This window comes from Balaenoptera musculus, chromosome 16, assembly GCF_009873245.2.
Source record: "Balaenoptera musculus isolate JJ_BM4_2016_0621 chromosome 16, mBalMus1.pri.v3, whole genome shotgun sequence".
NCBI classification, from domain to species: Eukaryota; Metazoa; Chordata; class Mammalia; order Artiodactyla; family Balaenopteridae; genus Balaenoptera; species Balaenoptera musculus.
In genome coordinates this window covers 39,584,861-39,729,039 of record NC_045800.1, presented here as the reverse complement: position 1 = coordinate 39,729,039, position 144,179 = coordinate 39,584,861, and the positions used below count along the sequence as shown (strand labels likewise).

Here is a 144,179-nt window from a genome sequence, read left to right as displayed (position 1 = left end):
CTAAAGCAATTAGAGAAAGAAGAACAAAAAAACCCCAAAGTTAGCAGAAGGAAAGAAATCATAAAGATCAGATCAGAAATAAATGAAAAAGAAATGAAGGAAACAATAGCAAAAATCAATGAAACTAAAAGCTGGTTCTTTGAGAAGATAAACAAAATTGATAAACCATTAGCCAGAGTCATCAAGAGAAAAAGGGAGAAGACTCAAATCAACAGAATTAAAAATGAAAAAGGGGAAGTAACAACTGACACTGCAGAAATAGAAACGATCATGAGAGATTACTACAAGCAACTCCATGCCAATAAAATGGACAACCTGGAAGAAATGGACAAATTCTTAGAAATGCACAACCTGCCCAGACTGAACCAGGAAGAAATAGAAAATATGAACAGACCAATCACAAGCACTGAAATTGAAACTGTGATTAAAAATCTTCCAACAAACAAAAGCCCAGGACCAGATGGCTTCACAGGAGAATTCTATCAAACATTTACAGAAGAGCTAACACCTGTCCTTCTCAAACTCTTCCAAAATATTGCAGAGGGAAGAACACTCCCAAAGTCATTCTACGAGGCCACCATCACCCTGATACCAAAACCAGACAAAGATGTCACAAAGAAAGAAAACTACAGGCCAATATCACTAATGAACATAGATGCAAAAATCCTCAACAAAATACTAGCAAACAGAATCCAACAGCACATTAAAAGGATCATACACCATGATCAATTGGGGTTTATTCCAGGAATGCAAGGATTCTTCAATATACGCAAATCAATCAACGTGATACACCATATTAACAAATGAAGGAGAAAAACCATATGACCATCTCAATAGATGCAGAGAAAGCTTTCGACAAAATTCAACACTCATTTATGATAAAAGCCCTGCAGAAAGTAGGCATAGAAGGAACTTTCCTTAACATAATAAAGGCCATATATGACAAACCCACAGCCAACATCGTCCTCAATGGTGAAAAACTGAAACCATTTCCACTAAGATCAGGAACAAGACAAGGTTGCCCACTCTCACCACTATTATTCAACATAGTTTTGGAAGTTTTAGCCACAGCAATCAGAGAAGAAAAAGAAATAAAAGGAATCCAAATCGGAAAAGAAGTAAAGCTGTCACTGTTTGCAGATGACATGATACTATACATAGAGAATCCTAAAGATGCTACCCCAGAAAACAATTAGAGCTAATCAATGAATTTGGTAAAGTAGCAGGATACAAAATTAATGCACAGAAATCTCTTGCATTCCTATACACTAATGATGAAAAATCTGAAAGTGAAATTAAGAAAACACTCCCATTTACCATTGCAACAGAAAGAATATCTAGGAATAAACCAACCTAAGGAGGCAAAAGACCTGTATGCAGAAAATTATAAGACATGGATGAAAAAATTAAAGATGATACAAATAGATGGAGAGATATACCATGTTCTTGGATTGGAAGAATCAACATTGTGAAAATGACTGTACTATCCAAAGAAATCTACAGATTCAATGCAGTCCCTATCAAACTACCACTGGCATTCTTCACAGAACTAGAACAAAAAATTTCACAATTTGTATGGAAACGCAAAAGACCCCGAATAGCCAAAGCAATCTTGTGAACGAAAAATGGAGCTGGAGGAATCAGGCTCCCTGACTTCAGACTATACTACAAAGCTACAGTAATCAAGACAGTCTGGTACTGGCACAAAAACAGAAATATAGATCAATGGAACAGGATAGAAAGCCCACAGATAAACCCACGCACATATGGTCACCTTATCTTTGATAAAGGAGGCAAGCATATACAGTGGAGAAAAGACAGCCTCGTCAATAAGTGGTGCTGGGAAAACTGGACAGGTACATGTAAAAGTATGAAATTAGAACACTCCCTAACACCATACACAAAAATAAACTCAAAATGGATTAAAGACCTAAATGTAAGGCCAGACACTATCAAACTCTTAGAGGAAAACATAGGCAGAACACTCTATGACATAAATCACAGCAAGATCCTTTTTGACCCAACTCCTAGAGGAATGGAAATAAAAACACAAATAAACAAATGGGACCTAATGAAACTTAAAAGCTTTTGCACAGCAAAGGAAACCATAAACAAGACAAAAAGACAACCCTCAGAATGGGAGAAAATATTTGCAAAGGAAGCAACTGACAAAGGATTAATCTCCAAAATTTACAAGCAGCTCATGCAGCTCAATAACAAAAAAACAAACAACGCAGTCCAAAAATGGGCAGAAGACCTAAATAGACATTTCTCCAAAGAAGATATACAGATTGCCAACAAACACATGAAAGAATGCTCAACATCATTAATCATTAGAGAAATGCAAATCAAAACTACAATGACATATCATCTCACACTGGTCAGAATGGCTATCATCAAAAAATCTAGAAACAATAAATGCTGGAGAGGGTGTGGAGAAAAGGGAACCCTCTTGCACTGTTGGTGGGAATGTAAATTGATACAGCCACTATGGAGAACAGTATGGAGGTTCCTTAAAAAACTAAAAATAGAACTACCATACGACCCAGCAATCCCACTACTGGGCATATACCCTGAGAAAACCAAAATTCAAAAAGAGTCACGTACCACAATGTTCATTGCAGCTCTATTTACAATAGCCAGGACATGGAAGCAACCTAAGTGTCCATCATCGGATGGAATGGATAAAGAAGATGTGGCACATATATACAATGGAATATTACTCAGCTATAAAAAGAAATGAAATTGAGTTATTTGTAGTGAGGTGGATGGAGTTAGAGACTGTCATACAGAGTGAAGTAAGTCAAAAAGAGAAAAACAAATACAGTATGCTAACACATATATATGGAATCTAAGGGGGAAAAAAAAGTCATGAAGAACCTAGTGATAAGATGGGAATAAATACACAGACCTACTAGAGAATGGACTTGAGGATATGGGGAGGGGGAAGGGTAAGATGTGACAAAGTGAGAGAGTGGCATGGACATATATACACTACCAAACATAAAATAGATAGCTAGTGGGAAGCAGCCACATAGCTCAGGGAGATCAGCTCGGTGCTTTGTGACCACCTAGAGGGGTGGGATAGGGAGGGTGGGAGGGAGGGAGATGCAAGAGGGAAGAGATATGGGAACATATGTATATGTATAACTGATTCACTTTGTTATAAAGCAGAAACTAACACACCATTGTAAAGCAATTATACTCCCATAAAGATGTTAAAAAAAAAAAGATACATGCACCCCAATGTTCACTGCAGCACTATTTATAATAGCCAAGACATGGAAGCAACCTAAATGTCCATAGACAAATTAATGGATAAAGAAGATGTGATACACACACACACACACACACACACACTGGAATATTACTCAGCCATGAAAAAGAATGAAATAATGCTATTTGCAGAAACATGGATGGACCTAGAGAATATCATACTAAGTGAAGTAAGCCAGACAAAGACAAATGTCATATGAGATCACTTATGTGTGGAGTCTTAAAAAAAAAAAAAAAAAAGAAATGATACAAGTGAACTTGTTTACAAAACAGAAATAGACCCACAGACATAGAAAACAAACTTACAGTTACCAAAGGGGAAAGGGTTGGGAGAGGGATAAATTAGGAGTTTGGGATTAACATATATACACTTACTATACATAAAATAGATAACCAATAAGATCCTACTGTATAGCACAGGGAACTATAATCAGTATCTTGAAATAACAAAAAGGGAAAAGAATCTGAAAAAGTTTTATGTGTGTGTACTTTGCTGTACACCTGAAACTAACACAACATTGTAAATCAGCCATACTTCAACTAAAAAAAAAGAAAAAAAATGAACTCTCTCTCGTTTGGTGGGTCACTATATTTGTTGCAGTGGAGGTGACAGTAATGGTGAAAATATATCCCCAGTAGGTGCTTCCTGGAAGACGTAGTTTGTGTCTACATGTTTCTAACATAAGTGGCTAAATTATCTTTGAAAATCTAAGAGCTGGTTGGATTCAAACTAGGCAAGCCTAAGAGACCAACTGTGAAGTTCTTATTTAGACCCAATTTGGGTCTTTCCCAGTTCCAATTCCTTTGAACTAGAACCTGTATACCCAATATCCACATCCATCCTCTTTCCACATGCGATACTGCCGCATGTAGGGTGACCAGGTTCTCCAGTTATCCAGGACACAGGGCTTTCAGTATTAAAACCAGGATAATTCCTGCAAACCAGGACAGTTGGTCATACTAACTGCTGATTGCTCATTGAGGAAAAGGCTGACAGTGATGTGGCCACAGACAAAGGTCTGCTTCCCAAGAAGCCTGATCCACTTAGCTTGGTTCTGTTGCTGAGAAGTGGGCAGATGTGCAGGGAAAAGCTGGGATGAGAAAAGGAAAAGAAAATGGCCTGCACTCCCAATGGTTTCCAGATTTCTGATTTCAGTGGTCCACGAGGACCAGCTGCAACTCTATCATTTTATTAACCCAAAATAAACTTGTATAATAAATTGCCTGGGTTTTATTTATTGTTTTGGTTTAAATTAGTGGAGGTCAGTTTCTGTTATTCAGAACTAAAATAACTTTGATTAGTATAATATCCATCACCAGCACTGTCCAAACAATTAAAAAAGTTTTTAACTCTCACACCCTACTGAGGGTGGGTCAGTAGTATCATATTTGTGCACCATAGGGAGAATTATTAATAGTTTCTGGAGCAGTAGCAAGATCTATCCATTAATGCTTCAGAAAGCAAAGCACTAATGGAAAAGTGGTGCCTAGTTTCCAATTTTCTTTGTTAATGAGCACATTTCACTCTCAGGTCAGCAATGACTAGCTCAGATTCCCTGGTGGTGGGAAAGTTCTAATCTAAGTGCTATCCTGGTCTGTTTTGAAATCACAGTGCAGACAAAAGCTTAGCTGTCCCAGGTTGAAAACAGATTTGGAAACTAAAACTGTACAAAAACTAAAATGTTTTAAAAAGTGTTATCCCTGAACATCTGGGGTCAAGGGTACAGTGATACCTGATGTGGGATAAAAGGCAACAATTTATGAGAATATCAGGGTCTTCCTGAGCCCTGAGTTGCCTCACACTCACAAAGGATAAGGAGATTCTCATCCCAATCCTTACCTGCTTTGGTCTCTCCCATGAGGTCTGAGGAACATGAGTCTCAGAAAGACAAAAAGAAAAGGCCCAGAGTGGCTGAGAGAGCTCTCTCCTTCCTGGAATAATAATCTATCATGAATCTCACCACTTCCCTAGTACCAACCTAGTTCCATCACTATCATCTCTCAATTTTACAGCAGTTACCTCCTACCTCATCCCCCTGCTTCCTCTCGTCTTCCTAAAGTCAACTGCTCACAAAACAGCCAGCGTATGACCTTTTGAAACCAGAAATCAGACTGCGTCACCCTCTGCTTCACACATTCTCGATTCCCCATCATACTCAGAATAAAATTCAAACTCCTTATGGTAGTTTAGAAAGCCCTGTGTACTCTGGTCCCTGCCTCTCTTTCCCCGACTTCAACTCCAACCACTTTTCTCCCTCGATCACTCTGCTTTAGCACTTTGTACTTGAACACACTAAGCACATGACTCTTTATGGGCCTTTGCACAAGCTGTTCCTTCTGCCTGGAATGCTCTAACCTCAAATCTTTGCATAGATCTTCAGTGAGGTCTCAACTCAATTGCTACTTCCTCAGAGAAAAACTTTCCTCCCATCCTATCTAAAACAGTACCTCTGCCCCAACCCAGTCACTCTCTTTCCTTTTATTCTGCTTATATTTTATATATAGCATGTATTTCTTGACTACTTACACATATATGTGTGTGAATATCATCTATGAAACATACATACACATATTCTCTGGGTCTAACAAAATAAGCCACTATTCTGGGTAGCGTGGAAAAAGCAGAGTGTCAGAAAGATTTCGGTTTGAATTTAAGTTGTTGCTGATATTGTCTGCCCCCCTCACTAGAACATAAAGTCCATGAGAGCAAAGCCTTGTGTTCTCAAATACTGCTATATCCTTGGTTCCTGGCACACAATAAGTCAGTGAGTGAGTGAGTGAGTGAATGAATAGATGAATGAAGAAACAAAACAGTCCTCAGTTCAATTCCCAGCTCTTCCACTTCCAGGCTATGTTACCTTTAGCAAGTTGCTTAACTTCCCTGGACCCTAATTTTCTTCATCTCTAAAGTGAGCATAATTATCACCTCCTCTAAGAGTTGTCATAGGAATAATTGAGATAAATTGTATAAATCCTCTGAATAGTGGGATAGAACTTAGTATGTATTCAACAAATTTTCTTTCCCCCTCAAGGTATCACTTTTCTAGGGATACCAAAAGCACTGTAAAGTGAGGCTTCACAAGTTATCAGACTAACTACTAGGTGACGTGTCATGAATTCATCAACATACCCAAACATTGAAATCCTATCATTTATTCAACTAGACCTCTCTGTCCCTGTACATTCCTTAAAAATGCAAATATTTCTCAATAAAATATCCATAAGGTCATCTTTATCTTAATAAAAATGCGTTTCAATTTTTTTTCTATGACTTAAAGTCCTGTAGAAGAAATAGAAAGCATAAACAAAGGATGCCAAAGAGCAGCTTCATAGATGTGTAGAGAGTTCGTTTAATATAAAATCACAGCCTGAAATCAGAGTCACAGCCAAATCATCAGAGGTGAGACAATTGGTTCTTGAAGAGGAATGGCTAAAGAGATTTTTTTCTTAAGCATGGACATCACTCAAGTTTGGCAGGTTTGTTGCTACCTGACCAATGGGTACTCATGGTGGGAAATTCCCAAGTGGCTGAGCCAGAAACAAACTGAATCGCTTTATTGATTAGAGGACTGATCATATTAAATTAAGCTAGTGATATGATCATTCCAAAAGACCTTACGATTTCTTTATAGTTTAGCTAAGATAGCCCCAGTCCTAATATGATTCAGCCTAATACCTATGCCTTCCATCCTTCTTCTATTCCTAAAGGTAGAAGGGAAAGGAACTGGCCACAGTCAACTACTCTGTTTTTCCACCATCCTTTCCACAAAGGATGCACTTAAACAAGCTCATCTAGGTTGCTCACATCACCACTCTAGGCTTTGAAGTAGTCCGTGCCTCTGATGTTGGTACCCTCTCATCTCACATCTCTTTATTGGCCTTGAAATACCTCACCAACTCTTGTCTCTTCTGGAACCATAGAGTCTGTAGCCTAAAAATGCCTGGGTTCCCTGGATCACCAAGAATTTAGAATCAGGGAAAAGTCATTGGAAGCCCATTAGCTTGTGGGTCTATAACATTGAGGGATTTCAAGACTTTCCTTTTATTCATTCAATCTTATTCAGTGACATGATTCCGTTGCCTACGTGCATCTGCCACCCCCAACCCAGAAAAGCTTTTGAAGTTGAAAGCCCTTTTGAAAATAAAATTCTATCATTTAGTAAAATATTTTTTCTTTTGATTGCCAAGATATATTTTTAATAGTCTATCACACCCAAGTGTGTGCAATTACGGGTAGATTGTTGCTAATCAACTTGGTTTGGCTGAAATATAGCTTTCTTTTATTTCCTTATTTCCTTGTGTAGTTTTGAGCCAACATTCCTAAAATGGATGGCTCTTGATTGAATAAACAGACGTAAATGAGACTGATCTTTGGATAAACATAAACCTTATTTTTATAGAAAGTTGTGCTCATGTTTGTTGTTTTTTAAACATACTCATACCTGAAGTCCAGCCAAAACTGTCTTATCTCTTACAGAAATCTGTGCTGCTAATATTTCTTAGAGAAAGAATTCTAAATCAGGGAGGGAGAGATGACCTAAAATCTCATCAGTGTCTTAAATTCTATACTAGTAATTTTAGAATCGTAACTTTAGAACATGAGATTGCACTGAGGAGCTACTAATACTACTAAAACTTGTTGCTGTCTTTTCTAAGCCTAGATCAAAGGTTTTTAAAAGCAAAGAACACCAAAGCTCTAAAAAAATTTTAGTAATTACTATGCCATTTGCAGGACGATCCAGATTAATCTTTTATTTCGAAGAGCCACCTTATCCTCTTTATAAACTAAAGGTAGAAAAACTGGGAATGAACAGCAAAATCTTGTTTAATATCAGCCTACTTCAATGGGTAAAGGAAAGTTTTTCAAGTAGAAAGTCCCTGACCTATGGCTTAAAATTTTATAAAGATTTCCTTTGCTATTTAAACTTTGCTGATTATGAAGAGGAGGAGAAAACATGAGACAGTTCCTGGGGTCATCGTTCATTTAAAAGTCTTCCGTGGAACTCTTGCGATGCATCAGTGATAACTATGTCCATTCCATTATTTTCTCTGCCATCAACTAGTATTTTGAACTTTTGAATGTTTGCTAGAGGCCACACACTTTGCTGGGATCTAAGAGTAAAATGTTGACCCCACCCCTATTTTCAAGACAAGAGCTCAGTCTTAACGCTCACTTGTCCTGATCAGTGCCCCTCCTTAGAATGACAAATTCATCATTATTTGTTTCTGGAATCCCTCAACCCTCCTTTCAGGGCTTTGCCCTCTTCAAAGGCTCTGCTCTACAGTGTCGCTTGAAAAATAATTCACATTCATGTGAGTAAATCTATGACTAAGTTCTCCTTTCCCTCTCTTTACCTTTGCCTACAATTCACCTTCCCCAATAGACAGAATCTACTATAATAGAATATATACAATGATATATGAGTATTGCCTTTCAAGGAATAACACCTCTTAAAGAGAACACTTGGAAAGGATAAAGTTTAGCTCAAGATATGAAGCCTTCAACAATGAAGGCTTCAGGCTATGGGGCGACCTACTGTCTTCCATTTATTTTGCCTGCAAGAAGCAGAAATACACTAGCATAGATACAAAGTAGGATTGATGATAAGAATACAGGCATTTCATGGGCCAAGAACAGAGGGTAAAAAAAAGATGGGCATTTGGTAGAATTTTAACTAGAAACTAGGAACTACATGATTTCTAACTTCTGTTCCTCTGAGTTTGGTCCATTTCCTTTCTCAGTCAGCTTCTTCTACTTCACCTCGCACATGGCTCAATGTGACCAGCAGTTCCAACTCTATGTCATAAAGTTTCAGTCCTTCTGCGCATCACCAACTAGTACCAGTCTTAGTTCCTTGGTTCAAATATGAAGGAGGGAAACAAGGAGAGGATATGAGTCAGAGTTTGAGTGGTCCAGCTCATCTCTTCAAGCCAAGCTATAAAAATTTGCTGGCTAACCCGTGCATAGGCAGATATTGGATAAGGTGCTTACTCATGGCCCAATTATCTAGGCAGAGGATGTATCAAGGTACCAAAGTATGTAGGGCTGTCTAAGTGGCACCTGGATAGGGAAGAATGTTTTAAAATCTGTGGATGGGGCAAGAAATGAAACATCTTTAGTGGACTCAACCTCTGTATTCCCACCTTGAAATACCTGTAGGTTGTTTTAGAGTATGTGCAGCTCTTCCTCTCTTCTTGCTTTCTGATTATTATAGATTTTCTTGATTCAAATCCATTTCACATTTGTTTGCTAGCCTCCCACATCTCTTTCATTATCCTTCACTTTAAGCCCTCAACCTTCAGAACCTACTTAGTATTGAAACAAGGCAAAATCCACATGGATCATCTATCTAGTGACCATGATTGCCCACTTCTACAGCAATCATGATAAGAGGGTGCTCAAATTTTCTCCATCTGCCACAGCACACTCTGACCGTAGTATTGAGTACCATAGAGACAAGTGGGCAAGAAGAATGGAATGTTCATAAATGTCCTTTACAATAGATCCAGAGAGGAATGAAGGGGGTTCTACATTGCCCTCTTTTCAACTCACAAGAATGGACTGACTCTGAAACAATAGAATCTGGTTTCTCTTTTATACCTACCTGGTCTCTTTAAATCTCTACCTCCCTTTGCCTTTCTTTCTCCATTCTCCCAGTATGTTAACCCTAATCTCAACTGCTGAGGGAAAACAAACTTTACTACAGATGGCAAATTGTCCATTTGCACAAAGTACACAGGGGTCTAAGAAACTATGGCAAGGAAGATAGAAAATAAAATCCTCTACCCTGATATAAAACTCCCTTATGAAATGCCCCATCATTCCAGAAATGCAACCATCCTATGGTTACATTGCAAACCTCATTTAATAATGATGTATTTGATGACATGGAAAATTTGCAAAGTAAATATTATTTTTTGTCCTTCAGATACAACTATCTGATGAATAGGAGTATTTGAATAGCAGAGGAATAGTAAACAGATTAAAAGGAGTACTCAATTTATTTCCCTGGGTCTATTATTGGATCTGTCTTGACTAATCTTGTGACTTTGGACAAATTGTTTAACTCCCACTGGGGCTCAGTTTCCTCCAAAATCAAGTGCTGAGTTAGATGCTAAAGCAAACAGTGTTGGTTTCCAGGAATCATTCTCTCCCCTCCTTCCTTGCTAGTGGAACTTATGTCCCACTATAAAGCTAAAAAGATCATCTCACTTCTCCATTTTCCTACGTATCTAGGACACAGGCACCTAATCAGTCTCAGCCAGTAGAAAGTGATTATTCTGCCTGGGGTATTCTGGGAAAGGTTTTCCTTACTATTGAAAATAAATTTCCCTCCTATATGCCTTTGGAAGCTTTTGTGCTTGGAGCAGTGGTAGCTATCATGCAACCATGACATGGAAGATAAGAGGATTATATAGAATCTGAGGGTCCCCCTGTCACTTTTGAGCTGCTGAATTACCAACATTAGAATTCATTAAACAATTTCTCATTCTATAAGCCATTTGGGGGGATATTCCATTACTTTTACCCAGAATCATCCTTATTGAATAGATGTCATTCTAAGGGGTCCTAAGACTGCTTCCAGCTTTAAAAATATATGAGTCAATAAGAAAAAAGAGAGACAGAGAGAAAGAAGGAAAGTTGTCCCCTTGATAAAAAGAATAACTGCAAATCTTTAAGGACCAATAGTAAAGAGACTTCAAAAAGAGATACTCCAATAAGACAGACTTACAATGAGAGTAAAGAACTGCTGATATGATGTGGCTTGAAGAGAACAAGATATGAACTTACCCCAAATATCTCCCACTGCTTCTGTGTGTGCCTCTGTAGCGTCATGTGTAATATTTTGACTGCCCATCATTTGAACACCCTTCCTATTTTAGCAATCTGTCTCCCACTATGAAAGTCAAAGGGAGATTTGCTCTCTTCCTATCCCTGGCAGCCAGAATAAGAGAAGATGTCTAAGGCTTGGCCAATTGAGGGCTTCTACACAGGATTTTGAATTTTGGGGAATGGAGATGAGGGATGCCAAGGCAGTTCTAAAGTTATTGACGAGTCCTTGGCAGAGACAGGGCAGGGAAGGGATCACCAAGGGTGACTCCTCAACCAGACTGTTTCTATGGTGTGTCTTGGATGAAAATTCCTGATGCCCTGATCTCACTTGGTCCTGCCTGTGTTTTGACACTGGTTCTGCAAAAGCTACCAGGAGCTATCCCCAATATACTTGAAATAGTTTTCTGGTTTTGGTTAACCAAAGCTTGTTTTTGTTTACTACAACCAAAAAATCTGACTGATACAGTCAACATCTTGAATGTGAAAAATGTGTCTTCAAAAGTCTAGATTTCATACAAACTTGTGAAAATAAAATTTGGAAGAACAGCTGGAGCATTTGAAGAACAGCTGGAACTTTACAGTACCTTCTGGCCTTACCCAAGAGAGGGATATCAGTCTTGGAAGGCACCAAGGGAAGTGAGACAGACTTCCCTGAGCCGCCCTGAGCATCTCTGCTGCTCCCCTACCTGCGAACAGGAATTTCCCTTCCCCGAAGACTTTAGAACAAGTGGTCACAGATGATATCAGCAAACAGTCTCATTTCTTACTGTCATCTTTCAGGGAGATCTGTGATTTTCCTTCAAAAGTGTTTCTGAATATTCTTAGGGAGGTATGTGTGTTTGAGAACCAATATTGAGTAGAATATGACTTTTATTAAGTGTGACCCCTGCAGAACTGGCTAGAGAGAAAAAGGCCTACAAATTTTCCATTTATGGTGGAATTATTCCCCTATCCCCCAAAGACCAAACTTCCTGCTACAATGAAAAAAACAAGTTAAAAATTAAAATAAATAAACTTAAAGGAAAACATAAATGAGAGCTATATCAAAACAAAGATAAGAAGTTAATTGGAGGTTAATGTTGTTGGTAAAAAAATACAATGAGCAAAAATATTATCATTAAAAAGAAAACAGGTGATTTTTATCCTGTTATCAGTTAATGGCAGAATCAAGCTTTGACACCAAACCTGAAATCACTGGGCTATCCCATCTCTTTTGCACTGTGCTGCTGAGGCCCAGTTTAATGTCTGAGACAGAGCAGATGCTCAGTAAGTAAGCGGACTAAAAGAAATGACCTCTACAGTCTCCCAAGGCAGTAGAAATAGAAGCAAAAATAAACAAAAGGGACCTAATCAAACTTACAAGCTTTTGCACAGCAAAGGAAACCATGAACAAAACAAAAAGAAAACCTACAGAATGGGAGAAAATATTTGCAAATGAATCAACAAAGGATTAATCTCCAAAATATATAAACAGCTCATGCAGCTCAATATTAAATAAACAAACAACCCAATCAAAAAATGGACAGAAGACCTAAATAGACATTTCTCCAAAGAAGATATACAGATTGCCAACAAACACATGAAAGGATGCTCAACATCACTAATCATTAGAGAAATTCAAATCAAAACCACAATGAGGTATCACCTCACACTGGTCAGAATGGCCATCATCAAAAAATCTAGAAACAATAAATGCTGGAGAGGGTGTGGAGAAAAAGGAACCCTCCTACACTGCTGGTGGGAATGTAAATTGGTACAGACACTATGGAAAACAGTATGAAGGTTCCTCAAAAAACTAAAAATATAGCTGCCATATGATCCAGTAATCCCACTCCTGGGCATATATTCAGACAAAACTGTAATTCAAAAAGATATATGCACCCTTATGTTCATAGCAGCACTATTCACAATAGCCAAGACATGGAAAAAACCTAAATGTCCATCGACAGACGAATGGATAAAGAAGATGTGGTACATATATACAATGGAATACTACTCACCCATAAAAAAGAATGAAATAATGCCATTTGCAGCAACATGGTTGGACCTAAAGATTATCATACTAAGTGAAGTAAGAAAGAGGAAGACAAACGCCATATGATATCACTTATATGTAGAATCTAAAATATGACACAAATAAACTTATCTACGAAACAGAAACAGACTCACAGACATAGAGAAGAGACTTGTGGTTGCCAAGGGGGAGGGGAAGTGGAGGAGGGATGGATTGGGAGTTTGGGGTCAGCAGATGCAAACTATTATATATATAGGATGGATAAACAACAAGGTCCTACTGCATAGCACAGGGAATTACATTCAATATCCTGTGATAAATCATAATGGAAAAGAATATAATAAACAGTATATATATATATATATATATATATATATGTATAACTGAATCACTTTGCTGTACAGCAGAAATTAACACAACATTGTAAATCAACTATTCCTTCAATTAAAAAAAGAGGGCTTCCCTGGTGGCACAGTGGTTAAGAATCCGCCTGCCAATGCAGGGGACATGGGTTCAAGCCCTGGTCCTGGAAGATCCCACATGCCGCGGAGCAACTGGGCCCATGAGCCACAATTACTGAGCCTGCGTGTCTGGAGCCTGTGCTCCGCAACAAGAGTGGCCGCGATAGTGAGAGGCCCGCACACTGTGATGAAGAGTGGCCCCCACTTGCCACAACTGGAGAAAGCCCTCACACAGAAACAAAGACTGAACACAGCCATAAATAAATATAAATAAATAAATAAAATTTAAAAGAGATAAGCAAAACATTCTCTCTCTCAAAAAAGAAATGACCTCTACTCAGCCAAGAGACATATTTGAAAAGTTGCCATCTGAGGGAGTTTGACAAGGAGTTCCTTGTTAATTTTTGCATACTCATCCCACAGACATAGACAGGGCATCTATAACATGCAACAGATTGTGCCTTGCAGGTATGGAAATGGACTAAAAGTTGTTCTTGCCAGAAGCACCTGGAGGACACAGAACCGCCCCCCCCCCACCATCGCATCTTGTACTCCTTGCTCTCTACTAGACACAAACATACAAAAAAAAAGAAAACAGGAATCAGGATGGTTAAATTATAATATAGTAAAATACAAGATTCAAATAGATAAGAGTTAAAGAGAAATCAAAAGATCAGATGAAAATAAAGAATGAAAAGGAAAACAAATTAGAGATCCAAAAGATAATATGAATCCAAAAGGAAACAGTGTTTTGAAAAACCCTAACTCAAAATAAGAAAGTGTACCAAACCAACGCAGTACAAACTTAGTGGCTTAAAACAATACAAATTTATTCTAACAATTCTGGAGGCCAGAAATCCAAAATGAGCCTTACAGGGCTAACATCAAGGTACTGGGGCAAGCTGGATCATTCTGGAATCTCTAAGGGAGAATCCATTTCCTAGCCTTTCCTGGTTTCCAGAGGCTGTCTTTGTTCCTTGGCTTATGGCCCTGCATCAAAAGACTGTTTCTCCCTGTTTCCATCAGCACATTGCCTTCTTTTCTAGTTCTGATTTTTTGCCTGTGTCCCTTATGATAATAAGGACCCTTGTGATTACATCAGATCCATCCAAATAATCAAGGACAATCTCCCCACCTCATGATCCCTAACTTAGTCACATCTACAAAGTCCATTTTGCCATATAAGGTAACATTCCAAGGTTCTCAGGATTAGCATGCAAACATCTTCAGTGGCCATTATTCAGTTTGCTACAGACTGGTTGTGTCAGAATTTCCTGAATGGTGGATAGTTAATAGTATTGAACCCATGTTCATTTCCCAGTTTTGGTAATTATATTAAAATTATGTAAACTGTTAACAGGAGAAGCCGGATAAGTGGTATATGTGAACTCTCTGCACAATTTTGGTAACATTTCTATAAGTCTAAAATTAGTGAAAAACAAAACAATGTTATTGAGGTTATAAACAAGAACAAAGAATTTCCTGGGGGTTTTATAAAAAACAAAGATTCCCAGGTCCCTCCCAGGATTATAGAATCACATTCTCCAAAGACAGAGTATAAGAATCCGTAATTTAGACAAGTACACGTTCCCTGTTCCACAGGCAGGTTTGACAGTTGCTAACTTGAGATTATGCCATTGCTATTCAAAATGTGGTGCACTTTCAGCGACATCACCTGAGGTCTTTCCAAAATGTAAATTCTCAAGCCTACCCCAAACCTATCAATTAGAACCTCTCCTGGACGTGGGGACCAGGAACCTTGTGTCTTAACAAATTCTTCAGGTGATTCTTTTGCATAACATATTTTGATAAGTACTAGATTGCACACATTTAAAGCATGGGGCCTGACTATTATTATCTCCAGTTACTTCAAGCCCAAGAGAACTGAGGATCAGTTAAATGAGGTTTTCAAAATAAGACAGCTGATAAGAGCCAAAACTGAGATAAAATTCCAGGTTCAACTGAAATCTTCAACAACCTGTCATTTAATTCTGATACCTCCCCTTTAAGTTAAAGTCTTTCCCAAAATGAAAATATATTACCTGCATGGGTAAATTATTAAGATGAGCAAATTATGTTCATTCGTTGAACATGAATGAGGTAACCTGTTACTATCAGGGACTTGAATGCAGAATGAGACTCTGAATAGTCCGTTTGATGGTCAAAGGAAAATCTGATACCATAGCCCTTGAATATACTGACTCAACCACATATTTCAAAACTTTCAATCCAATAGTCCTTTCTTCAACTATCTTATTCTATTGTCCCTATAAAAATACTCACACTTCTCAGATATAACTTCCCAATAATGAGACCCAGAGAATATGATTATCTTACTTATGAAGGGATAGCCAAGGGGGCAGATTCATATGTTTGGTAAAAAGGACGTTTGGTAATGCAACTCAAAGGAAAGAAAGAATATGCCCCAAAAAAGCACTCTAAGAGGTTGAGCATCACAGCAGAGTGCAAGTCTGACCATAATGGCAGTGTTACAACTGCATGTTCTGCATATCTTCCCCAGTACTGCTCTCCACCGTGGTCCACCCTGATGGAACTGCATGATTGATAGCCAACAACAGAAAAGAAGCCCCAAGAGGAAGGCCCCAAGAGAGGGAGCCGAGAGGCCGAAATTTAAAAACATGTGAAGGAAGGAAGAACCTTCCCCCAGGACCTTGAGAAGAGTAATTAACTGTGGAGTGGGAGTCATAAGTGGCCCACAATCGCCGAGGTTGGAGGACAAGTGGATGAGACTAACAGAGTTACTCACACACTCCCCTCCACCAGTGGATTCCACGTGAGATAAAAGACACAAATCGAACCTGAGTTATGGTTTCATGGACTTGGGTGTGCTCGTCCAGCAGATTGAATGATGTTTAATAATAAGTTGGACCCCCGTCCTAACCACAGGCGAAGACAGAACTCTGAGTGAGCAATAGAGCAGGATGGGAGTGGGCTTGAAGCCCTGAGGGAGGTTTGGGGGAAGAAGAAAATGAGCTTCACCTAAGCCTAGGGGGCGCTCAGAGGGAGAGCCTAAACCTACCATGTGGGCCTCAGTGCCAGGCCATCCTCTTTTTCCAGGCTCCAGAGATGTGTATTGTGTGGGAAGCTGGCCTTTCACGGGTTCTGAGCACTTCCAAATGCTAGGGACACTTCAAAGGCTTGCTTATTTCAGATCCTTGTTTTTCCATCCCATAAAATCTCTGGCTATGAAGAAAACCAACTGATTTTTTTTTTTAAACATCTTTATTGGAGTATAATTTCTTTACACGTGAGGGAAATGAATCCTAGAAATGATGCCAGGGCACTGTTTGACACTGGTTCAACAACTTGCATCATAACCACCTACGGCCTGATTTGAATTAATTTTCAAGTGCTTTGTAAACTACTCAAGAACTTAGCAGCTCTTGCTGAGGCATGGAGGTTAACAGCCTCCAAGCAGAATGTTAGGAAGGGAGAAGGTTGCTGCCAGCTACCTGAGCTGTCCTGACTTGCTGGCTGCCTTCCAGACTACTTGATTAGATCAGGACCTAAATTTGTCACTGACCTGTTTCCACATCTCTGGTATAGGCAGGTAAGGTAAGCCCAGCGCTCTGGTGTTATTTATGTATGAAACTTGGGTTTAGCCAGTTCTGTGTTTCACATCTGAATTCTGCAAATAGTAGCCTGTGCCTGTAGTTAGTGTTAGAGGTGGGTAAGAGCCTAATAGTGTGGGAGTAAAGGAACCTGGGGAGAGATCCAAGCAAAGAAGACAAAACGCATCTCCAGGGCTTCCCTGGTGGCGCAGTGGTTGGGAGTCTGCCTGCTAATGCGGGGGACACGGGTTCGAGCCCTGGTCTGGGAGGGTCCCGCGTGCCGCGGAGCGGCTGGGCCCGTGAGCCACAACTGCTGAGCCTGCGCGTCTGGAGCCTGTGCCCCGCGGCGGGAGGGGCCGCGGTGGTGGGGGGCCCGCGCACCGCGATGAAGAGCGGTCCCCGCACCGCGATGAAGAGTGGCCCCCGCTTGCCGCAGCTGGGGAAAGCCCTCGCGCGGAGACGAAGGCCCAACACAGCCAAAAATAAATAAATAAATAAAAATAAAAGTAGCTATAAAAAAAACAAAAACAAAAACAAAAAAAAAAAAAACGCATCTCCATGAACGAGCTCATACACATGCGACTACCAGATTCCTGCTGAGGACACAAAAGGCTACGGGGAAATCAGAAAATCATTGAACTGACCTGACTTCATTCAACACTTTTGAAAGCCATAGCTCTGCACTGATATTGAGAACAAATCTCACCATCCCCGCCCCCCCCGTGATTGAGAAGCTCTTTGGTGAGGTGTTCCTAGCCTAGAATTCTAGAACAGGATATGTAAAAATAAAATACACAGCTCCTGGACCCTAAGAATGCACATTCTAATGCAAGTAAACTTATTTACGAGAGTGTGATAAGTGTTATGATGGAGGTAAACCCTCGTGTTGTAGGAGCAGAGAAGATGGGCAGCCAACCCAGAATAACATGGCTTAAGAGCAGAAAGAAAGGTTAGGGATGGAAAGATATTTGGAGGTAGAGAAGAGGAGAGAAATCCTAAACTACTAGGGCAATGATTCCCAAACTTTTGTGGGCAAAAGAATCACCAGGGAGCTCTCAAAATGCAGATTCCCATGCCTCTCCTCCTTAAGCCCCTCCTGAGTTTATTATTAACTGGGACTTGGGTGGATCCCAGGAATCTGATTTTTCACAAGCATTCCCAGGTGATTCTATTTCAAGTGGTCCTATACCCCATTTTGGGAAACGCTTTACCCAAAGCTAAGCCAAGATCACCCCACTCTCGTGTGTGCTATTCCTGACCTGAGGTAGAAAGCATTACAAAGTCAAAAAAGTCATCATTAATGACTTTGTCTATATTTTCTGCACTCTTTCAGCTGCAATGCACTCAAATTACACCCCTCTTCACCCAGTCACTCATGGCCTCCTCTATGGAAACATGTTCTCTGGAAAGTGCACCCTTCACATCCCAGCGTGAAGTGAGGGTCTTGAGTTACCATGACCAGGATGAATCTGCTTTTTATCCTGATCTCTGAAGAACAAAAATCTTTGTCTTCAATTAAAGGAATGTGAACATCCTCAGGGAGGCAGGATTACCTGCAGATTACCAGGGAACCTTTCCTATTGACCAGAAAAATCAGACCTTGAAGGTGACCATTTATTTAGTTTGTGAGAAAAGGTACCCCAGAGCTCTGGGACACACCTGCTCTGTGGACCGCTCACTCTATCCACACTTGCTATCTCTTACACAAGATGCACAATGAACGGGTCTTCATTTCTTTGTGGTCCAATGAGTTTTATGCTCCTCTCCATATTTTCAGAAGATAAGGACTGAAAATAACCTCTGAAAAACCACCAAAGCCAGGGTCCTTGGGAAGGCCTGTCCTCCCCCAGGGAACCGAGGAGAAGAGGAAGGAAGGCTGATGGCAACAGGAACCTTCCCAAACAAATAGTTTTCTAAGACAGTTTACATATATCACCAAACACCAAAGGAAAAACAACTTAGAACACACTACTGGGCACTACTTTTCCTAATCAGATGAAGCCTATTTCTTCAGGGTCTCCTGCGGCCCTTTTCTATATCACTTCCTTCCATACCTAAAGCATTCCCTGGCTCTGTGTCCATCTTCCAATCTCTCTTCCACTCCCATCTTTTTGCCTCTGCTCTTGCTTGCAAAACACCACCCTGATCCTTGTTGTATCTTTCCTGGAGGTCCACCGTAACAGGCTCAGAACCAGCCTACTGACTTCAATGCATCACACTGACTCATCAGGCCAGTGTGGCCAGATGAGTATTTGCAAAGCACAGCTGCTGTCAGGTAAGTCCTCTGCTCAGTGGCTCCCCAACGCCTCCGTGGAAGACCTTCTTCAACACTGGGAGCCAACTTCACCCTGTGCAACAGCCAAACATATCTTCATGCTGTTTTCTTCCAAGGACTGTCTCAAATTCTCTCTTCGCTTTGGTTGTTGTGGCTGCTTTTTAACATTATTTTTGTAATGTTGTAAATGCACATAGTAAATATTCAAACAGTGCAAAAGGGTATGAGGAAATAAATTACATTTCCTTTCATCATTGACTCCCACCCTGTACCCTTTCCCAGAGGCAACAACGCTGCCAGTGGCAGAGCTATTCAATGCATCTATAAGCATATCCCTATGCATACATGCCCCCGCCTTTTAAAATAAATAGTAGCACACTATACACACTGTTCTACACTTGGCTTTTGTCATCTAATAATGTCTTAGAGATTGTTCTATATCGGTACATACGGATAGACCTCCCACATGCTTTTTAGCAGCTGTATAATATTTCATTAAAAATATATCATAATTTATTTAACCAGTACTCTGCTAATGAACAATTTGATTAGCCCAGGCTTTTGCTACTAGAAATGATGCTAAATTACACAGAGACAGATTCACAGTGAAGCTACTGAAGCTCAAGCTTCAGAGTCCCTCACTTTCATGGGTCCTTTGGTGTATTTTTCCTCTTAACAAGAGAACCACAAAATTATAATATATCTGCTTCAAGATCCACAAAACCTGGATCAGCACCTGGATGTGGTATAAATTTTCTATGACAGCAGAGTCAAAGTGCATGTGTATTTTACATTTTGAATAATGTTGTGAATTCTAAAATCAAGTCTATAATCCACGTTGATAGACACTCGCACTACCTCCTTCAATTCCCAGGGGGATTCTACTGACACCTCTGGTAAGATGCATCCTTTGGTATCTTGCTTTAGTTATTCAGGTACTTGTCTTATCTTCTTCTTCGGGCTGCAAGTACCTTGAAGTCGGCACTCAAGTCCTCTATCTCTATTCTGCTCAGAGCCTGGCATAGCTGCTCCACACAACAGGCATTCAAACATTTGTTGACTCTGCTGGAAGTCCTTTTCAGACATGAGGGACATATAATCAGACAATAAAATACTTATTGAGTGAATAATAAACCACTTCTGCATCATCTTCAGTACAATTTGATTTTAGATTCTATCCATGAGATACCAGCTGTGCCAACTTCGCAGATTTAAAGACTATGCTTTCCTTTCCATCATTAAAGTCATGTAAAATAGTACATAGCAGTGGCCTAAGGCCAAAGACCTATAAAATATTACCTAATAAGTTCTCTTCCCTTTTTTAATACTGCTATTAAGCCACTGATATTGCAGTCTAAATATAGCCTTGCAAACAAATTTAATTTGTAAATATGAAAAAGAATCAAAAGCTTATTGAAGCTGAAACACAAGCTGGCTACTTCTTTCTCATTATTTTCAGTAAGAGGTCCATTGCTTTGCCTAAGAGGCAAATTTCATTTGTTAGACATATTTGGTTCTTTGCAAAACAGCACGAGGTATTAGAAAACTCTTCAATTTGTCTGAAGTGTTTGCCAATAAGTTCAGAGGCATTCAAGTTAAGGCAACCAGAATATGTAGGCATTAAATTGGATGGGATATGTAATTTCTCATTTTAAGCAATATGAAGTTTAGCAATGTTGAAATCAGTGCTGAAGGCACCATTTTTTAATATAATAAAAACTTATATTAGAGGATCCCAGAAGTCCACTTAATCATTATCATACATTAATCCTCTCCTCTGACTGTCATTGGATAGTCACTTGATTCCAACTCAGCTGTCCCTCCATGCTTTCTAAAATCTCTTTTCCTCTTTCATTAAGCCCAGTAGTTTATCAACTTTGATATGCATCATAATCACCTGGAGAGTTATTAAAAACACAGTTCCCTATTCCCATTCGTACAGCGTCTGACTCAATAATCTCTCTAGACCTTGCTACTTAAAGTATGGTCCCAGCAACATCACCTTGACATCACCTGGGAGCCTGTTGTATATTCAGAATCTCAGGTCTCACCCTAGCCCTACTGAATTAGAATCTGCACTTTTACCAAGATCCCTAAGAGATTTGTATGCACTTCAAAGTTGGAGAAGCACTGAGCTATCCTCCTCTTCCTTCCAGCCTTTTCAGTTTGTCTCCTTGATTCTATCCCCTCTTGTCTATTCAAAGACATTATTGCTTAAATCACCTCCTTATTTTCTTATATTGTCACTGTGCAAGGTAATTGAGATTCAGCAGTGAATGAGTCAAACAAAGTTCCTACAACCACGGAGTTTATCTTCGGAAAGAAAGATAATAAATACAACCAACAAATGAAATGAAACAGGTAACGACCAGGATAGGTTAAGAAAGAAATAAACACAGTATAATGAGAATGAGGTAGGTACTATTATTATTCTTATTTTACAGACAAGGAAATTGATTTTGACAGTTACACAATTAGTTGAGAGTCACGTAGCTAGTAAATGGCAGAGCTGAATTTAACCTAAACCAGAGCCTACTGTCTTAACTACTCCACTAACATAGATTCATTGAAAGCCCAGGTGGGATTCATTCATACCCCATTTTTGGTCACCTATGAGAACTTTGCATTTATTTTTCCAGGATTTCTGACTGTTCTGTTCCCAGTTGCATGTTTTCTTGCCCTGATAAGTTTGGATGCATTTCTCAAGCTCTGATCCTGGCTCCACCGCCAATGTATTTACCCACCCTCTGCTTCTCATACCACAGTGGGGAGAAAAACAATCTAATCTTTTACCTCAAACCCAGAAGGTCCAACTGCCTCTCCACTGGATAAAGAAATTGACCATCTTATCCATCATCTTATCTAAAAAAGGTAAAAGGAAAAGAAGGAAAGAAACCTGCTTCTCTGTAACTACAAATCACCAGTAGTGTGCCCTTAAATCCTTTCCTAGAGGTAGAGCAGCTAGTAAATTAAAACACACACCTAGGGAATATAGAAGAGATCCCATCTCTTCTCTCAGATCCAGAAAATGACAACAGTTCTCTTGCCCAGGTTATAAAGACACTTGGGTGATTCTAGTCAACTTTAGGCAAATAACCTCCCAAAGAGCAGCGTTCAGTTTTCATAGTACTGTGCTAAAATACCCTCATTCAACTTTGATTCTCTGAAATGTTGATAACATTTGTGATATAATAGAAATATTCAAGTACTAGAATATTCTAACAGATAACTCTGAAATATTGTACACGTTTGTTCCAAGAAAGTATTTTACAACTTTGCCCATATTTAAATATTAAAACTGCAAATAGATTTTATTTTGTACAAGCACTTACAAAAACTTGATGCTTATTGAATCAGGTAACGGGAAAAGATTTTGGTTTCAACAATAGCATTAAGCTTTAAAAGTACGCCTTGAAAAAAAAAACTGCCTTGACGCAGCGTAAAACAAAGAGAAAGAAAAGCTCTGTAGGCGACCCTGTATGGCTGCCTCTCAACATTCTCTTCACCTTTCCCCTTAGTGTACCAGCCCATGTGGTTTTCAAATTTAACCCTGGCTAATCTTAATCATGAGAATGAAATTCCTCTTTGCCAATAATTGGCTTAGAAAACAAGACTTAAGCCATGAAATGGATAGCTTTTCCCTACAGAGGTTAACTGAAGAAGGAACTCATGAAGATCTTTCTCTTCCTCTAGATTTTGCTATGTGAGCATGTAAGGCCTGAACCGAATTAACCATGAGGGGCTGACACATTAAACCAAGAGTGTTGGCTGAAATATGGAGCCAGAAGCTCTAGAACAAACCTAAAGCCTGTGCTACCTGAGGGCGTCCAGCTGCCATATTTTATCAAATTTAATATGCCATCCATTGTAAGACATGCCATTATTATATGCACCACTAAGAAAAAGCTCTGTCCCTGAGACATAATGCTTTCTTACACTTAAGGTTTTTTTTTTTTTTTTTTTTTTTTTACTTTGTTACTGAAATAGCTCTTTTAGACTTATTCAGGCAGAGATTGGAATTATATCTCCTTTTCATACATAATAATAAGGGATGCATACAAAACAAATTTAAGGTCATCTCAAAACTTCTTCACACTCAATCTGGCTCTCCTTGGATCCCATATACTAACCTTTTCTATGCCATTAAGGATACCGACAATGCTTTTTTTTCCCCCACAAGAATGGTCCACTACTATCTTCAGGACCGCCTTTCAACCCAGTAACACCTATTCTTCTAATATTGATACGCACATGGAGGCGATGACAACATTATATCCACTGTGTGGCCAACAGAGACTGTAAGACACATTGAGACTTAAAATATGGAAAATGTGCGTCTTAGAATCACTAAATACCAGTATACATGCCAGTAAATGTCCTTATTGCTGCAGTATCCTCTAACCATAGACATGAGACCATGCTCGCTGAGGCCACCAGACCTCCCACTATCACTGACTGTGAACTGCTCCTTTAGAATCGGGCCAAACAACTGGAGAGGTGGGCCAACAACAGGGTCTGTGCTGAAGGATTCTGTAAGGCAACAGTGATTTATGGGTTGACTGGTGAGTCACTGGTGAAACTTTACACAGTATTAGAAAGCAATTCTTAAAGGGCATGGAAACTGGAGGGCAATAGGTATTAATATCTACATTATAATTCATTGTCCAGCACAACCAATATGACCAAATGGAATTAAACATTATTTGTCATAATACAGAGGGGGATTTGCTACCATTGGTTTAGAGGATGACAATATTCCTAAATAAGTGGAGTAAGTGATAGTCTGTGGGTCTTTAAAAAAAAAGTGTGGAGCATGTTTATCAAAGAGTATGAGGCAGTTGAACAGAGCCAGGGAGCTATCTTTTTTTTTTTTTTTTTTTTTTAATTTATGGCTGTGTTGTGTCTTCGTTTCTGTGCGAGGGCTTTCTCTAGTTGTGGCAAGCGGGGGCCACTCTTCATCGCGGTGCGCGGGCCTCTCACTGTCGCGGCCTCTCTTGTTGCGGAGCACAGGTTCCAGACGCGCAGGCTCAGTAGTTGTGGCTCACGGGCCTAGTTGCTCCGCGGCACGTGGGATCTTCCCAGGCCGGGGCTCGAACCCATGTCCCCTGCACTGGCAGGCGGATTCTTAACCACTGCGCCACCAGGGAAGCCCAGGGAGCTATCTTTATAAATTAGATTATAATTTAAGAGTAAACGTATTCAAGTTAATATTTTTGCCAGAAAAATAGAGTCTCATCTTGAAACTAAGCATTTTCCAAAATCGGCCACGTGTAGTTTATGGGTTCTCAGCTTGAGTCTCCCTATACTCCGTATCAGTCCTCCATTAAAACAAAACACTTAAAAAAAAACTCCTATATGTTTTAAACTCCAGAGAAGGGAATAACAATGATAACAAAAATAAAAAACAACAGCTACCATGTATTGAGTTCTTTGTATATTACAGGCACTGTGTTATGCACTTAATACGCAATGACCCATTTCATCTTCAGTTGTGAAGTGGGCACTTTGAATACCACGATTTTATAGAGAAGAAAACTGAGGCTTGAAAGTTTTAGGGAACTTGCCTGAGGTCTCCCTCTGGGAAATGGCAGAGCCATGAGTCAAACCTGGTCTTTCCATCTCCTAAGACTATTTGCTTTCCACTGACTGCCCATTGTCACTAATTTATAAGGTGGTAAAATAAAACCAGGGGTCCCTTCTGAGCCTTTCCATGAAGAGCAGAAAGATGCTTTATTTAATTCTCACCAGTATATTGGAGTAACCTACGTTGATTTAAATATACAGCTTACTCAAATTTTGGAACTCCTCCTACAAACCAGGATATGTGAGAAAAGGTTGGAAGATGCATAATTTACGCACTGAGTAAAGGACTAGTAAAATTTAAAATTTTTTGAAACTTATACTCACTTTTTTTGGTTCCATTTACAACAATAGATGATACCTGGTTGTATGTAAGTACGGATTAAGAGAAAGAAGGAGAGAAATAGTGAGATTATATACACATATAACCTTATAATTAGACTTTTGAAGATCTTTAACATATGTCTCAATTGCAATATTCAGGGCTGCCCATGTGCATCAAGTCAGGCAATCTTGGGTTCAAGTTCTTGCCTACCGCTGTGTGACTTTGGTCAAGTTACTTCTCTGAGTTTAGTTCCTCCATCCATAAAATAGGGAATAGTAATGCCTTCTTTTCAGAATTATTTTGAAGTTTACAAATGGTGTATGTAATGTGCCTCAGACAGAGTGTCTGACACATTCATTTAGTCATTCATTCCTGTATTTAGCCATTCAATATTCACTGAGCACTTAACTACATTCCAGTCAACTTCTAAATATCAAGGACACAGTGGCAAACAAACTCAATAAGATATATACCTTGCACTCATAAAGTTTATAATTTTGTGAGGAAACTGCATTAAATCAACGAATCATAAAAGTATGTGTAAAGTTACAACTGTAAAAAGTGTACCTGGACACAGCAGCTAACAGAAAGATATCCCAATGGCCAAAGTTGGAACAGTTTGAGCAAGAGAAGAAAGTACTATTAGATTACAACCCAAAGGGTAAAATAAATATCCATGGTTCCACACTGATAAATAAGCAAGCAAACAAGCAAGCAATAAAGCAAGCAAATAGGGGAGAAGAGCCAAATCTCCGATGCAGAAGAATTCCAAAGAGATTATGTAGGTCCTATACTCTAAAGGAGGGGGAACGTAGCTCCCTACTCCTTCAGTGTGGCCTGTACATAGTGTCTCTCTGCCAAAGAGTACAGTATGGAAAGGGGAAAATAAAGAGTAACTTTGCAGCAGAGAAAGCTGACAAACACTGCTTCAGCCAGGGGTTCAAGGTCAACATCAACAGTCATAAGTCATGTTGATAGTATGTACCCTTGATATGATATGATTAAAATAGCACTTTACCTCTGTGCTCTTCCCCCAAATCTATAACTCCAGTCTCATCATGACAAAAACACAAATAAAACCCAATTAAGGGACGTCCTACAACTCACTTGATCAGTATGCCTCAAGACTGTCAAGGTCACCAAAAACAAGGAAAGTCTGTGAAACTGTCACTGCCAAGAAGAACTTAAAGAGGCATGATTGCTCAATGCAATATATCTTAGATGAGAACCTGTGACAGGGAGAGGATATTAGGTAAAATTTAAGGAAATCTGAATAAAGCATGTATTTTAGTTAGAAATACTGGGTCAATATTGGCTTATTAGTTGTAACACATGTACTATACTATTATATGATGTTAATAATAGGGAAAACTGGGTGCTGGGTATATGGGAAGTAAGCACTGTCTTCACTATTTTTCTGTAAATTTAAAACTGTTCTAAATGTAAAGCAATTATACTCCAATAAAGATGTTTAAAAAAAAACTGTTCTAAAAATAAAGTTTATTTTAAAAATAGTTAAATGTAAAGCAATTATATGTAAATGTAAAGCAATGTAAAGCAATTATACAAATGTATAAATGTAAAGCAATTATAAATGTAAAGCAATGTTCTAAATGTAAAGCAATTATACTCCAATAAAGATGTTTAAAAAAAAACTGTTCTAAAAATAAAGTTTATTTAAAAAATAGTTATTTTAAAAATCTAGAATGTATGGTTCTAAACTTTAATAAACATGTTTTCAAAAACTTTAAAAAGTGCCCCTAAATAGAAGCATATGCAACTAATAGAGCAGGCAATTGCTAGATTTGATTTCCAACTTCTGGATTTATATGTGTGTATATAACAGTTTCCTTGAGGCAGTGTTGGAAGAGCTGGGTTTGGACTCATTAAACAGTAGCTATTTTTTTTATTCTGATAAACTTTTCTGGTTTAATTAAAGAAAAAAAAATAGATTTCTGCCTCCTATGAGAAATCTACTCTATTGGAGTCACTGATTTGAGTTAGGCTACCCAACGGCCTTTGCCTGGGAGAGGGGTTAAGATCCCTAAGTGTGATTGTTTCACCCAAGAAGCCAAGATGCTGCCATTATTCCATCAGTCTAAGAAGGAAACTAACATGTATCAGATGCTTGTGTGCTCAGCACGTAACAAGCTTTTTAAACAGAACCAATCTCACTCTTCACAGCACTTCTGAAGTGTGACAACTCCCATTTTACACATGAGGAAACTAAGGCTCAGAAAGTATATGGCCAGATCTGCCAGAGCTCATACTCATTAAACTGAAATCTTTCTGGCTTCCTGCTTTTTCTGTACAACCCAAAATAACTACCCTAATGAGATGAAACATTTTTAAAGGCCTGTCCTAGTCACAGTTATATGGGAATGTACAAATTTCACAGAATGGTGAAAATGTCAATCTACTTCCATACTAAAAATTAAAAAAAACCAAAAAACAAAACTCCTTGGCATAAAGTCAGCAGTCAGATGTTTGAACTCAAAGGACCTCAGCAAAGTAGGTCTTGCTGAATTAAATGTGCCTTTAATTGGTGTTTTGGTTGAATGTCCCTTTTGCAGCAAAGGGATCACAATAAATGCCATTAACATGGAACTTGTTCTCCAACTGAGTAAACAGAACTAGCTGAGGTTGTAAAGTTTGGTTGTTCTCTTTTCAGCGGTTCTCCGCTGTGTGAAGTTAATGGGGTAGAATTAATTTGTGTGGCCCGGTCAAAATATTGTCAGCAACAAAATCCAGAAATATTTGAGTTGGCCAAAGCAAACACAACCTGGGTTGCGTTTTATACCTTCCTCTCCAATTCTCTCACCCCAGGATTCAGGCATAAATAGTGCTACCCTCAACACCAAGCATGCATTTTAATTTATGCTTTGACACAAACTGAATATACTCTGGGCCCTTCTACTGTCTCTCATATTTCTGTCAAATAACAATATAAAGGAACTCTTACCTTTCTCCTTTATTAGGAAATCTTTCTGGATGGTGAACTCATGATATCATTGGAACTCATGTTTTACTTCAATAACCTATAGCTAACATCCACTGAATCCTTAGAGTTTGCCTGACAATGGGTTAAGCACTTTACATAATTATAGTGATTAATCCCCCAAATACCTCATTTTAAATGGAAGGAAACTAAGCACCAAGAATTTAAATAATTTTACCAAGATTTCACAGGTAGTGAGTGGGGGAGCTACAATGTAAATAAGCAGGACATCAAGCTTGAGAGCCTGAATGCTTCATCACCGCACCATCTCACCAGGCATTACTACTCAGCCATGCCAGCCAGTGAATTCCAGTACTGACCTCCTAACTCTAACTTAGAACCAAGTTTTAAAGTCGGATTTCAAGTTTGGGAGTTGCTTATCCTAGGTCTTGATGTTCTCCACTAAACTAAACCTTCTGCCAGCCTTGCAGAGGTCACTTCTTTCTGGGTCTCAATTTCCTCAATGACAGAAAAAGAAGGGAAGTCAGTGCTTAAAGGGTGTGGATGATAAATCAGCCGGTGAAGGCAACACCCCTCTTCAAAGCCTTCTTTACAGAGTAACTGTCATTCCTAAGACGGGAACAAAATTTAAAGTGAACCCTCTCAGCCTTCTCTTTTCTTGACCTAACTACATTCCAACATGTCAAATTCAGTTTTACTAAGCATCTCCTTACCAACCAATTTAGCATACTCTTTACAACAGTAGTATACAGATTTCACTTTTAAAATAATTAGTATTAAAAATAATACCTAAATATACTCTTATTGCTGAAATTCCAATAATACTGAAGTGAGCATTCTTAGTTGCCCAAGATTTCTTTTTTATAGTAGCCTATTCTTTTTTTTTTAATAAATGCTAATTCCTATCAAATATCTGAGGATAATAATTCTTGGACATGCTATGTTCTGAATTTGTTGCTTATGTATCACAGATCTGCCTTTCCTCAAATGCTTATTGACCTTGATTGTTCATTTCTAATTTTATCATCCCTTTTTGATAATTATCAAACTTCTAACGTAGGTTTTATAGTAGCCTGCCTCTGGCAAGTGGCTGTGTCTCTGTGTGTGTGTGTGTGTGTGTGTGTGTGTGTGTGTGTGTGTGTGTGTGTGTGTGTGTGTGTGTGTGTGTGTGTGTGTGTGTGTGTGTGTGTGTGTGTGTGTGTGTGTGTATCCACAGAGAGACAGAGAGACAGATACACAGAATTTAAGGTATTGGCTTATGTAATTCAGTCCTGGAAGTTTGGCAAGTCCACAATCTGCAGGGTAGGCTAGCAGGCTGGAGACCCAGGGAACAGTTGCATTTCAAGCCCAAAGGCAGTCGCTGACAGAATTCCATCTACCTTGGGAAAGGTCTTTTTCTCTTAAAGCTCCAACTGACTGAATTAGGCTTACCCACATTATGGAGGGTAATCTGCTTTATTCAAAGTCTACTGATTTGAATGTTAATCTCATCTAAAAAATACCTCCACAGAAACATCTAAAATAATGTTTCACCAAATATCTGGGTACTATACCGTAGCCACATTGACACATAAAATTAATCACCACAAAACTCCTAATTGGATGTAAATTTTCAAGTGAGGAAACAGATTCAGAGACATGAAATTGTCTCCATAGTTATTAAGTTATGTATATGACAATATATCCCTCTAGACAAAAGCCCCATGAGAACAGATACCATGCCTGCTGGCTCCAATAACCCCCATACCAAGCATGATCCAAAAGTTCAATGAACATTGTTCCTTTAGGTGCAATCCTGTAGACTAGACTTCCTGAAAAACTTTTTGTGACAGAAAAGACTAGTTGCTCACCTCAATTCTGTTCTTATTTGGGATGGCCTTGAAAGAATGATTCCTCCAACTAGGATCTAGATGAGGCCATTTGACCAAATTTTGGCCAGTAAGATGTAAGCAGAAGTGTTGAGTGGGATTTGGGGGAGAATTTACCTAAAGAGAGGAGGTATGACTTCTAAACCCCTTTCTGTACCCTGCAGTCTGGATTTTAGAAGTGATGACCAGCTTGGGACTTCCCTGGTAGCGCAGTGGTTAATAATCCGCCTGCCAATGCAGGGGACACGGGTTTGAGCCCTGGTCCGGGAAGATCCCACATGCCGTGGAGCAACTAAGCCCATGCGCCACAACTACTGAGCCTGCATGCCACAACTACTGAAGCCCGTGTGCCTAGAGTCTGTGCTCCGCAACAAGAGAAGCCACCGCAATGAGAAGCCCGTGCACCGCAACGAAGAGTAGCCCTCGCTCGCTGCAACTAGAGAAAGCCCGCACGCAGCAACGAAGACCCAACGCAGCCAATAAATAAATAAATAATGTTCCTTTGAAAAAAAAAAAGTGATGACCAGCTTCATCAGGATCCAGGTGTGTGAAGATGAGGGTCACGACATAGCTGAGGGCAGGAAGGAGCCCAGGTCCCTGAGAAAATCTTATAGCTACCCTGCCAGCTTTCACTTCCTCCTTTGGACTTATTTTACATAAGATATAAACTTCTATCTTCTTTAAATCACTGCTATTTTGGGTTTCCTATTACATGAATCCAAACTTAATTCAAATATATGTAATTTCCACTAAAAGAGCTAGAAATGTGGATAAAATATAACACACTCATATAAATGCATAAAAACAATAAGAAAACCAAAAATTGGCAGAACCTGATTATTAGTAACCAAGTGGAGTGGATCCTTGTAACCAGGTGGGGATCTTGGACCTGAAAGAAGCATAGTATCAGCATTGGTATTGAGCCCCTTCATAAAGCCAGGACTCTTGAATGTAACCACGCCATCCAAAATGAAATGTAGACTGGAAGATATTTGCCCACTGGCAAAGGAAAATTAAAATGGAATTTGTCTGTCTCAATTTAGATCTAAATGAGATAAAATTTCTGTAATGTTTATAACCTAATATATCCTTACACAGGTTTTAAGGTACACACACAGACACACACAGATGATTTGTGTCTGTATATGCATGTGTATATATGTATTGCATAGTATCATAAATACCAAGCTAAAAAATTAATTTAGAAAAGTGTCCCCCAGAGGAAGCAAATACAAAACCTCTCTGGAGGGATACAACCCTGTTGGCAAACTCAGGCGGTCCAGAATTCCTACATATAAAAGCATATATGAAATATAACCTATTAAATAACTTATATATTAAATATAACAATCTAAAAATGACAAAATTACAAGGACATAAGACATCTTAAAAGAGAGTTAACAAAACAATAAAAAGAACTGGACATGAATTGCTTCATAGATAGAACTGTAATCATATACAGACTATAAATGAATATGTTTATCATGATTCACAAAAGATGGAACTGAAAACAAAGAAAAATAATAATTCACAGCTCTGTTAAAAAAAACAAATAGAACTTCTAAGATATATATATGTGCACATATACATATGTATATGTGCACATATATATATACATACACACACGTACAAATGTATATACGTGTTTGGCGAAGTTTAAAAACTCAGTGGATACATTAAGATGAATTAAACATAAGATTACACAGTGTTGAGAAGGAAATTAATGAACTGAAAGGTGTATTTGAAGAAATTTCCAAAATATATCTAATCATAGTTATAAAGAGAAAGATTAGAGAGAATGGGTTCGGGGCAACATTTGAAGAAATGATGATCAAGAATTTTATAGAAGTGATGAAAGACTTAGATCTTTAGATTCAGGAAGCAGAAGGCTTCTCAAGCAGTCTAAATAAAAATACCGATTTGTTAGTGGGAGAACCAGGATAAGAACCCTAATCTGGGTGGATTACGGTGTGGTAGAGCGAGACCCGGAGCTGAGACAGGAACTTACCATGTGCCAGCCGTGGTACAAGCACAAAGCTCATTTAATTCTAACAAAATATTATAAATTAGAGATTACCAATCCTATTTTACAGATGAGAAAAAATTAATGTTCAAAGACATTAGGAAACTTTCTAAGGCCACTCAGTGAGTAAACGGCAAAAGCCTGTATGCTTTGCTCCACCCCTGCACTGTCTCCTGGTATAACACCACTTTGCACAAAACATTTAACCTCTTATTATCTCATCTTTTCTTATTCAAAACAGAGGAAATTGCCCTCCTGCCTTAATCGTTCCCCAGAGTTGCTATGAAGATAAAACACACATACATATAATATCTTAACTCCTACAGTGATCTATGATTCTCAAAGCACACGTACACTGTTTACTCCACATTGTAAATGCATGGTGTTCACCAGACCATGCGGATGACCCCGGACCATCTGACAGGAAACACCAGTTTTCAGAGCAGTACATTTGAGACCACATGGAATCACAGTTGTCTGTTCACTGGTATAATGGAAGGAGGACGGTTAACCCTTAAGCCTCCTTTTAAAACTAATATAAAATTAATAGGTAAACATATGCTATGAATTTGTCTTTGGACTAAGCTCTTTCCATGCCTTCTCTCCTTTGAGTCTCATAGGAACGCTGAGGTAGGTTTTACCATGATCCCGATTACCAGATGTGAAAATAGAGGCTCTGAGAGGTTAGAACACTTGCCTGAGGGTAGGCAGCTACTGTGGTTAATTGAGATAACAACCCAAGCAACTGGAATGCAAAACTCATGCTATTAAACATTTTCCTCTACCGCCTCCTAATCTGATATGGTTCTTGAGAAGACACATTAGAAGTGTTTTGGAAACTACAAAGTGCATTTGACATGTAAGTTTCCATTTTGTATAAACCACAATGAACACAGATTAGGAATTAGGCCCCTTGAGCAGCAGCTTCAGTTATGTTTGAAAAGTTAATGTTCTCTTCCTAACCAGCTCGCCATTAATTTCAGCTTTCTTTTACCATTTGAAAATGTATTAATGCAAATAATTAGCATTTTATTATTCCATTTCTGTTATTCTTAACCCCAATGTTATTCTGGTATTTAAGAAAATCAGAAAAAAAATCTCCTTTTTGGTTCATTGATAAATGTTTTTCTACTTGGATGTGGAAAACCTAGATTTGCTAAATTAGCCAGATCTAGTTTTACTGGAAAAAAATTCAAGATGTTGCCCAAGTTGCCATATACTACTTCTCAGATGCTTTCTGAACCTGAAGAATTTAGTGTATCAATTGGTCATAAGGAGTGGTACATTTGATGAAAGAAGGAAAAAATATTATGATTATGCCATAATTGTCTTGTCTGGGACGTGTGTGTGTTTGTGTGTGTGTGTTATGTGCACATACACATGTGTATATGTGTTTTAACTTTGCATCCCCCAGGATGTCTCCTACCTTTTGAAAAGAAGATCTCTTTTGTCAAAACTTAGTAAAATTAATTCAAGGAAATAGGTAATGTCATGATTATTAGGAGAGAGATTATATAATAAATTCCTCTCAAGAAGTTATCTAAGAGCTTAGAAGCAATTTTTCTGTGGGATTTTCTTTATAGCAAAGAAAATAGAGCACAGCACATTAGGCAGATTAAAAACCCAATGATCAAAAAACATCCCAAAAAACCCAATGATCAGTATTTTCTAATATCAATAAAGGAAAACACCAGATTACCAACTGGATTTCTTGTTCTAAACTGTTCTTTTACCAAAAAATCCATATTTGCTTTTGCTTCGGGGTTGAACTAAATAATATTGCTTTAAAAAAGCAATATGATCTTTGTAAACGATAATTTCAAGAACATTCATTTCAACACAGGAATGACTATGGAAAGGAGCAAGGATTAAAAAGTGGGAGATACTCAATTCATGTTTAAAGGACAGGGCCAGGGTAGCCTCCCACTTGCTGCTATGACTTGTAGATTTAGCCTACACTTTAGATAAATTCTCAAGTACTCATTTAATCCTACAATTATGTGATATGGAAAATACTGTTCAAGTATGTCAGGAGAACCAAATGCAATTTCCTAGAGCACAAAACAAAGAGAGGGGTGGGTAGGTGTGTGTGTGTGCGTGTGTGTATGTGTGTGTGTGTTTTAATCAGTTCAACACTAGATGGCTCTAGTTACAAAACCAATAACTTGTCAAAAGTCTAAAATCCTGGGATGTGGCATTAAAGAACAGATGGATTCTAAACCACTGAATTAAACTCTGCTTTCTTCCAAAGTCTAGCAGGCATTAAGAATAGCATCAGGCTTTAAGGTTGAAATGTTATGAATCTCTAAAAGAGCAGGCTTAAAATCCTAGAAGACCTTATTTCACAGTTAAATTAAAACAAGAAGTTGCACTGACATAGCCTTGAGGATGTAGATTTCATTTGCTCTGCAATCATTCTACTCTGTACTCTATGGTACTCTACTATTTTCAAATCATTTTCGCATATACTTTGACCGTCTCAATAATCAGTGAAGTAGATAAGGCAGGTAGAGATCTGTCTCATTAAAGGCAGGGACACAGACTCAGACAAGGGGCAGAAATTTGCTCAGGGTCAAGCAGCTCTTGAGTGATAGCATTAGCCCTGGATTCCTCAGGTACCAGCTCCAGGCTCAAAGCTCTTTCTACATAATAGAGAAGGAAAGAGAATTAGGCTTGTGCCCTAGGTAACGTGTCCAACACGGCCCTTTCATTATCTAGAATGCTCCCTTCTAGGGAAGTAAGTAACACCCACCCACCCATCAAACATCCAAAATGAATTTTGAATTCCTAAGAAACTGAAAACACTGAAGAAATCTTTTATTGAGATAGGAGAGGGAGGATCATGGCTGGGAAGGAAGCTTCTTACACTTGGTAACCTTTGGCTTTGAATTATAGTTTAAGTTTTTTAAAGCTTTCATTTTACCTAAGCCAGCAACTATCAATGAATTTTGCCTAAGTATGCCAGCTCTGCTAGGTGGCAAAGTCAGCCCAATATTAAAAGCAAGATTAGTTAAAATCCACAAGCCAAAGAGAACATGACTGATGAGAGCTACCATTTAATGAGCAGTTACTATGACCCACTTTGCAAACCTCTTCCTCCATTCCATTCTTTCTCGCTCCAATGCCACCACCCTAATCTTCACCACCATCTAGTCTGTTAGATGCTTTGCCTCCCTCAAATCCAAACCACTAACTCTTATTTGAACATATACGTGAATAAAATAATTCTAAAACAAGCATATTTTGATCTTAAAAAAAGATAAACTAATATATCATATATCAATTATACCTCAATTTTTAAAATAAGGAGAGGGGCAGACAATGTCATCTCATGACAATTTATTCTCATCTCTACACCCAAAATATATACAAATAGATCATGTGACTCACCTTCTTGGAACCCTTCAGTGACTACCCATGCTGCCCCAGGATAATGTTGGAAATCTACAGATCTAGGGGCCACTTTCCGCCACTTTCTCCCTCTTGCCGCTCACAACTGGCTTTCTACCAGTTCAAACTCATTCAAACTCAGGGCGTCCACATGTGCTATTTCCACCTACTCAAATGCCCATCCTCCCACTCACACATCCCTCGGGTCTCAGTCTAAATATCTGGTGTTCTGGAAGCCTTGCCTTACTCTCACCCAGTTCCACACTAGGTTAGGTTCCTGTGGTGCTGTTGTTTCTGTTTGTTTCTTTTTTTAAAATGATTATCACAATGAGTGATATCAGTGAATATTCATCATCTCATATAGATACAAAATTAAATAGAAAATTTTCTCACGATGACAACTCAAGGTTCACTCGCTTAACGACTTTCATATATGACATACAGCAGTGTTAATTATATTTATCATGTTGTACATTCCATCCCTAGTACTTATATGTAACTGGAAGTCTGTACCTTTTGATTGCCTTCCTCCAATTTACCCACCCCTACCACTAATAACACAAATCTGTTCTCTCTTTCTATGAGTTTGTTTTTGAGGTATAATTGTAGGTCCCTGTGTTTTATGCTCTGCTTAGCAACCTGTACTTGTCCCTCATAATACTTATAACTAAGTTAGTCACTGGGGGGAGAACTTGCTTAACGCATATACCCTGTATCTGGTTGGTTAACCATGGAATAACTAAAGACTAACAATATTTTGTGAGCGTTTAAAATTGTGCTCCACAATAAAATAAAATTTACATCATAACCAGTACACACATACACATACATGTAACTGAAACAAAAGTTTCAGGAACACTATATACCCTTTCTAGAAGCAATTCGCTTGATATTTTCTATTCTATTCTGGTTTTAGTATGTTGGATATGACCCAGTATATTGATTTTACACCCTACTAATAAATTCAACTCTCATTTTAAATAATTACCCATCTACACTTAGCAGATAGTAAGTCCTCAGGTAATTGAAGAATAAACAAATGAAAAAATATTTACCAACCACTATTTAAACTGAATTTGTTTCCTTGTTTACACTGTATAACAGTTTATTTGATTATTGCTTTGTCTCTCCTAGGATAATGAGGCCCCAGGAGGACTAACCTAGGTCTATTTTTACGAAGTAAAAGCAAGCCTTGCCATTCTAGGTACAATTATTTCCCTTGATTAGACTGATGAGATCAAGGTCATGAACTTGATCTCATTCTGATCAGTTGGTTTCTCTTTGTCCCAAGGCCACAGATTGCCTCCCTAAGTAAGTAACCTTAGGAAAGAGAGAGGCTGATCCACTATTTTTCTTTTTATTGCTGATCAGCACATCCCTATTATTGCAACAAATATGGCTTAGAAAATAAAAAGGAAAAAACTTTCCAGCAATATCTTAACAATACTACCAAATTCATTACTGCCTTTGGCTCTTATGAGTAATATATGAATTGTCTTACCTGAATTGTCAGATCTAAGGGCTATTTTAACTTGTTTCCAAACATTGTGGTTTAACCTGATTATAATCCTGCCCTGTTAAATGCCAGGACCGCTCAAATAGGAAACCGATGTATTTTTAAATAACCAGTTAACATAATGCCTTCTTTTACCATCGTATTTTGCTGTTCCACTAGATACCCTCAAAACCCTGGCTTTTTTTGCTTCATCTCTACTTCTCACCATCCAGGCATCTACCATACCAAACAACCAACAAAATCCTCCCAAGACTGACAATCTTACAATATCAACAGTTCTCTGCAGGGCCAGGTGAACTCAAGGAAAGAATTCCCCACACATTGGGGAACCATATGAGCCCAGACTGAGCTTTCACTAGGAAAACCAATAAAACTGCTTGGTGAGGGGGGTCCACTCCCAAGGAGGTTGTAGAGGGATGTGTCCCTCAGAGAGCTGTCTAGCTGGGAGGGGCATGATGCTTCCCTCAGGTCTCACTCCAGGGGCAAAATTCCAGGGCAAAACAATTGCTCCGGGAGTGTTTTTGTTAAACCTTGTCAGGCATTGCTTTGGAAAAAGCTTAGGTAAATCAAGGCTTCCTTGTGTTTGAGAACTGAAAACTGTGGGCAGAACTACCATTCTGACAGTATGCTTTATTTTCCCAGATGTGCACAGTCGACTTATCTTCCTCTAGGTCCATATTATGGAACGATTGTTTGTAAAAAACAAACAAAAAAAAAAAAGCACAGAATGAACCAGTACTTCTGTTAATAGTTGGTTCCTAGAAAATCAGACTCCTCTTATTAGAACTGAAGCCAAGTGTGCCCTCTAATTTTAGCGCGGGGGCCTGTAGTTTATAAACCCTTACAATTTGCTCAAAATTAGGAGAGTTTTAGTTCTTTTTTTTTTTTTTAAGTGGGCTTTATGACCCTTAGAAATTTCCTCTATAGACTGGAGCTCTTCTCAGAGAACTGAGAACGTAGAGTTTATATCTTTGGAAATAACATTTTCCTATTCTTCAAGAAATGAAGAAGTAATGAACAATAGCTTTGGCTCTCATATAACCTCAGTACATGGCTGATTATTATAGCTCCCTCTTAAAATCTGAATGAGCAGCTTGTATAAAAAGAAGCGTGCTTTCCCCAACCTGATCTGACCCTATTTATTTGGTTATATAAATGCTTTTTGTGTTTTATTTTGGTAAGCCTGCATTTATCTACATACTTGACCTAAAACTCCACACTTTATTCCGTGTAATACAGTGACATAGGAAGTGTGGAGGGAAAAAAAGGAAACATTCTCCTAAATTACCATAGGGTTAATATCATTTTGGCATAGCAGAAAACAAGGGAGCTAATATAAAGAAAAGCTTAGTTACCCAAATTGCAGTGAGTTCTACTTTTTAAAATATATATATCACTTAAACAGTATCAAAATAATATTCACATTAATGATTCTTAATGCAAAATTCATTTTAATATGGTAAACAAATGACAACAGTAATTTTGTAGATTCTGCTTGGGTTGTAGTGACCCCATTATCTGGTCAAAGGGCTGCATGGATGCAAGAGACAGGGTGAGTTAAAGTTTAACTCCCAGGAATTGTAAACCAAACCTAAAGCCACTGAACCTTTGGAGTTTGATATGATGATTAGAGCATACCCAGAGTGACACGTTGAATTCGCCATAATCAAGGAAACCTTTTCCGGGTGGGGATCTCTGAAATCACTCAGGTATTGTCCATGTGTTTTGCTTTTTCTATTTCAACTCTGTGAAACTGTGCGGTGTGGATCAGTGGGAATGCAGTGAAAAACAGTTTTTACCCTCTTCCACTATAGAGCTGAATTCAGAGATGTTTCTAGTTTGTTTTTATACTAATGAAGCCACCTGAAAACAAAAGAAAATTAGAACGATCATATAATCTCAAAATGAGATGGCAGCTGTTTTTGCTCCTTGATTTAATCAATTTCTGAGGGTAAAAAAAAATGTAGATTTATCACTTTGGGTATAAGAGTAAGGCTAATGTTTCTGAGAAATGTATTTAGCAATAGCCAGACAGCTGGGAGAGTTGTGGTTGCCTGCCTGTCCTGGTCCTCAGATCCCAGGAAACGTAAAAGTATAATTAACAAGAGAATTAGTATTAACATCACTGACAGAGTCTGAGTTCTCTGTATAGGTCATAATTTCTACCATACTTTAGACTTCATATATTCAATTATCTTCTTTCCTCTCCTCCTTTATCCTGCACCACCACCAAAAGCACACATAAACGCACACACACACACACACACACACACACACACACACACATGGAAAATGATTGGTTTGAGTATATTAAATCTCAACCTTGAGATGGCTAATTATTAGATATTTTCCTTTCAGGATGGTTTGGGCAACTGTGCCGCAGTGGATATATTTCACATGATCATTTTGTTCACTCCAACAAGATGATTCACAATCAGACTATGATGGTATTTTACCTAAAAAAAGAAATCAATCAAGGCACTTACCAGGAATATCCCATTCCTCCCAGAAATCTCTTAAATACTCTGATTGAAATAGTTTTGTTCTATGATTACCAAAGTAAGTTCCAAGGAGAATGGGTTCCCAAACAAGTTTCTTTACCATGGGACTTCTTAGATGTGTACTGTGTATCTCCAAGAAGATGACTAACACACCATCATTTATGCATTGTGCAGGATTAGTGTTCTGCAAAACGTGCATTGGCAAATTTAACTCTAGTTGTATACAATTTAAGATCATCAAAGATGTGGTGGTCTGGTCTGAAACATGCTTTTTTATTAATATGTGCTGAGATGCATACAGTAGGAGCATAGGTCTGGAAATAAAAGTGAAACCACTAACTTGTCAAAGCACTGAGGGCTTCCCCTGTTAAATACAGGTAATAGACAAATGACTTACAGGTTCATTTTTAAGGGCAATATTTTCTGGAATAGTATTGATACTGCCCATTTGAGACAGTTCTCATATTTTACTGTTTCAATTTATTATTTATCAAGTGTAAGGGAAGGAGAAAGATAGTTGTCAAGAAAAAAGAAATTAGTTGTTATGGGCAAACGTAAAATGGCATAGTAGATATGAAAACACTGAATATTTGGTTATTATTTCCAATTGGGCTAATACAAAGTTGCTTTTGTGTCTTTTCAAATATAGCATTTCCTACACTGTATTCAGTGGATGTTAATATATGTGGCTCAAAAAGAGGGATTCTATTGTCAACTAAGTTGAGGAAATGGTGGTTGGACAAGTTAAAGCAGGTCTTGTTACTACATGAGTATTTTGAATAATAATAATAACAGACATTTATTAAGCATATTGCCAAGTGCACTTCTAAGTGCTTTCCATGCATTTATCTCAAGTTATTCTTAGAAGAGTCATATAAGGTAGATACTATTATAACACTTTTCAAAACGAGAAAACTGAGGCACAAGTAAGTTACCTAATGGGCTGAACATCACCCAGTTAGGAGGTGGCAGAGCCAAGTTCCCCAGCCAAGTGGTCTGACTCCAGAGCCCAAACATAGAACCGTGAGACCGTCCTCACAGTGACTGGAGATTTACTCTGTGTGTAAATGCATTCATTCATCTTGAATATCTAGGAGAGTAGGCAATGTTCTGTTTCCTAAGCTTAATTTACAACAGAACATCTTCTTTCAGTAACATTTATTAACATCTCTCAGAAATGGTACCCCTCAGACTACAGATTAAGACAGAACAAATCATTTTTATAACCTGTGTCCAGCATTCATCACAACCAGAATTGACTGAAACCATCACTATTGAAATCATCACGATTGCAGACCTCTTAGGTACCTTAGAGTCTAAACATCTTTCGTCAAACAGGACCATGCCTATCTTAGAGACTTTCCAAATTAATTATAGACAGAACACTGGACTTTTCTCCTGACAGAGCTGGGTTGGACTGCTTGTTCACAAACTCCCTAGGTTTGTGACCCTGGGCATGATATTCAGCTTCTCTAAATCTCAGATTCCTCAAAGGTTAAATGGGGGCAAAATCTGTCCTGCAGAATTTAGTAAAGATTAAATGAGATGATAAAGCAAAATAGTTAAGCACAGTCCCTGGTACACAGGAGGAATTCAGCAAAACTCTCTTCCCTTTCCATTTCTCTGTTGGTAAAAACCTCCAGAAAAGTTACCTAAAACTTTCTAAATTTACCTATTAGCTCCTCTTTGTTAAAACAATGCTACTATCATTTAAATGAAAAACTGTATGTAAACAATGAAGTTTTCTGATGAGTCACAAAGTGAAACCCCATTCCATTTATTCAGAAAATAAGAGAACTTATCATTCTCTTTTATTCTAAAAAAAGAATTTTTTCACTGAAACCCCCAAGACACCCTGTCACAGTGTGTGTTCATTTCATCACACAGCCAGTTGATATTAAAAATCTGTTTCAATAACTATCTTTTAAAATACTGTCATCCTACAGAAACCTGGGCAGTATGGGTAGTACGCTGGGTACCATTGCACAATGGTTTTCATTACCTTATGTGTCTCTAAATGACTCAATAAGTTCAAACAAGATGGTATTGATCCACGGAGGATAAACACCATTTTATCTTATTCATGGAAACAGTAACCAGGCTCTTCTAAAGTGCAGTCGTAACAGTCCAAACTCCCCCAGGGAAAGCATCTGGAAAAAGGAGCAGCACGTCTACAGTGACATTCTGTATTAGAAATCTAAATCCCATCTGCTCCTTGGCCTGATCAAGTAAAATCCAGGCAGTAATTAACAAATATTTACTGCTGATTCGATCAGAAAAGCTGGTTTATCACTTTATTCCATCAGACCTAACCCAACTAGGTTATCAGCATTAAAAACTATTTCAAATTTTTATTTTAATAAATTAGAATTTTGTGATGAATATTTTTGATGGATCCAAATGAAACATTAAAATATTTCTCTTTATAAAAATAGTTGTCTTGACTAAAATATACTGGTATCTTAAGCTCTCAGATTTGATTTTCTTTTAAGGATATACACTAAGCTTGTTTTTTCCTTATTCGGATATATATGTGGAATTTTATATATGTAGGTATTACTGATCATACGGAAAACATTTTCCAGATTTGCTTATTCCAATAGGACTCAGTTCCTGCTAAAATTAAGAGGAAAGTAATAATAAGGATTAGGATAACTCGCTCTAGTTTGCAAGGTTATGTACAGGGTTCTGCCCCAGTCAGTAATATGGCTAAAGAGAATTAGCATATGACAATTTGGCCAGACAGAATGACTAAGCGAGCAAACTGGTTTGCAATTCTATCAAAATCCCTCCTTCAAGGACATAGCAATGTCTCCTCTTCCTCTAGCAGTTAAAAAATGACCATTGTTTTGGGATGCCCAGTGGACTTAACACTAGATTTACATAACAAAATTAACTACCATGATACCTTATTTCTATAAAATATTCCAGTTTACATAGCAAAATTAACTACCATGATACCTCATTTCTATAGAATATTCTAGTTTACAAAGCATTTTATACAGAAGAATTTAGATTTTTTTAATGCCAAATTTCTTCATAGTCAACTTAGTAATCCTAGTTTCTTCAAGGTAATTGTCATTATTCATCACTGAACGATGCTCTCACCTAGAGTTTATAAGCTTAGCTCCATTTATGTAGCAATAGTGCAGACTACGTAGGGAGCCTTCAACTACTGTCTTGGGCATTAACTGATTTGTTGATGAATTAAGAGGTTTGATGAAACTGTGAAGAAAGGACATAAGGATCCAGATGGAAGGTGAGAGGAGAACAAGTCCCATGCAGGTCCCAGAAGAAAACAACCCTAAAAAGATTTAAACCAGTGCAGATGTTGTAACTAAGACAGTGAAGGAAGCAAAGAAGGGAAGATTCTATAACATCTCCTTAAAAACTGACAGAGCACTGACAGGGTATTAGGTATAAACGTAATTGATTTTCACTTCTATTAACCCATCTGTAGTATCCTTCTATCCAGCTTGTCTATTAGGTTTATATTTCGTGCTCAGCTGGGGCTCAGCTGGGGCCTTCTGCATGAATTGGCTTAACCTAAAACCTGTGCTTACTTGCAGTGGAAGTCAAAAATCAGAATCTGATACCATGGCGGAGAAAACTCTGTTGGCACATACAAATGCCCACCTCAGGAAACCTCTTTCCAATCCTCTTTCCTGAAGAGCCCTAACACTGCCTCACAATTCAGGCATTTACTACCAGCCAATTGACACTCTATGATGATGATAACAATGATATTAATAATAGCTCTTATATCCTTATATAGCTCCTGCCATATGCCAGACACATAGATTAACTCATTTAATCCTCTGGAATCTCCTGGAATCGGTACTGGTGCAATTCCATTTTTCCAGTAAAGAGGTGACGTCTCAGAGACATGAAAAATATTGCCCAAGATCACACAGTTAATCAGTGGTTAGAAACAAGAGTGAACTCCAGGAGTCTGGCACATAGACCCTGCAAACAGAGTAAAAATGGAACACTGAGAAGCACTGAGTCTTGGAGTTAAAAGGAAACGTTGAGGTCCTTTGACAGAGAAAAAGCTGTATGGGTGTCCCAAGGATAAAAGACACTTTTTATTAGGGTAAGAACCCACGTGCAGTACTCCACCCCTCAGGCCGGCCCTTTCCATTATACCACCTCCCACAGGACAGCATTTCTAATTCATCCTGATTTTCTATGCAAACTCTGAGAGAGAGATTAATAGGACCTCCACGATTATGAGGAAATATCCCCTTCACTCTGAGTGCCACTCTCCCTGTTATGTTCAGATTCAGGGACTGACACAGCTGGAGACGCAGTTAAAGGAGACCTCTCTTGTGAACAAAGAGACTGCCAGGCGCAGGTCACAGAGGAAATATGCACAGACACAGGCCAGGAAACACAGTGGAGTCACCTCTGAAAATACAAAGTAATTGTCCTGAATGACTTGGCTGCCTTACACTGGAATTCTGTTAGTGTCTGAAAAGGACATAGCACCTCCCACCTGGAGGACACACCCTTCTCCCCAGGGAAAGGATAATTGGGTTGCTAGGTCTCTGAATGCTAAGGGAATCCCATATTTAAACTGACCTAATTTGGAGCTTTAAATTGAAACCCAGATGCACCCAAATAGCGGCTCCACCAGCCTCAATAGAGTTCTTCATTTAGGATAAAAAGAGTATGTTTCCAGAAGTTCCTCTTTAAAATACAAACTAGTTGGAATACAGAGTGGGAGTGATCAGGGCACTTTGAGGTGTTGACATTCAGGAACACTGTAGCCTAAAATCACCTAGCATATTCACTAGTCTCATAAAGCCTTATGGAAATGGTACTTAGGACAAATAAGTTTTGATGGTGGGGAAGAGAAGACGTAGAAGAGAGATGGCCCAGGGTGAAAGTGTCATGGGTAACCAGAGGATAACAGAAGGTATTTGAATGGCAGGTGTTTGTCTGATTTTTGAGAAAGAATTTACTTATTAAATAATTTTGATTTATTATTAAAGTAATTTGAGCATCACTCTTACCAGGTACTAATTCCTCCATGTGTCTCTCTCATTTCATAACAGTTACTTAATACAACTGCATTACTTAAATTGGAATCAATCAGGGAATGCCATTATGTGGTCCCAGAGGGTAATAAAGATAAGAGAAAAAATTACAATGTCTAGAAACTCTTATTCTTATTTGCCTTTCAAAATAAGCCATAAGATCAAATATTTACTATAATAATAATAATTCAGCTTACTACTTCCAATAATAATAATTCAATATTTCAAAGTATTCCCCAAATTCCAATGAAACAAAGCTGATTCATGGTGCTGGAATGGCCAAGAGGGAGATGATTGCAATGTTAAAGCAGAAGGCTCCGGACCCAGAATGCCTGGGCTCAAATCCTAGTTTCACCACTTACTAGCCATGTGACCTTCAGTAAGGTAACTTCTCTGTGCCTGTTTCCTCTGTTGTAAAATCAAGGTTGCTTTGAGATTAGATCAGAAATTACACATGAAGATCTTAGAACAATACCAAGTAAGTGTGCATAAACCTCAGCTATTGCAGCTATAATTCTCATCTCATTTCTATGTTGATTACACAATGCTTTACTAGAGGAAAATGGTTAGAAGAGAGAGAGGCTATGAGATCAACATGCAGAAAGTGTATTTTAGCCTGGAAGTCAGTGGCTTAGAAATTAACTATCCCCACGACTGGCTTGCTGTGCAAATTGGGAACAATTTCTCCCTGACTCTGTTGCAGTTTTCCCAAGGCAGAGATGTCCTCTATCATAGGCAGGGCCTCCTAATTAAGTCAGTATAGAGTGATTTAAAGGAACCTGTGTAATTAGCAAGAGAAGCAGACTAGAAATCTGGTCTGAAATCACCCCAGAGTACAAACTTCTCAGGCTCTGTTATTTTCACTATTATGACAAAAGAAAAAAAAAAAAACAAACAACCATCAAAGTATTCAAAGGCACAGTACTCTCTATTGAATAAAATAGCCACCTAACTGGGGACAGAAGGCAAAGAGGTAGAAGAAGAGATAAAGAAAAACATTAGTGAGTGTCATGTACCAAGCTCTGTGCTGTGCGCTTATCGAATCACTTTGAATCACTATAACAGCCCTATAAGGCAGGCATCATTATCTCCAATTTTGAAATGAAGAAACTGGGACCCAGTTATAAATAACTTAACCCAAGTTTGCAAAGTTCTTAAGGGATGGAACTCAACACTTGAAACTAAGTCAGTATGACTTCGTGATCCCATGGTTTTTTGTTCATTATTGACTATGACACCCTTAGACTTGTGAACCAATAATGAACAACACAGTGAAAAGTATTGTGTATTCTAATATCCTGTGGTGAAACTAGAAAATTAGGAAAAAAGAGGACAAAGTCTGGAGTAGTCAGAGGGGCTATATAAAATGTCCATTCTGTTTAGCAAATATGTATGAAATGCCAACTAACATGAGGCTAAGTGCTAAGGGCTAAGAAGATGAGTGTATATCCTTGGTGAGTTTATGGCCCTCCCTCTCTTTATCCTACCTTCATTCCTCAATGAATGAATGAGGAATGAATGTAGGATGTTCTGTCCTTCTTTTTCTTTTCCATCTGTCTCTAAACTAGTCTTTCTGCCTTTAAGCTGTTCTCAACAAAACTCACGAATTATCTTTCTAAAGTACACAGGGTCCTAGAATTCTTCCATGTTGTTCCCAGTGACTTCATAATACAATGCAAACACTCTATCATGCCAATATTGATTTAATTCTTGCCTACCTTACCAGCTTTATCTTCTGTCACTCTCGCTCCCTCCCTCGAGCAACCCCCTCCCAACTTGAATTCAACATTCTAATCATACTCAGCTACTCAACCACCCATATTATTTTCACTTACACCTCTGTCCCCTAGAGTCCCTTTCTTCTCCCTTCTCCTAACTCCTAGCCATCCTTCAAACTGGCCTGAGTAGAGGGAAGGTATACACTGGAAATTAATATGAAGTACAACATTGGAGAAGTTTGGTAATAAGATAGAAAAATTGACATTAGTTCATAAAGTTATATGAGGCCATTGGAATTATTTTAGTTGAAGAGTAATATAAAATGGATATTTAAGAAAATCAACCAGTGTTGTACCAATGACATTAGAGTCAGAAAAGACTAGAGGCTGAATTATAGCAATGATCTAGGTATTAAATGATGGCTGCAGAGATGATAATTAATGGCAGTGGGAATTCAAAAGAAAGCAAAGTATCAGAACTCAGTGGCTGACTAGAAATAACGAGGCAAGAATTTAATAAGGGCAGTTTATACCAACGCATGTAAGTTAGCATAAAATCAGAATTTATATAATCTTTTTTTTCACTGGGATTGAAATGTATTATTTTGTTTATATATACATTTGAGCTGATTTTATTTTTGCAACTGAAAAATACTGCATTGACACAATTTAATCATTGACATACACTAGGATCTTTACTTTCATCTTCAAGTGTTCTGTCTAGCTGACTTTTGTCCTTGAAGCAAATTGTCCAATTTTGAGAGGTAGAACTATAAATCTAAGTAGTTGTATGTGTGGTCAGACTGCCAGGAATTTGTATGAGTAAATTTCATAGATGTTTCAGGAGGTACAGACTGTTTTTTCTTGCCCCCTCCCTTTACTTTCCGACACTGAGTCTTGGAAGTTTCTGGCTTTTCAGTGGGAAAAAAAAACTGAATCGTGGAAACAAACACTTCAAATTATTCATTCATCAAGCTTCGCACAATCTGGTCTTTAATCTTTCACTTTTTCTAAGCACATCAGGTTGGGAGCAGCCGTATGGTTATAATGCTGGGAGGGCTGGGGAAGACTAGATGTGAGACCAGAGCAGAATTTGGGGCTGTTGACAAAGAGCAGGGAGAAGAGGATCTGGATTTCTTTCAGAAGCCTGAATCTTTAGAGGGCAGTCTACAATCGGGGATGAGAGGTGCATGCTGTAATTGGTCAGCTTGGGTTTGACTAGCTAAGTAGAGGACATGAAGAACACATGGCCAGAGCCCTGTGCTACTCATCCCAGTGAGATACAACTGTGGGCAAGTCAGCGCCCTGAAATTCTTACTACAGGAAACTGTTACCTGCCTCTCTGTGAGAATTACCATTGCAGGCAATTCATAAAACACCGAGGGACTTCCCTGGTGATGCAGTGGTCAAGAAGCCGCCTGCCAGTGCAGGGGACATGGGTTTGTACCTGGTCCGGGAAGATCCCACATGCCACGGAGCAACAAAGCCCATGCACCACAACTACTGAGCCTGCGCTCCAGAGCCCGCGAGCACCAACTACTGAGCTCCCATGTCACAACCACTGAAGCCCGCATGCCTAGAGCCCGTGCTGCGCAACAAGAGAAGCCACCGCAATGAGAAGCACGCGCACCGCAACGAAGAGCAGCCCCTGCTCGTCGCATCTAGAGAAAGCCTGTGTGTAGCAACAAAGACCCAACACAGTCAAAAAAAAAAAAACAAAACGGTACATTTAAAAAAAAAGAAAACACCGAGCAGAGCCATTTGCTACATCTCTTATCAAGGTATATCAGATGGCAAGTCACCCTTACTCAGTGACCTAGTTATAGAATATCCATATAATCTTTTTTTTAAGGGAAACATAAGGCTGTCCTTTATTGAAAGAGTCAGATTGCCTCAGGGCCATTGTACTACAGAGCTTTAGATCGTTGGAATTTGTAAGCTTCACTCCAGGATTGAATGTATTCCATTAGTCAGTGATTGGCAGCCTTGGTAAACATTGAGTTTTCAACTGAAATTTTCCAAATTGGTCTGAGGAAACCAGATGCAGGAACTAAGTTCAAAAGGACAATCTCAACGAGAATAAAAAGAGACATGATAACACCAGACCTCACCAGCTCATCAGGTCTCTGTAATCAGCCACACAAATAATTGGTCCCAGGACTATTGGATAAACATCTGCTTTTAAGCTGAAGGATATCTACATTGTATGCTGTAATTACCACCATACCAATTTGTAAGTCAACTTAGAAATGAAACATACATGCAAAGAAATTCTACTCTTCTTGTTAGGTTATGTGATTCTAGAATTTCTAAACTCTGCCAGTTCTCTTTCCCAGGGATCTTTAAGAAAGTCAGGCATGGGGTCAGAGTTGGACATTATTATTGAGTGAAGATAACACCATAGCCATCTGTACCCTGATTTTACATGTACTAGAACAATGCCAACACCAAAACCATGTAGGTATATGTATTAGCCAGGGTTCTCCAGAGAAACAGAACCAATATTCCAGTTGGAATCCTAACTGGCTAATACATATACCTACATGGTTTTAGTGTTGTCATTGTTCTAGTATCTGTAAGATACATATAAATCTATTTATCTATCAATAGATAAAGAGGTTTATTACAAGGAATTGGCTCACCTGATTATGGAGGCTGAGAAGTCCCAAGATCTGCAGTTGGCAATCTGGAGACCCAGGAGAGCCAACATGTAGTTCCTGTCTGAAAGCCAGAAGGCTTCCCAAGAAAAGCCAATGTTTCAGTTCAACTCTGAATGCAGGAAGAGACTGATGTCCCAGCTCAAGCACTCAGGCAGGGCAGAGTTCTCCCTCTCTCTTTTTTTTTTTTTTGTAATAAACTGGGCGTTCTCTCTTATTTAGCCTTTTTATTCTATTCAGACCTTCAGTTGTTTAGGTGAGGCCCACCCACATTAGGAAGAGCAATCTGCTTTACTCAGTCTATCAATTCAAGCATTCATCTCATCCAGAAACACCCTCAAAGACACACCCAGAATAATGCTTGGCCAAATGTCTGGGCACTCTGTGACCCAGTCAAGTTGATACATAAAATTAACCATCACGATATAACCTTAAGGGAATAGAAAGCACCTCAGGTTGTCTGGTCTTAAGGATCTCCATTCCCTCTCCATTACCCACTCCTTCATCCAACACATGCACAGTTTCCATCTGCTGTTAAAATTTTCCAAAACCTTTTTTGGATTAAAAAAACTGCTATTCGTCTCTCAATATTCAATGTTGTCAAGTACAGGTCACTTATGAGGATCTCTGGTTCAGAGTTTCTGATATTCTTATCCAAGTTGAGCCGAAGCTGGAGGATTTGTAAGGGAGTGGCGGTGTCAGAACCAGCTACAAAAGGAAACTTCTTGTGTGATGTTGTGCTGTCAGCACTGGCCACCAGGAGTTTATTCACCCTTATGTATATATACACATTCATAGCCACACATGTGTGCTTGTGCATGCCTACATATGTACAACCACACACAACCTGATGGTGCAGGCATAAATTCATCTCAGCCAGGGAGAGTGTGAAAATAAGCGTGGGGACTCTAGACACACGGCAAATGGGAAACAAGAACAAAGGAACCTAAGAAGTAAGAAGTAACTGGTGTATCTGGGAGACCTGATGGGCTTGAGCGCAGAATAGCTCTAGACTTGGATTGAGAGATAGTCAGAAAAGTAGAGTTAGGACCAGATCATGGTGGATACTGGATGTCAGGCTAAGGGGTTGGACTGTTTCTTTATAGTTAATTGTGAGACCAATGAAGAATATTAGAAGGGACATTTTAGGGAGATTGATCTAGCAGAGGTAGGCAGTAACTAGGGGTAGTAAGCAGTGAAGTTTCATTCTACTTGGGCTGAGTTAAGTCTAGTAATGGAAGAGAGGGTGGAGGAGGAGGGTAGGAGTAAGAAGAGCAACAAGTAAGGATACATATGTACAGGAGCAGGAAAAAGTCAAGACCCAGACTTCATGCGGAGCCTACGCTGGAGGTTGTTCTGGATAAAGAGGCTGTAAGGACCTCAGCTGTAGGGATTCATGGACCTGCTAAGGTGCTTCACTGTTAACTTGACTCAACTACTTCTTGCATCTGCTCCTCTCTCTTCTAAAAGCCATCCTTACTTTCTACTCTCTATCCTTTCTCTACCTCACAGCTTTTGCTTCCTCTCCACATATAGAGCCACGACATAGAATTTTACGCATACAGTGGTAATATGAATACCTTATTGGTTGGTCCTCATGGAAATGGAGTTGAATATGAATCACTTATGCCAGAATCTAGGAAGAATGTGATTTTTTTTGGTATTTCAAGGGCATTATTTGTAAATACTGGCAATTATGAAAACATGTATTCATTAAAAGTGATGAAAAGTAGACAGGACAATTATTAGAGACAATTTTGAATTATTCCCTTTCCCCTGTAATCTAGTCTCTGTCTTTCTTGTATAGACTTTTTCTTCTTTTTAGTAATTTTTTAAGATGTGTCTGTCCCAACTATTTGGCAGGTGGAATAAATTACTCTCCATATTTCATTTTGTTTGACATTTAACATGTATAAACTAGATCTTATTTCAGAAGTTCTAACCTCGGCTGCGTATTATCACCTGAGGAGGTTTTAAACCATCCAATTTCCTGGGCGCCACTCCAGACCAGTTGAATGCGAATCCCTCTAGGGGTGGTAAGGGTGATGCCCAAGTACAGGTGATTATAACATGAGGCCAGGTAAGGAGTCTGTTCTTTCTCCATAGTTTCTGCTAAAATTTAGAAACACTTGCAGTTAAATCTTGAAGTCCTATTTTGACAAGACATGCATAGGTTAACACTTTCTCTCCTGTCTTTCCTTGTGTAATTTATAGTTTCAAGCTAAATTCCAGGGATTTAAAGGCTCTTTGTTGATATTTAAAGGGCATTTGAAGCAAATAAATGGTGAAATGTCTTTTGAAGCCAATAAAATATACCTCTGTAATATCTACTTAGTGAGAATATGCTAAAGAGCAGGAGGTGTTTCCACTGGACCGTAAATTGTGCAATTTTAAACAGATTTTTTAAATGAAAATAAAAACTTCTGACCATTTGAAATCACTTTTTCTCAACAAAAACAAGAAGGATTCCAGATGTCAGGATTGTTTTGCAGTAATGATGATCTGTGGGCCAGATGAATGTGCTTAACTGTCCCAAGAGTTTGGGTAACTTTTTCTTTTCAAAAGAGATTGTGTGTGACTCCTGATTTTTAATTATTTTAAAAAAAATGTTGGGAAGACATGTCTTCTCATCCCCTGCATGTTCATAATGCCCTGATTTAGTCCAGGTGTAAGTATATACACATGTATATACACAAAGAAATGTATAAAAATTGCAATCCAATTATTTGTCTATTATACCTCTGCTTGTTCTTTTTCTCTGATAAATTCTAAGTTGGTAGCCCCAATAGTATTTTTTTCTCTGGTATAGTTTTATTTTTGTCTATAGATATTTTTACTGTGGTGCAATTTCCCCAGTATCTTAGGATGTGCTATTTTAAGTTACTCTATTTAGGACTTGGAATGACAACAAGTAAGATTGTATATGGATTTAAACATCAACAAACAGTAATCAAAATATCAGCTTTTTACATCTTTGAAAAAATAGCCATTTATTTAGCAAGTTTGTCTGTCAGCATTGCTCCTCTACAACTGTTAATAATTTGTCTTAAAAATATAGTGTACCTTCCAGATAGAATCAGCAACTTCTTTAGCCAGGGGTGTCACCAAAGGAGCAGGAGAGAGAACAAAGTACAGGATTAAAGAATGGAAGGGAGTAAGAGACAGGAGAAGAAGAAAAGTAATTAAATGGACATTTGAAGGAGGAGGGAGGAAGAGAGAGAGAGAGAGAGAGAGAAGACCCTGCTACGAAAATAGTTGTGTTTGGTGCCCATGAGAACTGCTTGTGGCTTTGGTTACCCACCACTGCACTACTCCATCAGATATTTGGTCCATAGCTGACTGTCTCCTCTCCGGCTATTTACAATCCAGAAGAGCTAAAGATCAATGGGAAGAAGGAACTAGCACTTTAATTTAAATATAGGAATAGAAATTAACATGAAACTCCAGTCAGATCCTGTCAAATGATATATCACTTGGTCACCTGTGACGACTCTACACTCTGCCAAGGAGTGATGTCTTAGTGAGGTATGACCAAGCATGTAACAGAGGGCTGGCAATGTCCATTTTGGACTATGTCCAAAGGGGGTCAGATCCTGGATGCGTCCAACTGAACCATCAGATTGCCCACCCACAGCACTATTTAAAAGAGTTATAACAATATATCATTTTCATTCAAGCAAAGAGGCTAAATTACCACAGCGCTTTAAATGACCAAGAACATCTGTCCTTATGGAAGAGAACATAGACCCACAGTATCACCTTCATCAGTTTCGTCATGGTACCATGTGCTCCTCACACTTTAAGGGAAGCTGGGTAGATGTAATCTCCCTCCTCTCCCTGTCACCATTTGCCTATTATTTTTAAGAGGAGGAGAAGTCAAATTTAGTAATTAAGAGCACAAACTCTGGCCCCAGGCTACTTAGATTCAAATCACAGTTGTGCCACTTATTACCTAAGTAACCTTGGGCTCATTAACTTCTCTAACTTGGTTTATTACCTATATCAGAAGAATGATAATACCTACCCCATTAAGTTTTTATAAGGATTAAATGAATTACATTTTAAGTTTTTAGAACATAGCCAATAGTAATCGTTCAGTTGATGTCAGCTACGTTTATTGTTTGTATTATTTGAAATCTGTTCTAATATTGCCCCATAATAGGCAAAACCAAGTATCTTGGTTTTATTTTGTCTTTTCTGACCACTAAATGACCATATTTAAATATGTTTATAAACTCTTTTTTTCTGTGAATTTACTGCTCATGTCCTTTGCTCTTTGTCCACTGACCTCTGAGCCCCTTTACTATTGATTTTAAAGTACTCTTTGTATATTGCAGATATTAATTCTCTGTATATTATGTAAGTAGCAATCATTTTCTTCTAGTCTGTGGCTTCCTTTTAACTTTATGTTGTCATTACAGATGTTTGTAATTTTTATGTAGTCACATCTGTTAATCTTTTCAATTCTGGCTTTTGGTATGCTTGGTTAGGAAGACTTTCTGCATTACAAGATTATAAAAATCTCCTCCCATATTTTCTTCTAGCAGCTATACAATGTTTTTGAAAGGTTATTTCTTTAATTCACTTAGAATTTTGGTATGTGTTGTGAGATGGTATGCCAACTTTATCTTTCTTCTCAAATTGTCTATGATCTCCCTATATGATTGCACCTATTAGCAGTTCCAATATAAACACAACTATGGGTCTATACTTTTTCCATTCCATTAATCTATCTGTCTATTCCTGTGCCTATTTTATTTATTTTTATTGAAGTATAATTCATCTACAACACTATGTTAATTCCATGTACACAACATAGTAATTCAATATTTCTATATATTACCAAATGATCACCATTGCCTGTTTTAATTTTAACTTTTGATTAGGCTAGTTCCAAATAACTCTATACTTTCAATGCATGTTGTGATATGTATTGCCATTTTTCCTGCCAGATGAACTTTAGAATTAGTTTGTCAAATTTCAAAATAATTTAATTGGAAATTTAATTGGTATTGCACTAGATTAATAATTTTGGAAGAATTGATCTTTATAATAATAAGACCTCTATTTACCTAGACTTTTAGATCCTCCAGTAGAATTTTATCATTTTCTTCATATAGATTTTGGATATTTCACATTGTTTGTTATTTTATATATTTTGTTTATATTGTTCAGATTCTCATTTCATTTTTTTTTCTGCTTAAATATGGAACATTTTTATAACTGTGCTCGGAGTATTCTTTTATTAGTTCTAATAGTTTTATATAGTTGATTTACTTCTTTTGACTGAGAATGAATGATTGCAGTGTTTCACTATTTAGTGTGATGTTTGTTACATGTCTCTGATACTCTATCAATTTAAGAATTACTATTCTGTTACTAACTTACTAAGAGTTTCTTTTTTTAAACCACTAGTGGGTGTTGAATTTACATTTACTGGGATGATCATGTTTTTTTCTTCTTCATCAATGAAGTGAATTAAACTAATAGAATCCCTGATGTTGAATAATCTTTGTAGTCTTGTAGTAAACTCATCGTGTTTATTGTATATTAGTCTTTTGATATTTTGCTGTATGCAGTTCATATCTATATTTGTGATACTGATCTATAGCCTTCTGTTTTGTGATATATTTGTCTGGCTTTGTATCAGAGATATGCTAACTTTGTCAATAATTTCATAAGTTTTCTGTTATTATTCTATGCTTCAAAAGCTTTCTATAATAAAAAATATATTTCTTAAATGAGTCTGTAAAACTCATTTAAGAAAACTTAAGGTTTATAAAACTTGCCTAATAAAGCCATTTGGACCATGTGTTATTTGGGAGGAATACAATGAATTTTTTCAATACAGTTTACAGTTATTGGTAGATGCAAATTTTTGAATTACCCTTGAAGCAATTTTGAAAATTCACAGTTTTCTAGGTAATTGGTTACTGCATCTAATTTTTCAATTTATTGATAAAAACGTATTCTTTAAAAGTCTCTTGATCTGTGGTTATATTCATTTTCCCTTTGTTTTTAAAATAGGTTTTCTTCTTTTTACCTTGTCAAGATTGCCAGAGGTGTGCTAATTTACCCATCTCTTCAATCAGCTCTTACATGTATTTATCAAGTCTACAGATTTTTGTGTTTTATTAATTTACTTTTATCTTTAATTCCTTCTGATTTCTTTTAGTCTCTTTTGCTTTTTCCTAGACTTCTTAGTCAAATGATTATCGCTTATTAGAAAAATGCTGAAGAGAAACAGTTTCCTCAGGACGTAATCTTGACCACATCTCATAGTTTTTGATGACTTGCTTACACTGACATTCATTTGTTAATATAATTTAACTTTTTAAAATTAGAGTAAGAGCTGCATATTATAGACAGCTAAAAAATAGCAAGAATAATAAAAATAATTTTTTAATGCACCAAGAAGATAGAACCAGTTATAATCAGTCTGATGAATATAAAAATTAACACAAATGAAATCAGACTATATATTGTTTTGTAACCTGCCTTTTACTTGATTATATTTTACAAATATCTGCTTAAATAACATGTTCTACTAGAACATCAGTTTTATTAGCTGTACAGTACCACTGCTTATTAACATATTTCTTTATCATTGGATATTTAGATTGTATCTAATTTTTATTACAAAATTAACATGCTCTATGATACACCACACACACACACACACACACACACACACACACATACACACTGAGGACCTTAAAGATTTTTCCTACTGAGAAATGAAAACAAATGAAATAACTGGATTATTAAAACAATATGAAAGAAATCAAGATAATACATTCAAAACTGCACTTTTCTTCACCTCAGACAGTTTCTAGAAAGGAGAATAACCATTCAGAGAGCCATAGATGGTGGTTAAAAAGTCAACCAAAGCAGCAGATAAGGAACAAAGAAATAATGTTTACTGAGTATCTTCTGTATGTCAAGCACTTTGTTAGAAGCTCTCATATCCATTATCTGATTTATTTAATCCTTTGTTTAGAAAAAAAAAAGGAAAGAAAAACATTTAAGTATCTGTGTTCCTATTCTTTTCTTAAAATAGGAAACAGTGTCTCAGAATAGTGAAAATCATGGTGGCAGAACTGATTCATTACTAATGCCTGAATAACATAGAAGGGATTCTGGTTAATTTGATTTTTTTGCTGATATATATTGCTTTTTAAAAAATAAGATGCCACATATTAAGACTGTGTGAGATGTTTTTATGGTTATGCTTTGGAATTTTATGTATGCATATTCTCTATTAATTTTGCTGTGGTTCATGATGCACGGCCAAATAAAGAGCTATAACATTAATTCACTCCCAAAAGGAGCTTAAGACTGATTATAAACATTCTTCCAAAGAGAATATTAGAGCTAATTTATATTTTTTTATCAAGTAACACAAAGTAATTTTTACTTAGCCTCATTAGGCAAATGTGTAAACTTTGGTCATAAATCCTTCACAAACCATTTCAATACAATTTGGAACTCCTTCTGTGTAAAATTCCCAGGAGATACTAGAAGGCTGAAATTCATGATAAAATCACTTGTACAACTTGCATGTTTCATTAAGAGTTATGTCCAGCCTACATCATGCAACATCAGTATACAATAAGACATTGGGGAAAGACTGGATTGGGTTTGGAGAGGTCTGAAGGCAAGTGAACCTACCATCAATTTGAAATGCACACGGCACATTGCTAGTACAGGTCCCCGGCAATCACAAAGAACACCTCTCCTCTGTTTACCAAGTCAGAAATAGGTTTATTTCCCATTCAGTTTCCTTATCTGTCCTCTTTGGAAAAAAACCAAATAAGATAGAAATGATAATATTAACAAAACTACCCCATTTCCTAACTCTAAATTGTTAGTACAATGGCTGGCATTGTATGCCTGTAACAGATATTAAACATTTATTGACCTTTTTGTTAAAGTTGAGGATAATTACTTCATTTAGTTTTTTACCAAGAAACCTTCTAACTTTAGTTCTCTGCCTTTATCCTTCATCTCCTTTTTGTTCTTCTCTGCCTATCATTCACAGGTACCATTTCAGCTTTTGCTTTTCTAAGTCATCCTTTCTTCACTCTTTAAGTGTGCTTTTCCATCGTGTACTTCTCTTACCTTTGTCTCATGTCTTGCCCAATTTACTATTTTGAGAGACTTTAAAAGCAAACAAACAAAAAACTTGTTTTCCCACCTTCTCTGTTTCCCAAGCTGCCAACTTATGTTCCACCAGGGCATTAAGATCGTCCCACTTTGCCATAACTTTAGGCAAACCTAAATAACAGATATCACCCAAAATTCTCTCATATTCTCATATTTTTCCTTCCACAACTTGCTTCTCTATGTGAGCCCAATTTTTATGTATGCTTTTCTTCTTTATAGATTAGGGTTATAACTTAAGAGCAGCATACAGTATCTTCCTGACAGCTCTAGATTTGGAAAAGTCATAATCTACCGCCCTACCTGCTTCTCTCCTCCAGCTTCCTTCTTATTTTGTTCCCTGCCACCTTCCCTGAGCCAGGACACACTGGCACTGGAGGACATCAGGGTCAAGGGTCAGGAACAGCAGCTCTGATCTTGCCCAACAGTGAACTCTGGAAACTGCTACTGGTCAGTATCAGCCAAGTGATGAGGCGAGCTGTTCACTCCAATCCACCTGTGACTTTAAGGAAAGCAGAAACCTCGAACCCCCAATAATGTCTAGGTTCTTTTTATCTTCATCAAATAGGCACTAACATTGCAAATATAAAACCAGAAAGGCATTGAGAAGAAAAGTGAATCCAAACATCAACTCTATTTTTGAATCACTTTGCACTCAAAATTTTACTCTTACAAAATTTTACCCTCCCAAATACAATGACACATTCAAAAATGCAGAGAAACCATGCAAGTCAATTTCTCACATAAAGCAAATTCATTCTAGGATAGAACTTTCAGGAAGCGACTGGAACAAGCATAATAATAAGTGTTAGGAAATTAGCTGCAGACTCATTTTACTTCTGATCCAGTGCAAGTCACTATCATTTATAAAATGCTGATCCAAAATCTTGAGTTTGTTCCACAAGTATTTACTGAGCACTTAGCGTAATGTCAGGCTAAAACTCTTGGGTAAAGATGAGTACAACATAGTCCAAACATTTAGGACATTCACAGTTTAGTTAGGTAATAACTAAACTATAGTAATTATAATTATAGTACCATCTGCAACAACCGAGGGATATACAAGCTTTCTTGAGAGCATTAAGGAAGTGGCACCTAACATTACCCATAGACAGGATCAAAGGAAGCATCACAGAGCAGATAATATTTCAATCAAGTCTGGAAGGATCAACAGGGTCAATGTAGTGAGACCAATGTGAGAAGAGAATGGTAGATAAGAGAAGAGAAGGAAAGGGCATTTGAAGCAGAGAGCCCAGAAGTATAAGACAACACGGGACTTCCCAGTGGCAGGGTATGTGAATGACACTGGAAGGGGAGTCTGGGAGCTAGTCCTGAAGACATGAGGTATCATGCTAAGGGCTTGGGACTTTATCCTCCCAGCAAGTGGTTTTGCAATTCTACCCCTTGGAATTAGAGATTAATTATAATAATAACGATTAAATAATAAAATAGCTAACACTTCCTGGGCAGTTAGTAATCGTCAGGATCCACTTTAAATAAGAATACATTTAAAATACTTAATCCTTAAAAACACCCCTGTGAAATAGGAACTAATATTATCCTAAATTTTAAATGTTAGGAAACTGAGACTCAGTTTCCACTGAATGGAAGCAGAGGAACAAAAGAGGGGAGCATTCTTATACAGCAGGTTTTGTGGCAAGTACACATTTGAACGAAGTATTACTTTGCTAAGAAAAAAGAGGATGGGAGACATTGAGGGCAGATTAGCAAAAGCTGGCGGAGCTGGAAGAGACCTCTAGTTTTTTGTATTATTAGCTCCTCCCTCACCTCATTTTCAGAATGAATAAAGAAGGAGGAGAAGGGAAGGAAATTACACAAGGAAGTGCTGTCATGTCCAGCAGGCCCTTTCCGCAATCTCTTTGCTATTCCTCCCCTCCAACATGAGTGATTCGCAGTAAGTCAGGTGGGAGTATTTGCTGTATGCTGGACCTAACTAAATACTTGACAGGTATTTTCTCATTTCATCTTCACAACAGCAATGTCACAGCCTGCCTGTTACCCCAGTTGACAAATGAGCAAACTGATGCTGGGGGGAGAGGAGTCCATGATTCTTTCCTATAATATTGCCTGTACTCTTTCTCCATCCAACTTCCATTTCTTTGCCCCTTTCTTCCCTCATCCATTCTCATCTAGATAACCGTGCCGTTCCATGAACCTCTGGAATTTCTTACTGCATAATCTCTGAGAAGTTGGAGTGATTGCCTCTCCCTTTCTGCTTTTATATTTTACTTATCTATGCCTAACAATAGTCTAGCACTTACTACATTCCAGGACTTCTTCCAAAGCCCTTCCAACACATTTACTCATGTAATACAAGACCCCCAGAGAAATGCTATTGCTTCCTCAGTTAAAGATACTGAGTTACCAAGAGGTTAAGGAACTTTTCCAGGGCACAGAGTAAGAGGTAGAATGAGAATTTGAACTCAGGAGGTCTAGCTCCAGGGTCTGCAACCCTATTCAGGCTTTATCTTCCTTGACTTAGCAGGACTTGGCACACCTGACCACGCACTTGATCTCAAAATCCTTTTTTTTTTTTTCTTGGCTTCCAATCCACCTCTCTCATTTGGTTTACCTCCTACCTACCTGGCTGCTTCATCTCATTCCCCTTTGCTGATTCCTCCTTGTCTCTCCGACTTCCAAAAGTTAGAGTACCCCAAAGTAGGACCGATTTTCTATACTCCATCCCTACTGATTTCATCCAATTTCACAGCTTAATCATCATCTCTACACAGATAGCTACCAAATCGCTATCTCCTGTGACTCTCTCTGTAAATCTCCCACAACATTCTGACTCAGATATCTAACTGTGCACTGAACCTCTTCACATGGCTACCTAATGGGCATCTCGAAATCAATGTGCCTCCAACTGAGCTCCTGCTCTTCTTCCACAAACTCGTTACTCCTCATCTCAGTAAACTGGCAACTCCATTCCTCTAGTTGCCCAGGCCAAAAAACGATGTCATCCTCAGCTCCTCGTTTTTCTCTCTCACGATGCATCCAACTCATCTGTAAAATGTATTCCAAGATTTGATCACTCTTCAGCACCCTCACTATCACCACTCTAATCCAAGCCACTATTCTCTCGTACCCAGATGTCGCAGTGTTTCTAACTGGTCTCCCTGCTTCTCCCCTCGACCCCTCTAACCAGAGCAAGGCAAGTGAGGCACTGCCTCAAAGGCAAAATGTAAGAGCCATCAAAAAAACTCAGTAATTAAGACAAATGGTATTTTAATGCAATTTTTTAAAAAAATATCAAAATCAATGAAAAAAAATCCATGATGAACAAAATGGCAAAATTTAAATAAAAACAGGATCAGAGTGATTGCCTTACCTCCCTTGCCTCACCTTAGCCCCAGCCTTGCCTGACTCCCTTCAATGTTTTCTCGATGGTTAGAGTGAGTCTGTTAAACATAAGTAAAATCTTCACATCTCAGGGCAAAAGCCAAGGTCCTTACCATGACCTACAAGATCCTTCATGACCTGGTCCGCCATTATCTCCCCGACCCCAGCTCCCACTTCTCTCTGCACTCACTCAGCTCCATCCTCTCCACACAGGCCACTGTTTCATCGACAAGCTCCCACCTCAGGGCCCTCCAACTTCTTGGAATGCTCTCCCCCAAATACATCCCTCATTTCACCCAGGTCCCTTTCCAAATTCACTGTATCAGGACCACACTATCTAAAATTCCATCCTCCTCCCAAAACACATACTTCATATTGCTCTTCCATTCTTTACTTTTTTCTCCTCAGAAATTAACATAAGCACAGTGTATATTTTGCTTATTTATCTTGTTTACTGTCTCTCACAACCACTATAAAACTCCATGAGATTTTGGGGGGAGAGGGCTTTGTTTTGCTCTCTGCTTTATTCTCAGTGTCTCAAAAATTCTTGGATGATGGTAGGTACCCAGTAAACAACTTTTGAATGAATAAGTAATACATGTTTATGAGTGCTTTCCTTTAGCTCCAATGGTCTTGTTTTGAATTCTATTGCCTCAATAAATTACACTGGGAACTACTCTTCAAAATGCAGTAGCTCAGATCTGAAGAATCTGCAAGGTGTTAAATTAGAAAATGTATTGCAAAACCTTTCTTTCAAATTTGACCAAATTTTTAAACAAAAGTTTGACTTGCTTAAGAAAATATTTATCTTGGATTCGAGTTCACTCCTTAGATTAAGTCAATGTTGAAAGAGGGGGTTGTTTTTGAGAAATAAACATTGAAGATCAAGTGTCTCTTAAGGCAAATTCCGAATTTTGTTTCTATGTCCTGATTTCCAATGACTTGATTCTATGTTGAGATATTATACAGATTTTCTCAATGTCAGAGTGAACCTATGTGTGATCAAAAGACCATTCTGATGTCAAAGTATTTTTAATCACCTTTATTAATAATTAACCAAAACTAAAGGCAGGTTTTACAAATAAAACTTGGCTCACCATGAATTGCTATCTCTTGATGGAGAAGATGAAGTTCAGCAAAGAGCAAACCTACAACTTGGCTAGAAGACAACAGACTTTGCCTTCCAACATCTGTTAAGACATGCAAGACTAACCTCATCAGACCCCAGTCCGTCCATGGCCTCACTGCTCTTACAGGTTAAATCCAGCACTGTGGGAGCATTTGAGAGTATCCTGATGAAAAGGCAATTTTAGTAACATTTGGGAAAAGTGCACGAGTTAGAATTAGTCTTAAAAGCTAGTTTTTCTTTGTAAATCTCCAAAATGCCTTTTTTTAATTTATATTTTTTATTGAAGTATAGTTGATTTACAACTTAGTGTTAGTTTCAGGTGTACATCACAGTGAAGTGATTCAGATATATATAGATATATAGATATATATATAGATATATATATAGATATATATATAGATATATATATATATATATATATATATTCTTTGGCAGATTCTTTTCCCTTATAGGTTATTACAAAATAGTATAGTTCCCTGTGCTATACAGTAGGTCCTTGTTGGTTATCTATTTCACATGTAATAATGTGTATATGTTAATCCCAAACTCCTAATTTATCCCTCCCTCTTCGTTACCCTTTGGTAACCATAAGTTTGTTTCCTATGTCTGTGGGTCTATTGCTGTTTTGTATATAAGTTCATTTGCATCTTTTTTTTTTTTTAGATTCTACATATAAGCAATATCATATTCGTCTTTCTCTGTCTGGCTTACTTCACTTAGTATGATAATCTCTAGGTCCATCCATGTTGCTGCAAGTGGCACAAAATGCCTTTTGTAGGTTTATCTTTTAAGAGGATTGTATTGTTTCATAGAGATTTCTATGACTGTACTCACCAGCAGTTTAGGATTAAAAACTGAATATAGGTCTCATTTTACGCCTACCTTGTAGTATCCATAGAAAGAGTATTTACACTATAAATGTGTCACTAAAGCTACACGTCCAATCTGAATTGCTACATATATATATCAAACGACCACTATCAGAAAATACTTTCCAATTCATCTTAGCCAAGATAAAAAGTTAAGATGAAAACAAACAAACAAAACGCTGCCTTTTGCAAAGTAACAGACACAGAAACTGGTGTAGTAACTGAGTTAGCCAACTGTCCATAAAACACAATGCCCTAAAGCTGGGCAGGGAGTGAAGCTGCCTTATAGACAGCACTAACTAAATACTTCTTGAGAGAATGAATGATTGAAAACTGAATTGATCTGGGTCAGAAGCAAGGAAGAATTATGCGAAAATTCTAGGGCAAGAATGGCCACGCTTATATACAGAACATGAAATTGTTTTATCCCTGTAACAGCTAATGAATATTCTCACTGGAATCCAGTTGTTTTTTTTTTTCTTTGGTTTTCTGAATTATATTGAAAATATTACTTTCTAGATGATGCTTATCTATTGTTTGGGAACTTTATTTTTAATTGAGTATAATTGCTTTACAATGTTGTGTTAGTTTCTGCTATATTATTCTATTACTTTCATAAAAGAATACTTTGAAGCTGCATTTTACTCAAATTATTATCTCGGCTTCACTTTTGTCACCCAATTTTTTTACCCATTCCCTGTATTATTAATGGTACCTTTACTCTGAATCTTTAAATGAAAACCAAAGCAGTATAGGAAATCCCAATGCATAGAACAGAAAAGTTCTTAAAGGGCCTATAGTGAAATACATTATATTTGCATGTGGTTCAATTCAGTGTGAAAAAAGCTTCCTTTGTCTTGGTTGGCAGAGTACATCAAGCAGAGTGAAATCCCAGCACAGAACCCTCACTGAGTCACTCCCACCCTAATCCAGTGGGTCAATGCACTCCCCTCTGTACATGGGAGCCTCCAGGGGCTCGCACCATCATAGCCTGGGACCTTCACCATGGACAAGTCCTTGTGCTGGGAACCTGTGAATTTGAACAACCATCATATTTGGAATGGGGTTCAAATCACGTTCCCTGATAGAAAGTATAGATAATGAAATGCTGAAGTTTCATATTCACATCTACATAGATCAACATGGACATATGTAAATTTTCCTAATTTCTTAGATTTTACAAAGGGCTTCATGTCCTTTTCTGAGTGGTCTATGTGGTATATGATCCAAGTGTCAGTAGGCCCTTCCAACACCATTCAAAAGGATCCATTGTTCTTGTTTTGTTAAAACCCATGTGACATTTTTATTACAGAGTAGTTTGCATGATGACTTCTGTATATCTGATACCAGCACACTCTGATCTAGAAATTTATCTTTGAAGAATAAGTAGATAAATGTCTCAGGGAACAGACAGAATAGATAAATGAAGCTAAAGCTTTCAGGATCTTCAAACAATATCCTTGTCAATTTGATTTCGTAACAGTGCTTTCTTCCCACATCTGCAAGGACCATTCCTCATATACTTTTAATTAGCAAGCATGAATTTGTTTTTGAGCATTTGGTGACATTCTGAGATAATTGGACTGAGAACTACTGGTCTGCATTCTAAGTGGAAAAAGGATATTATTCAGTGTTGACTTCTAAATTTCAACTAAAATTGAACATTTTTTTAAAACTCTTTTTTTAATGAGGATATTTAACTGGCCTGGTTTGTGGGTGTCTGTTAGTTGCTCTAACCTTAATGAGTAATTTATAGAGAATGTTTCCTAAAGATGTCCTTCATGAAAAGGACAAGTTTGGACTTGGTAATAGTAATTTACTTAATTTATCTTAAATTTGGTTTCAGTGAGCAACCCTAATTAACCTGATTTTTTGCTGATAATCACTCTCAATGGAATCAAATCACAAATCCGGGGATGGATTGAGCGGCACCCAGAAGGAAGCAGCCCTCCGCGCACTGGTCCAGCGCACAGGATATAGCTTGGTCCAGGTAGGAACTTCTTGTGCCATCTGCTGAAACCCACCACTGAATTCAGAGTGGTGGGAATATTAGCGATCCTAACATGCAAAATGTGATCGGTCAGTTGTATAACTCTTTAGTTGGACATTCCTTTCCAGGGGGGAAGGAAGTTGGATCATTTCAGTTTTGTAGGTGATCTTCCAGGTGATGTTCTTTCTACTCTGGGTTATCAACTCAATTTTGCCTTGTCATTTGGAAGCAGAACTAGTGTTCACAGTCATAAAGACTATCACAGTTTTGAAAGGCCAGTTCAGTATAAGAAAAGGCAGCTGGAATTCACCACCCAGAGCTTGTCAGTGAAGGAGAACCCAGCTGGTGCTTCAAGAACCAGAAGAAAACAAACTATCCAGGAACTTGCCTTAGTTTCTAGAGAGATTTTTGACTGCAGATGTAAAACAACTTCTAGAGGAAGGATCCAAGAACTGACCATCTGGTCAGTCTAGCTATTCTTGGATGTTTTCTCATAATACCTATCCGATCTGTTTAGGATATATAATAATTTCTCTCCATGTTCAGCATTTTTGAAAAAGAAGGAAGAAAAACTATCCTAAAACTATCTATTCATTGTCATTGGTTGTTATGAATTGTCTGTACATTATTATTGTCTTTATGATAACCTCTGTTAGAACGCTTATGATATATTGAAAAACAAACTAGTATTAGACATATAAGTTAATTATCTTACTTGAAGAAATAATGTTGCTTTTTTTTTTAATGTTGTTCTTTTTACAGTAAGACAAAGTATTTTACTTCTCAGCTATTATATTTTATCCACATACTTTCCCAACTTAAACCGAATCTTTGTGCTATTATGAATACGAAAGTCATAAGTGGATAATAATAAAATATACAATAGTGTCCTTTATTACATGTTCCTTTGTCAGATCAGTTGAAAACTAAATGTAGTACATTTTGCAATAATCTTATAAGTCATGGCACACTTTGTTAGAGATAATATAATGTTCAAAGTTATTTCTAATTTTTCATCCTAATGAAGAGTATTTATTTAGACTTTTTTAAGATTTCACAGAGTATTATTTCACAGAAGGCTTCTAAAAGTTTAAGTCAAGGGAGATACTAATATATTATTAGTTTTTAATACTTAATAAAAGTCTATTTTAGGATCATTACTAAACTTTTAAATGTCTTCATCTCCAAATTTAATGTGCTTCAAAATTAATGCCTGATTGAAAATTTTTATGCAGTCTTTCCCCACATAAAGGGGTATTTCATAATCCATAGAGAAAATTCTATAGAGTTTACAGTCTGTAAAACAGATACACTTAGAATAATAATTTTTTACATTTGCTCAGGTACAGTTAGTTGAAAAAATGTTTTTTTCTTTTGTAATCAGCAGTTTCATAAATGTTATAAAATCAAAAGTGTTTTATATCAGTTTATCTTTTTAACTGCTTTGTTTCTGAAACACTTATGCAAAGACAGTGGTAGTGGAAAGCACTTAAACCCTTTTGAAAACCAATTTGTCAATATTCATACATAAGTGTATTCCCCTTCTGGAAACAAACCTCTAATGATCTGAAATATAATGATGAAAACATATATAAACCTTTCTAGTGTGACGCTATTTCTAATATCTCAATATCATAAACCTAATGTATAAAAGGAAATTATTAACTATGAATATATAAGTATACTCAACAAGCAGAGCTTTATGAGAAATAATCCTAAAACAATATAAACTGTCCATTTAATTTTATTCTGGGCACTGGTTCTTTGACTCCCCCCAGATGAAATTCAGGGAAATTCTCATGACTTTTCTGGTAACTTTCAGCTAATAAAAGATCCTCCACTAAATAATGAATATGTCTAGTTCAGTAGAATAAAAACTTAACTTCATTCAAAGTGAAAGCCATTTCCCTTTCCCAAGCATGTCAGGGTGGAGGGCAATTTCTATTTTTTCTCCTTTATGCTTTCAGAAGCATAGTTTCCGACACCAGTTTCCTAACTAGAATTCCTGACTCAGCTGAAGCAGAAGAAAGGGGTGAAAGCAAAGGACAGGAAAGTTTTTACTTGACTGATTTTGGCATTGGGCTCTGGGCCCAGCAGGTGTGTAAACCTCCTGGGATACTTTGTAGGGTCATCAAAGACCTCCTTAATTCCATTGCCAGGGGTCTCTAACCTGGCTACACTCTGTTCTAGCTAGAGGCTCCTTCCCTGGGCCTCAGTCTCCTTTGACAGAGCTCTTTTCGACACCCTAAGCATCCCTCTTGGAGAAGATGGAAAATGACCCCCGATTCCTACATGTGGCCAAACTCTAGTCCCCTGGAAACACACATTCTGACCCAGTAAAACCTGCAAGTGCACGTGACACAAAGCAACCAGCTCTCCTCCTCACCACCATCAAAGCAGGAGGCCAGCCCATTGTTCACCATTAGATACTTTAGGACTGAGTTAGACCCACCAGCCTCGTGTGTTCCCAACAGCAGGGAATACATAGCAAGCTCTGAGTGGTTTCCTACTCCTCTCCCCTGCTTTAGGTTAGCTGAGAAGCACCTCAAAATTCCTCCCACTTAGGGGGAACTAGGATTCACAACACACCAGCAGTGGGCTCCAACTATCTTTGAATCAACTCCAAAAATTCCTTTCAAACTCTTCAATATTTTTTTCTAAATTCAGGGATGAGGAGGGGTAGGGGAGGTTCAGTTAAGAATGTCAAACAGTTAAACACATTCTCCCTACCTCCTGTCCTGCTTGTGCTCCAGTGACAGTTTCGTATCCAAACCAGAGGCCAAAATAATCCCATTCCATCTTAAAATCCTGTTACAAATGAAACGTAAACAGTCATTAAGTGATCATTCAGAAAATTCTGCAGAACAGAAAACTTTAACATACTAGAACAATGTAAAAGGCTTGCAAATAACAATATATTTTTAAAAGAGACTCAAACAGCAATGGAGATCTTTTCATAAACTTAATAATTTAAGAACATTTACATTAAAAAGGAAAAAAACAATAGGGCTATTTTACTTTTATCATTTAAAATGTTTTCAAATATAATACCCCTAAAAATATACGGCCAAACTGCCTATTACTTTGATCTTATATATTCAATTACATTCAGAAAGTATTAATAGAGGTTTTAGATCACAAGTTAATAACAATTACAAAATAGTAAACATTTGCTAGACATTTATACTCTAACTGCTTTGTGTCTATTAATTCATTTAATACTAACAACAACACTATGAGGTAGTTACTATGATCATCTCCAATTTCCAGATAAGGAAAACAAGGCTCCAGGAGTTAGGTAGCTTGTCCAAGATTTATAGGCCATCTTAATTCCACTGCAATTGGCCAACATTTCTGGCAAGATTTACAGAACTAAGAGCTGTTATAATGTTATCTTTAAGATTGCAGTTTGAGAGATTAGCATGGCAGAGCATGCTAAAAATATTTTGTTGAGCTTAAACTTCGTAACATGCTTCACTGTAAGTAATTATTTGTTAGCAGAATGACTACTGGAACAGAAATTTTCTGGTAATGTAGAAACCTAAAATTCTGAAACCTAGCTATCTAGATCTAAAGCCTCTAATCAAGATGTAAATATATACATGACTTGGGTCAATCACTTTGAATGATTTGGAAAATACCTTCTGATTTTGGCTTCGAAGTGTAGAAAATCACCCAAGACTTCAAATCAGAGACCTGCTATTCAACCCAGTATCTACCACACACAAGTATGATCTATATTTTAATTCTTTTTTTAAAATTGATGTATAGTTGATTTACAATGTTGTGTTAGTTTCAGATGTACAGCAAAGTGATTCAGTGATATATATATATTATTTTTCATATTCTTTTCCATTGTAGGTTATTACAATATATTGAGTATAGTTCCCTGTGCTATACAGTAGGTCCTTGTTGTTTACTTATTTTATATATAGTAGTGTGTATATGTTAATCCCAAACTCAAGTCCCTTAACTGCTCTCAGCCTTAATTTCCCAGAAGGTTGGCTAGGACCTACCCCACTCTTAGTCAAGATTTTGTGATTCTAGCATCTGCTCAATCTAGTTACTGGTCAGCAAACTTGTCTAATTGGAAGAGGAAACCAGCATGTATTGAGACATAGCTTCAAACTCTACAATTTAGGGAAAATCCTTCAGCCTTCTCAATACATCAGTCTTCCTACTCTGGATTACAGAAAACATTAGTATCGCCATCAAAAAAAAAAAAAAGAACGTCAGGTTTACTTTTTTAAAAATCTCTGTACACAAATGAAGGTAAATATGTTAATACAATTCAGGGAGCCTACCCATAAAATGATATTTTTAAATGTTATGGTATTTGCTAAGTTAGGGTTTGAAGGATTTGCTTCTGCTCTTCTTTGCAGTCTCTGATATTGAATGCTGAATACTTGCAAAACAAGAAGTCGAAAAAGAGAGGGTGACAATTTGTGCTCTCTTATCACTAGCAGGACAAATACAGCGGTCAAAAATAGAATTTTGCAGGTTACTTAATAACGTGAGCCAGTCCTTTATATACAAACTGATGCAATAAAACGTGCTTGTGAGGGCTTGAAAGTATGCTTTGTGATACCCTTTTTTTAAATAATAATTGGATATCTTTAGAATTTATAGCTAAATTTTTTATCAAAGTTCTTTAAAGAATAAAAGAACCTTAATGCAATACTCTGCATATATAGGTTCAATAAATATTATTGATAAAAATTGTGTAATACTGACAAGTTAAACTTTCAGCTTAGTTGCATTATGCCACACAGAAAGATTTTGGAAGTGTGCCACAACGTTAGCTTGTAAACAGACTTTGTCTCCAGGCAATGAAATTATGTGTGGGGCTTTTTTTTCCACACTTTTTCACTCTTAACTGTACTTCCCAGATTTTCTAAAACTACTATATATTTCTTTGAGAGTCAAAGGAAAAAAAAAAACACATTATGATGAACCCTTCCTCCAGAATGCATTACTAGCGTGGGTCATCAACTCTGTGACATGCGATGCTTCTTTCAGCTGGAATTTTCTCCTAAAATCTAGAAAAATACATTTTCATAGATGAACATTTTCAGAAAACTTTCCACCCAATGTGGAGTCAGTTTACATCAGTTTTAATTCTACTACAAGGAAAGCTAAATATATAGCTAATAAAGATCACCCTCAAGTAGTCTGAATATTTTTTTAAAGAAGACTCAGGATACTTACATACTATTTTTAAGTGATTTAAAATATGGTGTGTATTAACACTTTGTCCAATTACCCTATTGATAATCTATTTTCTAAAAATTATTACAACAAATATTTATGTGGTATGTCAGTCCCATTTCTCGCTTAATCCAGTGGTTGTCCTTAAACAGTTTTTTTGTTCTTGTTTTTCTGTTTGTTTCCTTAGTCCCTATTATTGAACACAATGTATTAGTGTTGGTCCTTGGCATTATAGAAGTATAAGGTGTAGCAGCCGACCTAAAATGCATAGCAAGTAGTTGCAATAAAAATGAATTTATCCAGAATTTAAAAGGACACCATAAGACTGCATTAAATGAACAATACAGCTGTGGGTGTTACCTTTCTGTTTAGAGCCTTAAAACTGACTGTAGTCTTTGACCTAAGGAATGAGGACAAACATTTAGACATAAGGATGCTCATCATAGTGGAATTTATGTTTAAAAATATTGGACATATCCTAAGTGTCCAATAAAAAATTACTGGTCATATAAAATATGTCACCGTTATATTTCCAAATTATATAGTCATGTAAACCTGTGATTTCAAAGACATGGAGAAATGTCCAAATTTTAATGTTTAGTTAAAAATCAGAATGCAAAACTGTATGTATCAGTTTACAGATATTTTAAGAAATTATTCACACACACAAATATTGGAAGACAATGAAGTGTAATCTCTGATGAGAGTAGTTTTTTCTTCCTTGTGCTCTTTATTTTCCAAACTTTCTATAATGAATATGGATTGTTTTTATGTCAAGGAAAATAATCTCATGAAGTAGAAAAAATTTATAAGAAGCATTCGGTTAGGAATAGAAAAGTTGGGAAAATTTCATGAAGAAAACATTACTGAAGCTGGATGATAGGTGCTTGTGTTCATTAGGCTATTATTTCTAATTCTTTATATGTTTACTACATGAATATTTAATACTGATATAATTCAACCCTTCCATTTTACAGTTGGAAAACAAGCCCCAGAGTTATACAATTCAGTAGAGACATAAGCCAGAGGTCAGCAAACTGACCCATGACTCAAACGTGACCACAGCCTGTTTTTGTAGTGATTGAAGGCTATGAGTGATTTTCACAATTTCAAAAGGTCGGGTTTTTTTTTAATCCTAAAATATCAACTATCTGGCATTTTATACAGAAAGTTTGCTGACTCCCAACTCCTATCCTTAATCTAGTACTCTATGCTATAAGTTAATTCACAGGTTTTGTAAAAAATTGAAGTACAGTTGATTTACCATGTTGTGCTAATTTCTGGTGTACAGCAGTGATTCAGTTATACATATATATACACACACATATATTCTTTTTTTATATTCTTTTCCATTCTGGTTATGGTTTATCACTGGATATTGAATATAGTTCCCTGTGCTATACAGTAGGACCTTGTTGTTTATCCATTCTGTATATAATAGTTTGCATCTGCTAATTCCAAACTCCCAATCCACCCCCCACCCGCTCCCTCTCCCCCTTGGAAACCACAAGTCTGTTCTCTATGCCTAATTCACAGTCTTTAAAGAAAACTTCCTATAACATAGATGAGCATTTAAGATTCCTTAAAGGAAGTAGGAGCCCCTCCTTGTCCTACCCACCAAATGAAGTCTAAATCCTCATTCATTCACTTATTGATTCATTTATTGATTCCACAAAGAGAGACACGGTGCCTGCCTTCATGAAAATTACTCATGGGAAGACAGAAAATAAACAAGAAATAAAATAATGACATATCATGTTGAGTGCTATGAATGTCATAAATCAGGTTAAATGACAATGGCAGGAGGCCTTCTTCAGACAAGATGACATTGAAGCTGAGACTTAGAGGATGAGAGCAAACAAACATTGCAAGGAGCCAAGGACAAAACAGCATCCCTGGTAGAGGGGACCACTTGGGTGATACTGATTAACCAAAATATTTGTAAAATGCACAACACTTTTCAGCGGTGAAGACATTAGTGTGTCTTAATTTCAAAGATCCAGTAAGATTACAGCAGGTAAATGAGAAATTAGTGGGCTTCATCCTTCTCTTCCTTTTTTGATCAGTCATCAGTCTGTTCCTGGGAACAATTTCCTCAAACTAGAATAAAATACAGACTTTAATTCCCATTTCTCAAACTTTGCTTTCTAGGCGTGTTCTCTTATTTGGAGTTTCACTGCAACTGCATATTTTAATTCTAATTTATTCAGTTCCTCAATAAATATGTACCAGCCATAAGGTACAAAGGAGGGCACTAGATCTGATTAGGAGACCATCCCTCTGCTAAGTGTGCCTCAAACTAAGTTAACTCCCCTATCTCTCTGGTTTGGTATAATGTACTTTAGGAAATTTCCTTGGGTATTTTTCAAATTACAATTTTTCCTACAAATAATGCAATAAAAAATAAGTAACTTAGGATCCCAGAGTTTACAAATGGCTTCGACTAGACTAGCTCAGTGAGAAACAGACGGAGGAACACTGTGGCATGGACATTCTTTTCCAACCACCACACAAAAATCCTAGGGACAGAAAAAGGAATTTGACTTCATGGTAAAATATAGTTCTTGGGTCCTACTTTTTCTTCTATTGCCTGTTCTCACCAACTGCTCCTGTCCCCACTATCCAAGGACTTATCGTTCATGCACTTGGTGAATGACCTAATTCCTTAAATAGGTGTCACTAAGCATGAGAACAGGGTGGGACCAGTAGATCATCACAGGCACGTGTTTCCCTAAGCTTACCACTCCAGCCACCCACAGGCTAACTTCATTATCAAGCTCCTTAGAAGCCTTGCTTCTACCAGCCAGCGATGCCATAGGCTGGTGTGGAAGACTCCAAATGAAGGAGCAGCTCTGTGAGTCCTTTTGTGGTGAGTGTGTACCTGACATGGGATGGGAACTTCAGCATCCCAAGAAACAGAAAGGCATTCCAGGAGCTATTTTCAAACAGCAATGAATTTCTCCTCCAATAGCCTAATAGAGAGTTGGTTATATATGAGGTCTTCAATATAAGGTTGAAAATCTTTGCAAAATATGGATTATAGTGTTTTCCCTTAAACTAGAAGCACATAAGGGTTTCTATTTTATCAGCTTAAAAATTGGTGTAAATTTCATGACTCAAATACACAGAAGCATCGATGGCTGTTTTGAACTTTAGACTTTGTTTGCAGACAACTTCAGGATTTTTTAAATTGTTACCTGTTAATACCAATCAGCAACCCAAAATAAGTGGCTCTTCATCTTCAGAAACTAAAATCTTATTATGACGTGCAAAGAGAGCTCTCTAACATAGGCTAAGGAGAAAAAAATGAGCTCACAGAACCATACAATCATGAATTTGGGTAGGACTTCAGTAGCTGTGATCCTTTTTTTAACATTGTTTCAGAGATGCAGGGTAGAGAGCTGAACTGATGTTAAACGGTACCTTGACAGAGGATTCAATAACCTTGAATTTCATCATGAGAGAATTATTCCACTTTCAATTCTATTTTAAGCTTTCTGATGAGGGCAGTCATTGAAGGTACGTCTTAAACACCTCTCCAGCCCCTGCTAATCTTTTTTTTTGTTGTTGTTATTTTTTAACATCTTTATTGTAGTATAATTGCTTTACAATGTTGTGTTAGTTTCTGCTGTATAACAAAGTGAATCAGTTATATGTATACATATATCCCCATATCCCCTCCCCCTGCTAATCTTTTTAAACAGCAGAACTAGGGCTCAGAACTTTTACTAGACAACGATGTCCGGCTAGAACTTGATCATGGTTTCCTTCTTTTGCAGTTTCTTTTATAATGACCTTCCATCTGTGGGAAATGATACTCCACTTATGAGAACGATATTTTCTTTTTTGTGTAAGTTTAAGAAAGTGAATCAATGCAAAGAAAGTCATTAAGTAATTAATGGACCAGGTGTCAAGGGGATATGCAATGGAGACACATTGGTTTTAAAAATCCCTGCATTTCCTTTAAGGGTCCTATTGACTAACTCAGAAAACATCCTATGAACATTTTTCCACATTTTAATATGGTGAAAGTCAGCCTCCCAGTCAAGCATCCTAATACCCTCCCAAGACCTCTGCAATCACCTAGTTAACCTTATTCTCCCTTTTAAATGAAGAATTTCAAGTCAGGAAAAATTTAGTGTCTTGCCAAGACCCTCAGCTTGTAAAAATTCATGGGGGTGTGATAAGGAGAATAATTACTGTATAAAATATCTCACATGCTAAAAGACAAGTGCATTTGATGGAATTCTCCTTGGCATATGTTGAACTAGGAAAGGATAGAAGAGCAATTAACCCAAACCAAATGTTCATTATGTGCATATGGCCAAATGTCCTTATTTGCATGTGGATATCTTTATGGCATTTAATCAGATCTCTGACTACTATTAGTCAATTCAGAAAGGCAAATTATATCTATAATAAAAAGTTGGATGGGCCTATTGAATAAATTACACATTGCAAAAAGATAAAAGCCCAAAATGGATAAAGGAATCACCAAAGATTTCACCTAGTTATTTTATAGATGGAATTTATAGGTTCCTGGAGATTGCAGCAGTAAGACAAGGCAACTGCCCAGAGCCAGAAGTGAGCATAAACACAGCAAATCCTGGTCTCAAGATAATATAGGCTGTGCAGTCCATCATTAGTGAAACTCATGGCAAATGTGAACAGAGGGTCTTAGAAGTTAATTTGCATTTTACTTGTTCTCTTATGTAGAAACACACATACACACTCCAAAAAAATATATTTTCTGATTTCTAATTTTGTGTAAGGATATTCTTGAATTTAATATACCCATGAATTGGCCAAAAACATATAATAAGTTTTACAAAATGCAAGTTATTTTTAGAAGCCTGTTTGCTCTTAAATACTTCAACAACTGAGATACTGAATTCCTCAAGGGTGGTTGTCACACATAATCCATAAAGGGAAAATATTAGAAGATGATATTATTAAAGGCATCATCTGATAACAAGTTAGTTCTGCCTCCATAAGACAACTAATAACTTGAAATGAAATTAGGACTATTTTCCTAGGCAATAGGCTTTCAACAGTCAGTCTTCCAAAGTGATACAGGAACATGATTCATAATTTGCTGATAGTTGTTTTTATGAACAAACCATACCATATATTTTTTAAAAATCAAATGTGAGAGTTTTTGAAGACTGAAACAAAGATAAATTTTCAAAAGCCAAAATCTATTTGCATCTTTGTGATTTTTGCCATAAACACATACCGCCAAAAATAATATTTATTTAGAATTCATTAAATAACTTGAATAGAAATACGGAGTTTAGTGTTAAAAGTAGACTTTTTCTCTTATGTAAGTGGAAAAGGTTTTATGTGATAAATATATTTTCCTGATGTACAATGAAATAAATTCATAACTATTAAAATAAATCATTGGTCTATAAACCACCTAATATTACCTCACATAAAATATTTTGAGAAACTCTGGGCTGTATGATGATAAAGTTAAATTCATATTCATGTATTATGTTCCTGCCCTAACTTTGCCTCTTTGCTACTAACTATAGTATCACATTTCTACAAATTCCAACATCCCATTTATTCAGTCTTTACACCACAATTGTTATTGCTCTTTCTATTTTAAAGAAAATATCTGGCATTCATATTGTGTATGAATGCAAAGATTGTAAAAAAAAATAGCTAATAATGGTAATGCCAACTTCACAGTATATAAGTGAAATAAATTCTGCCTTCGAAAAATTCTTAGCCTAAAATAGATTGTACCAATATGAAGTCACTGGTCTTAAGATGTGCAGGTAAACAAACAATACACAAAACAGATCATTATCTTTCATACAGAATTAACAAAATAAACATTCCCTATAGCACCGTCTGTTGTCCTCAACAACAATAACAGCATTAGCAGACCGAAGTTAAAATCACATCTAAGAGGATTCTTTTGGTACATCTTATATAAGGCCCCTTAGATATGTCTTGAACCCTATCACATATTGAGATATACAGTTCGTACACCGGTGAAAGGTAATAGAAATAATGCCTTGTAAAGACCTTTATTCAATCTTTCAAATCAACAACCAGGAAAATATGGTATTAATTTATGAACTGCAATAGACACAGTCCAGAGAGCTGTTCTCAATGCATTGGCATCAGCTGTGAGAAGAGACCACAGGAGTTTAGCCATGGAACCATTGTTCTTGGTATGGTGGTGGTGACTGGCATGCTTTTGAAGGTTAGAAATGTCACCAAGCATGGGGAGATTGTCCAGCACCTGAGCGATCAGCAGGAGAAATAGATACAAACATAGTCAATTGGAAAATGGGCAGGAGAACATCTGAAAGCAGTTTATAAGGAAACATACACCATTTCTTCCCTCTTGGCAAGAAAAAACAAAGGACCAAAGGGAACCACAAAGATGATTACAGATTTGGAATATAAAATTTCCAAAGAACCGTTAAAGGAATTGAAATAACTACTCAGAAAAACAGACTGAATGAGGGTTCATTAATTAATATTCTTCTAGTTTATGAATCGGTTCATTTATGTGAGACAACCAACCATCTGGTGTCCATGTTTGATGAAGTTGAACAAGAAAGTAGGTGTGACACACAACATACAAAATTGTGAGGCTGGTAAGCCTGAGAAGAAAAGTCATCACGACTTTTGAACAGTATATTTGCCAAGTTCACCAGATTGAGAATCAGAGGACATTTAGTCTCATGTTTTCTGCAATAAATTAAACCAGTGTAACTTTAAGGAAGTCACATAATATCTCTGGACTCAGTTTCCTCATCTGTAAAATGAGCATATTGGGTTAATATAAAAAAACAGAGAAAAATGTTATAACTACAAGCATGGACTCAGGATTCAGATTTTGTCTTTGCCACTTACTGCTTGTATGTTTTTGGATTTCTCACCTACGAAATGAAAGTAACAGTAGTATCATCCTCATAGGTTTGTTGAGAAGATTAAATGAATTAATACCTGGGAAGCACTTGGCACATTGCTTGACTCAGAGTTAGCCGCTGTTTTAGCTGTTGTTTTTTGCTGCTGTTACTATTATGTGCAAGTATTAGAGGTAAATTCTGGCTGATTAAGCAGAAAAGGAGTTTATTAAAAGGATGCTGGTTTACAGAAATTTTGAATTTAGAGAACTAGATTCAAGAGTAAGCTTTTAGGAAAAAAAATAGATATGTATATGTATAACTGAATCACTTTGCTGTAAGCCTGAAACTAACGCAACATTGTAAATTAACTATACTTTAATAAATAATAATAAATTAAATTAAAATTTAAAAATTTTTTAAAGAGTAAGCTTTTAGGAATGAAACGCAAAACCACACCACAAACCTGGAATGATAAGAAAATGTATCCAAGGAGGATTCAACACTAATGTTAGCACGTTGAAAATTTCTGCACCAGAACTCAATTTAACTTTATTATAACCATTACTGTCCTAGTTGCAAGGGACACTAGAAAAGCAAGTATCTGCTATTTTAAACTCCTATAGGAAAAGGGCAGTTTTGCCCAGATTTCCCAGATGTATTAAAAGATCAGATGCCAGGTGGCCCAAATCAACTCAGTCCACTTGTCCTTCATGCTAAGATTTATTGCTTAGAATCATTTACTAAAGGTTGGGTGGTTTTATCCAAGGTCAAGAAGATGGTATATAAAATTTCTTAAAGACTCTATGGTTCCTTCATGAAAGGCTTAAAATATCTGCGACAGAAGGGACTTCCAAATACTTACTGGGTAGGCTCAGTATCCAGTATTTAAATTAAAGCCACTGGATTTATAGTTAGAATGAGGTGTTTAATTTTTAAATTTACACAGTTGAAGGTCTTCACCTATTTATGTGTGACTTGAGAGAATAAATGGTTTCCAAGTCTTTGATTGGAAAAATAAAAGATCCCAGAGTTCAATGAACAAACATTCATGGCAAACAAAAACCTATATTTTCTCTCTCTGAATGACTAATACATTTGTGCTGCTGGAGGAATTCATCTCACAAGAAGGACATCAGCCGGGAGAGGAAAGAGCAGCTATAACTCGGCTTTATCTATTTTAAACTCCTCAACTATAAAAATACTGCCTAAAATACCAGCAATCCAGCTCCCAACTGTCCTTTCCGAGTAACAGACAGCTATTTCAACCCCATGACTAATGCCCAGCGCCTGTCTTAAAGTGGCCTGGACTTCCACCACTGGTGCATTCCCAGCCCCGTGTGTGGCTCATAGGGCAAATCTCCCCCAGTGCTTGAACTTCACCAGTCAGACTCTTGGTGATCCCCCAAAATACTCTTGGTGAATTTATTTCAATTGTTTACAGAAACAACAGAATTAATCATCTCTCCTACCCAATCATTTTGGCTTATAAGCAGATGAATTCTCCTATATACGTAACATGCACAAAATAGCTTGGTGACTTTTTTTTAACAATTATAGCAAGAAAGTTGAGGGGAAAATTCCAAAGGTCAATCTGCTGGTTGCCTATTTATTTTCAAGCTATCACACAAAGTCAAATGAGAAATTCTGGAATAACCATTTCACTATGATGCAATGAAAGTTTGGTTTCCTCAACATGAATAGTAAAAATACTGCCAAGTTTATACTAAATTTATTCCAATAATCCATTGAATAGTATATCTCCAGACATTTAAGAAATACAGAAATGGTGGACTTCCCTGGTGGCGCAGTGGTTGAGAATCTGCCTGCCAATGCAGGGGACACGGGTTCGAGCCCTGGTCTGGGAAGATCCCGCGTGCCGCGGAGCAACTAGGCCCGTGAGCCACAACTACTGAGCCTGCGCGTCTGGAGCCTGTGCTCCGCAACAAGAGAGGCCGCGATAGTGAGAGGCCCGCGCACCGCGATGAAGAGTGGCCCCCACTTGCCACAACTGGAGAAAGCCCTCGCACAGAAACGAAGACCCAACACAGCCAAAAATAAATAAATAAATTAATTAATTAAAAAAAAAATACAGAAATGGCCTCAGAGGGAACAGCATCAACCAAATGGTGACAGTCGACCCAAAGAAGTGGATTGTAGCATGGCAATAGAAATACACCTCTCTGTAAGCAATAGGTATGAGATATGTTCTTCCCCAAAATTTGTGTAGTAAAACGATTGGAAATTGGAAAGGATTTTAAATGCAGCAGAGAGTTTTCAATTCAGTGGCATGATAATATTTTCATAAATAAGTACTTAAATGTGTGAATCTGTTATAAGTGATTAGGCTACCACATAACAAAGCAAAATGTAGTAGGAATTAAGCTGATAGCCTTTGAAACCAGACTGCCTGGCTTCAAATCCTGACTTTTCCACTCCACAACCACATGATCTTGGCAAATTACTTAATCTCTGTGGGCTTAACTGTCTTCTGTAAGGTCCGGATAGTAATAGCCCTTAACCCATGATACTGAGAATTAGAACAGTGCTGTCATATACTAAGTGTTACATAAGTATTTGTTAAGTAAGAAAACTTTAAATATGTCTCTGAAAATATCAAATTCATTTTTTTAGGAAATTCTTGGTTGAGATATGCTCATTGAATTCTTACGTTTTTGTTTTTTTTTTTTTTCCTGTAAGTATAAAACATTTTATTTCTCATATTTTTCAGTGACAGTTTTTCTACTGGATAATCCTGCAAGAATATAGGGGAAGAAAAAAATACAAGAACTCTTGAGGCAAATATTTCAATGTTTAGTAAAATGAAAAGCACCTACTTGCTTGAAGCAAAAAGTAATCAAGGCAAGGTAGAACACCCATATGACATCTTTTTAATTTAAGGCAACATGATTAAATTAGTAGGAATTTTTTAAATGACTGCAATCACAGACATCATTTAAATACTTAAATACTGTGATCCAAAAAGCCTTTGTACTACCACTTATAAAATAATTGAGGGGCTTCCCTGGTGGCGCAGTGGTTGAGAATCTGCCTGCCAATTCAGGGGACACGGGTTCGAGCCCTGGTCTGGGAAGATCCCACATGCCGCGGAGCAACTAGGCCCGTGAGCCACAACTACTGAGCCTGCGCGTCTGGAGTCTGTGCTCCGCAACAAGAGAGGCCACGATAGTGAGAGGCCCGCGCACCGCGATGAAGAGTGGCCCCCACTTGCCGCAACTAGAGAAAGTCCTAGCACAGAAACGAAGACCCAACACAGCCATAAATACATAAATAAATAAATAAATAAATTTTAAAAAATAATAATAATTGAGAAAGTCTCAAGTTAGTATATGTAGAGATTTAACAGTGAAACTAGAAGCTGCTTTACTTTGATTTTTTTGACAAACAACTATCGCGAAAAACAATGTCTTTAAATAACTAACATGTCTTTTGAAAATATACATAGAAAAATATTTGGAAAGGCAGACAAACTTAACAGTAACTATTTCTACAGATGGGTAGGGTGATGCGTTGGGGAATTTTTCTTTTTACTTTATACATGACTAGGTTTTATCCAACATCATGTATCATTTTATGGTATAAAAGTTTTTTAAAGTAGAAATTGTAGAAGTTAGCAATGAATACTGATATCTGGTCTTTTATGTTTTCCTTTCTCCAAAAATCACTTAAAGTACGACAAAGAGCTTTGGCTATGCCTAAGTGGAAAGTAAATTTATTCTTCTCCAGCAAATGAATTATTTCAGCTCAATAGTGGTGGACTAGGCCTATCTTTCACTTTGGGGCCCCTGAAGTTATTTTTAGGTCATTAACCTTCAGAAAAATAAAGACAGCAGGGCAGACAAGCATCGGTGCTGCTCCTCCCCCAAAAGGACATTGAATTTACCATGGATTTTTTTAGAACAAAGGAAAAAAAAAAAATAGAAGCTAATGCTACAGCATTTGGACTGAGAACAGCATTACTCTCCACAAAGAGATGCAACATTAGTAAACACCTTTCACCATCTTGTCAGCTTTGAAGACAGATTTAAGTCCCTCACTGGTTACCCCCAAAATTAGCCAGTCCACTCTTTCAAATGTTAACCTTCATGATGTTTCTATTTAGGGGCCTACATTGCCTTGCTCAGTGCATGAAACAGCCTCAATCCAGGGAGGCAAGAAGAGAATTAATAACTATTGAATATATATCACATGCCAAGACCTGTGCCATGCATATTTGATACATTATCTCCTTTAATCAAAAGCTGATAGTATCTCCACTTAATATATGAAAAACACTGAGGTTTGGGGAACTCAAGCAATTTGCCCAGCGCCCCACAGCTAGTGGGTCATGGAGCCAACAAGTTCAGGTCCAGAACCTCATAGACTTCAATATTAAATCAGAACCCCAGATTAAAATTATAATCAGATCCTTTGATGATCAGGCATTGGTGAGTTTGAATGGCAAAATAATAACAAACCAAAAAAATAGCAACCCTTTATATTTGTCCAGCACTTTATAAGTTTTCACAGTGCTTATCTGGAGCAAGTCGCTAAAACAAGAGCATGGTGTTGAAATTCACACAAAAGAGGGACTTCCCTGGTGGTCCAGGGGATAAGACTACGCGATCCTAATGCAGGGGGCCTGGGTTCAATCCCTGGTCAAGGAACTAGACCTCACATGCATGCCACAACTAAGAGTTCGCATACTGCAACTAAAGATCCCACGTGCCACAACTAAGCCCTGGTGCAGCCAAATAAATATTTTTTTAAAAATTCATACAAAAGAGACGTCCATTTTTATCCTCTGACCAGTCCACTACTATTACTTGTCAATAAGTATCTTCCTTATTGAGAAATGATTTTGAAAATAGTTGAGGAACTCAAACTAAAGATTCTATTGTTTTCTTCTCTCCCTCCTACAATCCACATGGGATTTGCAGGAAAATGGACAAAGGAAATATGGTGGTCCCCCGCCTGGTTGGGATGCTGCACCCCCAGAAAGGGGCTGTGAAATTTTTATTGGAAAACTTCCCCGAGACCTTTTTGAAGATGAACTTATACCATTATGTGAAAAAGTGAGTCTAAAGATTTTTTTTTTAATCTTTCAAGGAAAAAATACTACTCTCTTCACCTTGCTTTCACTCTCATTCTTCTTGGTCAGTGATGGTTTCTCTTCCAATTACCATTCCTCAATCATGGACAAAGTTAAAAACTTCCCAGCTGTTAGTGATTGGCCCCTAATTATCACTGCCTTGAATCAGCTCTGTCCTGTTACTGACAGCTGAAACTACCATTGCTGATGACGTTTTAATCTATATTTCAATCCCCCATCTCCACTAGCATAGCCATCATACTGCAAACTCAACAGGTCTATCAATCTAGAATAGCACTACAACAACCTGTCTAAAATAAGATATTGCTTCAACTTTGAAATGTTAATATGGTTTTATAAAGTGTAAGATTTTCACATTAAAAAATGTGTATGTCATGGCTCAACCGTGTCCCCATACATATTGATCCAGAATGAAATTTCCTTCTACAAATTTGAATGCAATCAACAAGATTAATAACATGGTTTTTCAGTCACTATATAATAAAGGAATAAATTTCCTCAGTTTTAATTCCAAATGATATTTTGCTACTAAACCCAAAGTTAAAGCAAAAATACAAAATTAACATTTTCGATAATTTACCAAGTAGTGTTTAAAATTCCTAGAAAATTTAATGAGAGTTTAGCTATTTCTTTTCCTAAATGCCAAAATCAGCTGTGTGTGTGTGTGTGTGTGTGTGTGTGTGTGTGTGTGTAATTCAGCTCAGTTTCAGAACTACTCTTAATTTTATACAAACAACGTCACTTGGCATGTGCATAAATTACAAGGACTTAATCCTGTAAGAATCTTATATACTGAACATGAAAATGAGCACCAAGAAACACTCGAAATGCAGAGATGAAACATGCTTGAACTCTTTCCTAATGAGCCCAGAAAAAAATAGGTGTCCATCACTGAGTACCGTGGGGTGGCGTGGGGCTGACCTGTGGGTCAGACACCACTGACATAATAGAAGTAGCTTAATGATGCCTCTTCTCCCCACGCGTGTCCCTCACATCTGTGTGGGCCACCCGTCTTACAGCAGCCAGCAATAATGAATTACTGTGTCTGGATTATAGAGAAGAGTTGGGGTAGCAGGAGGGAATAGTATATAAGCAAAGCAGCAGAGTTACAGTGAGAGGGATAGAGTGAGTTCACTGCTACCATGGAGGTGCTGGCCCTAGATCAGTTGTGTTAAGACTAGCATTTACCTTCAGCCTACAGATGGAGAAAACAGGGCTCCCAGGACCATCCTCTGAAACACACCTTCTGTGTTCACCTTTATATCATGGTAGGTGGAAAAGATAGCTAAGAAGTCAGTTTCACAAGGCTCCAAATGAGTGTTCTTGGTTTTGGTTTTAAACATCACTGGTAGATTATGATCAAGTAAAGATAAAAACTATGGAGGCCTCAGAGGCCAACGTAAAGGGCAAGGACAAATCTATCAAGAAATTGTACTTCTGATGACAAGTGTGTTTTCTGGTCCCTAAGATGTTGTATAAATCCCCAGATAATTGTGTGATGAAAGGTCACTTGCTCTGCCAAAAATATACATTCTGGCAACTCCGGCTGAAATGCCACTTGCACATGTTTTCTTTATTTATCCTGACTTTGCCCATGAGTCAGATAACAGATCTGAATCCAGCATGAAAACATGCAAACTATTACACATGGGATGCAAATGCCAAACACGGCAGAGACTTCAGAAAACGTTGTGTATGCGTGTGTGTGTGTGTTTTCATTTGGAAGTACAAATGTATAAATATGAATTCTCTCTTATTACTTGTAGATTGGTAAAATTTATGAAATGAGAATGATGATGGATTTTAATGGCAACAATAGAGGATATGCATTTGTAACATTCTCAAATAAACAAGAAGCCAAGAATGCAATCAAGCAACTTAATAATTATGAAATTAGGTAAGATCCATCTCTTCTAGATTAAAAGTGAATCAGACAATGTACCTTTATCTGTTCTTCCATCAAGTTTATCTAATATAGTATATGCAAAATATAGCCAAAATCAGAAATGTTAGTTCTTTTTCTTGGAAATCAATTTAATGAAATGTTTATTTAACCAACACTATATAAGGTGCCAGACTAAGTTCTGTGAAATGTTCAAAGAAGCAAAATTCATTCATTTATCCATTTCATAAATATGTGCTGGACACTGTTGAAAACATTAGAAGTATCAAGGTACACTTTCCTACACTCATAGTGAGCAATTGGATGTATAAGATTATTTAAAAGAGTTTGAAAAAATAAAAACCAGGAAATGGGGTAAAGTTGTGTGAGGAGGTTGCTACTTTAACTTGATGTATTTAAGAAAATATGCTTCCGGAAAGTAAAATTTGATCTGAGACTTGAATGAAAAGAATCCGCATGACAATCAGACCTGGAGGAAAATCATTTCAGAGAAAGAAAGAACAGCAAGTGCAAAGGTCTCAAAATGAGAATAAGCATGATGTGTTAAAGGAACAGAAAGAAAGCCAACATTCGGAAGAGTAAAGAGAGGAGGGTTGAAGGCAATACAGTTGGAGAGTGTTATATTTCATCATGAAGAATTTGGATTTTATTTTAATAAAAAGGGGAAATCACAGGAGGTTTTAATTAGATTCATGCTTTTTTACAACATTCCTCTGACTACTAAGTGAAGAATGGACTGTAGCAGGGTAAGGACTGAAAGAGGGAAGACAGTTCAAAGGCCGCTGCTGTGTCTAGAACTAGACAGGAGATGGTGGTGCTTGCATAAGGGGTTAGTGGTAAAGGTGGTAAAAAGTCAGATGTGTGATATATTTTGGAGGTTGAATAGACAAGACTGGCTAAATATTGGATTTAGAGTGTGAGTGGATTTATAATTCAGGGAAGAAAATTAGGATTTTGGTCCAAGTATGTGTGGATGTGATAGTGTCATAGAGATGGAAAAGGCTGGGAGAATAACAGGAAAACATGAAGAGCTCTGTTTGGGACAATTTACATTTGAGATGCACATTAGACGTCCCAGGGGAGTTGCTGATTGTATGATATTGGGGTCGGGAGAATGGTCACGATTGGAACGTAAATTTGGGGGTCAACCAAATATAGGCAATATTTGAAACCATGGGATTAGCAGAGGGTTCCAGGACATAACCCTATAAAATTTTATAAATTGTATTTATACAATTTATATTTTGTATTTATAAATTGTATTTATGTTCCAGGACATAACCCTATACAATTTTATAAATTGACAATACATGAAATTATCTACAATCTAAAATCTAAACCAGAGAGAACTGCCATAAATCCTTTCTTAAGGAAGCCCAGGGCCACGTGGAAGAAAGATTAGTGTGTTAGATGAAAAAGCAATAGCTTGGGGTCAGATGGGCCTCAGCTGAGTGCCAAAAAGTGACTTGACCTCTCTGAGCCTCAATTTCCTCATCTATAAAGTAGGAATAATAATACTTATTTCATAGGTTTATTATGGGGTTGTTATCAAGATTTCAATATGTTTAGCTTAGTGTTTGGAACATAGTAATAGGTCAATAAGTGATAGAACTCTTACATATTAGCACATTCATTAATTCTGAGATGCAGTCTTTCACCTATATTTTCTTCCTGTAACAGAGATGCACTTTAAAACTGAGGGAATCTTAAATTTAATGAATACAGAGAGAGTAGATTTCCTATCATTAGTTTTCTCTCACTTCCTATAGGCTCAAAATAAGTCCTGCATTATCCTTGTAATTCTGTAGTCAGCCAACTACTGGGTCATTTTTCTTAAACCCCTTAGCCATGAAAAGATTGATTGGACTTGGCAACTGCTAGTAGCCTAGTCATTCAGTACCAGGATTGGATTCTGGAACAGATTCTTGGAAAAAACATAAAGGAGGCTCCCCTTCCACACATGCCACCATGCATCCAAAAGAGCTCTGATATATGGAAAATGTTTTGGTATGAGAATCAGGAGATCAGAGGTCTAGCCCAGGTTCCTTTGGACAAATCCTTTGACCTCTTTCAGCATCCGTTTTATATTATCACCTGATCACACAGAGTTATTCCAAGCATCCATCATATGAAATAATATATACTAAATTATTTTAGAAAGGGCTATAAAAAGCTATATTAAGATATATTAGTGATGTTTTCAGGAATTAGAAGATTCTCCATTCCTTGGTCTTTCATAGAAACTAAACATCTTAATAGCAAAGGTTATTCTCAAAATAGCTTTTAAGTTGAGATGGATGTAGAATTGGCTCTGGTAGGGAATCAACAAAGTTTGCTGTATCTACTTAATATATTGTTACACACTGGAGCCTGTCAATACTTTTTGAAAATAGACGGGGTATGAACAATGAACACAATCCATTAAAAAATAACAGTATCTTCTGTGAATTTCAATGTCTTCATCTGTAAAATAGAGACAAAAATATACCTACCTCATGGGGGGGATTATGAAAAATAAAGGAGATAATGCATGTAAAGCTCAGTGCCTGACACATATCAGATGCTCTATAAATGTTTGCGGATGGTTACGATGATGGCAGGAGGGTGCAGAAAAGGAAGAGGAAAAATATGACAAAGCATTTGGAAAGAGAAAGTTGGTGGCCAAAATTCCAGTTAAAGTTCAGGTTGGATGCCAGAAGCAAGGTGATGGCGCAGAGTGACTTTGAATTTTCATGAGCAGGATAAATGGAATGTGAAATAGCAGAATAGACACCCCAGGGCCAACCTCACCTACTTCCATTCTGCCTTGGATGTTGTCAGAGAGAGAACCTTTCTTGTAGAGAAGAGGTTGGTTTGTTACCTCTTCTTGTTACAAACCTTTGGTTTGTTTTTAACCACTGTCTCTCAGGGGATAGATAAGGTTCTTATCCGGAAAAGACCCACAGGTGTCATATCGTCCTCCTCGTCATCAACTATCCACTGAGCATCCTCTAAATGCCTGGCTTCTGGCGACGTTAAAGTCGTACCCTCAGCTTTGGAGAGAGAGTTTTCCATCTCCAAGCAATTCTGGGAAAGGTGCCTGACAAATCACACAGATTTAAAAACAGGATATGGAGACTCCAGCCTCCCCCTACTGGTAACTGACCGGCCCCCGAATGATCAAAAATATAATTTCTAAATAAATAATATCTTGGAACAAAAGGTTTAAGTTAAAAAAGAAAAAAAAGAAAAAACCCTGAAAGATCACTTTATCGACCCTTCCCTCCCCCCAGAAAAAACACATTGTTAGGACAATGTTCAACAAATGGAGATGGACCTGTTACATGTCTGATATGTGGTCCCTGGTTCTTCAACAAAGCACAGAGGACAACTAGGACAGAGCTCAGCCTGGGCGAGGACACCTGCCACACAGCTGAGAGCCACTACTTCCAAGGAATCAGAGCAATCTCCCACTCACCTGGCTGAGCACTTTTTATTCAGGAGGAATGAGTGGTTTCCGTTAAGGGAACTTTACCCATTTTTAATAACTGAGTTATTACAAAAGTCACATGGCCTAACACACAACACACAAAAACAGCCAAAAAACAGTAATAAAAGTTCAAACCGTTCCTTCATTACCCTATTGCCTAAAGAGAATCACTATGTTGAATTTTTATAGTCTTTCTAGACTTTCTATAGTTTTAATCAAAATGGCTTTCTCATATACTCATTTTACAGTCTTTTTTTTTTTTTTTAACCCAGCAGCATAGTGTGCACTGGTATTTTCAACCATCAAATACTCTCCTATGTTACTATGTTTACTCTCCTATGTTACTATGTTTATCGACCACAGAGCATTCTATGTTATGAACGCTCATCTTTTCTATACCAGTGCATCCCAGCCAGGAGAAATATTGTCCCCCTAAGGGACATGGAGAAAGATGAAGAGGCGTTCTGGGATGACCTAACAGGTGGCTTTGGGCATTTACTGGTCAAGAACCAGGGATGACAAACATACCACGGTATACAATGAGGAAATGTCCAGCCCCAGAGTCAGTCATCTCAGCTGAGATACATTAATCCAGTCCTGCATGATGGACTATTTTGCTCATTTCCAATTTGGGAGCTATTTTAAATAGTAGCGGTGAATAACCTTATACAAAAATGCTGATGCTCGTCTTTATTTCTAAGGACACTCCCCTAGAGGGGCATTATTTGGCCAAAGGTTACACACACTTAAGACTTTTGATACATTTTCCCACATGTCCCCCGGAAAAGTTGAACCAACGTACACCTTGCCAATGAAGGTATCCACCAACTGGCTGATATGCAACACTGCACAGTGGAAGAAACAGGGATTAAACTGAATCCAGAGGCCAATTTTAACTCTCAAAATCTACAAAATCTTAAGCATGTCACTTAATATCTTGGAGTCTCAAGCTCTTCAACTGTAAAATGGAAACAATACCTATTCTGCCCATCTCTCAGGTTCCTTGTGTCGGCCAAATAATACGTGAAACTCTGTTCTGTATAAGGGGCTATCTTTAATAGTGATCATGTCAGAATAGCTTCTCTATTTGGTTGGAAAAAAAGGGAGCACCAGGGGTTGCAACCTCAGATACCTCCAGGGCAGGATACAAGAGTACACTGAGCCAGGTGTAAAGACCTCAGGATTGATGATGTATTAGGGAGTGCCGAGGAGTCACAATAACTAGTGAATCTACATATACTCTAAAGACAGCAGACGCAACTCAGTTTCAAATATTTTTTTTTCTTTAAAAATGCAGAGCCAAGGTTGACAGAACTTCCAGTTTCTCAAAAGCAGCTACAACTTTCCAAAACCAGTTTAAACACTAAGACGACCAAACGTTCCATATCCACAGGTCGTATCAGATCCCGGGCCTGATATTTTCCATTTCAATTTCAATATATATTTTCATTTTCCGTCTTAAACCTTAATCGAGCAAAGACTCTCACCAATCAAAATGCCTGCTGTTTTCGCAGAAATGGGCGTCTGTTAGGGGTCTGTGCCAGCGTGGACAACTGTCGATTATTTGTTGGGGGAATCCCAAAAACCAAAAAGAGAGAAGAAATCTTATCAGAGATGAAAAAGGTCACCGAAGGAGTTGTGGATGTCATTGTCTACCCAAGTGCTGCAGATAAAACCAAAAACCGGGGCTTTGCCTTCGTGGAGTATGAGAATCATCGGGCAGCTGCCATGGCCCGGAGGAAGCTTCTGCCAGGTTAGGACCCCTCCTCAAAGAGGAGACTTCTCCACTCCGTCCTGACTGCCTCAGGCTGCTGTGCTCCTTAGCAAAGGAAACAAACGCCTGTTGTTCGTTTTTTTTTTGCTCTTTATCTCTGGTTATGTTACATTTTTTAAACTCTTGGTCTTTCTTATTTATCTCACAGTTGATTCAGTTCCCTGAAGTTTTCACAGATTGGGTTCTGAAAACTATTCACTTTGTGCATTAAATCCAATGTACATTGCACAGGAGAAGTCCAGAGCTTGAAGTTACAGCAACCCTACACTGAATCTTTAAACTGAAGAATCTCCTTAAAAGTAAATTTATCAGTCAACAGTTATCTTTGTATATAGTTTTTTTATCAGGCTTATTAGAAATAGGGTATATGTTATCCATGATAATGTAGAAATAATAAATATGCAAGTGATACATTATCCCAATGACAATTAAAATGACATACTTTTATTATGACTCCCTAGTGTCGAATAATTTCTGTCTAATTTTAGGGTATAGAAATAATAGCTTTCCATTGAAAGACACCTTAGATGCTACAGCCACGAGGTAGGTCCTATTTGGTCAACAACCATAAATTCCTGGGTTTAGAAGATGCCACCAAGACACTGCCCCACTAAGATCAATTTAGGAAAAATTGTTGAAAGTCCTGTGCTTGTTATAAAATATTTGCCAAACTTACACAAAGGTATTAAAATGAATTAATATTAAAATGATAAGTATTTCAAGAATGGCATATTGAACACGTTGGAATCAAGGATTCTCTTAAGTACTGTGGAAGTTACCAGAATCTAAAACAAAGCAAAACAGCAACAAAAACACCTACATTTATTTTTATTTTTAAAAATAAAACCAATAGGATTAGCCCTCCAGAAATTTTCAAAATTGAAAGATGGCTTCTGAGCTTGGGGAATATGTTTTTTTTTGTTTTTTGTTTTTTTAATTATTAATTTATTTTTATTTATTTATTTATGGCTGTGCTGGGTCTTCGTTTCTGTGCGAGGGCTTTCTCTAGTTGCGGCAAGTGGGGGCCACTCTTCATCGCAGTGCGCGGGCCTCTCACTATCACGGCCTCTCATTGCGGAGCACAGGCTCCAGACGCGCAGGCTCAGTAATTGTGGCTCACGGGCTTAGTTGCTCCGCGGCATGTGGGATCCTCCCAGACCAGGGCTCGAACCCGCGTCCCCTGCACTGGCAGGCAGACTCTCAACCACTGCACCACCAGGGAAGCCCCGGGGAATATGTTTTAATAATATTTTCATGAAGGCAGCTTAAAGTGAAAAAATATGAGATATCCCCCAAAATTGCTAAATCTATTGAGAGGTGGACATTTTTTATATTCAATATAATATTATTAATATATTTTATACATGTGTAATAGTATTGTTATAAAACATAGGAAAGAGAAATTTTGCAAAGACTAAAGAAGATGAAATCAATATTTAAAATTTTAACAGTAAAAATGTTTTGATCTGAGGTGGATATTTTTAATGGGGAAGCTTCCATTCACCACTTCTTCACTACCCAGTGGTCAAGTCACCTGACTCACAGGTGCATAGAATCACTAAAACTCTTCACGCTGCTTACCTAGCCTTTCAGTGACCTGAACTTAATATTTTGCTGTCCTCTTCAACATCAACAATTCTGCTTTCGAAAAGTGCCTCATATCCATCTTGTTCTCAGGCCATCACTGTAGGCTAAACACATATATTCCCAAACTTGGATTCTTTTTTTCCCAAGGTCTCCTAAGTATTCTCCCAGCTCTGCTTTCTCTTTGATGCCCCCAGCCCCCCACCTACTCCATCCTAAATATTACCACCAGAGTAGTGTTCCTAAAATAACATATCATCATTTCTACAAGTTCTTCCAAATAGTAGGAATTCAATCTCTCCTTGTTAAGAGGCTGAATGATGTCACTCACTCATTAGTTCAAAAATATTCACCAACTTGCTGCTGCATATGAGATAAAGCATAAACCTCTGAGCTTGTCATTTAAGGCCTTTGACTCGGGGCCCCAGTTCTTTTCAAACATAATTTGGACCTTCTTTTTCACAATAAAAACCCTCCTTTCTATCAGGACAAACTCAGTGTCCTAGACAACACCATGCTCGTTTTTTGTATCCTTTATTTCGAATGCTGTATCCCCTACTAGAATGACCTGCCCCTCCCCGTCTCTACTGACTCATGGCATTCAAAGCCCCAGCTTAACCACCACTTCATTGAGAAACCAGCTTCCACTATTCCATCCCACATTAATCATTTTCCTCCTTCATTACCTGTGAAAACAGATATGTACAATCATTTGGGGGATGAGGGAGGATGGCAGTGAAAGAGGGTCCAAAATGGGAGAAAGAGTTTTCAGCAGCCAGACAATCAGTGTTCCTAGGGAAATAAAACTTCCCGTCAGCTTCCCTTCTTCAAAGAAAACAGCACATTGACCCACAGAAAGAGCTTCTGTCTTTACCTGAGTTGAACTGACTAGGCCGGGCAAGGCTGAGCAGCTAGGCGGCAAGAATTCTCAAGCACTGTGTTATGCTTCCACCCAAGATCCTGAGTCTTCCCTATGGATTCTCTGGCCAGGACGCAGCAATATATAGGCTGCCTCACTCTCCCCAGGCATTTTCTCATCCTCATGATGATTGGAGGCAGCCCCCTCCCCCCCTTTGCTTGTTGCCCTTTAAGTTGGCCTCAGCTGGTTGAGTTTCAGTTGGCTGGAGTTTAGTCAGACTGCCTCATCAGCAGAATAACAAGAGGCGGTGAATAAGCCAGCCAGAGCAAACTGCTTCCTTTCTACTGAAGCCTGAGAGTAAAATCTATTACCCATTTGGACATCTACTTATGACCTCACCATAGATTAAACAACAACACAGGATTTCAGTAATGGGCAATCCTCTGGAGACCCCAGTTTGAAAGAACAAGGAGAGCTTTAAGAAACGTGATAAGCAAGGACCACAAGAAGCTTTTCCTTCTTAATTGATCCAGACTTGAAGACAGAGAGAAAATTGTGGTCTAAAGTGGTATATTGCCTCCCACCACCTACCTCCTCAAACAGTGGAAGCTCCCTCTTGACATTGAATCTTTACTGAGGTGTAGGTAGAACAAAGTTGATGCATCCAATTCAGGCATTATCAAAGCATTCTAAGGATACTCTGAAAAAAAGTTCCAACAGTGGTTTGCAATTTTAGCCTCCATCAGAATCACCTGGAGGGCTCGTTAAGGCACAGATTGCTGGGGCCCCCAACCCCAGAGTTCCTGATTCAGTAGGTGTGGTATGGGGTCTGATCATTTGCATTTATAACAAGTTCCCAGGATGCAACTGGCCCTGAGATCTGATCATCTAAATCAAGGGTGGTCCATGGTGGGCTACAAATTTGAATCATCTGAGGAGGTTTTTAAACAGTACCAGTGCCCAAATCAACCTCTAATCAATTGAATCTGCTTCTCTGGGGGGCGGTATTGGAGCACTGATATTTTAAGTTTTCCAGATAATTCTGTTGTGTAGCCAAATTTTGTGATCCACTGCTAAATCTATCAACTAATGACACTAGCCACTCACCTGCATGGGAAATAAATAGGAACACCTGGGGAACCACTCAGTGTGGAAACATTTATTAAGCGTCTACAATGTACTTTGCTTTCTTCTAAATGACAAGGTTCTAAAAAAAATCATACCTAATTTGAGTGAGTGACAACATTCACACTGGACACAAAGAATGTATATTCTGAGGAAACTATACATCCCCAAAAATAGATCAAAAATACTCAAGAGGAATGTACGTTATTGAATTATCATTTAAAAGCGATAAATTAAGTCCCTTTTTTTTTAAGTTTTAAATAGGTGGGTTTTTAAAATTTTTTATTGCCGTATAGTTGCTTTACAATGTTGCGTTAGTTTCTGCTGTACAGCAAAGTGAATTAGCTATATGTATACATATACCTCCTCCTTTTTGGATTTCCTTCCCACTTAGATCACCACAGAGCACTGAGTAGAGTTCCCTGTGCTGTACAGTAGGTTCTCGTTAGTTATCACTTTTACACATAGTAGTGTATATATTTCAATCCCAATCTCCCAGTTCATCCCACCCCCCCCTTTCCCCCCTTTGTGTCCATACATTTGTGCTCTACGTCTATGTCTCTATTTCTGCTTTGCATATAGGTTCATCTGTAGCATTTTCCTAGATTCCTCATATATGCGTTAATGCATCACCTTCTTTTGTCTTCACAACAACCCTGAGAAGCGGTACTTTTATTATCCCAATTTTACAGATGAGGAAACTGATGCTTAGAAAGGTTGTTTCCTAGCCAGGATCATTAATCTGATATTTGAACTTGTCTGACTTCAAAGCTCAAGTTCACAAATCACCTTCCAACACTGCCTTTCACAGGGATGTTTATGGAAATCGCTGCTCCCTGCACCTCCTCTCACTTCTATCCACTTTAACCTTTTCCACAACTTCAGGCCTGTGAATGACTTACCGTGGTCCCAGTCTGGGAAGGCAAAAGCCAATGGGCTAGAACCGTGTTCTCAATTTTGGCTGAATTAACTGAGGTGCTTTTCAAAATCCTGAGGCCTAGACCACTTAAATCAGAAATGGAAAAGAGGGTCCAGAGGTCAGCGATGAGCCGATTCCCAGGGAAAAATCAAAAGCACTGATTTGTAATATTTTTGGATTTCCATACTGTTGACACTCCCACTGTGGCTCACTTCAAGCCACCAAGGTGACATCAATTGACTCACAAAATTCTGAATATTTAACAGTCTATTCTTGCAGGTAGAAAGGACCTGAGTCCAGCACACCCAGTGGAACCCATATTTTTGTAAACTCTTCTACTACGGGGCCAAGATTGAGAACCACTGAGCTACAGAAACCAGAGTCACCTGGGAGCCTTAGGGTTTTGGGGATAAGACCCTTAGCAAAGTCTGTGTAAAGCATAGAAAGGAAGGGAATGGAAGAAAAAGGAAAGGAGATGTAGAAGGGGAGTGGAAGGGAGGGGGAAAAGAGAGTGATGGAGAAAACTATCCTCTGGGCTGCAAGGCAGAACAAGGTAGCCAGCTAACTGGGATAGCAGGAGCCAACCTCCCACTAACTCACTGGGATTCACTAACTCATTAGGATGCGTCTATCCTTTGTTTGAGTTTTAGAATGTCAGTGCCACAGATGCTTTCACTGACTGTTTTTCAAGGAATAAAAAGATGCATTTTGATTAAAAATATTTGCCTCTTGTGTAATAATTAAACAAGTAAACCCTTATCAATACTGAGAATTTCTGATTTTGTTCTCTCACACTTTTTATTGCTTCCAGGATATAACTTGTTCCAAAACCAATAAAAATAAACATTTCCAATCAAATTTAGAAATTGAGTTGACCCTCACCCTCCTCTCATCACTTCAACATGGATCTGTACTGTGTAGGGGTACAGGGGTTGAGTAACAAAAAACAAAAGGGAGCAGTGGAGAAGTGAAATAGATCTGGGTAAGGTATCCTCTCAAAAGCTCATTTCCTCTTCTGTAAAATTGGGAAAGTCATTCCCCTACCCACAGAGTTACTGTGAGAAGGAACTGAGAGAATATGGGCAACACACAGTAGAGTGCAAGACACTCAATAAATTGCAGTTATATAGGAATACAAATATATATGTAGTCATGGATAACAGCTACCCTTTCAAGATGAGTTCAATTTCCCATCATAGACTCTTCATTGCTCTTTGTCTTAATTTAGAAAATAATAATAACTTTTTCTCCAGATTTCTGAGTTGTCTATGTTCTGACAAAGCGAGAATTAGGAGGGAATATAGTTGATCAGAGCTCTGACCGAGTGTAAGTGACCGAAAACAAACTAGGGGTACCTGAGCCCTACCCACCCTTCACGTGCACCATTTTTGGACAGCTCAGTGGTGGCACCTAGTCACACAGATTCCAACCGCAGCAGATATACTTCCTAATGACCTTTCTAATGCTTCAGGAAGCCAGACTCTATGTCTGAGCTCTAAATCCATTCTTTTCCTTTCTTCCGTTTTTGCCATCTCCAATGACTACCTTCACCCTGTGAGAACTAGGACCCAAACATGACCACTGCTGCCTCATTTCTGTTCCATTTCAAACCAAGTTCTAGTTCTGTTTGTACCCTATCATTATAATAAGCCACTTGTCATACAGAACTCCCTTCTAGCCAGGTCTTATTTGAAATGTCTCTTAAAATCAATAATCACCTCTTTTAATATTAGTCTTCTTGCTCAATCAAGACCTCAAAGTTCAATTTAAAAGTCCATTAGTATGAACTGAGATGATGTCCTAATTTCTATATAATTGTACTTGTGATCCTTCTCAACAGGAAGAATTCAGTTATGGGGACATCCTATTGCAGTAGACTGGGCAGAACCAGAAGTAGAAGTTGATGAAGACACAATGTCTTCCGTGAAAATCCTGTATGTAAGAAACCTAATGCTGTCTACCTCTGAAGAGATGATTGAGAAAGAATTCAACAATATTAAACCAGGTAGGACATACCAGACAAGATTACTTTTTCAAAACATACTTTAAAAACACTTATGCTTGTGATGACTTCCTGTACCTTTAAATAAGATAGCTTTCACTTATTCTCATAATTGCATAGACTATTAAAACTATATTCCTACCTTTGGATTAGAAAATAGGGACCTAAGGTCCTATAACATTTATCGATATTATAATTGTACATGTTTCTGTATGATTACTTAATGAATACATATTTCCTTCATTAAACTATAAATTCCATGAGTTCTTTTTGTTTCTATTGTCTCCTCAGCTCCTGTCTGTGTGCCTGGGACTTAGTAGATGCTCAATAAATATTAACTGTGTTAATGAATGCATGGCCATAACTATAGATCTAATGCAGGTTTCTCAACCTCAGTATTCTTGACATTTTTGGCCAGATAATTCTTGGCTGTGGGGGTCTGTCCTGTGCAGTCCATGGTGTAATAACAAAAAAATGTCTCTAGACATTTTTATAATTTTGTAATTTTTGTAACCAAAAATGTCTCAAGACATTTTTGTGCCTGGGAAGGCAAATTGCCCCCAGTTGAGAACCACTGGTCTAATGGAATATGATTGTGACTTTAGGTACATAAGTAAGGAGGTGACAATTTGTTCTAGGAAACTAATTTGGGTGAAGAGAAAGCAAAAAGGAAGGTGGAGAAGAATAATTACTGTTCATTTTGTCAATACTTTTCATTATCAATTTTAAGCCATGAGATCGACTCCCTATCTCTTTTTTTCTCATATAGAAACTGCAACACTGAGACAAGTAAAGCATTTTAAGAAACAATGTCCAAACAAGCATTTCCCAAAGCCAGTTCTGCATAACATTAATTCTATAAACTGTTAGTAGATGTTACTGATAAAAGGGGTCCATGGTCAAATAAGTTTGTTAACACCAGATTCAGCAAAATTAAAGGTTTGTTTGCTTGTGGGACTTATCAGAGTCCTTCACCTTCTAATTTGCTTTGAAAGTCTCCAAATGAAGAGTTGTAGGATAACTCACTCCTCAATTTGGAGGGCATGGATCCCATTTTTTGGCAGATCATCTTGTGGTATTAGCATGCTTTGGAGCGTATTAGTCTAAGTTTATCACCGTGGTGACATCTTTCCATAAATGAGAATTTCTCAGGCAGTAACTCTCTAGATTGTTGATAAGCATGGGCCATGATGCCATCATCTTAAAACTACCTGAGGATATTCACTTCACATAGTCATGTTGCCTGTTTCCAACTCTGGTTGCTCTGTCAGTTATAATAGGATAAATTGATAATTCATTCTAATGGTAATTAGTAAGGTTATCATTTCTCCCTTTTTAAAGATTCATCAGAGATTTGTCTTTTTCCAGCCTTCAGGAACTCTGCCTTCCCTGCTACTTTAGTATAATGGTGTGGCTCAACAACCCTATGATGTAGGGTACCTTACTACTTCCATTATTTTAAAGATAAGAAAACCAGGACCCGAGCAGATAAGTAGCTTGTCCAGGGTCATACAACCAGCATACAACCAGCAAGTGGCAGATTCTGGACTTGAATCCAGGTCTGGTTAACAGCATGTTCTTAACAACTCTAGGACCCTGTGCTCTGTGCTTATTCCATTCACTCACTCATTCATTCACCTGTCATTGCTTCAGTAGCTCATGGGTGCCAGGCACAGTGGGAGGAGCTAACAGGTATGATGTGTGTGTGGAAGGAGTTTAAGATGCTCCAGAAGAATAACAGCAATGGCAGCCTAACCTCCAAGGTTCAGAGAAGACTCATGTTTAGGAGAAGTGACGTATAATTGGAGATCTGAAAGTTGATGCAGTTATGAGCATAAGAACTGATCTGTGAATGTATAAGCATTGCTCCACCATGACTTTAAGTTGATTTTCTTCCTTCCCATAGTGAATAATACTTATTTTTATGTAATTAAAACATTACTCCTTGAAGTAAGTCAGAAAGAGAAAAACAAATACTGTATGCTAACACATATATATGGACTCTAAAAAAAATGGATCTGATGAACCTAGGGACAGGACAGGAATAAAGACACGGACGTAGAGAATGGACTTGAGGACACCGGGGATGGGGGAAGGGTAAGCTGGGACAAACTGAGAGAGTGGCATGGACATATATACACTACCAAATGTAAAACAGATAGCTAGTGGGAAGCAGCTGCATAGCACAGGGAGATCAGCTCGGTGCTTTGTGACCACCTAGAGGGGTGGGATAAGGAGGGTGGGAGGGAGATGCAAGAGGGAGGGGATATGGGGATATATGTATACATATAGGTGATTCACTTTGTTATACAGCAGAAACTAACACAACATTGTAAGGCAATTATACTACAATAAAGATGTTTAAAAAAATTACTCTTTTTAGGGGGGAAAGGCTGGAATGAGAAACTACTAAAAGGCTGTTTCCTTTCACAGTCACTGGCTGTCAGCTTTCCCAGTCTGTGTGTTGAAGAGAGACAAGTGTCCAGGCACTTTTAATTATAATGAAAATAATAAATGCCAGGTGTGTTTCTCTCTCTCTCTCTCTCTCTCTGAGGCTCTCAGGGCTCCATAACTATGTGTGGCTGCTTCTTGGCACTCTGTGAAAGAAAATGAACTGCAAAGGGTGGGCTACTAGCAGACATCTGCTGTATTGGGGAAAGAAAAGTCAGAGCTAATCAGTTTCTTTTCCAGTGGAAAGGATGTGTTTATACTTACCTAGAAAAATTTGAGAAACAGAAAAATAACTCTTTAAAAATTCTATTGAAAGTTTGGATCCCTCGGAGGATCCTGAATATTCCCTGCAAATATTTATCAATGTATTATTTTAACCCTGATTAACCTGAAAATATTATGTCGGTACTCAGAGAAATAAATGACAATCAGAACAAAAACTGGGGCCTGAAAATGTATGTTCTTCCCCAGTGTAGCCTAAGGGTATCTGCTGAAATTCCAGTTATAGTCATTCTATAAAATCTGATTTTCCTAAAGGGGTTTACTTTCAGAATCACCTGGAGGGCTTGTTAAAACAGATTGCTGGCCCTGCCCCCTGAGTTTCACAGTCAGTATGTCTGGGGTGGGGCCCAAGCACTTGTATTTCCATTAAGTTCTAGGTGAAGCGGATACCGCAGGGAACCATGACCCTCTGAAAGTCTCCCCTTGGGATTGCAGATGTGTTTGTCTTCAGGTAATTCATGTGTCTCTGACAAGTTGGTAATGAACAGAGTGACTGTTTTCCAGTTCTCTGCATTATGAGTCTCACGGTTGGTATTTTATTGCCTCACTCTCTGCCAAATGAGGATCAATCAATAAACAAATGCCTATGCACAAAGAAGGAACATATTAAAATAAGCCATATGTTGAATAATATTGTAGAAAATACCAGCTTTTATGATAAAAACTCTCACTTTCTGATTTGCCTGCTTTATGAGGTTAAATTTTTACATCTTAAGATTTCTAGTGGCGCAGTGGTTAAGAATCTGCCTGCCAATGCAGGGGACACGGGTTCTATCTCTGGTCTGAGACTATCCCACATGCCGCGGAGCAATTAAGCCCATGCGCCACAACTACTGAGCTTGCGTGCCACAACCACTGAGCCCACACGCCACAACTGAGCCCACACGCCACCACTACTGAGCCTGTGCTCTAGAGCCCGCAAGCCACAACTACTGAGCCCGCATGCCACAACTACTGAAGCCCATGCGCCTAGATCCCATGCTCCGCAACAAGAAAAGCCACTTCAGTGAGAAGCCCGTGCACCACAACGAAGAGTAGCCCCTGCTCGCCGCAACTAGAGAAAGCCCGCACACAGCAACAAAGACCCAACACAGCCAAAAATAAATAAATAAATACAATAAAGTTAAAGAAAAAAAAAAGATTTCCAAAAGCATGTGTGGCTGGACATTACTGTTCAAAAATGCAAGCTGATTTCAATATCTACAAGCAGAATTTGAGAACATCAAAATCCATTATCATCTGAAGTGCCACCTAACTAATGTGAAAGATAGGAGTTGGAGTGTGAATTGACTGATAATATTTGCTCATCCTCTGTGCCCAGGTCCCACTCGGTTTCAGTGCCTGGGGGCCCCAGAGGGCCCTACTTGGTTTCAGCCCCTGTGTACAAAACACTAGGTAGGAACTAGGGTAAAGACAATACCAAAATGCCTCTGGGAGCTAACGGTGGAGCCTGGGTGGAGGATGGCACTGGAGAATGAATGGGGCAAACACTGGAAAGGTAGAGGTCCTCATTGGCCCACTTTTTACTTCTTAATTACCAAGATAAGACATAAGGTTAAGTCACAATAATTACCCCACTTGACACTGAAGGAATAAAGGGACCAGGTTAGAAGTTCGGTTAATCACATGTCCCATGGTTCATGGTCTCAAATACCTTTATTTATTTTCAGCTTAGCCAGACCATTTTGCTCCATACAACCACTATCATAAGAAGTCAAGGGTTGAATGCTGAGGGGTGAGAGAAGAGAAGTACTGCAATATTTTAAATTTATCCTTACATTAGAACCCTACCATTATTGCAAAGGAAGACAGTTTATAGCCATTGAACCTCATGATAGAGTAGAAACCTAATTGCCTTTGTGACCTTGAACCTAAGAGGGTAGATAACTGAACTTTGACAGGGAGAGGGGAAAAGGAGGACTTCTCTCCTCCTCTCTTCTGATCCTCCCTGGCATGGGGTCCCATCCTAGGTTGTCTCTGGAAACTAAGGATAGAAGAAAACCCATTCTCTCAAGATACACCCAAGAGACTATAACTAAAAGGGGGTAATTTACATGCTAAACTAACAGGTTAATGTTAAACAAGTTTCCATCTTACCTTCACTCTAGGCAAAAGTTCTATTTTTAAAATTGAGTAAGCAACATTTCATAATAAAATGTAAAATATAAAGCTCAACCATCTCAGTAGAACTTTATTTTTACACATTACCATCAACATATTCAGCAATCCCTCTGCATAAAAATAGGATAGTTTGATTTGTTATTTTTTTTATTACACAAATAATATAAATAAGCCTTGCTAATATTTGTAGAATACTGGAGAATATAAATTAAAATATCAAAGTCCCCTTTCTTCTCCCCAACTTTTCTCCCCATTACTGAAGTAACCCCTCCTAATGGTCTGATCTTTATGCTTCCAGTTCTCTTTCTGTGTGTGTGTGTATTCATATTTATGTGCACATGTATGCCGGTTGGGATTTTTAAAAACATAAATGCTATGATATTATACATATTATTTTGTAAATTTTTTAATTTAACAACAGGCTCTGAATCTTTCCATGTATATATAGGCCTATTTGTTCTCTTTAAAGACTCCTTAGTGTTATTTAATAAGAATATACCAAATTTAATCACTCTCATGAAATTGGACATTGTTTTATTTTTGCTATTTCAACTGACTGGTGTAATGAATACCCCTATGCATGATCTTTTTGCATATGTGTGAATGCTTCTATAAAAGAGGTACCTCAAGGTAGAATTAGTAGATATCTACATTGTTTCCAACCTTTAGATATTATGAACAGCATCGTAAGGAACTATCTTGGTTTTCAGATGTTCTTTCACAAACTATTTTTTGTTTGTTTGTTTTGATCAAGAGAGCATGAGATAAGCAGATGGGAGATCTGAGTTCTAGTTCCTAGCTATGTGAACTCATAAATCTCGTATACCTTATCAGAACCTTACATTCCAAATCATTAAGTTAAAAATAAATAAATTAAGGTAAAATGAATTAAAAATTAAATTATTACTAAAGTCCCTCCTAACTCTAACACTTTTTATTATATAAATCAAAAGAGACAAGGTATTTTTCTGGGGAAAAAGCCATAAAATTTAAAAAGGTAATTACCTAAATATATATTTATAATATGACCAATAATTGAGTTCAACTCAATAATATTTTACCATGTATAAGTTACTATCCTTTATATTATATAATATACAAAACAAGATACCGTTCCTACCCTCAAAGATCTTATAATCTAGGAAGTGGAAACACAAATCCACAACTAATTATAATAAGGCAGAATATGAGTATTATTTAAAAATTAGGAAAAAATCTTCTGTTGAATGTACAGAATTTTAAACCTGGACACAGGAAACATTTTCAATGACCTCCTTACTTAAATAGAGTCTCCAAAAAAAAGGATAAAATATTCTTAGAAGCTAAATGCTTAAATATATCATGTTCAATGTTATCTCAGGTTTGCTGATGGGGCTACTTTCAATCTGCTTCCAGGTGCTGTGGAGAGGGTAAAGAAAATCCGAGACTATGCTTTCGTGCACTTCACTAACAGAGAAGATGCGGTGGAGGCTATGAAAGCTTTAAATGGGAAGGTAATGTAGGACAAAGAAAAAATATGTACAGGTTCCATCAAAGTTTGGTGTGGAAGTTTTACTCAAGGGAACAGTCCTGCAAGTCCTTCTCTCTCAGCCTTCCTTCATCTCTGACATGGCTGCCTCACTCCATCTAAGATGAACAAAAGAGAAGTGATGGAAAATACAATGGAGATGTGGCTCATATGTCCAATTCTATCTCTAATTTTGGCTGATTTGGGCATGTCATTGGCCCTCAATTTCTTTACAAAGAGAGAGTCGGAGTGGATTATCCCGAGGTGTTTTTCCCCAATTCCAGTTTTCTCTATTTCAAAGAAACTATCACCTTTGTAGTGCAGGATTTTGGAGGCTGATAATCTAAAAAGATGTCAAGGTTATCATTTTGCCCTCAGAGTTTGATCTTCCAAACTCTGGAAGCCTTGGAATCTCTTCACCTTGCCAAGAGTAAGGTCTGGGGAAAACTCAAATAATATATCCTTACTTCTGATTTGTATATAGAAACCAATATAACATTTACTTATTACGCCAATAAACATTAAAAGGCTTTTGTAGACCACTTACCATGCTAAATAATGTTTGGGATACAAAAAGGATCAAACCAAAGATGTTTATCAAAGGGCTAAAAGTCAGCTGGAAGATTAAGACAAGTATGCAGAACTTTTGCGAAGTCCAGCCAGATAAGTTTTGTTTAAAAAAAAAATAAAAAGAAGTGGTGAGAATGTGCAAAGGAAAGAGGAGTGGGTCATAAAGAATCAGAAAACCTTCATGGATATGAGAAGATAATATTTAAGAGAAACCATGAAAGTTGGGCAGAATTCCAAAAGAAAAAACATGGAAAAGGAGAGGGAGTCTCAGACAGAGGCACAGAATTTGGAAAGAGCAAGATATGATTGGAGAACAGTAAAAGTAGATTGCTTTGCTAGGAACCTAACACACATAGGGCTGTTTCACCTGCCGGACCTTGCATCAGTCAGTCCTAATAGGAGACAGTTGGCAAAGGGACTAATTACAAACATGTGAGTGTGGGGTAGGGGAATTAAAAGAGACAGTGCAGGAACCTGGGGCTCACCCACTCCTGCACCCCAGGGGACAAGGGGCTACAGAAGGAACAGGAAATCTAAAGGAGACAGGATTCTAAAGGGCAGGTCTCTGAGAAGAGTAATGACCTTTGGCCAGTGGACACGTCCAGGCCAAGGCGACCTCTCAGAGAGGGAGCCAAGAGAAGAAATGGCTTGAACTCACTGTTTTCTCTCCCTCCATCCTCCTGCCAGGCCTCTCCATTGGCCAAATCCAATCATAATCCAGAAGGCCCAGGAGCCCTGAAGAGGGTGCCATGCAGAACACCCTGCCGGAGCTGGGAGGCTGGAGACCAGTGGGAAGTGGATCTGGAGGGCAAATAAATGGTCTCCCAGCACAGGCCCTTCAGACACAGTGGGGCCTGGGCTTATGAGCCTACAGAAGAGTTTGAATCCTGATAGTGGGGGAAAAGTACTGACTCCAAAAACACAAAAAGAAAACTGCGGCGCAAAAATTAATGTATATTTAAATGCATGTCTATGAAACAAAACATTATTTCGTCTTCATTGATGATTATATTTATTATCATAACAATGTTATTACTTTGAAAACAGTTTGTAGATTAGTTTCTCAATTTGAAAACATTCTTGAGGGATATATGATGCCTACTGAGAAGGGATCATCATAAATTAAATGCTAAATAATTACATTGGAATAATCACAGTGGAAACGTATTCAAATTGTTTCCAATTTTTGCAGCTAATATATTTAGAGCTAGATATTTTTATAGCAATGTATACATGTATTATGTAGTTAAATACATATTCAGTGTCATTATAAATATATATACTAAATATTATAATAATATTTAACTATAATGTGGTATGGGAAAATCAAAAGTAAGTTTGCCTAGGAACTATGAAGGTTTTTAAGTATACATATGGATATTTATATTTAATTTATTAGACAAGGTGAGGCTTTGAAGTTTTTTTTTGTGCAGTGGAGTAATGATCATGTTAACAAATTAGGGAAATTAACCTCTTAAGAATTGAAGTTTCATAGAGTAGAGAGAGAGAGATGTAATTGGAACTAGTTAAAAAACTATTATAGTCGCTCAAATGTGAAGAAATAAGGGCTTGAATAAGGGTGGGAATGGAATGTAGGAGAGAGCTCTATACAAGACTATGGGGGGGTGAATTCAAAGGATCAAGCAACTGATTGGATATAGCAGTGAGAAAGAAAGATGAGTCATTATAGGTTTTCAATATAGGAGACCAGAAAAAGGCTGATAGGGAAGTCAAGAAGAGAAACCTATTTGGAAAGAAAGGTGATGAATTGAAGTTTGCACGTGATTATTCACTTATTCTGTAAATACTTGTGAATGTCTACGACGTGAAAGAAATTTTGCTGGGCTTGTGGCTATACAGGTTAATAAGATATTGTCCTAGATCTTGAAACATCTAAACCAAATAAGTGAAATACAGTACTGGGTTTAAAACAGGGTTAGAGGGGCAGAGTAATGCAGAACAAAATCTGTTACAGTAAGAAATTTGACTTGGCAGTTAAAATATTAAAAACATCTCTTGATATGGAAGTTCCTATGAGCAGAGACCTATCTGGGTATCTTATCTTCCTCAAGACAGGACCGAAGACAAAGAATTACATCCAAGGTCACCCCATTTCTTTAATACTCCAAGTCTGTTTCTTCTAATTACATCAACATCAATATAATAGAGTTGAATATGAGCTGAATTCTATCTCTCAGTGTGGTCCATCTAACATATGATGCTGACTCCAGCTACTAAAAAGTAGGGTAGGTACATGTAACTAGGAACAAGAGGCTGACCAAAATGATTAGGATGAGCATAAAGCACAAATTTTGTCCAGCAGACTTCAGTGATGCAGGAACCACTGAATCGCTCATGAAATCATGAGCTGCTGTGAAAGGGAATTTTTGCAGGAACACTTTACATCATTTCTTTTCTTTATAACAAATGACATTCTTATTTGAAAGAAGCCACCAACTGTTTCCTCAAAACACCTTGTCCCTTTGATAAGAAATTCATCAATCTATCAAGTATTTGTTGAGAGCTATCTTTGGCTCTTGTGTATGCAAGCAGCACATAAAAGCAAGTCACATTTGTAGATCTACACACAGCCATTATCTTCGATATCTGGATCTGGTTACAAAATGTCAGAAACTTGTGTCAGAAAAAAACCACTTCAACAATTCTTGAGGACAAATTTTAAGTAGTGCCTGACTTGAGAAACTTCAGTACTGCCCTGCCATCCCTGTTTGTTAGTTCCCAGCTGTTTAGCAGATCAAAAGGTTGCTTCATAAGGAAGCACCTACAGGGGGCAATGCAGTACCCTCAATGATTCCTCTTCCTTAAGCAGGGCCCCACTTTTAAGCCTCACTTCTCTTCCAGTAAAAATTCACCTATTGCGTAGCTGCACCAAGGAGTAAGACACGTACCTGGCTGGCAGCTGGAAAGGCCTGATATGCTGCCCATGCCAAGGTGTTAACAATTGGTAAGATCTTTTATTGGTTTCTTTTCATCTTCATTACACTGTGCTAGGTACTGGAGATTATATTCCATCCATAATTAACCTAAAATTTCTTAGAATAATTATATAAATAGGTAATTAAAAATATATATCACATATAAATATTACATAATTCTCTGTCTCAGTAATGGTATTCACTTAATAAATTTGTAACTAATATGTCGATAGACAGTGGCCAACTTTTCACTGTCAAACCTGTTGATAGATTATATGCAATTTACCAACAAACCACTCAGGGAAAACTCAGCTGGCACACAAAACAAGAACCTATGAAAAGATAAGATACGTATGCCGATGGAAAAAAATTGCACTATCTAAAAGTTGAGAATTACGTTTTATTCTGTGGATATTCTGAGGACTTCAAGCCCAGGAGACAGCCTCTCAGATAGCTCTAAGGGATTGCTCCGCAGAGGGAAGAGAAGAGCCAGGATACGTAGGAGTTTTTGCAACAAAGACCAGGTAGTTGGAACATCAAAAGATTACTGTCAGTTAAAGAAAGCCAGATATCTCAAGTTAAGGAATTTAGCACTTTCTATGTATAGGAAGATGCAAAACTCTGTGCTCATTGAAATCATTCCTTTGATATGCACCTCAGCACTCTGAGGCCAGTATCTTGTGTTTTCTCATCCTGAGTTTCCTCAGGATCACCGTTGGGGGAGTATGTAATGTGATGGCTCGATGGCTGAAACATCCTTTGTTTACTGATATGAGAGGCAATATTTTTCATTCACACATATAAGTGAAACAGTCAGTAAACACAGCAGCAACTAGACTAACATTTAGAAGGAGACGTGTTACTAGGGCTCAGCCACAGCTGGTTGTCTTCATATCTTTTCACGTTGCTTTTTCCTTGCTGTCTAAAACAGGTGCTGGATGGGTCCCCCATCGAAGTGACCCTAGCCAAACCAGTGGACAAGGATAGTTATGTTAGGTACACCCGAGGAACAGGTGGAAGGGGCACCATGCTTCAGGGAGAGTACACCTACTCCTTGGGCCATGTTTATGATCCCACCACAGCCTACCTTGGAGCTCCTGTCTTCTATGCCCCCCAGGCCTACACAGCGATTCCCAGCCTTCATTTCCCAGCCACCAAAGGACATCTTGGCAACAGGGCCATTATCAGAGCCCCTTCTGTTAGAGGTAACATTAATCAGCTCTTGCCTTAGGAAAAAACTCTGCGATTTCAAATGCTTTGTATTGCAATAGCCTTAGACAAATTGGATGGGTCCACTGGGAGACAAGAACTGGAAAATTGTTTATTGAAAATCAAATATTATATCAATAGTTTTCCTTCCATATGAATCTTTTTTCACATTACAACTGGTTATTGAAAAAAACTTGGTCGGAACACAGTATAAATGAGTCTAATGTACACATTTGATCTTTGCATGGGCCCGTAAAATGTGTACAAACTAAAACTCGGGTCCACAATTATTAGTTTCTTCCTTACCACTGTACTACCATATTGAAGTCATATGTGACTCATTACAAAACTTCCAACTGAGAGCAGTATGGTTCAGTGGAAACCAGTTACCTCAAATATCAAGACACATGTGTATTGGATGGTGAATCAGTGCCGTAACATCCATATATAAATCACAATTTATCATAAATATATTCTAACAGATATATGAGATGCTCTCATCTGACCTCCCCCAAGAAATATGTGCTATGCCTTCTAGAAAGCCACATTACTAAGGAAATCAACTTGTTTCTCCAGGATATCGGGAAATAAATAGTAAAGTCCAAATAGAAAAATAAAAAACAAACAAAAAAAAATGCGACCTCAATCTTACTGCCAAACAACACATCTTTCCTGCTGAATCCTGTGAGAATTCCAAATGTTCAAGCAGTTTTCTGAGCTCAGTTATTTCAAAAAATGTAAAAGATAAGGAAAGCATGTTTTATTTTCAAGAAACTGTTTTCTCTCTACCTAATGGGATCCTTCAGAGTGGTTCTGCTAGGAACCAATGCCTACAGAATCTCAGATCTGTCTGACAAATATGACACCAGTCTGAGCAATTCAAGAGCAAACTGTGTACTTAATTCTATTCTCGGGTTTGACTAGAAGCAAAGGGCATGTCCAGGTTACTGTGGAAACAGTTATCTTACTGTGTTTTACTATTTTTCAGGAGACCTGAATTGACCATCCTAGGAACTTTAGTCTTCAACAGCCTTAAAATTTCCATACTCATAATACTCCACCCAAAATTGTAATGTAAAAGAAATCTTCAGGATCTCCTTCAGGATAATCTGTCTATAGGTTTGATAATTATGTCATTAAAACATTGTACATTTATAACCTAAAATCACATCATTAAACAATCCCTACATTAAGTATAAGTTGTCAACCAGTTGTGATGTAGGAAAAAAACAAACTTCACTCCAAGGGAAAAAATACCTGTCTTATAACAAGAAAGGAATCAATGAATGATATTCATGGATGAAGGGTAATCAATTTAATTTTTTATCTCTTTATGCCACCAATAGGAAATCAAAGTAGCAATGTGGCAAAACAAAAAATCAAAAGGAATCTATTAATGAAACTCAATGGAAATTTAAGCCTCACATTGATAGAATATAAGAGAGAAAATGGTGAGTTTTAAAACACATTTTCTAAATGTTGGTTTTCCAGCAGGCCATCACAAATGGAATATTAGGGAAACTAGAATTCATTTCTAAGTTACTGATCAAAGACAAAAAGGCAAGACTTATTTTAATACATGTGGTCATATTATGCTGGGATGTTTTAATAAATACCTTCCCAACATTTATTAGTCTACAGAAAAACGTCAACGAAAGGTTAACTGAAGAGAGAAATTGCAAAATTTCTCTGTACCGAAGTCTTCAAGTTGCACGTGTACTTATCCATAGCTTTGATAGTATTGCATTCTTCCACAGACAGTTAAAAAAAAAAAAAAAAGACACCTGTGGTGAACCCTATCTTATGTTGAGTTTCATTACATTAGAATCCTGGAGTTTTCTATCCGTCTTCAGGGAAATAATCAATGTGACTTGGGCTAACTTTTCCATTACAGTAAGATTCAGGGTGATTTTCTGGTGGTTTGATTCGGTTTAATGCCTTCTTACATTCCTAGAAATTTACATGAATGTACCTGTAGGGGCTGCGGGAGTGAGAGGACTGGGCGGCCGTGGCTATTTGGCTTACACAGGCCTGGGTCGAGGATACCAGGTCAAAGGAGACAAGAGAGAAGACAAACTCTACGATCTTTTGCCTGGGATGGAGCTCACCCCAATGAATCCTGTCACTTTAAAACCCCAAGGAATTAAACTTGCTCCACAGGTAGGTAATGTTATTCCAGAGATAGCTTGGATAGTTTGTATACGTTGGGCCAAAGACCATCATTCACCATTCATCAAAGGATTTGACTTGATCCCTACTTCAGCTTTTGTCTTGTTTTGTTTTGTTTTATTAAATAGATACAGTGGCCAATCAACATAATGTACTGTGAGAGAAAAGTGGGTGTTGAGTACAATTGTTTCATTTTTAGACTCTTTTTATTTTAAATTATGAAATTTGACATCTTAAGTAATCTTCCACTGAAATGCAAGGATCCTGAGCACTACCAAGAATTATCAACCAATACCTTAAATGAGAATAAAATGAAGCAAGGCTGGTTGGCAAATGAAGAGCACTCATGACAGGGAATGAATAGATCATTTAGAACATCTTTTCTTGGAAGCACTGTGTCTAAGAGAAAACACTGTGCTATCTCTGGTGTATCATTACTCATATTAAGTATAAGATGCCATCAGCCATATCGAATCAAGTCATCTACAATGACTGTATTTGGGCAGTAACATTAAGGTAAATTTTTTGCTTCCATTTCACAATTCTAAGTTTCCACGTTTCTGCATGAGGCTATGATTTTATTATCGGAAAATTAAAAGTTATAAAAGTTGTTCCAGTATGGAAACTGAACAACAGGGTTAAAAATAAAACAAAACAGGATCTGTGTTAACCTTACACTGTCCCCTCTGGACGTGCAGTCCATGCTGGACTCTCTGCAGAGACACTTTGGCTGAATAATCAATATCCAGTTGTTCAGAGTGACAGTTTGTATATCCTAAAGGAAAATTCCCAACTCCCACCCCAAAGATATTAGCCCCAAATTTATGGGAGTAGCCTTATGATTGCAATCAAGTAGAAAATTTGATTTTCTAAAAATCTCATCTTGAGTGGGTTTTTTGTTTGTTTTTGGTGTATTAATGGCTTTCTTATACATATAAATTAGCTCATCTACAGTTTCTGCTAGCCCTCCCCATACAATTTTTTTTTTAAAGGATGCCTATCAGAGTGGTAAATAGTAATCATGCGTCTGTTCAAAAACCATTTGGGGGGCACGCATTATGCACCAAGTATTGTGCTAGGTGCTGGAGATGGAAAAGTGAATATAACACAACCCTTGCCATCAAAAATCATATGGCAATCCAGTGAGAGGATCCTGACACATAATAATTACAGTAAAATCTAGTAAGTGCCGTGATGGAGCTTTGCTCAGAAAACACAAAAGCTAGTCAATCCAATCTATCTTGGGTTAAAACCTAAAATAAGCAACCTAATTAAAGTACTAGGATACCCAGAAGTATTTTTAGAAAATAAAAAATAATCATTGTCATAAATTCTGGGTAATAGTTCTAAGAACTGCCATAGCATGAGTAATGATCTCTGGTTTTATATTAAATCCAGGTTAGAAATTGGTCATGCTCTATAGTAATATATGGGGGCTTCCTTGGTGGCACAGTGGTTAAGAATCCGCCTGCCAATGCAGGGGACACGGGTTTGAGCCCTGGTCGGGGAAGATCCCACATGCCGCAGAGCAACTAAGCCCGTGCGCCACAACTACTGAGCCTGAACTCTAGAGCCTGCGTGCCACAACTACTGAAGCCCACGTGCCTAGAGCCCGTGCTCCGCAACAAGAGAAGCCACCGCGATGAGAAGCCTGCACACCTCAAAGAGTAGCCCCCGCTCGCCGCAACTAGAGAAAGCCCGCGCGCAGCAACGAAGACCCAACGTGGCCAAAAATAAATAAATTAAATAAATAAATGTACCAAAAAAAATTATATAGTAACATATGAGTATCTCTATCAACTAATGAAAGTTTTTCTTAATTAATTTTTCTCTGAATTTCTGCCACTGCGGCTTAGAAATTAAGGGCCATGCCACCCCCAACCAGCATAGATGGAGCCTACACAGCTCCACGGTGGAGTTATGAACTTCCAACAAGAAGAGCAGGTTGTCCTGCAGAGTCAGGAGTTAGAGCTGGAATCCTTTACATGTGTTTGCACAATGGGCGTAAACAAGCAGGCAGAATGTCTGCCAGCTCAAGTAACTGACTATTGCCCAGGAACCTTAGAGAACAGTTTGTAGATGACAAGAGATGCTACAAAACTAAGAGTATTAAGAAGCAACAGTTAATAGAGGAGATAGGAGCAATCTATAAATTCAGTGAACTGGAAAATGTCATGCTATTGCAGCTGGATAAGCGTTAGAGCAAATGAGATAAGAAATTCCATAGACTCAACCTGGGAATTGTTCTGTCCCAAGAGTTATTTTTTAGGACTTACGCCCTGTTTCGCACAGTTTACTGAATCTGCTGACCAATGGGAACATCAGGGCTTGTGGGCCACCGAAAATGACTTCGGCATGAAGAAAATACGTGCCTTTAGGCAAGATTTGGTTTGGAGTAATGACAGAAGAAAAAAACATGAAGGAAGATTCCAAATATCAGATCATTATAAAAATAGCCAGAAGTGGTGTTTTGCCAAACAAAGACATTGCAGCTATCAGCACCCATCTATTCATGTTCATCAATAAATACTAACCCATTAAACTTTTTAACTCTATTTTTATGAAAATGTAAAGTTAAAACCCTATGACAAATGACATGAAATAGGAATAAATCCTTAGGTTATTTTCTCTAAACCATTATAAACAGAAGGATTCAGGGTAGTAATGAGTAAATCCAGCTACACAGTGCTGGAATATCAATTTTTTAAAAAATGGAATAAATATACCAAACAAATCGTAAATTAAACTATTGGTAAAACGTTAGAGCTAATGGACTAAACTAAAAGCGTATTAGAATAAATGGTGTGAAAATGATTTTCATGAATTAATAGACATAACATTTTAAATGGAGTTCAACTTGAGTTCATCTTAAATTTTATGAGTCATTAAACCATGTGGCATTTTATATCTTCTTATATTTGCTTAAACTCTGAAGATTCAAGTTTAAAAACTTGAAAGTTAGAGAAATAATGCAAATGTGATATTTGGAAGGGAAGTCACTTTTTTTTTTTTTTTTTTTTGTAGATATTAGAAGAAGTTTGTCAGAAAAATAATTGGGGACAACCTGTGTATCAGCTGCACTCTGCCATTGGACAAGATCAAAGACAGCTCTTCTTATACAAAATAACTATTCCTGCCCTGTCCAGCCAGAATCCTGTCATGTGTGTAACTTCTCCAAATTCCTAATCATTTCGAGTTTAGAATAAGAGTCTTGTAAATTAAGTGTATTTTATCACTATCTGAATAAGATAAATATTCAAGTCTACAACCTACTCATTTTTCATTCAGTGCAAATGTTGAAATGTGTATTTGGGATATATGTGACAGCTATGAGACTAGCATCTCAAAGCCCCTAAATTTCGTATAGACAATGAAGACTGTGTACTCTCATCAACCAATGGAAAACTGCAGATGTTAAGTGTAATAGAAGTGAAAACTACAGCCCATCCTTTTATCCGTGTAGTATTTGGGTTGAACCATACGAAACTGCCCTTTTATACCTAACAACACCATGCCCTGCCGTTTAAGTTTTGAACCAAAGCTATAACCTCTCTATTAGTGGTTATCACCTTCTCAATTTTACCTTGAGCCTGCATTTCTACACGTTTTAGGAACCATCGTGTTTCACACATACATTAGAAAGAACTTATAATGAGTTGCAAGTACGCTCCAGGAATGTCATCGCCCACCGATGTTCTAGGTCCATTCACAAATGTTCCAACATGCATGTATATCTGGAAGCTTTAAAAGCAAAGAGAGTGATAAGTCCCCACGCGAAATTCCATTATCCGATCAAACAAGTGAACAGCGCCTTAGGTTTTCACCTGTCTCAGCTACATAAGTTTAAAATGCACACCCTGACTGACTTTGCTTTCCAGCCACCCTTTCACACCCCCGAAGCTAAGTGCCTATGTGGATGAAGCAAAGACATATGCAGCCGAGTACACCCTGCAGACCCTGGGCATCCCCACCGATGGAGCCGATGCCCAGACCGCAGCTGCTGCTGCCGCTTCTGCTACCGCATTTCCAGGTATGGAAAAATAATGCCAGAAATGGCACCCTGCAGAGAGTGTTTGGGAGACCCTCTTTGGGACCATGGACTCACAGAGTTATCTGTGAACCCCAACTACAATCAATCTGATTTACACCACCTGTGACCAAAAAGAATTTGCCCGATGAGTGAGCCATTAAAGTACAAGGCAAGAGAATTGAGCTGGGCAGCAGAGGGGGGGGGGGGGGCTAGTCTCAGCTCAGCTATAAGCAGCTGTGTGACCTTGAATGAATCAATCCCTCTGCGTCTGGTTTGTTTGGGTTTTTACTTTTAGTAAGAGAGTTTAGAACTACTACATTCTACTACTACTACATTCATGGATGATGTTTATTTGAACTCTTACTACGTGCCAGGCACTGACTTATCTCAGCAACGCTCGTGACATCACAAGAGACAGGTTCTATCATCATGCACATTGTACAGATGAAGAAACCAAGTATCCCCAATAGAAAGATTAAGTCATTTGGTCGAGGCCAATCAGCTTTTAAGCAATCCATGGACTCCCTCCCCAATTCTAATCTTCAGTTCTACTCAATTCTACTGGTATTGCTTTGCTTTCTGAAAGAAATGTGTAGATCAGATTTTTAAAAATTATTTTAAGACAAAAACTCTGTGTGTGTGTGTGTGTGTGAGAGTGAGAGAGAGAGAGAGAGATGGAGAAAAAGAAAAAGAGAGAGACCATTTCAATAAGTGGCTAATCAGGCTCATTTTATCTGTTCTATAATTTAGGTCTGGGGCATATGCTGATTACTTAAAGTAAAGCCTATTTGTAGATCAACATGCCTTGAGGGTCACATTTAAAAGACTTTTCCCCATTTATTATGTACCCACAACAAATGCTAATAGTTAAAAATGAATCCTCTAGAGATTAAAGAGGACCAGACAAGAAATTTCTTTTGGAAATTTTCCCTCAGTAGTTAGTTTGAGCAACTCCGCTCTTTCTTAGTAATGAAAGTTTAGGTCTTTCGAAGAAATCTGTCATTCTGACTTGTCATTGTGTTGGCATACCTCCTCCCATAAGCCCAAATCAGAGAGTTCTGACTAGACTTAGAAATAAGACATTCCTATCAATTGATTAATTCATATATTGGTCCTGTGTAGGTATGAGAACTGCTATATACCTCACATCCATAACACCTGAGCTGGCTCTCATTTCCTTTTATTTCTCAAAACTAGCAAATGTGGCCTCCATTCTGGCAAGTGAAGCCGAAACTAATCATGCGTCCCGCACAAATGTGACCTCAATTCCAGCTTTGTTCTTAGAACGTGGAGAAGATGTGTGATGCACCTCTTCGAGGTTATCAAGGCAACACCTGCCACTGCCGAGGGCCAGGTCCCTCCTGGGCTGTGCTACAGCCATCAGTGCCGTGCTTGCTTCCCATACAACAGGGTGTTGACACATCCATATTCTGGGGACTTGTGCCAGGCTTCTCAGTTCTTGCAGAAAGTTAAGGCCCTGTCTTGCAGAAAGCTGTACCCCAAAGACACCAAATTAATGTACTATAAAAATAAATGAGCCACTGCCAGGAGAATTTTAAAGTTTGCTTTCACACTGGAAAGGATTTGCTTTTTGCCCAAAAATGTCTTGTCTTATCCTCACTTTTATTTGCTCCTACAAGAAATAAAAAATTATTTAGAGCATGAGAATTGCCTTGGGAATGCCTAAGAATTTGAGAAGATCTTTTATCACTTGCTATGGAGTCAAGCAAAGAATAATAGGCTCCAAGGGAAGAATCTATTTAAAACACAAATGCTCTTGTACTTTAGAAATTAGCCAAATTGAAAAAGAAAATTCAATTTTCTTTTCAAAATCCCTAAAGATAAAACCTATGCTACACACGCACATACACATATATTTTACTTACTTACTTTAGAAATACTGCTTCCAAAATTATGAAAGTAATTGTTAACATATTTCTCATATCCTTGGAAAATGTACCAAACTTCACTAGCACATTAGTCAGCATTACTGCCCAAAGTGCACGAGCCAAGGAGTGGATTCAATTTTTTTACAAATAGTCCAGCCAGCTTCCCATCACCACTTCCTGAGAAGCCACCAGAAAGAAATCGATGTGCCTGGGTTTGGGCAGACTTCCACAACACATAAACCAAATGGGCTTGTTTTCTTTCTTTTTTTAAAATCAGGTCCCCATTCGCTGCTTAAGTACACTTTTTCCCTTTTTCTCATCATCTTTCACAATTTGGGGATCATCTCAGAAATAACCAGGTTTGGGTCTAAAACATTAACAGGGAAATACTGCTTTTAGATAATAGCTACTATGCTCTTTCCTTCAAAAGTATTAATCAGCTAGACATGATAGTAATACGAAAGCACATGAGTATTTCCTTATCACTCAAACCCCTTAGTTCTCTGACAGTGAGGACAAGCACTAAGACCTCTGCATACACCAAAGACAGCTCGATGGTGGGGTGAGGTATTTTTTTGTCCTATCCATTTAGACCAAAATGTGGACACCCTAGGTATTTGCTTTTATGGTGCTATATAGAAATATGCTAAAACTTTAACTATTTCTCCTATTGGCCTACCCAGTCCCTACAACCCTCCCTGGGTAAAGGCAATGGTTTTTAATATTCTATTTAGGTGAGGGTGGGGATGCAGCAGAACCAGACCCACAGGGCCCACCCCGATCTCCTTGCCAACCCATCAACTGCCTCCCCTCCTTTACAAGTCCTGAGACCCTCTGAAAAAGTTCTGAACGTCAAACTTTAATCAGCTCAGCATCCTGTCAAGTTTCTGTTTCTTGGGCTCTATCCCCCATGTTGCCAGTTTTCTAAGAGTGAAACGATTCTGTTATAAATGGTTGACCCCACTTGGAGGAACACTCTTCCCTAATCAATGAGGCCAGATATTATGTCCCCTGAGGGCACCTTTTAAAACGTACACGTTAACTTTTGGCTTTAAGCAATACGTTAAATTTTCATCTTTCATAAAGACAATAAGCCAAAAGGAAGCAAATCCGAATCCCTTTCATGAAGTTTCCTCTGCCTTCTCCTCCAGGCTACGCTGTCCCTAATGCAACTGCATCTGTGTCTGCAGCGCAGCTCAAGCAAGCGGTGACGCTGGGACAAGACTTAGCAGCATATGCAACGTATGAGGTCTACCCCACTTTTGCAGTGACTGCCCAAGGGGATGGATATGGAACCTTCTGAAGACATCTTGCTTTTAAGAATAAAACACACAAAACTCAATCTAGAAGAAATACACCTCTAACTTGGTCCCCTAATGATCACAAGTAACACTTGTCCCAGAGTGATGCCTTTCCTGAGACTGTACAGCTTACATTGATACTAAATGTAGAACAATGATATGAGAACTTTATTTCTAATGAAATCCAATGTTAAGGAGCCATTTATCTAACAGGAAGCTAAAGAGCCATTGCCCCCAAAAGTTGTTCTTCCAAGGTTCCTGAATGTCTTGGGAGTATGTTTACAAACCCTGACAGAGTGGAGAGACATCTTTTAGCCAGCAAGAGTTCAGGGGTTAAGCAGACCAGTAACAACCAAGGGGGCCAAGGAATTCCAGAGTCTTAACCCCTGGCTCACAGCTGCTTTTGTAATACACAAAGTCACAAAAGGCAGAGGGACAGTAGGAGATGCTTTTCCAAGCACGTTTCCCGTTGCCCAGTGCATGTGGCATGTTCACAGCCTGGACCTCGTGAGAGACTATCCAAGGTTTAATGGCGTCAGCATCATTTCAGTCTGAAAATTCCATCCAGTCAATTTGTCATAGGTCAGGATCTTCTCATCCCCTGCAGCCCCTGGGGACTAGGAAATTGATGTGATATGTTACAGCTATTGTTAAAACAAATCCAGGCCCATCGTTTATTAAACTCATTAGCCCACACCTCTTTTTCCCTAGAACTCCTATGCTTCCTAAAGATGCCCACAACATAATAGTCATGCCAACTTGAAATGACTTTTTCTCATTTTAAACATTTTGACTTGTCCATATTGATTTATTTTCATCTCAATCTCATTTTGCTCATCTCCAATATCATAAAAAATAAATCGAATCTACAGCATAACATTTATGATACTTTTTGCTATTCAGCAAATTGGCTGAAAAGTCATTTCAAAGGGAGGAGTGAAGATTTACTCTCATTTCTATGACGTTTTTGTAGCACCCAGCCCACCATCCAGCATTCAGAGACAGTTATTAACCTGGGTTCAGCCTTGGACTATCTAACCCACTTATACTAAATCTGCCAAGAAATCCACTGCCTTCTCTTCCTTTTACTTTCAATAAGTATCAGACACCTTTACCATATCTGAGTCCTTTGGTTTTGAAGTTATCACAGGAGAACTTTACATCCATCACTGATTATTATTAGAAGCGAATTTTTCAGATATTCAGCAAGGGTGTTATTTATCAAAATCTCCTAGAGTTTTGGGTCTCTCCTCTAGAACATCTGAGGTGAGGGGGCTACAAAAACTGGGAATAGAAGGCACTGCTTTCTTTCCATACTTATAAATGATGGCTTTTTGTTCAAAACAGAAATAATCAAAGTCCAAACACAAAATACCCATTACTACCACTCCAGTCTCATTAGTGGTTTAAGACATACAGTACTAGATTTCCATTTCCCTTGGCTTTTGTAAAATTCTGCAAGACTAAAGGGAAGACATAAACACCAAAGCATAGAAAACTTTGTCAACTCTTGAATGGAATTCTGTGACCCCAAATCAGGCCAGATTCCAATGAAAATCAGGTAAATTCCAACAATTAAGAGTCCTTGTAACCTTTCAGTTCTATTAACTCCAATCTGATATCAAAGGCCTCAAGGTTACAGCTGAAACTCTGAAAGGCCTCATGCTTTCAGCTTTGTTTTGCTTTTCATATTTCCGAGGACAGTGTTTCCCAGACTTGACTGCACATTAGAAATACCTGGAGAGCTTTTCAAACTGCCAATGCCAAGGTCACACCTCATACCAACTACATCAGAATGTCTTGGGATCGGAGAGCCGGACATCAGTTTGTTTGTTTGTTTGTTTGTTTTTAAAGATCTTAGCTGATTCAAGTGTACAACTAAGTTTGGGAACTGCTGTACTCTTTGTATTTCCACTCTATTTTAATACTTTTTTTTTAACATCTTTATTGGAGTATAATTGCTTTACAATGGTGTGTTAGTTTCTGCTTTATAACAAAGTGAATCAGTTATACATATACATATATCCCCATATCTCTTCCCTCTTGCGTCTCCCTCCCTCCCACCTCTCTAGGTGGTCAGAAAGCTCTGAGCTGATCTCCCTGTGCTATGCGGCTGCTTCCCACTAGCTAGCTATTTTACATCTGGTAGTGTATATATGTCCATGACACTCTCTCCTACTAGAGAATGAACTTGAGGATATGGGGAGGGGGAAGGGTAAGCTGGTATTTTAACACTTTTTTATTTCACTTTTATTAAATAGAAAAATGCAAGAAAAAATTGTCTAAGTTAAAATAAATAGCCAGATCATAGTTTTACATATATTCATCTCATGAAAAGTATGAATGTGAATATAATTCATACTGGCTTCAAACTAACTCTTGGGCCAAACTAATTCTAAGTATGAGAAAGTGAAACATTCCTCCTTAAGCAATTCTTAGGTCCAAATTTACACTCCTCCACAGACCTGCTTTCATACTCAAGGAGAATAATTACAGTGGAGGCAGGCAAATTGCTAATCAGTCCAAAGAAGCATTCCAAATTCCAAGAACAAAAGTTTTAATGTTCTTTAAAATCTTTGAAAATAAACATAAACAGGCACTCTGCATATCTAGTATATGCAAAAAAGAAGTTATGATACAGAGGAGTTTTAAATTTAATCAAAATGAACAATTAGTTAATACAGGAATCATCTTATGAGAAAAAAATCATTATTCCAGATTAAATCATAATCATTTTTTTAAAAGGTTAAGAGCAGAGACATAAATATACAATAATAGCAAAGTATCAAGAAAATTACCACTGGAATATCATCTCATTACTTGCTCAAGGAAAAAAAAGTCACAAGTATTCATAACATTTACTTCCTGAGAACTAGTTTTATTCAAGTGAGTAGATGTGGTTTTATTTTTTGCTGAAATCTTACTTTATTCTAGTAAAATCTAGAGAATTCCATTTAGAACATAAATCATAGAAAGTATCAACGTGTTCGCCATGCCATATGTTTGCATTGCCTTTGCCCAAATTAAGTAATGTAGAGCAACTCCTGTTATGATGAGTTTGAAACTTTAAAAATTGGGATTTTTAAAAAAATCAAGTGTAGAACCAAAGGTTTATTTTGCATTACGTTTATATCTTTGAACTTCAGAAATTAGCACTTATTTAATACCTTTCATACCTTGTGTATCAATATCTCTTTTTCTATTTCTTACTTTATTGCTTAATAGAAAAAAATCTTCATAGAAACAAAATTAAAATGAGTCAACCCACTAAGTGACAATAACAAAATACCCAAACCAATAATTTAGAAACATCTAGTAAATTAGGATTGGGTTTCTAAATGTGAGTAATTAATAGCTTAATGAGAATTAAAATCAGCCCTATGTTACTTAGGAGGAAATGAAACAGCAGTGAGATTAGATATCAATTTCTTATCTAAAAATGCTTCCTCTTCTTAAATTGCTATACTTCTCTCCCACCCCATTAATTTAGCTAGAACTGCCTTTAACTGCCACAAAATATAATTTTCCTAGATGACTATTCACACCCATCCACCCCCGCCCAAACCTGATATCATGCCAAACCACACGGTATTCGGGTGACAGCACCCAAAATGCTGCTAGAAAGCTACCTCGTGTTAAGAAAACACTGACTTCAAAAAATATCTAACAAATGAGAACGTATTTCAAAAAATATCTAACTAATGAGAACGTATTTCCAAACCACAGGTGTTTAACTTTCTAGTGATGGATGGAAATTAAATTATAGCTATGTATTGCTAATAGCTATGTAGGAAATTTTAGTCTTACGTAAAAGTGTTTTTAAGAAAACATTCTTCCAATCACATAGATTAGCTTTTCAGAAATATTGCTTCAATATAATTTTTAATTTATGTTAATTTTCACTATATTTTTAAATGACTATTTTATCGTTCTTTCTTGGGCAACTGGGTCACAATTTGAATTCATGGGGATAGGGAAACTTTCCAGGGTGCCTTGGCAGAATAAGGGTCAATAAAGAAAGTTAGGATTTTCAGTAAACTGTCTTGTATTCAAAGCTACAAAGTTTGATAAAGTTTATTATTGTTGTGCAGCTCCAGCCCTGTCCCAGGTTTCCTGAAAGTAACTTAAAACTAAAAGGGAACAATGTGCCCAATATTCACACAAGGCCACGATCATGTATTCCCCCCTTGCACTCATATAGAAGTCTCCAGGGGGTGAAAACATAGCTACAACTTAACCTAGAGAATTGGTACTTTTTATATTTTGTAGATATATTTTTATATATTGTAGAGACATCTGCTAAAGACAAAACTAAGTTTCAAATATGACACCATAAGTGAACTTTATGATAAACACTTTTAAGAGAAAATACTAATAGCATAATTTAGGAATTTTAACATACTTACTGAAAGAGAAACTAGGCAACAGACATTCCTACCTGACAGGCAACGGTTATCTACTGGGTTTTGTTAAATTGATTGTCAAATCTGATGTTGAAATTTCACTTCATTCTAGTGACATCTTGAAAATGCTCTCAGTTTAATGAGAACATATTCATAGAAAGTGTAAAGTATTCACAAACTGTATGTTTGTGTTTGCCAACATTAGAACAAAGCAAAGCAAGTCCTGCTATAATTAGTGAAACTATTAGGAAAATAGATTTGTTTTCTGACCTCCATACCTATCTCTTTACTTATGGAGTAAAACATTAAAAAAAATTTTTTTTACTCAATAAAAAATGAGTACAGAATATTCTCTTGCCCCCAAAATGTCCAACATCTTAAAAGCCAGCTTTTTCTTACAATGTTGATACAGAATATAGAATGAACAAATTTAATAGGAACAGCAATGTATACCTTGAACACAGACTCATTTATGGGAAACGGCAGACTTTATGCATCCCCAGCTATCCTCAGTTTTGTAGGAAAGAGAAAAGAACACCTTATACTTTAGCTAATAGTGAAGAGAAGTTCATAACCAATCTAGAAGTAAAAAGTAATTAGAAAACCAGAAGGCTTCATTCATTCAAAAGTGCCTGGAATAAAATATAGAACACTTCTGCATCACCTCTCCCTTGTGGACTTTTCTCCTATTTTGAGAGGGAAATCAAGAAAAAGAATATACCCCATTCTCTCTTCACATATGGTACTTTGTCTAAGGGGAGGAGAGATTCCAAGAAACAGGTCTTTAAAGAAAGTTAGCTGCCAGCAGGAATTTCTTGAAGAGAGAAGGTTATCCACCCCACTCATGGTTTAACACCATCTCTCTGGAGTGACAATACATCCTGGTTTGCCAGGACAGTGCAGGCTTATGTCTGTTGTCCCACTATAAATATTAACAATCGACAATTAAAATGAACAACTGTCCCCCTTACTCTCAAATTTGTCTCAGTTTAGACAACAGATTATACAGTGACCCCATCTTTATGGCTCTTTTTGTTTTTTTATTGTTGTAGAATTGGCTTTATCCTCTCTAGAGCACATACAGCTTAAACTAAAAGGCCCTGCCACTTCTTTCTGACTGAGGTAGCATCATGGTGAACACAGAGGAAGACATCATCTTCTCCACTCTTCAGACCACTCCCCATCTAGCTGACCCTCTACTGCCCCTTGCTGGTCCTAATTTTCTTCCCACTGCCCCTGGGCTCTGGGTCCTGAGTTCTGCCTTTTGTTGACAGAGCTAGCAGCCACTTGGCCACGTGATGCAGAAGAAAAGATGAAAGATAGCTCTTGGGGGCATGTGCTTAGCCTGTCAAGGTCAAGAGGGCATTAGTAGGGTCTTAGAGCATTTGCTGGGTTCTTTCTTCCTTGAACCAAGCTACCTACACCTCAAACCAGAAAGGACTTCCTATGTAAATCTTCATATTAAGAGGCACGATGTCTTTTTCCCTCCTTCTGTGTTTTCCAGATTTGCTCAAACACTGACTCCCTTCTATTTAACTTCACCATTATGTTTGCTCATCAACTATCCTTCACCCCAAATCATCATATAATCCCATATAAAGAACTTATTATTTTTAATGGAATATAATGTTAACAGATAGTTTCCTTTTTAACAGGAATTCCTTTTCACTCTTCCTTTATTCTCTTTACTAATATTGAGAATTAAACAAATTTTACAGTCTCTATTGCTATTAACCCACAAAACTATTCTTCATAGAATGTATGATCAGTCTGTGTTTACTATGCACCCACTCTTATGCCAGAAACTGTGAATACAAATCTATTTTTAAAAATTTCTTCCCTCAGTGGGGTAAACAGTCTAGTGATCCATTCTGCAGTTTTTAAAACTGAATATAATTGCACGTATTTAAGTGTGTCGTCTGGTAGGTTTTGTCACTTAGTCAGAATCCCCAAAATAAATCGACTCTGTTCTAAACCTTGTTTCCACTATCACTGCCAAACACTAGGTTCGTATAGTAAGCCTTTTTAAAGACGAATTTAACTCTTGATCTATCATTATTGCTACTTAAGTAAAATGAGTTTTCAAATATTTTCCCCAGGAGAAATATAACAGACTATGCAAAAATTTAAAAAGAAGAAAAAATTTTAGTTAGAGACCCAGAAGGAGCTTTAAAACATGGAGTTGACAAATTCACATACTGATTTATGATGTTAATGAGCAGGGACGCATGCTTTTTATTTACTTGAAAACAGTTTGGTTATTAACAACTTCTATTTTCTAAATATACTTGTGTTTATAAAATTAAAAACTCTGCGTAAAAAGCCTTATCTATACCTATATTTTTTGCAATAAATGATTTACAGTGAAGTATACCTATTTTCAAATGTAAATTTTATTTTGAAACTTGGCATTTTCTACAATAATTTATAAGGGATCTTTGGGTTCACAGGCTGCAGATAAGTCTATTAAATCAATCTGTCATTATCACTGGTTCAAATATGTAATGTAATTATTGGCATTTTTATACCTATTTCTTCATGAGTTCTTTTTTCTACTTTTCTGACTGCAATATAGCCAGATATTATTATCTCTTCTCTTAATGAAAAGCATGCTGTCAGCAAAATGTATGTCTAGTTTCTAGATGTTAAACAATCTCTTCTTTTCCTTTTTTGTTATTATTGACATTATTTATGTGAAGTTAGTTAGCTGAGGTACCAAGAAACAAAAACAGTATTAAAGAGTATGCATAAGGCACTTATTTTTGTACTTTCAGTACAATGTTTTATAAAACTCTGTGATCTATCTCTATATACTGAGTAAAATTACAACATTCATTCATTGGGAAAATAATCATTGGTTTGGAAGATAATGGGCACTGTAGAATCATAAATCACATGAAATGAGAAATAACGCAATATTGTGATGAGTAGTGTAATTCCAAGATGGTAAAATGATTTTAATTGAATTTTCAAGCACCATTATAAAGTTTTTAAAAGTATCAACATGTGTTGCCGATTCATTTTTTCTTTCCTGAAAACTAAAGTTTTGCTCTTTTTGAGTAAATACCTAAATATTAATGATCCATAATTGCAGTGTCCCTTTGGTTACTTCTTTACATTCGCATCTTTTATAAAATTTCCCTCTGGTGCATCTTCTGAGAATAAATGTAACTTTTAATAATTGAGTGCATTATTTTCCAATCAATAAAGAAAACAAGAGGAATACTAAGAAACAAAAAAACAATGAGAAAACATGACTCCAGAAAGGTAAGAGGGCTCTGAAGTCAACATTTACCCTGGAGGTATCTGCTGATCCCTTAATGGACGGGAGCGGAGGTCAGTAAACCATCCCTGGAGGACCAAATCCAGCTGCCTGTGTTTTGTTGGCCCTTGAGCTAAGGATGGTGGTAGTATTTTTATAAGACTGAGCTAAGATGTTTTTTACATTTTATAAAGTTGTTTTGAAAAAAAGGAAGAATTTGTGACAATGCCCATAGATGGCATATAAAGACTAAAGAATTTACCATCCGGCCCTTTACAAAAAGTTTGCCAACCCTGCACTAAGCCAATACCACACATTTTGATGGTATTAACAGAATACCTTCTGTTACAGGTAGCATCCCACGTCTAGGTACCAAATTCTGAATCAGCTAGGATTAGGTTTGGCTGCCAGGAACAGTCCAAAATGGCAGTGGTTTAAATAATATAGCAATTTATTGCTCCTCATCCAAAGTCCCAAAATGCAGTACAATGCTGGTATTGTGTTTCACAATATCATGAACAGAAAGTCTCTTCTGCTGCTTTACCTGCATGGTCTCAATCTCATGATCTAAAATGATGGCACCTACATTCTACATAGGAGGATAGAGGCAGGACAAAGAAGAAGAGGAAAAGACAACTACTAGCTTTCCCTAAAGGGAATTTACTGGAAGCTGCCACACAACACTATGGCTTCCATCCCATTGGCCAGAACTTAGGCCTAGCTGCAAAAAAAAGAATGGGAAATGTAGTCTTCACCTGGGCAACCATCAAAAATTATTTTACTGTGAAAGAATGGAAGAATGAATATTGAGGGAAAGCTAGCGGAGTCTGCCACAAATACCTCCATCACAGGAAATATGTGAGAGTTAAATAATTAAGGCACTTGAGATCATTCAGCACTGGGCTTGGCACATGCTAGATGCCTAGGACCCTTGGCTCTCTCCCCTTCACCAAATAAAAGAAACTGTCAATTTACCTCAGAATTTCTTAAAGTGTTGTCACCCATTGAAAGTATAGTTGTGGTAGGGATGGTTCCACTGAAACCTTCTGGTATTCCCACCATTAAATAATCCCTTCTCCTTGAGTTCAGTGTGGACCAAGTGGCTCACTTCTAATGGACAGAATACGGGATATCACTTCTGAGATAAGGTTGTAAAAGATTAGGATTTCCGTCTTGCTGGGATCTTGCTAGCTCATCTTGCTTGCTCACTCTCATGAAGCCAGCTGCCATGTTGTGAGCTGTGCTATGGAGAGGGCCATATGGCAAGGAACAGCCTGTGAGTAACTGAGTCGGGCCAAGAGCCACATGACTGGACTCAGAAGCAGATTCCTCCTCAATAGAGCCTTGACAGAACTGCAGTCCAGGCTAACAGAGTTAATGGCAGATTCTGAGAGATTCCGAAGCAGAGAACCCATCTAAACTGCATCTCGATTCCTGTTCCACAGGAGGTAAAATGTGTTAAGTTGCTAAGTTCTAGGATAATTTGTTGTGAAACAGTAGATAATTAATGAAACAGTGAAAAGTTATAAAGTTATAGTGAATGCAAATGTGCTTATTTGAGAGTCATTGAAGCTGTTATGCAAAATCAGAGAAATCAACTCAATTTTTTAATTTATGAATAACTTTGCTGTTGTCCGTATGCAGAGCATATGCCCAATACTAGGGAGGATTAAAGCTAAGGAGGTTGGAGATACCTGATTGGAAGTGCTCAAAAATGTTGGCTGAGTGGAAAGAAGAAAGGGAGGGAGGGAGGGATGAAGGGAGAGAGTGAAGGATGGAGGAAAGAAGAAAGGAAGAAGGGAAGTGAGGGGTAGAGAAAGAGAGGAAGGGAAAGAGAAAGAAAAGGAAGACATTAACTTAATTCTACTTTCACTTTATCCCCCTTTCTCAGAAGATCCATCTTTCTATCATTGCTTCAATAAAGGTATCTGGCCAAACATCAACCAGAGATTCCACGCAAGGCTTTCTGACTGTGGTTTTCCGAAAGATTTATCAATTCAAAGAATTTATAGGAAGTGAAAGAGTAGGAGATAGTGATTCATAGTATAGAGAGAGTATCATAGAGAAGGAAGAGGAATGATGTGTGCCCTCATCTCCAAAACAGAATGGGGATGGGGAGAGAGAGAATAGTGAGACCTGAAAAGCCAAGAATATAGGGAATTTGGATTCTGCATCCAAGCAGCACCCACCAGAAGGTAATAAGATCTTAGAAAAGAATGGCTGCAGAACAAGTTCAGGCAGGCTTGAATACACACGCATGCCCCAAACAAAGCAGGGACTTCTCAAAGGAAATCAAAGGGGCTAAAGCAACAGAGACATTGGCCTTCTCAGAAGTTATCTCTGTGCCCCAGTAATGAGGACCAGATCCTCCATTCCTACTACTACGAAGGACACCAAAGATTGTAACACAATCTCAGGAATGGGAGGATGAGCCTTGGCAAGTTTCTGTTTTAACCTACCCTACAAAATGGGAGTCAGTCAAAAATCAAGTTGAGTTATAGAAAAATAAAGTGATTTTTTTTTTCTTTAGTGCTTGTGTTTGTGGACTGAGACCTGCTACTCCATCATTCAAGGTCAACCTCAGCATAGTTCCAATTGTTCTTTTTAACCCCATGCTGCCTTGCAGAGTGGCTAAAAGCACAAGCTTTGTAACCAGTCAGAACGAAGTCTGCCCTGCCACTACTTATGGTTGGGAATTTGAGAAAATAACTTAACCTACCTGATTTTGTTTCCTCATTCATTAGGGAGAAATTGTAACACCTCCCTTATAGGGTTGCTATGAGAATTGAGATCATGTACATAGGAGTACTCATCATAATGCCTGACATGGTAAGAATCAAAAAAGCTACCAAAGCTTAATCAAAAAGAAACAGATAACCAGAATAGTCCAATAGCTTTAAAAAATTGAACTTGTAGATAAAAACTTGCACACAAAGAAAACTGCATGGCCAGATGGCTTCACTGTAGAATTCTACCAGACATAAAGGAAGAAATAATAACAGTTCTATTTACAATATTTTAATTTACAATAATTTATACAGATTATTCCAGAAAATTGAAAAGGAGGGGATGTTTCCATGCTTATTCTATGAGGCCAGCTTTACCCCAATAAATAAGGCAAAGAAAGTTTAAAAGAAAACCTTATAATCAAAACAATTCTCAGCCCACTAAGAATTAAAGGGAACTTCCTTTAATTGATGAAGAGCATCTACAAAAAAATCTATATCTAAAATTATAGTAACGGTGAAGAACTCTAGGCTTTCTCCTTGAGATAACGTATAAGACCTGGGTGTCCAATTCTACCACTTCTATTCAGCACTGTGCTGGAGGTTCTTGCCAGTACAATAAAATAAGAGAAAGAAATTTTAAAAATCTAGATTGAAAAGAAAGAAGTAACACTGTCTTTATTCAGAGAGAACATGATAGCCTATATAGAAAATGTGAAGGACTCTACAAAAAAGCTACTAGAACTAATAATTGAGTTTAGCAAGCTTTTGCAGGATATAAGATCAATATACAAAAATCAATTATATTCCTATGCACTAGCAACAAACAATCCAAAGTTAAAATTTAAAAAGCAATACAATTTGCAACACCATCAAAAAATGTGAAATGCACAGATTTATATTTGACAAAAGATGTGACGCCTACACAATGAAAACTACAAAACCCTTCTGAGATTAGAGAAAGTAATTAAAGATAAATTAAAGAAAGTCTAAATAAACGGATAGATACACCATATTCATGGGTCAGAAGATTCAATACTGTTAAAAATGTCAATTCTCCCTAAATTGATCTATAGTTTCAATGCAATCCCAATCAAAATCTCAAACCCAGCAGACTAGCAGACTTATTTAGGCACTGACAAGATGATTCAAAAATCTATATAGAAATGCATATAGAATATGGTAACACAACTTTGAAAAGAACAAAGTTTGAGGTTTTTATATACCTGAGTTCTAGATTTATTATAAAGCTAAAGTACCCCAGACACTGTGGTACTGGTGTCAGAATAGAGAAATAGATCAATGGAGCAAAATAGAGTCCAAAAATAGAGCCATATATACATATATATGTGTGGGCGTGTGTGTATACACACATATATATAACTGATTTTTGACAGCAGTTCAAAGTCGGTGAAAAAGGACAATCTTTTCAGCAAATGGTGATGGAACAATTGGATATTTATATGTAAAACAATAAATTTTGATCCATACCTGATACTCTACATAACAACTAACTCTATATTGATCATAGAATAAAATGTAAAACCTAAAACAATAAAACTTCTAGAAGAAAAAAATAAGAGAAAAATTTTGTGACCCTAAGATAGGCAAAGATTATTTAGATATAATACCAAAAGCATAGTTTATACGAGAACAAACTGATAAATTGAACTTCATCAAAATTTAAAACTTCTGGCATTCAATAGAGAATGAAACAAGCCACAGACTAGGAGAAAATCTTTGCAAAGCATGTATTTTATAAAGACATGTATCCAGACTATGTAAAGAACTCTCAAAACTTAACACTAAGAAAACAAAACAACCCAATAAAAAATGGGCAAAAGATATGAATGGACACTTTGGTGAAGTGGCAAATAAGTGCATAAAAAGATGTTCAACATCATTAGTCCTAAGGGAAATGAAAATTAACACCCTAGAAAATGTCTCTATACATGTATTAGAGTAGCCAAAACTTCAAGAGACAGACCATACCAAGTGTTGGCAAGGATGTGGAAGAACTAGAACTCTTATACACTGTTGTTGGGAAGGTAAAATGATACAATCACTCTGGAAAACAGTTTGGTAGTGCCTTAGAAAGTTAAATGTACAGGTACTATATGATCTAGCCCAAGAAAAATGAAAGCATATTTGTATACAGAAACTTATACATGACTGTTTCTACCAGCTTTATCTGTAATAACCAAAAATCCATCCACATAATGGAATACTACTCATTAAGAAAAGGGAATGAAGTATTGATACATTGCTACATGGATGAATTTTAAAATATGCTGGGTGAAAGAAAACAAACATCAAATAGCACATACTGTATTACTCCATTTTCTAAAATTCTAGAAAACACGAACTATAGTGAGAAAAAACAGTGGTTGCCTGGGCTTGAGGCTGAGAAGGGCAGGGTGATGGCAAATGATTCTGAGGAAACATTTCTGGGTGATGAATATGTTTACTATTTTGAATATGGTGATGTTTTCACAGGCATATAAATGTGTCAAAACTTATCAAATTGTGTAATTTAAATATGTACTGTGTATTATATATCAAATGTAACTCAGTAAAGCTGCATTTTAAAAAGTTAAACACATACCTATTATATGATCTAGCCATTCTTTTCCTAAGTCTTGATCCAAGAGAAACAAAAGTATATATGTACACAAAGACTTGTTCATGAATGTTCATAGAAGCTTTATTTGTAACAGTCAACAACTGGAAAAAGCCCAAACGTCCATCAACAGATGAACGAATGGATAAACAAATTGTGGTACACTCATATAAGGAATCTTGCTCAGCGATAAACAGAATGAACAATTGAGACATGCTACAACATGACTGAAGCTCAAAGTAAGTATGCTAAGTGAAAGAACTCAGACAAAAGAGATTCATTTATATAAAATTCCAGAATATGCAAACTCTTCTACAGTGAGAGAAAGCAGGTCAGTGGTTGCCTGGGGGACGGAGTGGGGCATGCTGGGGTGGAGTGGAGAAGGAGGGATGGATTACCAAGCAGCAGTTGGACACTTGGGAGTGTGATGGATATGTTTATCACCTAGACTGCAATGATGGCTTTGTGAGTACATATATGTCAACATGTATCAAATTGTATAATTTTATTATGTGTAGTTTACTATATGTCGACAAAACCTCAGTATTGAAAAATGGGTATGAAATAGTAAAAGCAGCAGGGTAATTAGAGAAATCAAGGGATGAGGATTCTGAGGATCTGGGTACAAGAAAGTGTTGACAGAAGAAAAAAGAAAGGACAAAAGTATTGGCGCAGCTAAATGGCTGTGTAACCGTCAATAGGTACTCTATCACTTCAGGGCCCCCATTTCTGATTGTGTGATGTGAAAATGGTTGGACTTGATGCTCTTTAACATTTGTTCCATTTATAACAGGCTGTGCTACCATTTTTGACCATTGACATCAAGGTTCTTCAAAATAGACTTTAAAGAGACGGCAGCAGCGAGCTTCCTTAAGAAGCTTCAAAATCCTTATCAACTAAAGAGATAGGCGTGCTTCACTCTCCACACTTCCGGTCCCCTGGGAAGGGACCACACCCTCCCCAAACTGTGCAGGATCTCAGATCAAGTGCCCTAGGCAGTAAAATGTTTTCAGTGGAAACCTGATTTACTCTTATCTTGGTAGCTCCTCCAGGCCTGCCATTCTGCTGACACAGACCCAGGAATAACTTTCTGCTGTTCTAATGAGAACGCAACCTGGAAAATCTAAATTTGAGAGATAATTACCCTCTCTGACCCGGTTTTTCCAAAGGTGGTGGGTAGAGTGTGAGCAATATTAGCCTGTATCCTCCTTCTGGTAGTTATGAAAACTTAAACTCCTGTGTGGTTGTGTACGGTTACATTATAACTTATTAGTACTCAGGGTGAGCTCTCTTGGCTTGTTTTTTCTGATAAGAGCTGGGATAAATCATGACCCTTGGCTTGTCTTACTGATTTCCTGTTAGAGGTTGTGGACTTTATTGTTAGCCTAATGTGTCTCTGCTAAGTGCTTTGGGAAACACGTTCCAATGTCCAAACACAGTCCCACCCCCCAACCAAGTTCACAAGATAAAACATTCATGAGATAAAACACCCAATCTAGTGCTACTGTGAAAGTCAAAATATTCTGAGGCTTGTGATTGAACAGAGCTTAGGAGAGAGCTAGAGTCAGATAATGAACCCTCTCATTTGCTTCTGCATAGTAGAAATTTCCTAAAGGTACATAATGTTGATGTAACTCTAGGGTACCTGGCTCAATGCCAGGCACCAACAGGGGAGTCAAGCGGCCTGAGTTCTTGTCCCAGATTTACCACCAACTTAAACTATGTCGTTGGTCAAACCATGTAAGGTGTCTGGGTGGTCAGTCTCCTCTTCTATAAAATGAGATCAGGTGCTCCCCACTCCACTGCCTTGAGGAACCAGGTGAGTAACCCCAATGAGTGAAGGGCCCAGGTCGGGCTCTACAGGATAGGACAGGGTACCGTCTACCTGAGTGCGTTCAAGTTCCATTAAAACTGAAAAAATAAAACATGTGCAAAACAAATTTGGCTGTGGCCTGCAGTTTTCAAACTCTGGCTCAAACTCTGATTCAACTATCCCTAAGGTCCACTCCAGCTCTAAAAGCACAAGACTGCCCAAGCCAAAGTGCACTGGACAAGGTACATGTGGTAGCTTAGATCAAGTGTGACATCCAGTGGCTTATTTGGCTAATGACACTTAGAGACTTCCAATAGCCTGGGGAATTCTGACCTCTTAGGCACTTAATCTTGCTGAAAAAGATTTCAATTGAAGAAAGGGAACTAGAACTAACAAGTATTCTCCCCTGGGTTGTAGGCACTGTGAGAGGAACTTTCCCCGTTTATCCTACCCACACTCCACAGTGACACCAGTATTATTATCCACCAAAATGGAAAACAGAAGGAGGCATAGAGAACTAACTTGCCCAAGCAACTTGCCAAGCTTGCAAGTAAGAAATTGTAAATACAGTCTGACTCCTGAATCCATGCTGCATCCATCATTCTGGGACTGTAGAGAACATGTTTCCAAATTTCTATTTTTAATGTGGAAGTTAGCCTGGGGAAGGTTAAGTGATGCCAAAAAGTTAACTAGCAACTAGGGAAAGGGCTGAGGCTGAAACCCAAGTCTCGCAGAAGATCCACCAATTAATTTTTCCATTATAAATTGCCCATAACAGAAACATCTTTTACCTCCACCAGGGCCTCTGAAATACAAAGACCCTTTGCTTTACTTCAGAGAAAAGCCCCCACTCTGACCACTGGAAGATTAGAAATGAACTTACAAACTGCTTCATACCAAGAGTTGGCAGCAGAAAGGAGAGAAAAGAACACTAATAATAATTTTTTAAAACTTGAATGTGTAGGTACTACCATTAATACAGGGGCAAACAGTCGGACACATTTTAAGCTCCCAAGGTCTCACTCTATACAAACTGGCATAATAATTGATGTCCATAATGATGACCCTGAGTCATTAAAGTAATTAAATTATTCTTAGAGCCTTATGTTTAATCAAGTAAGAAAATATGTAATCTAATTTAGAAAGATTTAACATCCAAAATAATGAGAGTGAACATTTTCTCTGCAGTTAAATAGCTTATCTTGAAGACTGGCTTTGGTTTGCCACTTTCTAAACCCTGAGAGCAGTCTACAGGAGTAGTTAGATGACATCTCCTGTCTGGCCAGAAATTCTTCTACCATTAGTCTTTGGTTTAGGCTACAAATATGGGGGCACCATTCCCAGATAAGAACTATTTTTAATACCCTTTGCCTGTTTTGCCCTGATAAAATCTAGTCTCTTTCAGTTCAGTCTCAGAGCAGAGTCACATTCAAGAAGCAGGTTATAAGGAATCTCATTCTTTATATTTCCCAAGTAACTTTGAAGGGCATTAAAATATAAAGTCTACAGTAATCTTGGTAAGAGATATCACCTATCCTCTCTATTTATTTTTCTCACACACTGCATCTTCTCTGGGACCTACCTCTTCAAAATCCTCAGGAAAAGTTTTCTCTGCTTCTTTACCAGCCATGCCTTGTCTTCTTCCTGGAATTTCTCCCCCATATTCATGTCCCTTCTAGTCTTCTTTACCATTTTAGTCATGCCCACTTGTCACAAGTTAACTCCCACTTTAGGGTTTGACTCAAATACAATAAAATCTCCCCTTCAAAGAACTCCCTGTGCCTCTCATTGAGAATGAATTCCTTCTTCTACTGCATCACAACTGCAATTTTAGTTCAAACTCGTTCGTTCTCTCAATTATGCCTGACATTTCAATTGTTATTCCCATGCTCTATCTCCCCATTAGAATCGGAGTTCCTTGAGTAAAGGGACTATATATCTTGCTCTGTTTTGCACGTAGTAATCAAACAAGAAATACTGATGAATTTTTGAATACTTATAAGTTGCTGAATTAAACTAAGCATTTCAGAGAAACTCAGAGAAATCTCCAGTAAGTGTTTTACTTGCAACAATTTTCATTGAAGACTGTAAAATGAGTTTGTCTGCTTTGCTGACTTATGGCATCATTGAACTCCTAACAAATAATGCTCTTTGAGGATTTCTGGGTCCTTATTCATTCAACAAACATTTATTGAGTACCTACCATGTGCCAGAAGGTTCTAAGTGCTAAAGATTCCATGGCAAACAAAAATTCTCTCTCTCTCTCTCTCCTCTTTCTCTTGATGATTACACAAGCTTAGAATGTATACAGTTGGGCTTGAAGTTTATAAACTAATATTTACAACATATACCAACTTTTCTTCTATGAAATGTAGATGAAAGGATGTGGTTAAAGGAGATTTCTGGAAAGCTAGATTTCAGTTAGCCAAGATTTTGCCACATTTGTTATCAAATGTAGTGGAACTAGCATTTCTGGAGCATCTCCTTTACTTAGATTATTTGCTAAATTGTTTTAAATTATTTCATTTATATATTACAACCACTCTATGAGATACTCGCTATTTCCATTTTGCAGATAATTAAGCTGATCTTAGTTGAAGTTAAGAAAACAGTTCAAGTATGGCGTTTCCTTAAAAAACTAAAAATAGAACTACCATACGACCCAGCAATCCCACTACTGGGCATATACCCTGAGAAAAGCATAATTCAAAAAGAGGCATGTACCACAAGTTTCATTGCAGCACTATTTACAATAGCCAGGACATGGAAGCAACCTAAGTGTCCACTGACAGATGAATGCATAAAGAAGATGTGGCACATATATACAATGGAATATTACTCAGCCATAGAAAGAAACGAAATTGAGTAATTTGTGGTGAGGTGGGTGGACCTAGAGTCTGTCATACAGAGTGAAGTAAGTCAGAAAGAGAAAAACAAATACTGTATGCTAACACGTATATATGGAATCTAAAAAAAAAAAAAAAAGGTTCTGAAGAACGTAGGGGCAGGACAGGAATAAAGACCCAGACGTAGAGAATGGACTTGAAGACAAGGGGCAGGGAAGGATAAGCTGGGATGAAGTGAGAGAGTGGCATGGACATATATACACTACCAAGTGTAAAATAGATAGCTAGTGGATAGATAGCATAGACAGATAGATAGCAGCCGCATAGCACAGGGAGATCAGCTCTGTGCTTTGTGACCCTGGAGGGGTGGGATAGGGAGGGTGGGAAGGAGACGCAAGAGGGAGGCGATATGGGGATATATGTATATGTGTAGCTGATTCACTTTGTTATAAAGCAGAAACTAACACACCATTGTAAAGCAATTATACTGCAACAAAGATGTTAAGGAAAAAAAGAAAACTGTTCAAAGACACACAACTGGTAGGTTCCACAGGAGACCCAGACCATGATTAGCGTAAAAGTGATTCTTTCCTGAAGACTGCTGCCTCTCAAACTCAAAACCGCCAACAGGAAAATCTTTGGAAGTAAAATTTTCCCCTGTTAAATTAAACAAGAACTAACACATATATATGGAATCTAAAAAAAAAAAAAAAAAAAAAAAGGGTCATGAGGAGCCTAGGGGCAAGATGGGAATAAAGACACAGACCTACTAGAGAATGGACTTGAGGATACGGGGAGGGGGAAGGGTAAGATGTGACAATGTGAAAGAGTGGCATGGACATATATACACTACCAAATGTAAAATAGATAGCTAGTGGGAAGCAGCTGCATAGCACAGGGAGATCAGCTCGGTGCTTTGTGACCACCTAGAGGGGTGGGATAGGGAGGGTGGGAGGGAGATGCAAGAGGGAAGAGATATGGGAACATATGTATATGTATAACTGATTCACTTTGTTATAAAGCAGAAACTAACACACCATTGTAAAGCAATTATACTCCAATAAAGATGTTAAAAAATAAATAAATAAATAAATAAAACAAAAACAAAAAAAAGAATAAAGGCTGTCATTTTTTTCAAAATTAAAAAAAAAAAATTAAACAAGGAGGCCATTGGACAGGGGTGGCTCTAATGCTGTGGTGGCCTATGTAAGTAAACCAAAATCTAAGCCCGTAAATGCCTAGATTTGAAGTAGAAAGCTACAGAAAACCAATCACAAACAGCCCATTAAGCTTAAGCTGTAGTCAATCAGGTAATTTGCTTTGACACTTTTTCTATATGAGTCTTTCTTCTGGTTCCTGTGTGCAGAGAGCCCACTTCCAGTCTGGTGCTGCCCAATTCCAGTTGATTTCAGCTCAAATAAACTCTTAACATTTTTAATATGCTTCAATTTTAAAATTGCTGCAAGCAATTTTTGATATGCTTCAATATGCTTTTCACGCCTCTAACTTAAGTCAAGAAAACCCTGGCCATCTAAAAGAATAAAAATAACCCCATGTGAATCCGGTAGTTTTGCTCAGGGTCCTGTCCTTATGTGTTCCTCTCTCCTAAGAAATGTCTACCTGGGGAATTCCCTGGCGGTCCAGTGGTTAGGACTCCATGCTTCCACTGCCGAGGGCACGGGTTCAATCCCTGGTCAGGGAACTAGGATCCCACAAGCCACACGGCTTGGCCAAAAACGGAAGAAAAAAAAAAAGAAAAGAAAACAACTCTGTCTAGAATTTCCTCTGATGGGAAGAAACGTCCCACCCAGTCCCCTTTAACTTGTTTAATTGGAGAACTGCACTGTGTTGGGCCAGTTAGGAAAAGTCAAAAGCCTATTTCTAGCACAAAACTCAGTGCTTTCCAGGGATTTTATTATTAATCTATTGGAGTATAAATTTCACAAGTGCTACTCCATTCTGGCTTTGGATGTAAGACTGCTCTTATTCATTTCCTGTTAATTCTAACCAGGGATTCTTTACTCCACCTCTGCAAAAGTGATAGCAGGTTGACTGGTTAATCATTTAGAGCTCAAACAGTGCTCAAGGCAGCACTATAGATATCACCAACAAACATGGGAAGCACGTATTACTTGTATTGCTAAGTCGCATTACACACATGTATACATACGACCCTAAACTCTTATCAGAGCCACTTTGCATACTCTTTGTAAGCTACAGCATGCCCAGCACCGTTCCCAAGACAACTATTTGCAAAGGGGCTTTGGAAGAAATACATTGAGGAACGTGCTGTTGCTATGAAGCCTTCCGAGACGCTTGAACTGCAGTCGGGCAGAATCTCCTGACATTCTCTAAATGTGATTTTGGAGTTGTCCCTGCTGCCATCTTTTCCTTGAAGTCGCCTGGGAAACTTCTCACTGTATCCTTTTGTCTTTGTTCATGGCTGTTCCTTTAATTGTGCTTTTCACATTAAATTCTGAGTAGGTCCCTTATCTATCTTCCCCGGGAGACTAGAGCTTCTGAGTGTTTCAACCATCATCCTGCTAATATTTTATCCTTATTTGCCTGACGACTAATTAGGCGCTCAATAAACATTTGAGGAATGAAATAAAGTACATGTGAATTAATTGGCTTTGTGTAGCATCAGGAGACAGGAATAGCTTTAAATTTCAAACTCCTAGAAAGAACTACTTGAGATGTCGATGTGCACAAATGAGATTTTTCTCTACCTCATGAAGACCACAGAAGGAAAGAATCTAGGAAAGAACTAGAAAGTGACCCTGTGTGGTAGCCACACAGTTCAAGTTTATGAGGATTTCAGAGAACTCACTCCTGAGCTGCATGAATCCTAAAATAGCACTACAAGAGTCAGCAAGTTTATATGCCATGCCTAGGAGACTCTTAGTGAATATTTATAAAATAACTAAAGAGGAATAGAGTGGACACCCTCTGATATTTGCAAGAGCAATACATAGACTCAAAAAAAAGATGAGCACAGGTTCTAGAGCCACCGATCTGTTTTGTTTGTTTACCTACCATTTATTATTCTGTGTGCCAGTCTTGTGTTCTATGCATTTCACATGTATTAACCACTCGAAGCCTCACAGTTTGCCTGTGAGATAGTTACTGTAAGCCTCATGATTTAAGATGTGATAACTAGGGCTTAGAGAAATGAACTACCTTAGAGAAATGAATAACCATATAGCAAATAAGTGGCACGGTCAAGTTTCAAACCCTGGCCCCCTGGCTCCAGAGCTGAGGTTATTAACCACTGTCATGGCCACGGAGGGCTGCCACTCAGACCTCCTTTAAGTACAGCAAGCACGTGAGGTGTGACAAGTCCACACTTCCCCCGGGGTTCTCCCAGACAATGAGCAAAGCAGAGGCATTAGAACTGGGCCACCACTGCCCAGCACAGGACCCCTCTATCAAGCAACCTTTCCTCAGAGTTTCCCTGTCAGCCTAACCCAGACCTTCTCAGGACTGCACCGTGGTCTGAGGATTTTCCAATGCAATCATTCCTTCCTTCCCTCCCTCTTTTCACAAATGCCAGATCTGCACCACAGTCTGAAGGTTCTCTAACCTGCTTCTGTTCCCTTCCCCTAAATCCTAAACAGGTATTTTCCCCAATAAAATCTCTTGCATGTCTAATCTCATCTGGGTATCTGCTTCTTGGATGACACAGGTGATACCAGAAGTGGTCCAAGAAAACAGGTAGTATTATGAGGTTTCAGGACTGGCTCATTCACTACTCAAAAGGCAGGAATGACTCCATCCTGCGCAGGGCATAGATAGTCCCTGGCACAGATGGCAGCCCAGCTGCTGAAGATTTCACTGGTGCTGACCTGGGAAATGCCCTGTTGGAAGGAAATGCTCTTAACGGTACAATGACTCAGATATTTGAAAGCTATTGGGGAAAAATTCCTACAAAGGCAAGAGAGTTAGTCATTACCAAGTTGTTTTAATGCTCCGCAGAGGAAAAGTGTGAAACAGGCTTGGCAGCTACTGGCTGAGAGAGAAGCAGAGGGTCTCTTTGGTAGCTTATCTCTTGCAGTGTGGAAAAGCAAACACAGCTGAGAAGCACGTTCAGAAGTTAATAGAGTTGCAGAATTCCAGAGACATTTCACTAATAAACAAAACAGCATTGGTGGCTCTAGAACCTGTTCTCATCTTTTCTTCATGTCTACATATTACTCTTGGAGCTATTGTAGGCTGTTCACTCTATATCTCTTGATTTCATTAATATTGTGTCTACTATGCACAGTATATAACTTTGCTGACTCTTGTAGTGCTATCCTTGGATTTATACAGTTACTCACATTTAAATACACAGCCAAAATATGTCAGTGAAGCTGAAGCCTGGACTCTGGTTGGGAAAACATGGGACCCTAGAATATGGGATGGAGATATCTGGGTGGATTTCCTCAGGGATTTTACTCTGCAGACCTTCCCCCAAGAGCTTCCAGAGGTTGCCTTCACAATAAGAACTAGCATTTCTCCTGTGTGGGGAGACATTGCGGAAGCTTCTCCTTCATGAGGCAACAGATCACTCCCTAAGGAGATGCTCCCACTTTCTCTCCAGGACGGCCAGGATGATAGATAGGGTTAAATCCACCATAACTCAGCTTGGACCATGCTGGGTTTGATAAGAGAGAAAAGAAATTATACCTCCAGAAGGAATAGCAAGAATTACCTAGTAGGTACAAGCAGGAGCCAAAGGAGGACCCTGGGGTTGGATTGTGAGTATGCTTGATCAAAGGGCCAAAGTGTGAGGCTGGATAAGAAAGGACTGATTCGAAGGCACTTTTGAGACATAGGGATTTAACGCTTTGGGAAAGATCCCTAGAGAAGGGGCAGACTCATACTTACGATAGTAAATTGGTTTCCTAGTGCTGCTGTAACAAATTACCACAAACGTAATGGCTTAAAACAACTCAAATTTAGTATCTTACCGGTATAATCAGAAGTCCAAGATGGATCTCACCAGCTAAAATCAAGGTAATGGCAAGGCTGCCTTCCTTCCAGAGACCAAGGGGAAATCTGTTTCCTTATTTTCTCCAGCTCCTAGAAGCTGCCAGCATTCTTTGGCTCATGGCCCCTTTCCTCCGTCTTAAAAACCAGCAGGAAAGTATCTTCAGACCTCTCTCTCTGACCACTCTGCCTCCATCTTTCCCTGATAAGAACACGTGATTACATTGAGCTACACCTGGGTAATCTCCCCATCCTTAATCTTAATTAAATTAAGGCCCCTAATTTAATCGCACCTGCAAGGTTTCTTTTGCCAGGTAAGATAACATACTATCAGGTTCCAGAGACTTTTGAGGGGCGGGGGTGAATTTTTTGCCTAATACAGATGGATTGGGTTTTTTTAATATATATATAAATTTATTTACTTATTTTTGGCTGTGTTGGATCTTCTTTGCTGCACACGGGCTTTTTCTAGTGGTGGCAAGCGGGGGCTACTCTTTGTTGCAGTGCGCGGGCTTCTGCGGTAGCTCCTGTTGTTGTGGAGCACGGGCTCTAGGTGCACGGGCTTCAGTAGTTGTGGCACGCGGGCTCAGTCATTGTGGCTCACGGGCTCTAGAGCTCAGGCTCAGGAGTTGTGGTGCACGGGCTTAGCTGCGCCACGGCATGTGGGATCTTCCCGGACCACAGCTCGAACCCGTGTCCCCTGCATTGGCAGGCGGATTCTTAACCACTGTGCCATCAGGAAAGTCCCTTGAGGTTTTTTTTTTATTGACTTGACTATGATTCACTTCCCAAGTGAGACCTACGGCTGTTTACTCAGGTGACTGTAGACTGGAGGGAGGAGAACCCAGAGACTCTGAAGACTATTGGACACAGAATTTGAGTTGACACTGATACCCAGAGACCCCCAAAGGCATCACTGGCTCCTGTTAAAGTGGGGCCTACCAAGTGTCAGGTAATAAGTGCAGACCTGCTAAAGTCTGGCTTATAGGGCCTCTACCAGGTCCACAGACCCACCTAATGGTTACTGCTATTCACCTGAGCCAGTGGCGCTGAACAACTGGCTTTCTGGGCAAAGAAAGAAAAAAACATGTAATGCCTGGTAGGCCTCTTTGGGTTCTGGAGACAGGACAACGCTCACTTAGAAATGCTGCTCTAGTCGACATACGAGGCGTCAGGAGGCTGCCCGCTTGAGTGGGACCTGGAGTAAGAAAGGGCTCTGCGGCAGGTCCAGGCTGAAGAATAAGCAACCCTGTCCCTTGGGCCATATGAACCAAAAGACCCTGCAGTGTTGGGGTCGGTGGTGGTAAAAGACGTAGTGCGAAGTGCATGGCAAGCCCTATTGAGGCATCTGCAATGCAGGTCCGTGGGGGTCTGGAACCAGGCCATGTCATCTGCAGTGAAGAACCAGCTCTGGGCTTGTTACTGCGTCCTTGTAAAGATGAAATGCCTGGCACCTGCTTCTCATAGGATACAAACTAACGCAACCACTCTGTTAAATCACATCATCTCTTACAGCTCCCCTCCTCCGCGGACAAAGGGATGGTCTGCAGGAAGCTAGGCTAGAAGCCAAGCTGACGACCCCCCTCCCACCCTGAGGCTTTCCTTAGCCCTTCCCTTGCAGCTGATATTATCTCCCCAGCAAGATGGTACACGGTAACCCCCATTAGAGTGAGCTCCTTCCCCATCAAGTGCAGGTTTTGGTGTTTCAATGATTCCCCCAGAACCAAGAGGAGTTTTGTAGAGGAGCTAAATGGCAAGGGTCAATTTCCCCTCACCCCAAGCACCTGGATTCCTTGGGCAAGTAGACCTCTGGCAGGTTTGACCTTGAATCTCTGGAGTTTTGTACTTATTGCCATTTGGTTGCTTGTTTTCTGGTTGTTTTTATAGTTCTTGTTTCTTTCTTCTTCTTTTGCTCACTTCCCTTATGATTTGATGACTATCTTTAGTGTTATGCTTGAATTCCTCTCTCTTTTTCATGTGTGTATCTATTATGGGTTTTTGGTTTGTGGTTACCATGAGGTTCATATATAACAACCTATATATAACTATTTTAAGTTGATAATCTAATTCGTATGCATTCTAACTACCCTGCATTTTTACTTCTCCCTCTACCACATTTACTATTGTCAACATCATATTTTACATATTTTTGTTTTGTGTATCCCTTAACTACTTATTGTGGATATGGATGATTTTACTACTCTTGTCTTTTAACCTTCCTACTAGCTTCATAAGTGGTTGATCTACTATCTCTACTGTATGTTTGCTTTACCAGTGAGATTTTTCCTTTCATAATTTTCATATTTCTATTGTGGTCTTTTCTTTTCCACTTGGAGAAGTCCCTTTAACATCTCTTGTAAAGCTTGTTTAGTGATACTGAACTCTTTTAGCTTTTGCTTGTCTAAAACTCTTTATCTCTTCTTCAAATCTGAATGATAGTCTTGCTGAAGAGAGTATTCTTCGTTGCAGGGTTTTCTCCTTTCATCCCTTTAAATATATCATGCCACTCCCTTCTGGCCTGCAATGTTTCTGCTGAAAAGTCAGCTCCTAGTCTTATGGGAGTTCCCTTGGGTATAACTAGTTGCTTTTCTCTTGCTGCTTTTAAGATTCTCTCTTTATCTCTAATTTTTGCCATTTTAGTTATAACGTGTCTTGGTGTGGACCTCTTTGGCTTCATCTTGTTTTTGACTGTCTGTATTTCCTGGACTTGGATATCTGTTTCCTTTCCCAGATTAGGGAAGTTTTCTGCTATTATTTCTTCAAATAAGAAGAAATACCACTTTCTCTCTCTCTTCTCTTTCTAGGACCCCTAAAATGCCAATGTTAGTACACTTGATGTTGTTCTAGAGGTCTCAAACTATACTAATTTTTTAAAATTCTTTTTTCTTTTTTCTGTTCAGCTTGGATGATTTCCCCTACTCTGTGTTGCAGTTCATTGATCCATGCCTCTTTATCATCTAATCTACTGTTGATTCCTTCTAGTGTATTTTTTATTTCAGTCATATTTTTCTGCTCTGTTTGCTTCTTCTTTATATTTTCTCCTTGTTGACATTCTCAATGTTCATCCATTTTTCTCCTGAGTTCAGTAAGCATCTGTATGATCATAACCTTCAACTCTTTATCGGATACATTGCTTATCTCCACTTTTTTTTAGTTCTTTTTCTGAGGTTATGTCTTGTTCCTTTATTAGGAATATATTTTTGTGTCCTCATTTTGCCCAATTCTGTGTCTATTTCTATGCATTAGGTAGGTTGGTTATATTTCCCAATCTTGGAGAAGTGGCCTTATGTAGAAGACATCCTATGTGGCCTAATAGCATACGCCCCTCTGGTCACCAGAGCTATGTGCTCTAGGGGTGTCCTCTATGTGGGCTGCATGTGCCTTTCTGTTGTGGTGGGCTGACTGCTCTGGGTGTGCTTGTAGGCGGGGCTGGTTGGTTGTGAGGCTGTGCCCTGTGCAGTGGCTGCAGGCCTGCTGGAGATAAGAGTAGGCTTCCTGCATGGTTGGCTGTGTGGCGTGGGCATGGGGAGGAGCATGGAGCTGGTGCCAGCCTTCTGGAAGGTGGGACTGGGTCCCCAGGGCCAATAGTCTAGAGAGAGAATTCTAAAATGGTGCTTGCCAGAATGAGTGTTATTATGGTAGAATGAGCTCTCAAACATGGCTGCCACCAACATCTCCATCCCCAGGGGCAGTCCCTCTTGCCTCCTGGATCAGCAAGTGGGTCTGACTCAGGCTCCTTTCAAGCTACTGCCTCTGTGCTGGGACTTTGAGAGCACGAGATTTTGCATGTGCCCTTTAAGAGCAGAGTCTCTATTTCCTATAACCCTCTGGCTCGCCCAAACATAGGCCCTGCTGGTTTTCAAATCCAGACATTCTGGGAGCTTGTCTTCCCAGTGCAGGACTCCCAGGATAGGGAATCTGATGGGGACTTGTACCCCTCATTCCTTGGGGAGGACTTCTACAATTGTCATACTCCTCCTGTTTGTGGGTCACCAACTCAGGGGAGTAGGTCTTGATCACACTGTGTCTCTAACCCCTCCTACCTGTCTCATGATTCCTTTCTATGTGTTCAGTTGTGGAAAATCTTTTCTGCTAGTCTTCAGGTCATTCTCATAGATGGTTGCTCTGTAAGTAGTTGTAATTTCGGTGTGTCCATGGGAGGAGGGGAGCTCAGGGTCTGCCTGCTTCACCATCTTGGCCACCTCTCTCCTGATCAAACTGTTAAAATTCACTTTCTTTTTAATCTACCACTTGAAGATGGGGGGACATCCAAAACACCTTCTACAACGTGGGTCAGACATACAAGTTTCCTCCACCATGTTAATAAATCTTGTCAATTGTATTCCTATGTCATTGTCTTTGTTGGGTTTTATAGACTCATAAGAATTTGGAGTGGGAGAATATAGATATTCAGGATCTCATTTGGTACTCAATTCAGCCTCAAGAACTAGGTACATTCACTTCCTTTTAACACCTGAGGACACTGAGACTTTGAGAAGCACACAGATAGTGAGAGATAGAGTCAGGAGTCAAAGGGCCCATCTTTTCCTGTCCTCTGTTCTAAAAGCCTGCTCTCATCCGGCTTTTCTATACAAAGTACCCAAAATAGTCTGCCTAAAAATAGCTTCTGGACGAGTGACCTTCTGGAGTTATCTGTTCTTTAATAGCTGTTCTTTATTGGTAAGGTACAAAATCTATGATCCCTTCAGGAAAGTGACTTTGAAAATTGAATCTCAGAGCATTAGACTATAAATTCTGCTTTCATGGCTAAGAAACCCAGTGCCTAGTACAGACCTGGGAAGAGACTAGAGGTGAAGCATCTTATGCAAATTAAGAATTCCCTAGAGACATCCATTCTCTCCAGTTATTCTCCAAAACAACAGCAGCTTTGGAAGTAGATGGTTAAGTTTTTGAGGAGCAGCACGCAAAGACCATCTAGCACAGCAGGCCACAATTTCTTACCTCCAGGAGAAGAGAGTCACTTGCTTCTACACGAGTGTACTTTAAAAGTGTCTCTACCCCAGGGAGGAGCCAACTGAAAGCAGCGCTCTTATGACTCCCACCCCCTTGCCAAGCAGAAGATTCTGTCCTCAGCCATTAGATACCTGAAAGGTCCTGTTGAGAGGCCATGTGATACAATTGGAAACAGCATGTTCTTAGGAACCAGGCAGGCCTGGGTTTTAAGTCTAACACTGCCACTTTCTAACTATATGCTCTGCAAAAGTTGCTTCTACCATTTCAACAATTTCCTCTGTAAAACAGAGGTAAAATCAGATGCCTGTAATGAAGCATAAATCAGTTAACACATATGAAGAACCTAGAACTGTGTCTGGCATATGAAAGACCAATATTTGAAATGTTTTAAAATAAATAAGCTATGTTCAACTAAATTTAGGAAACATTGAATTAGACAAACAAATAGATTTCTTGCCTTCAGAGTGTCTGAAAACCTCTATTATCCTAATGTACATTGTGAATCTGTGAAAGAGGGGTTGAGCATATAGTAGTTTCCAAATTTACTGGATCATGAAACTTTTTTCATGACACTAGTATAAACAGTACTGGGAATACTAATTTGGAGCAAAATCTAATAGACCCTGAACAAACCTTACTGTGGCTACAAGAACATCAGAAATGTACTTTGGGGCTTTGAGTTTTTAATCTTCAACTCTATCACTTAAAATACTCATTTTAAAAAAGGGAAACAAGTGATTCAACATGTA

General features: G+C 38.1%; 1 protein-coding gene across 4 annotated transcripts; it reads left to right on the top strand.

Annotated features, from left to right (window-relative positions):
* The first annotated feature begins 38,710 nt into the window (after nucleotides 1-38,710).
* On the top strand, nucleotides 38,711-117,762 carry A1CF (APOBEC1 complementation factor). Of its 4 annotated transcripts, none has more exons than XM_036828953.1 (12): nucleotides 38,711-38,802; nucleotides 64,379-64,522; nucleotides 81,543-81,677; nucleotides 83,482-83,612; nucleotides 88,602-88,840; nucleotides 95,189-95,353; nucleotides 101,600-101,697; nucleotides 106,149-106,422; nucleotides 108,381-108,586; nucleotides 111,620-111,756; nucleotides 112,474-112,625; nucleotides 115,666-117,762. In XM_036828953.1, the coding sequence occupies exons 2-12, from the start codon at nucleotides 64,424-64,426 to the stop codon at nucleotides 115,815-115,817; spliced, it is 1,788 nt and encodes a 595-aa protein (XP_036684848.1). In that variant the 5' UTR covers nucleotides 38,711-38,802; nucleotides 64,379-64,423; the 3' UTR covers nucleotides 115,818-117,762. The 4 variants fall into 4 exon arrangements, with proteins under 4 accessions (XP_036684848.1, XP_036684849.1, XP_036684850.1 ...); XM_036828954.1 differs by having other exon boundaries at nucleotides 38,724-38,802; nucleotides 108,405-108,586; XM_036828955.1 differs by lacking the exon at nucleotides 38,711-38,802 and adding an exon at nucleotides 79,334-79,469 and having other exon boundaries at nucleotides 64,435-64,522.
* Nucleotides 117,763-144,179: the final 26,417 nt, after the last annotated feature.

What these genes read in the sequence shown, in the direction of transcription:
- A1CF (XM_036828953.1), top strand. Translation starts at nt 64,424, where the DNA reads ATGGAATCAAATCACAAATCCGGGGATGGATTGAGCGGCACCCAGAAG. An exon ending in TTATACCATTATGTGAAAAA is followed by an intron (nt 81,678 to 83,481) that starts GTGAGTCTAAAG and finishes TATTACTTGTAG; the next exon opens with ATTGGTAAAATTTATGAAAT. An exon ending in ATTCAACAATATTAAACCAG is followed by an intron (nt 95,354 to 101,599) that starts GTAGGACATACC and finishes ATCTGCTTCCAG; the next exon opens with GTGCTGTGGAGAGGGTAAAG.